The sequence below is a fragment of the Artibeus jamaicensis genome, unplaced genomic scaffold (genome assembly GCF_021234435.1).
Source record: "Artibeus jamaicensis isolate MK-2021 breed Jamaican fruit bat unplaced genomic scaffold, CSHL_Jam_final scaffold_474, whole genome shotgun sequence".
Taxonomy (NCBI): domain Eukaryota; kingdom Metazoa; phylum Chordata; class Mammalia; order Chiroptera; family Phyllostomidae; genus Artibeus; species Artibeus jamaicensis.
The window spans coordinates 41938032-42047383 of NW_026522046.1; the positions used below are offsets into that span (position 1 = coordinate 41938032).

A 109352-nucleotide genomic window follows, 5' to 3' on the forward strand; every position below is an offset into this window, starting at 1 on the left:
AAGAAGGAAATTTGAACACAGAGACACTCAGACGAGGAGGCCATGTGGCAGTGGAGGCAGATGTTGGGGTGGTGCAGCCACAGGCCAAGGAAACCCAAGGGTTGCTGGCAGCCACCAGAATTGGGAAGAGACAGGGAAGGGCTCTCCCCTGGAGCCTACAGGCCCCGCAGACTTGCTGACTTTGGCCTCTGGCCTCCGGAGGTGAGAGAGAGTAAACTCCTGTTGTTCGAAGCCACCAGGCTTGCGGTGCATTGTTGCGGCTGCCACTGGACGTCGATGCAGAAGGTCTGTAGCCCACACAATCAGGGAGCAGAGAAACCCGGAGGGGCTCAAAGCCAGTCCTGCCAGGCTCTTTCCAGAGCAGGTGGCCTCTGGGGGCCCCTCCTCCTGCTGGCGGGAGCTGGACAGACCAGGAGGGCAGGAGCAGCCAGGTCTGGAGGCCCACGGAGAGGACGCCGCCAGAGGAGGCTGGCTGGGACCTCTGGACGCCCCTCAGGTTCCCACTCGGGGTGAACGGGCCCATCCCAGGCGCTCAGGTCGTGTATAAACAGAAGGGACATTTCCGAGTGGCTCCTTCCTGACTCGTAAACTGTGGGCCGCACAACATTTATATCAGGCTGGCAGGCAGCCCTGGCCCGTGCAGCCAGCGGAGGTGTCCCCAGTGCCGGGCGCTGAGTGCCACGCTGCCAGCCGTGTCCTCCAGCTCGGCTAGCACGCATGGGACACACATCAGCCATCGACAGACGTCTCCAGCACCAACCAGCAGCAGTGAGAACGGGCAGGTTGGTCAGCCAGCCACCACCACTGAGGGATTCCTTCTGTTCCATCCCAACTGGGATTTTAAGTTTTTTGTACAATTAGTATTATAGTTTGTAAAGATTTTATTTACTTCTTAGACAGAGGGGGAGGTAGGTAGAGAAGGAGAGAAATATCAGTATGTGAGAAATACACTGATTGGTTGCCTCTTGCATGTACCCAACTGGGGAACCAGCCCTCAACCCAGGCATGTGCCACATACGACAGGGAGTCGAACCTGCAATCTTTTGGTTCACAGGCCAGCACCCAATCCACTGAGCTACACCAGCCAGGGCTAGAAAATTATTTTTAAGGAAAATAGCAGAAATTACCCCAGAGCTCTCATTGCCACAAGTAACCACCAGATGCTGAGGGGCCTGGATGCCACGCCTCGCCGCTCCAGGGGGACCCGCTGTCTGCCCCCACCGCCTCTCTCGCACCTGTCCCTTTGTTTCTTAGCCAAGTGCAAATGTTCCCTGATTTTACCCGCTTGCTGCCAGGTCCGAGAAACCGTGCCAAGGACAGACGCCAGACATCTCTGCATCGCGTTAACTTCCTTCCTGTCAGAGGGGGTGGCGGGTGGGGGGAGGCTCAGTGTGTAATAGGTGCAGGTGTTCGCGTAAATGTACACACACACACACTCACAGGACACACGAGTGTCACTGTGCCCCCGCCCCCACCGCACACACTCTGCGGGATGACTTTTCTCTCTTACATGAGTCTTTGGGGTAGCAACCGCAAATTCAAATTCATTCATTCATTCGGCAAACGTCTGAGCTCCTAACATGTATCAGTCACCAGGGCTGGTTCTGGGATGTGTGGGGACCTGGGAAATTATTTTCTGCAGGGCGCCTGTCTACAGAACAATGGGGGTCACCCCAAATCAGCTCGGGGCTGTTGGAACTTCAGCGGGAGCAGCAGGACCGTGGGTTGGGCCTGGAGGACAGCCTCCTGCTGTGGGTGTCCGCGCCGGGGAAGGCAGGAGCACCGTAGGGCCTGGTCAGCCTGCGAGTCCCCTCGGTGGTGACTGTAGGTGGACAACGCTCCCTCATTCTCACAGCTGATGGCTGAGACCAGTCCTCAGGGCCCACTGCTGCCTCTCCCTGACGGGGATGGACGTGTCCCCCCCGACCTCCAGTCTCCAGTGTGGCTGAGCCCCACTGTTCCGCACAGACACCCCAGGGCACCTGCAGCCCCATCCCACCCCGCCTCTCCGCTGCACCTGGACGCCTCTGTCACATCGTCCCTACCTCCTCTAGAGTGTGGGTCACGGAGGCTGGAGAGCTCCCCCCACTCCTCCTGGTGCCCACTGGTCTTTCAGAGGGGACTCTGGAGCTACCCTCAGGCTCTTCCTACAGGTTCCCAGGTGTCCTGTGCGACCACAAGCAATGCAGGAGGGTGGAGCTTCACGACAATCTTTTATTCGCTGTTTTTCCCACTGGCCTGGCTGTGAGCTCTGAGGGTGTGGCCCATAAGGCGCCTGATCCAGAGGGGGCACCAACCCCATTTAAGGACCAAAGGGAGGAGGGAAGGCAGGAGGGCAAGGGGCATGGTGGTCCTACCACATAGGCTAGGCCAGCAGAACAATGTTGCTGTCCAGCTGGAGTGGGAGGGCTCCACGTGTTTTTAAAACAAAAAGCAGCCCTGGCTACTGTGGCTCAGTGGACTGAGTACCGGCCTGCGAACCAAAGGGTCACCAGTTCGATTCCCAGTTAGCACAAGTCTGGGTTGCAAGCCAGGTCCCCAGTAGGGGGTGTGTGAGAGGCAACCATGCATTGATGTTTCTCTCCTTCTTTCTCCCTCCCTTCTCCTCTCTCTAAAAATAAATAAGTAAAATCTTTTAAAAAATAGAAGAAAAAGCAGGCACATGACCTGGGAGAGGATTTTCTCCTACTTGAGGGTGTGAGTAGCTCTCAGAAGAGATGGAAAACCTCTCAGCTCAAAAATGAATTCCAGGAGGACGGGGAGAAGCATTCTGGAACCCACCCAGAGGGCGCGAAAGCTCCGCGGAAACAGCCGACCAGGTCAGGTGTGCAGATCCCCTGGAAAGGTCATTTCCAGAGTGGACGCTCTCTGGCGCTTCCTTTGTCCCTAGAGCGGGCATGGGCGGAGCCCACAGCCCTGGGAGGCGCTGGGGAGTGTAAAGGCAGGGGGCGAGCATGGCCCCTCAAACAAGCCGGGGTTGGGTGTCCCTCTGCGGGCTCAGGGCCATCCAGAAAGCCCCCGTGCTCGTCCCAGAAACACAGGCAGGAAGGAAAGGAGAGCTTCTCCTTTGCACGAGACACCCTCCAGTGCGCTGAGTCACTGAGGCTCCTTTTCTCGTCTGAGTTACAGCCGAGACTCAACGCCCACCTCTCGTAAATGGGCGCAGGATGTGTGCGTCCTTGTGTGGTCTTTTGTCTTGCCTGCAGGGCGACCGGCTGCCCCAGGCCTTCACCTCCCTGCACAGGCGCCAGCACCCTGGTGCAGCTCACAGACACGGGACACGCAGCACATCGACCCGGCAGGCGGTCTGGCTGCACCTGCCAGCACGCGCAGCATCCCCGCCTCCACGGGGAGCGAGGGAGGGCTTCCATGGTCTCTCAGACATACCACTCCACCAAAGAAAAAGTACAGTACCCATTTCTGTATAAGAATATATTATTTAAAAGGCAGTTTAAAAATAAAAATTCTGTACAGCATCATGAATTTCGTTTTCTTGTTATCAGTGAACAAAGTGGTTCTTAGAAAACGTGGTCGTGGAGTGCCAGGGGTCAGGGTCAGCTCTTCTCTGGGTGAAGGTCTCTCCGGTCAGGCGGCCCGGCCCCGAACACCCACGGGTGCTCCCGCCTCCTTCACGCACGGTCTGCTGGGAGGGGAGAGTGATCATGGGTTTGTTTTTGCTAGGACTGCAATGTGCAGGCGATGTGGCAAATGTCACAGGATTAGACACAGACTGTGTTTGAAAAATGAGGCCATCGGACATATTGTTGAACATGTTTAGGCAAAATAAAACAACTGTGATCCCTTTTCCAAGCCATTCAAAACTATGATGGGACTTCAAAACGAAAAGCCAGCTTTGGCTGCGTGATCTGAGGCACCAGCACTCTGCTCGGTTGGTCAGTTGCTAAAACAACGGCAGTGAGGGTGTGAGTACCTTCGCTTTGGCTCAGAGAGTTTGGGCTTCCTGCACAGGTCACGGAGCTTGTACTTAGCAAAGCCTGGCCCCAGGGCTTGGTTTGTCGAATGCTAGTGCCTCTGCTCCCCTTACAAAACCAGACCCATTTCTCACGCCCGGCATCTTGAATGCTCTATAAACTGAGACTCTCTCAAACAGTCCTTTAGACACCTGCATGGTATAACCTTATTATTCGGCCAAATGAGCTGGGGTGCCGTCCGCATGGACTGAGCTGAATGGCTAATGTGCACAAGGGCATGGGGACACCAGCATAGCAATGCTAGCAAACACTTTCTCCGTGAAAAGCTTTAAAGAAGCTTTAAAGTAGCTTCCTCTAAAAGTGGTACCCACCCTAATTACTGACCTTTTTCTATTAACCAAAGCACACCCCCCTTCCTTCACAGCCTAATGCTAATCATTATAAACAAGAAAGAGTGTCACTTATTTAAAAAGATTTGGTATTCAGGGTTCCTCCCGCCTTCCTCCCCCCCTCCCCAGATTCCAAGCGTGTCTCAGTAATTCAGTGGGAATTACTGAGCCACCGACGCAGAAGGGCATTACCTTCACTTTTTTTCGCATCTCTGCTTTTCTCCCTCAGCTTGTCGGGGCCCCCATGTGCCCGGCTCTCGGTCTCCTGCAACCAGGACAGAGCACAAAGAAGGCAAAGGTCAGGCTCTGGGGACACTGAGTGACTGCCATCTGCTCAGTAGCTCTCCGTTGACATGAAGGGGCTGGAATGCGAGGCAGAGACAAACGCCCACGGGCTCGCTGTGCCGGGACGTCCACGAGAGCTGTTCAGATGTAGTTCTGTGCACGAGCTGCCTTCCTGCTGCGGGAGGCCTCACCCAGCGCGGTCACTGTTGGGCGCTTGCACAAGGTCACGGTGGACACAGCCCTGGGGACTGGTGGTGGGGACTGGGGAGTCCATGGCCCTTTTACCTCCTTTTCGGGTCTGTCCCTTCTGGGGAAAAGAAGGTGCCTTGGAGGATCCCAGTGGCCCCCACTGAGCGGCCAAGACTGGGACTTGGGAGACCCAAGGCCTCATCGAGATGGCTCGTGGATGGCCCGGGAGGGCCAGGGCCCTGTAGCTCTCCTGCAAGGGGCCTGGGCAGGGGTGGGGGGGCACCTCTTCTGACATCTGTTGCCTTTGTCATTTGCTCTTAAGCTTTTAGCATTTCAAGACCTGTGACATTTTGCTAGAATCTAATTAGAGAGCAAGGTGGCTGGTCTGCGGTCTGCTTGTACACATTTACAGAGCACCTACGACAGGCCCAGCATTGCACCAAGTAGGCTGAGAGGGACAAGAGGAATGCAGGATGAGCCTCAGTGGTGTGTGGTAGGAGGGCCCAGTGGCAAAGACATGGGGGGGACACTGTAACGGGGGGACCCTGGCTGAAGTGAGCAGTGAAGAAGACATGGTACAGGTGGGGTGATGCGGTGAGGGCAGCCAAGGCCAGATGGGGACAAAGCATGAGGCAGTAGGGAGACCAGGCTGCCCTGGGACCTCTGGAGAGAGGGGAGGCCACACCTGGGGTGGCTGGGGGTCAGGTGGAGAGGTCCTGGGGTGGTCCCAAGAGGCAGGGGGCCCTGGTGCAGCAGTTTGCGCAGACCGGCTCAAGAGGCTTTGTGGAAGGCCTGTACCCCAGCTGTGAGCCTGGGAACTGTATCAGTGCCCAGGGCACCCTAAAGCCAGGCCTGGTCTGTCCCTGGACCCTGGGAGGGGCCGAGCTGCCCTGTGTGAGAGTCCTTGGCCTGGAGCTGCGACATGGTGGTGGCTTTTCCCTCACCAGGGGGAGCGTCTCTAGCCACAGCCCTCTCCTGGAACCAGGTCTGTACTAGGGCAGGCAGAGGGGAGGGAGGACAGGGCAGGGTGCCGCCCGGCGGGGAGGGAGGCGCTGTGGCTGTGGACACTCGGTCACATCCCAGATGGGCAGCATTATTCCGATTTGACTGACGTGGCTTTTTTGGGGGTGGGTGTGAGCGCCCGACCAGAGGGGCCACCTCAGTGCCACCAGCAGGGAGGGGGAGGGGGTGGCCTCCTGGCCCGAGGGGGCCCACACGTACCTCTGTCTTGGCGTCGTCTATCTGCTTCAGCTCCTCATACCGGTCTCTGGATTCCCACAGGGGCTGCAGCATGCTTTCCTCAATCACGGGGAAGAGCTGGAGTGGGGCACAGACCCAGTCAACGGCCTGCCGCCGAAGCGACAGGAACGTTTGGGGGAAAACAGGTGGCAGGTCCCGTGTCTCGGTGGACTTCGAAGGACACGGGCCTCCAACCGGCACTTTTGGGGCCCCTAGGGGTGCTGCCTGCTATGGGATCCGGGGTGACAGAGGTTCTGATGCTGTCCAGGCAATGGCTCCTCGAGCCCCTCCCACCTGCTACCTGCCCACCTATTTCCAGAGTCCCTGATGTCTCCTGCTTGTCATAGGGGCCTGGTAGAAGCCACCCCCTCCCTCTACCTCCCATGTCCCCCCGACTGTGCTGTGGTGTTTACGACGCACTCTCCCATCTTCCAAATGCCACCCTCATCCACTAGGCCCCTGATAGTCCCAGAGCCCGAGGGGAACCCACTTGCATCCGCCCCCCGGCCTGACGAAGGGGCTCTGACCCCCTGTCTATTCGCCCGGCGGACTGTCCCCAGTCTCTGAGACTTAGCTCAGGGGTGCGCCTCCCCGTGGCGCCTTCCCCAGCCCCAGAGCCCTGGGTGCACAGCCTCTGCCAGGACACTTCTGGGCTTCTGCGGTCGCACCTCTGCCCCACCGTGGGGGAGGGCAGTGCCGCTGGCCTGCCATGAAGGTGGCGTTTCTGGAGAGAGTGCTCTGCACAAGAACGCAGCTCCCAGAGAAGTGACAGTGCTGCGGGGTTCAAGGGAGGACGTGCTGGGGGAGCTCTGGAAGGCTGGTGGGAACAGCAGGGGGCTGAGGCTGGGACGCCCCAGGGGGAGGAAGGGTGGCCTCGGAGATAGAGGCTGGAAGAAAGGTGGGGAGGAGGAGCTTCGGGAAGGCCATCCTGCAAGACAGAAGTGCTAGAGAGGCGGGGGGACCATGGCCCTGCGTGGGGCACTGGGGAGCCATGGACTCTTCAGGGCAGAGGTGGAGACAGTCTCCTTGCTGAAGGTTGGCCTGGCAGTGCCATGCAGGGTGGAGTGGAGTGACACAGAGATGGGGACCAGTTAGGAGGTTCTTTGGAAGGGATGGTGAGAGGAGTGGACGGGCTCATGGCTGGTGTGCAGGGCCCCTGAGTGCAGGGCCTGGGTGGCTCTGAGCGGTGCTGTGGCACTGTGCAGGGGGCTCCACGGGAGTGAGCAGGCCATCCACGCCGGCCCAGACGGGGAAGCCGGGAGGCTCAGAGGCTGTGCTGCTGGGTGACAGGTCACCCAGGGAGGAGCAGGGACGAGAGGTGGGAGGGGAGGAGTGAGGATGCATTTTGGGCACACTGGTGTTCAGGTGGGGGGGCACTTCAGGTAGGGTCTCTGACAGGCAGGCAGTGACAGCTCATGTGCATGTGTGTATAAGCATGCGCATGCATGTGGGTACAGGCACATGTGTGCACGTCTGTGCACTAGTGTGTTTCGTGCTGTTATGTCATCCAGGGCATGGTGACGGCCACTCACCTTGGCCACTGTCTCAAACATTGGGATGAGGACGAATTTGATGAATCCAATTTGTGCTGTGGCTTTGGTCACTTTGTCCCGGTCCATGAAAGGGGCCACAGGAAGGCCTTCCGACTTCTCACGGTCACTCTGGGGAGAGCAGCGTGGACGGCGACATTAAGGAAAGAAACACTTATGGAACCCGGGGGACTCTGAGGGTCACTGCTCTCCGAGGAAGAGGAAGATGAGCTGCGACACCACAACCAACCAAACCACTCTGCATTGCGTAAATTAGTAGTCACGATTACTAATCATTGGAAAAAGACAGTAATATCCTGAGTGCTAACAGGGTGTTCGCTGGATGCACGGGGCCGTGCCTTGAGGGGAGGGGGCAGGTAAAGGTTGATCAAGCGGGTAACAAGGTTGCTCAGTGGCAGAAGCAGCTTGTGGAACCCCCGCTCCGTAGTTTCTTGAGGTTCACCAAGCTGTTGTAGTCATAGCTTATTATCCCTTACAGCACTTTCCAGGTTGGCTGGCCTGGCTTTCTGTGTCCGAACCTGCCTGGGACCCCCCTGGAGGTCCCCCCGCCTCTGCAGTTCTTCTTGACCTTCTGCTGTCTCTCCACCAGGCCCACTCCCTGAGCGGCTCCATCGGTGCTACCAGGCGGCAGTTTGACAAACACTTCCGCGTTTCCAGGTCATCTCTGTCCTTCATGTCGCAGATTACAGCCTCTGCCACTTCTGATGGGCGCCTGCGGTGAAGGCTTTCTGGAGGCAGGAGAAATGCCCGCCGCTCCAACTGCTAGTCCACGGCGGCCCGTCTGTCACGTTCGCACAGGGACCCCGTGGAAGGGGCTGAGAAGAGTGACAGGGGCTGAGTGCTGTGCACCGAGCGCTCACACAAAGCACTCTTACCTGCATAAAGTATTCTTCTAACAAGCAGTCCACCCAAGGCTCGGAGACTTCCATCGGACGCACCTCGTTAGAGATGTCACAGCATTTTATCAAGATCATCTTCAGCTGCAAGAAGAGATGTGGCATCAGGCGGTGGCGCACAGACCAGGACGCGTCCCTGCTCGGGCTGGACTGCCACCCAGGAGAAGAGTGGGTGGGTGGGCAGTGCTGGCCGGGGGGGCTGAGCTTTGCCGCCCCCTCCAAGGTCTGGCCAGGTCACCTGTGGTGGGAGTCCTGGAGGTCTGCAGCTAGACCCTCAGCCTCAGTGGGGGAGAAGAGGGAGTCACTGCTCCCCCACAGGCTCAGGATGTTTTCCTGGAGAGATCCGAGGGATAAAACAGCCCATTTAACCCAAGGACATTCTGTCCCATGAATGTACATGGTAAAGGTCAAAGGTGAAGGCACATATCTTCTTGATTATCAGAGAGACAGACAAAGTGTGGAGAGGCATTGTTAGTGATGAATAATGGGCCCACTGCAGACAAGCTGCTAAATTAGTAAGATCACGTTGCCTACAGTGTTCTAACCAGCCCGGGAACTGCCACCTGAGCTTCCCGGTCCTGCGTCAATGCCTGGACACACATCAGACCTCCAGTCCCTCTCTGACTGATTACCTCTGAAGGACCAAGGGAAGAATTTTCACGTATCCAGACCACTGGTCACAACCAGACCTCCATGCGTCTGACTGACAACTGTGTTGGACCAATCCTGGGGCGAAGGATGCAGGACTGATTCTTCTCGAGAATGCACTTTTTGCCATAGGAACCCTTAGCTTTCCTTTCTTCTTCAGGACACCTCTGGGTTTCTGCCTAGCTGTGTTTCTGGGCTGCAAACCCTAAGACCTCTGAATACATCTTCACCATTTGTTTCTAGTCAGAGCTTCCAGACTCTACCTGAGTTCATTTGACATCAGGAAGCAGAGGTTAAAAGGGTAATAAAAGTGGATAGTGTTGGGGCCCCCAAACAACAAACGGGCACATTAGAAACATAGGCTGGAACTTCTGCCAAGATGGAGGCATAGGTGAAAACACTTTGCTTCCTCACACAACCAAATCTAAAAACAACAAAGTTTTAACAACAATAAATGCAATCAAACAACAGAAAATCGAACAACATGGAGTCTGAAAACAACGAAATGCTGAGCTAAACTGGGGGTGAAGCCAGCAGCGGAGCGCAGGTCAGGGGAAAAGGATCCCCCCAACCCGGGCGGCGCGCAAGCAGCTGAGGGCGTGGATCCCAGGTGCAGGGTAGCTACGGGAAGGCGCGGCGCGGCTGGCTGTCTGAGGTCGTGCATTTGTGCACAGATAAACCAGTGAAGAGACGTGCATTGAGACAGACCGTGCAGGCCCCAGTGCAAGGCGGCAGGCTCACACATTTGTGCTCAGATAAACAGGCGGGGGCCAGCACTGAGGTGGACCAGGCGAGCAGAGAGGACCGCCGCCATTCCTCCCTCTTTGACCCCGCCCCCACATAAACGTCACAAACAAGAGACCTCGGTGGCCCCGCCCTGATGAACATCTAAGGCGCCTCTCCTCATACATAACAGATCAAAATATGGCTCAAGAACAACTCAAAGCCCCAGAGCCCATAAATCTAAGCAATCAAGAAATTGCCAAACTTTCAGATGCACAGTTCAAAACACTGGTGATCAGGATGCTCACAGAACTGGTTGATTTTAGTCACAAATTAGAGGAACATATGAAGGCTAAACTAATTGAAATGAAGGGAAATGCAGAGGAAACCAATAGTAATGGAAAGGAAACTGGGACTCAAATCAAGGGAGTAGACCAGAAGGAAGAAAAAAATGACCAAACAGAAAAATATGAAGAATAAAGAATTCAAAAAAAGGAGGAGAGGCTTAGGAACCTCCAGGACATCTTTAAATGCTCCAACATCCAAATTATAGAGGTACCAGAAGGGGAAGAGGAACAGTCACGAGTAGAAGCCTTATTTGAACAAATAATAAAAGAGAACTTCCCCATTCTGGCAAAGGAAATAGACTTCCAGGAAATCCAGGAAGCTCAGAGAGTCCCAAAGAAGTTGGACCCAAGAAGGAACACACCAACGCACATCATAATTACATTAGCCAAGATTAAAATGAAGGAGAGAATCCTAGAAGCAGCAAGAGATAAGGGGACAGTCACCTACAAAGGAGTTCCCATCAGACTGTCAGCTGATTTCTCAAAAGAGACTTTACAAGCAAGAAGGGGCTGGAAAGAGGTATTCCAAGTCATGAAATCCAAAGACCTACAACCAAGATTGCTCTATCCAGCAAAGCTTTCATTTAGAATGGAAGGACAGATAAAGTGCGTCTCAGATAAGATCAAATTCAAGGAGTTCATCACCACCAAACCCTTATTATATGAAATGTTAAAGAGACTTATCTAAGAAAAAGAAGATAAAAAAGATGAACAGTGAAAGGACAGCAAACTCACAGTTATTAACAACCACACCTAAAACAAAAGCAAACTAAGAGGACAGCTAGACCAGGAGTGAACCATAGAAATGAAGATCACATGGAGGGTTAGCAACAGTGGAGTGAGAGGAGGAGAAGGAGGGAGAAGGCACAGGAAATAAGTAGCATAGACAGTAGATAGAAAATAGGGGGGAGGGTAAGAATAATAGGGGGAATATAGAATCTACAGAACTTGAGACATGTGTTCATGAACTAAAGGGGGGAATGGTGGGGGAGGGATGTGCAGGGTGGAGGGGAATGAAGGGGGGAATAGAACAAATGTAATGGCATAATCAATAACAAAAAATTTAAAAAAAAGAAACATAGGCTGAAGTAAAAGCAAGGAGGGCATGGCCTTGGCACCCCAATTCCCGACCCTGGCCCCAGCCGCCATCCTGGAGAAGCCCCTTCTGTACTGCATCCTTCCAGGTCCTGCTCTGGCCCCTCTCTCCAGCCTTCTGGCCACCCCAGTCCCCAGTGGTGGCCCCCTCGATACAGCCCCATGCCTGGTCACATCCTGTTTGTGCTCTTCTCTGGTTGGATGCATTTCTGGTCCTCTGAGCCTGGTGAGGTCTGGGAGTGCAAAGGTCTTTCAAAAGGAGACTTGTCAGGCCAAAGGATTCAGCCAGAGCGTTCAGGTGACCAGCCAGGTGGGTGCCTTTGGGACTAGCTGTGGCCCAAATGACTTGCCCTAGGCCCAAATGACTGTCACCTGGAATTGCCAGTGTTTGCGGTCCAAGAGGTGGCTACCAATCAGGGTCTGTGGCTGAGTTGGCAGGAGTGTCTACACAGGCTGGGGGCCCTGAATCTGCCTGGGCTGGTCTTCTAACCTGGGGTACGGGACCTGGCAAAGGACGGCTGCACACCAGCCAGGGCATGGCCGTCCCAGAGGGAACCAAATCACCAGGCCTCTGCTGCCGAGTGCCGAAGTCGCCCTCCCAGAGGCTGGTATCAGCGTGTTTCCTGGGGTGGGGTCTTCGTGGGAGAGCCAACTTTATCCTAGGAAACCAGAGCCAGATGAGTTGCCTTCACGTACTTATTATCCTCAAATCAGAACAAGGTGGAGGATAAGGCCCGCTGCCCTGAGCCATGAAGGGTGGCTTATGAGGAGAGGGCCCCTGCGAGGCAGCTTTCCCTGGAGAACTGGGGGGCTTTATCGGCACCTCACTCCAAGGCAAGGTCAGAATTTGGGTTTCTTGGTTTCCAGTCTGAGCTGGAGGGAGGGAATCATTCATCAGCAACCCTCCCCCAGAGGTAAAACAAGCCTACTTACAAGGGTCAAGTGCTCCTCATTGCTATAGTCGAAATTCTCCATTTTTTCTTTGAAGGAATCCATGATTTCTGCATGCCGTGCCATGTCAGTGGCCAAGATTAATGTGATCATGCCCTGAATTGTGAAAGAGCAAAGCGTGAACCCTGGGGCCTCGTCCCGATGATTCCCAGCGAGCGCCGGCTGTGCACGGGCTCTCTGCACACACTGCGTCACTCAGTGCTCATGCCGACTCTACGTGTGTGTCTGAGAATGACTGCCCTCACTTTCAGATACAGACACTGAGACGTGAGGAAACCGAGGAAGCTGCCCAGGCTGCAGTGGGAGAGGAAAAGCCTGGGTTCAAGTCCAGGAGGGAGCCTGACGCTCCCGAGGCTGTGTCCGCAAAGAAGCAGCAGCCGCACTCCCGCCTCCCAGGAGAGCGCACTTGGGGGCGGCCGGCTCAGCCGAGGATGATGCTTCCCCTCGCTTCAGTAACCTGGACACAGGGTGTGTCCCTTCCAGATCGTGGTGGAGGTTGAGGACCGATTTCCAAGGGTATTTTTTCCTATTGTCTGTTCCGTGTGTGATTATATGCACATCTATTGCTTCAGAACGATGGCATTCTTCTGTTTACAAATTTGTAAGCGAGGGTGCAATGAGTTCTTAACAAACATTTTATTACTTTGTTAATCAAATATTGGTTTAAAAGTGATGTAATTCAAAACCATGACCATATGACCATCCACCCATCCAATCCACTCATCCACCCATCAATTTATCCATCTAATATGTCCATCCATCTGTCTGTCTGTCTGCTCATCATCCACCCCCTCTGGCCCCTGCAAGCATTTGCAGCATCCACCCTGCAAGCATTTACAAATTACAGGACACACCTCCATCCTGAGTATGGCATGCTTTTTCAAGAAAATAGAGCCACGAGCGCCAAATGTGGAACTCAAATCAGCCAATATAGGTCATCTCAAATGCATTTGAGGGTAGGGGGTCATCACTGGTATTCTGAACGGTACAATTGCCCTGTAAAGACTTAACTGTGTAATAGGGAAGGATCTTTGCCTGTGAGGAGTTAGTCCTCAAAAATACTCCAAGACAAAATGTTATTAAAAACCAAAATGCCTGAAGTGGTCCCAGAGGCTCCTTACACTATCTTTTTCTTTTTGATTCTTTTTTTCTTCTTGTTTTTCTGATTGGTTGCTTTTCACTTCCTTATATTCCAAATCATTGATTTGATTCTCAGCTTCATCCACTCTACTGTTGATTCCCTGTAAATTGTCTTTTATTTCAACTAGTGTATCCTTCATTTCTGACCGGATTTTTTTATGCTGTGGAAGGTCCTCACTAAGGTCCTTGAGCATCCTTTTAATCAGTGTTTTGAACTCTGCATCTGATAGATGCTTATCTCCATGCTGTTTAGCACTTTTGCTGGAGGTTTGATCTGTTCTTTCCTTTGGACCATGTTTCTTTGTCTCCTCTTTTTGGCAGCCTCCTGGTGTTTGTTTCTATGTATTAGGTAGAGCTGCTGTGACTCCATGTCTTGGTAGCATGGCCCAACATCGCATCATACGGGGGCCAGAAGGAGAAGAGAAAGAGCAAGATATTAGAAATCCATTCGAAAAAATAATGAAAGAAAACTTCCCTAATTTGGTGAAGGAAATAGACATGCAAGTCCAGGAAGCACAGAGTCCCAGACAAGAGGCTTACTCCAAGACACATCATAATTAAAATGCTAAAGGTTAATGATAAAGAATCTCAAAAGCAGCAAGAAAAAAAGCAGTTACCTATAGGGAAATTCCCATAAGACTGTCAGCTGATTTCTCAAAAGAAACATTGCAGGTTAGAAGGGATTAGCAAGAAATATTTAAAGTCATGAAAAATAGGGACCTACGGCCAAGATTGCTCTACCAAGCAAAGCTATCATTTAGAATCAAAGGGCAGATAAAGAGCTTCCCAGACAAGTAAAAACTAAAGGAGTTCATTATCAAACCATTATTATATGGAATGCTAGAGGGACTTACTTAAGAAAAGAAGATCAAAACTATGAACAATAAAATGGCCATAAATACATATCTCTCAACAAGCGAATCTAAAAAACCAAGCAAACAAGAACAGAGACGGAATCATGGGTGTGGAGAGGGTTTTGATGGTTGCCAGATGGGAGGGGAGTGTGGAGGAGTAGACGAAGAGGTGAGGGGACTGAGAAGTACAAGTAGGTAGTTCCAGAATAGCCATGGGGATGTAAAGTACAGTAGAGGAAATGGAGTAGACAAAGAACTTATACTCATGACCATGGACATGAACAAAGGTATTGGGGTTGTCTGAGGAAGTGGTGGGTACTGAGTGGAGGGGAGCAAAGGGGGAAAGACTGGGACAACTGATTTTACCCTCAGAAAAAGTCTCATGTGAACATCAGTAAAGTGTTGGAGGCAGGACAACCCAGAGTGTCCCCAAGGGGGACAGCACAAGGAAGATCCTGGCTGTGGGGCAGGCCACTCCTCTAGTCAGGCACCTCCCTCCTGAGGGCGGGGGACTGATGCTGAGTCTCAGATGATTCTCTTCTCTGAGCTGTAGGTATTCCAGGTTGCTGGGTAGCCATCAGGGGCAGCTGCCACTGCAATGCAGTCTCTCAGTCTTTAGGATTTGCTCCCTTCCCTGCTTCAGAGAAAGGTTCCCTAAGGCTTATCAGAATACTGTAGGGCTCCATAAACATGGGACAGAGGCCAGAACGCCTAGAGATAAGGGGAGAACTGCACCAGGAACCAGCGATTCAATGACAACAGTGATTAAGCACTGTACTTAGCTCTGAACTTCCTGGAAGCGAGGACCAGTGGGGAAACAATGGTTTACGAAGCTGTTTTCTGATAGAGTGAAGCTTATCAGCTCCCCAGAAGGAAGGCGAGTGTTTCCCAATACTGGATTCTAGACTGTTTATCATGTGCCTCTTCATGCAAGGCTATGGGGACATCAGATGGGTGAGGTTTTTGTCCGTGGACTGTGACAGCGTGGCTCCTGCTGACACTGATGGTGGCCCCTGTACTAGTGTCCAAGGCTGCTATGCACACAGCCTGGTGAGTGAGAAGATCAGAAAAGGGTTCTCAGCGTTCTGGGGGCCGGAAGTCTGAAATCAAGGTGTTGGCCTGGCCCCATTCCTTCTGAGGTTCAAGGGGAGAAGCCCTCCTGCTGCTTCCAGCCTCTGGTGGCTCCCGCGTTCCTTGGCTTGTGGCCACATCAATCCAGTCTCTGCCTCTGTCATCTCAGGGCCTTGTTGTCCATGCCTGTGTCTTCTCCTCTTCCGTCTCTTATAGAGACACTTGTCACTGCATTTAGGGTCCACCTAGATAGCCCAAGCTAATCTTATCTAGAGATCTTAGCTCAATTATGATTGTGAAAACCCTTTTTCCAAATAAGGTAATATTCTCAAGGTCCGAGGTTCAGGAGGTGGACATTTATTTTTTGGCAGGGAGTTGGCTATCATTCAACCCACTATATTCCCCTAAGGGATCACCTTGATATCTTCCCTCCCCTGCAAACGCCAGGGGCTGGAGGGTGGAGTCATGTTCTGTGGGACCTCCGGTGTAAAGGGGGTGTTATTTGGGGTGAGTCAGAGGTGTCTGCCTCGGGAGAGGAGGCACGCTCACCCTCCTCCCCAAGCCCCCGCGAGGTGGGAAGGTCCCTTAATCTGACGTGGACAGTGGGGCTGACTGGGTCCTGGCGCGGCCAGGGAGAGCAGCTGGGGGCTAGGGGACAGTGGTCGGGCCTGCCGTGTACTCCTGCTCCCTGGGCAAGTCCCCCAAGGCTGTGAATCTCACTCCCTGAGGCTGAACTGGAGAAAGGACTTATCTCGAAGGTTAGCTTCAACCGAGGCTGCGAAGTGCTGTCGGTGGAACCCCGTGCACACATGCTGGGGCGCCATGTGGCCTTGGACACGGCAGGAAGGAGGGCCGGTGCCCCAGGATCCCTGGTGGGCACCGCCATGACCGGGGGCTCCAGGAGCCTCAGCCACTAGACAGGGGCTCTCTTGTGGCTGTATATGCAGTCTCTCCCCAGACCCCCCTTCGCTCTGCTGTCGAGTGCTTGCCCCCGCGCACCTGTCTGATCTGCTTGAACCCGTCTGGCTGCACGTTGGAGAAGATGTTGCATTCGGGCTGTGCGAGGATCTGGAAGGCCACGGCGCAGTGGTGGTTCTCCAGGGGCGAGATGTCATTGTAGCGGACGGCCAGCTCTGTGCGGGCATTGATCTGGTACCTGGGGTGGGGGTGAGGGGAAGAGGGCCTCAGGAGCCCGTACTCGCAGGCACCTGCGAGCCAGGGCCACACGCCCAGGTGTCCGAGCGGTGCCCATAGGGGCTGGAAGGCAGTCGTGCAGGGGCTGGTGAAGGTGACTGCCCTCTGCCCACACCAGGAACTTGCTTCTCCTGGCTCCCCTGGCTTCGCTACTGCCCCTTGAATGAGATGACCCCAAGGTTTTAGAGTCCCACCAGGTGGATACCCCCAGAAATCTCCACTTCTCCCAGCTGCACTGCCCTGTCTTTTGTCACGGCACCTGGTAAAACATTTCAATGTGTGCAGAAGGCAGACGGTTGGGGGACAAACAAAAGATGCTGGGGTGCAGGCCTGTGCTAGACCACTGCCAGGAGTGGGCCACAGGGGAAGGGAGGCCCACAGACTTCCATGCCTTGGAGTCCACTCAGTACGGGAAAAGGTTCTTGGGCACATTTGGGGTCATCATGCACACAATAAACTCGATACACAAATGCACGCATTTGACAGAAGGCAGCGGCGTGTCACTGCAAATGCAAACCAGTGCCACCTGGTCTGCACTTCAGCAGTTAGGTGGGGGGGCTCTGTGCCCTCCACCCCCAGGTGGGAGTGGACTGACACTTTAGCAAAGCCCCCACTGTCCGCCTGCCCGCTCAGTCCTAGCCCTCAGCCTTGTCCCTGTAGTGAACAGGCTGCAGAGGCTGCCCAGGGGAAGTGACATCCAGAGAATGAGGAAGGTGGGCTTCCTGCCATCCAGTCCTTAGGGGGGCATCATGCCCTGCTTTGGGGGGTTGGGAGGTCTGGTGCCGGATGGACTCTAGGCCTGTGTGGAGGCACAGCCTGGAGCCAGGACTGCAAAAGGTTGTGGCAGCGTCTTAGGGTTTGGTGACCTTGAAGGGCCCTGCACCAGGGACACCCAAGGCCAAGGGCAACATCCCGCAGTGGGGAGCTGTGTCCTATGGAGCCTGCACTGACCACTCTGACATGGGGCTGGTCTGAGTGTTGCGCTGAGGCCAGCGCCCTGGGGAAGTTGTTGCACACGTACGTGTTGTTGTATCCCGGGTGGTCCAGGTCGTGGCAGATGGCTGCGGTCATCAGGATCAGGATGTCCATCTGGGAAAACTTCTCCTGGATCAGGGAGGGGACATAGGGTGAGGAGGGGCAGAATGGGGTGGAAGATGAGCGATGTGGGTGGGATGAAGCCCCCTCTAGCCCTCGGCCTGGTGTGAGAGGACCTGCCCACTCTCTGGGGTGCGAGAAGAGGGCCCACTTGCTCCCTGAATCAGAGCACCCTCGTCTTGGAGGGTGCTGACACTCATGGATGGTGGTTTCCCAGGGAGGGTAGAGGGGCCGCTGGGGAGCCCCACGGCTGTCCTCTCCGGATGGGGGGCCGCATCCCTGAGCGGAGTCCCTGAGACCCACCTGGAGCCCGCAGAGCCAGACCATGCTGTACATCATCTGGGCCACGCAGAAGCAGTGCCGGAAGTTGTGGAAAGGGTTCTGCCGGTAGTTGTCGTGCACACAGAGCTGCGGGAAGTGAGAGGGTGCTGACGGCCCCGCTGCCCGCCTCCTCCCCAAGGGCGGGTATGGCCACAGGACCGCCCAGGCTTTCACCCTGGGTTCATGAACTCAGGTGTCTCAGGGAGCGAATGAGGAGCCACCTGGGACAGAAGGCTGAGGGACGAGCTGGAGGAATATGGGAGGGACCCTGGGTCCCTGTCAGCATGAGACCTTTAACGGGTATCTGATGTTTGGTTCTCAGTAATGTTTTATTTTCAAAAAGTTCTGTTGCTAAACACACACTCACACATGGCACACACTCACACAGTACATACACACGCACACTGATACCATACACGCACATTCACACACGCACACACACGAACACCCCACACGTTGACACAACCACTCACATGTCAACACACACATACCTACACATGCACACTTATACACAGTCACACACACACTCATAAACTTACACCTCTGCACAGGCTTACACTTATGCACACATACATGCATATACACACTCACACATGCTCCCACCTACAGGCATTCACAACATACAAATACATTATGCATGCTGACGCACACACTTACAAATGCACACTCATGTGCACACACTTACACATGCACTTTCCCCACAAACATGCACACACTCACACACTCATACACATTTGCACACACACGCTTACATGTGCCCTGCTTTGGAGCACACTGCTGCTTGTGTCTGCCCCAGGTCCTCACTGTTTTCTCGCTCATGGGAGCACCAGCTCAGGGGCAGAGTGTGCGGTGGGATGTAGAGACTGCCCGACTGTCCTGGCAGAACTCTCAAGGACACCCAGGGCCATTGGGAAGGTGCCCAATGGTCACTCCCATGTAACTCGATGAAACCGTGTTCAAGAGGGACCGGAGGGGCTGCCACTTACCAGCCACCTCTTGAGCGTGATGGGGTTGATGCTGAAGTCCCTGACCAGGCTGAGGTCATGGTACATGTGCTCCAGGCAGCTCAGCATCTGTGGGCACAGGAGGGGCATGGGTGGTCAGCACGCAGGCCGCCCGGCCCTCGCTGTCCTGGGAGATGTCGGCAGGGCATGCCGGGCAGCTTCTCCTTGCCCATCCCTAGGGGTGGGCCCTCCCCGCCCTGGGGCTCCTGAGAGTGAAGCCTGCTGATGGAGGGGGTTCAGGATCCCCCAGAAGGGATGCAAAGTTAGAAAAGCAGTCAATGGAACGGTATGCAAGAAGGAGCAGCCAGCGACTGGACGAGAGGGGGCACGCCGTGCCAAGAGGGCTGCACCAGAAATTACTTTCCTTATTTCTACCCGGGAGACACGGTCTTGGTGGGTCGGCATGACAGTCTGGGGTTTTGGGACTCGGCTCTATGGAACTCGGGCCTGGAGGTGGTGCCTCACAGACAGAAAGGCCCTCCCCCTGCCTGAGCCGGGCAGGGGGTGAGGGGCTCTGATGACTGACATCCCAGACACGCTTCACTGTGCCCCTCGGGGGCCTGCGGGGACTGAAGTCACTATTTAATGTGTTAAATGTGGAGTCCAGAAGGTGAACCCATTCTGGGTAAAGGTCCCCTCTCAAACCTTACTTCACTGACTGTCTTCTAAAGAAAGCCCTGCTCAAGTTGAAACAGATTTTGTGTTCCATCACAGAGATTTATTGCCACTGTTATCATTTGCTTAAACGACTCTCAGAGCTTTGGAGCTAATTAAGTGAGGAAAAAAGGACTGCATTCATTTAAATGAATGAAAGTTTGACAAAGTGGGCTTTGCCTCCTGGGATGCAGAGCCCGGGAGACAGACATCTGCGAAGCAGGGACAATTAAGATGTCACTGGGGGGGGGCAGTGCATGACACCCGTGAGTGCTCCTCTACCCAAGGCCGCCACCTGTGCCCTGCCTCCCTCATACCCGCCTGCTGACCCAGCACCTGCACAGCCACAGCAGGCCTCAGGGCGGAGGGTGTGCCCGATGCCCCCTGCCCCCGCCCCACCAGCCTGGGCAAAGCTCTCAGCCACCCCGTGAGCTGAATGAAGCGTTTGCTATGAAATCCGGGTCAAGGGTTGGAGAAGATCACGGAGAAAACCACCTGGTGCCACTTCTGTGGTGGGTCGGGGCAGGCGAGACGTGGTCATACATCTGTCCCCTAACTGGCAGCCAGGACAGTGTGGCAGGTTGTGGTGGGGCAGCTGGATGATGGGCAGTATGGAGGACTCAGGGGCTGACCAGGAGGCCCAGCCTGTATGCCTGGTACTTGGTAGAGAGGCAGGCTCGTCCCTGCAGACTGCCAGGGACCCCTGCCGTGTGAAGGCATGGCCTCCTGGTCCGTGAAGCGGGGATGCTGGGCATGTTGGCCCTGCTTGAAGGGAGAGAGGTGAACCACACCCACTGGGGGCTCTGACCTTCTCGGGGTGCCAGCTGCTTTGTGGGTGGCCAGATGCAGTTTGGGGGGGCCGAGTGAGCTGTTGAAGTTTTCTGGTATGACCCTTTGGTTGTTCATATTTGCTGCCCATTGTCCAAAACTCGTTGTGTCTCCAGGTTTGTGGAGGTCGGGGGTCCCATCTTCGAACATCTCTAGTTTGTCACTGCAGGCAGCTGGAGACTTTCTGGAAACCCTCACCAGTGCCATTGAGATGGCTGGTGGGAGCCCAGGCCAGCAGGCGGCCATGCAGCCTGCGTGTACGGCCAGCCGCCCCATGCGTCAGGGTCAGGGAGGCGGCCTGCCCATCACGGATGCGTGAATCCCTCATTCTTTCAATGTGCGGGCGCATCCCCTCTCTGGTCACGTAGACCTGCATCAGAGACAGGGATGGCAGCGAGTGCCCACACCGGTGCTGAGCCCTCAGTGGCCCCGGCTCCACTCTAGCCCCTGGTGGGCTGAGGTCAAAGCAGCATCAGGGATGGTGCTTTTTCTAGACGTCCCTGGTAGTGGTGCTTGTCCACCTGCTGGAAACAGGGGTCTGCACGTTCTAGGCCATCTGTCGTGGCCAGGTGCCCAGGGACAGGCCACCCTGGGTCATTCATTCAGGGGGAGCCACTGAGACCAGAGGTCTTCCTCATGCCTCTCGCGTTTCTCCGGGCCGCGTGGCCTCCCACACCTGGTCCCTTGGTGACAGTGTGTCCAGCTGGCAGGGACGGCCGCACATGTGCAACGCCTCCTGCTCCCGCAGAGCCATACTCCCGTCCTGTGTGCCACTTGGCTGGGTGTTTTGGAGCACATGTGTCATCTAGCTTGATGTCTGCTGGGGGACAGTCCCTTGGACACAGGCTGGCTCTCCTCGGGGTGGCTACGGTGGGCAGAGGCGGAATCCATGGGTCTTGGGCTGGTGCTGCCAGGCGTCTCCTTTGCTGGGAGAGCAGGAACCAATGTGTGAGCAGGGTTCCCTCGGGAGGGTCTAGCACCCTGGGTGCCAGGGCAGACTGGCGAGTGTTCCAGGAGCAAAGTCCCCTTTTCCTGAGATCTGCAGGGAGGCCGCCGCTGCCGCTCTCCTCCCGGTGGGCAGCTGGCTGGGGGCGGCCTTTTTGTGTGTCTCTGTTAGTGGACACCTGGAAAGAGTCCACAGAGTTTGGTGGCCTAATGTCTGTGATGAGAGACTTTTTGTGTTCTTGAGGTTCAGAAAGGAAGGGACACAGCCGATCTGATTAGAAAACTCGACTGAGCAAAGAAAGTCTCCGGTTTTGTGTTTTCTCAGCAAAGGGAAATTTTACAGAAACATCATCTACCTGCAGGAGACGCCTCGCCATCCCAGGTCTTGTCCTTGCACACGTCTGGGGGTCCCAGCACAACTCTCCCACAGAAGTCCACTCTTGGAGAGCTATTGGGGTCTGTGGGCAGCAGCTGGTTCACTGAGAGGGTGTTCGTGGGGTCAGCACATGGCCCCTGGGACTCACGACGGTGACACAATGATGCTCCTTGGTAGGGGGGGTATCTCCTGCTGTCTGGACCCCAGGGTTTGAGGCCCCTGCACTTGACCGCCTGCCCCTCTGTACCCCTAGTTTCTGAGTTCTGTCTCCAGGGACCCCTGTATCTACCAACAATCAGTTTAACTAAAGCCTGGAGAATCAAGTTTAAAAAACTGAAAAGAACAGAGAGGAGAAAGGCAAGGGGGAAGTGTGCTGCGGATGCCTCACCCACGTCCTGCGGACGCTGGCCCCAGGAGGCCCCTCACTCACCTCGTTGGGCTCCCAGAGCCAGACGTCGAAGGTCGGCTTGCGCAGGGCCTCTACGGTCTCCGGGGACAGCAGGTACTGGAAGGGACAGCAGGCGGCGTCAGCCTTGGTGCTGAGACAAAGGCTGGTCACCTCTGGTGGGCAGCGGATGTTTTTTCTGTCCCCGTCAGGGGCACCTGGGCACAGACTGGAAGGCCACATTCTACAAGAATTCTGGGAGGGGCCAACTCCAGGGACGGGCGCCCCATCGGTGGCTGCTCGAGGCAGGGCCAGAGCGCTGGGCACGGCCACACGGGCAGGAGAGGCCGATCCGGGCTGGCGGAAACGCTCCATCCCCTGACCGTGGTGGACGTTATGTGGACACACGAGTGTGTCCAGACCCGCGGTGCTCCGCATCTGCAGGAGATGAACTCCCTGCACGTAAGTCCCAGCTCGACCCTAACTCAGAAAACGTACAGGAAAGGGAAGCCGAGGGGGGAAATGTACTTGGTATAAATTCAGATACGCACTGAGAAGCTACTTCTGAGTTTCTTTTTTGGAGGGAAGCCTAGGAGCCAAGGAGGCTCTACAGGTCGGGGCCAATCGCCACAGGAAGCAGAAACTGATTTTAGACGTAAAACCGTCAGAGTGTTCCCCCAGGTTTTGGGGTTTTCTATTTTTTTTTAAGGAACTGCAGTAGAGCACTGAGACCCTTTGGTTTTGACCTAAGCTGGGCCTCGTGACCCCCTGAGGCTGCACATGAGATTTGGGTCACATTTTCCTACGGGAAATACACCCGTGTCCACCTGGAACCCTCAGATAACCGGCAGGGCCCCGGCCCCTGCGAGCAAGCATGAGCCCGCACACTAGCTCTCCAGGGTGTTGAACTTCAGTCTGGCCAGGCCGTTCGCTCATTGGCTGAAGGCACCATTCAGGTGCGTGACCTTCTGGGCTTGGTCGAAGACCCTCCTTCCAGTGCCCGGGACACTGCTGCTTCAACAGGGGCCCAAGGTCTCTCGTAACAGAGAAACTTTTTGTGATAGAAAAGCAAAACTTCTCACAACAACGATGTACTGTTCAGGAACAGGAAATCCAATAAAGCAAATTTTTAAAGATTTACTTAAAAACTTAGCTCTTACTTCCTGGTCTGGGACCATTTTTGCTAAACAAATGTTAAAGAGAAAAATTATTCGGCCTACGAATAACGGGCGCGTCAGTCCCACAGCCTGGGGTCAGGGCAGGAGCTGTTTTTACAAATAGCTGGACATCAGGGACCTGGTGGGGCCAGGCGGCCAGGGTGGCCGAGGGTGGGGGGCCCTGTGCCCTGGGGCTGTGGACACGGCTGCTGTTTCCTCTGAGGCAGAATGGCACCTTACCTTGGGATAAGTGGGGACATCCCGTCGAGGTGTCAACTTCTTGTTATTATCCAAAAAACTGTACTTACAGGGGCAGCTGGTCCTAGAGGGAAAACGCAAAGATCAGTCCATTGCTTTGGTCTCGGCGTCCGGTGGGCAGTGGACGGCGGGGACCTCCTCAGAGCAAAGACAAGCAACCCGAACCCCAAGCCAAACCACGAGCAGAACCCACAAACCCTTCTGGTCTCAGCTGTGGTGGGAGAGCAGTCACGAAGCCAGTGGCGTCTCATTGCCACCCCCCCCAGGGACCCGCTGGGCCTCCGCAGGTGACACTGGGGGCTGGGGGCACATTGCGGATAAGCTCCCGAAACCTAGCAAAGCACTCACCATAAAAACTTCAAATGACGTGGAAATAAAGTAAAATAAAAAAAGTCTAAGTCCCCACTTCTTTCCTCTTAAATCTCACACCCTGAAAATACCCGCTGCTGTTGGGGTGCCCTTCCAGACCCCCCAGGCACGGGCGTGCAGGGGGAGCCCGTGCAATTTTAAACGAAGATGGAATTGTACAAACTTACTCTCTGGCAAGTGGTTTTAGGATTTAATTTTTTTTAAGTAAAAAAAAATGATTCCAGAGAGAAGTGGGGGAAGGAAGAGACGGAGAAAGAGAGGAACACTGATTATTGCCCCTGAGAGGGGACTGAACCTGCAACCCAGGCACGTGCCCAGACCAGGAACTGAACCTGTGACCTTGCGGTGCACGGGTCGTTGCTCCAACCAACTGAGCCACACCAGCCGGACTGCTAACTGGTTTTATTCACTTAAAACCCCACCAAGTTGTTGGCTGTTGATTTCCTAGGGATCAACTCCATTAAAAGCAAGTCCTTTCCTGGCGCCCTGGGTGTGGCTGCCCTACATGTTATCACCCCAGCCCCCAAGACAGACCTCCAGGATGGGCCTGAGTTTTCCCACTGCACACACCTGGACAGATGGATCTGCTCTCTGGCTCTGTCGTCTTCATCACTCAATGTCAGGGTTACCAAATAAGAACAGAACAAAAGGAGCCAGGTGTGTTCTGGATGGAAAGCCACCGTCTGGTACTGGGAACAGTGTGCCAGCCTGTGGGGCTGTACCTGGGGGCTGGACTTGGGGGGCTACCCCAGGTCATCTGGCCGCTCCGTGGCCCCCTCCCCACCTGGGGACCTTAACTTTCTTGGACATGAACATGCTCGCCACCCTCCCGCCAATGGGGAGCACGACGGGGTGGGGGTGTCTGCTCCCCTCCGTTGAGATTCCCAGGCCAGTGGGCAGGGGACCAGCACATCGATGTGTCAGAGCAGTAGCCTGTGTGGTTTGTGAATAAAGCTCCACCTTCTGGGAGAGCCATTTAAGACCGTGAAGTAGGAGTCTCGAAGAAGTCCACATCCTTGAAGCCCGTATGTCTGCTCTGGGGAGTTCACCTTAAGAATTAGACCCAAGCAAACAGCTCCTCGCACAGAGGTATTCATCACCTAGTTGTCTGCTATTACAAAAACGCTGAATCAAACGAGAAGCCACCTAAATGGCCCCACTCGGGAACTAATTTAAACTGATTCATCAACAAGATGGATTGTCGCGTGTGATCTTTAAGGCGATTAAAAAAATGCTGTGCAGTGAGGGGACGTGGGGTGACAGGGAAAAAGAGACACTGCAGGAGAGGCACCGAAGGGGCTGGGAGAGCCAAGGTGCTCAGCCAGGGCGAGGACACAGGAGCCCACGGGTGGGAGGGCAGCGGGGCTGCAATGCGCCTCCTGGAAGAACACACCAGCTGGGCGTGGGTTGCCAGGTGACCCACTTAGTGACCACGACGCTGTAAGTGACAAAGGATGCCAACATAACATTCCTTAGTTCTCTTTCAAAACTAGATGCCTACACACCAAAAATCATCTGGGAAGTCGGGGCCCAGGCTGTAACTGGGGTCACGGTGGCTGCCATCCTTCCTTCTGGCGATTCTCGCCCCTCACGGGTCTAGCCTGGTGGGTTCACGTGGAGGCGGAGCCCCCTGCAGACGCAGGGTCATACTTCTGCCTCCCTTTTTGAGATAACAGCCTTTGGCATCACTGTGGTGGTGCCTGCCATTCCTCCCCTCATCCCGGCAGTCACAAAGACCACCAGCGTTGCTTGTGACAGCCTCCAGGTGGAGGGGAAGTAACAGGAGCCACAGAAGGAACAGATAAATGGTTATCAAACGAATGATTTCCGCTGTCACCCCGTGAAGGAGAAACCGCCTTCGCACATCACCGAGGGTGAGGGACTTGGTCTGTGCACCAACCAGACAGCGCCATTGTCACCTCCTTTCTGCTCTTGGCCCCTTCTTATGAGCCCCCACATGCGTGCTGTCCAGTCGATCCCATGCCTTTCCCAGCAGGGCTGCAGAAGCCTCACCGAGCAAGACTGTCAGACCGTTGGAATCCTGCTACCTCCTCGGAAACCCCAGCCTCGGGAGCGCCAGCTGGGTGCCTGGCAACTCATGCCAGGGCCTCCCCACCTCGCCCGTCGACCCTGCCTGCTCCCTCTGTGCCCTGTTGCCATGGGAACCAGCATCCTCCAGCTGACAGAGCAGCTGAGGTGGTGCCTTTTCTTTTCATTCTGTTTGGGGCCTATTTTTGCTGCATTTCCTGGGTTCTCAGCCTCCACCCCCTGGGGCTCAGTCCAGTGGTCAAGGCCACTTGTCTGGGATAAAGTGGAGATTACAGACCCCCAGAGCCCTCAGATGCCACCCACGTTTCTGCAGCCCTCCCCTGCCTGGGGTCAACCAGCAAGTTCCACTCTGTGCCCTAAATTCGAGCAGGCAGCTGGACCTCTTTCCTCGTGGGGGTAAAAACCGAAAAACCCCAGGTGTGTGTCTAGGGGGAGTGCAGCCTATTCTGGGGGTGTCTGTGAGTCTGCCCGCCACCTGACCACTATCCACTGTCTGCTGCTCCCCAAGAGGAAAGAGGTCTGGCTCCGGGGCCCTGTTAGGGGCGCTGTGTGTGGGGGGCTGTGGGTCCGCACTTCAGGCTCATTAGCCATTGGTGGCTGGGGACAGGTGCCTTTTTTCTCTCTGTCCTCCCCGAGAAGCGGGGCTGGGTCGACAGCCTGGGACAGAGGTGCGACTTCTCCCCCAGCAGGGCAGGGGGGGTCACATTTAACAAGCCTGGTCCCAGGACCCCGAAATGCTACACGGCACCCCTGCACCACTGAAATGGAACCCGCTCTCAGCAGAGCGCAAACCACACACTGTTCTGCTTCTCAGTTTGTTTCCCCCTAAAAAGGGAAGGGCTGTCCTCTCCGCCCCGAGTGGGCTCTTGGCCCCCGGGGCCAGGGCCGGACATGGGTGATGCTGCTCCAGACTCCGCCCGAGCCCGGGAGTCTGGTCCTTTCTGCTCTAAACGTGTCAGGGATGTTCGAGGCACCCCAACCCCCAGCCGCTCTGTTTCTGATTGAAGACTCACACTGACGCGTCTCCTGTCTGTCACCGAAGTGGAACGCTGTGGAACTGTCTGCTGAGAATGTCGCCTTTGGGAGCGGTTAGGATGCTGGGAGTCTTTTCTTTGGATTATGGAGCTGTGAGCTCTAGAATGTGCTCTCGGGGGAGGGGGTGCAGCAGAAGTGCCCCACCTTGTCGTGGTGAGCCGTAGCACCCACCATCCCTGGGCGCAGTCCACCTGCCCCGGAGCGCGCCCTGCAGATGACGGGCGTCCGATCTCCCCGGCCCCTGGTCCGCTTCCTCCCAGGTGCTCTGAAATCAGGAGCCCCCTCCCCAGGGTGTGCTGCGGGTGAATTGTATCCCACGTAACACGAGTGTTAAAGTCTCAGTCCCGGATGTGGGAGCGTTACTTCACCAGGAAATGGGGGTGTTACAGATGTGTAACTAGTTACATCTGGAGTAGGGTGGGCTCTCGTTCAATGACCGGTGTTCTTGTCGAAAGGGAATATGTGGACACAGACCCACACGCAGGGGAGGTGGCCACGTGCAGATGGCCGTAGAGACGGGGGTGATGTCACTACGACGATGCAGGGGACCCCAAGCACTGCTGGTGTCTGAGACTGGGAGAGGCCAGGACGGAGGCTTCTGGGGCAGTGTGGCCTCACTGATAACTCCCATTTGAGACTTGCAGCCTCCAGAACTGTGACAGAATACATGTCTATGGTTTTAAGCCCGAGTTTGTGGCCTCTTGTTACAGCAGCCACAGGCAAGTAACATGACTTGGACTAAATTTTGGTTTCCCCTTGCAATCTGACTGCAGGCCCAGCGCCCACAGAGAGCCCACCAGGAGCAGCACCCCGCCGCCCTGTTCCCACCTGGCTTCTGTAGAAAGGGAGGGAGAGAGAGGAGCGGCAGAGGGGGAGACACGCGGGGGCAAGACCGGAGAGGCCGGGGCTCCGGACGTGCCCTGGCTGCTCCGAGGGGGCGGCATTTAAACATTTGAGCAGGGACGAGAGGCTGAAAAATGCCTAGCGTTATGTGGGCTCTGAGGTGAAACCTGCGGGGGGAGGGGTGAGGCGACACCCCCAGAGGCAGGGAGGAACCCAACGGGACACCATCCCAGCCCGAGACATGCCCTTGGGGAAGGGGGTCCTTCAGCCACCGCACAGACAAGGGGCTGACGCCCACAGGACAGGCTCCGGGAGCCTTCAGTGTCAGGTTGGAGACCAGGACTCGAGTTTCAACCCTCTCCTCCCGGATGCCGAGGACGACTGGAAAGGCCACTTGTGCTGGACCCATGTCCCATTCTGAGGCCACCTGCCCTGCCTGGGCCTGGACAGAGGGCGGCCAAGCCAGATGGCCTCTCCCAGTGGGCACCACATCGGGTCACAGCCCTCTCACCACAGTGGACGTGGCACTCAGCCACGACAGCCAGTCTGAGGCCTGTTGGGAGGGGTTGGGGCCGACAGGCCTGGCTAACTGGGCAGTGGACTGGCCACAGGACGGAGTCTGGCATGGGGCAGGCGGGGCACAGGGGCAGCAGGGGCAAAGCCGAGCCATGTAAGTCATGAGCTGAGTGTGATACCATGGCAAGGGTCATTTAGGGTCCTTCCAGCTGCCAAACCAGGTTCCAGCCCTGGTGCTGCCCTGAGCAACTCCATCGCTGTTACGAGGACTGTCTCCTGTCCCCTAAAGAGCTCTTGCTACAGAACGATGAGGATGAATTATTCACGCAGTTTTCTGTGGTCACAAACTCCTCTACCCCAAATCAAATGGAGTGAGACACCCTGAAACCCAAGCTGCCAAGCAAGTGTGACATAAATGTGACCTGGTCCCTGTAGGACACATGCGGACAGGGCTCTGAGCCTGTCAGGTCACTCCCAAGCCCACCCAAGGCAGGCCAGCCCTGCTGGACTCTGATGGGACCGAGCTGTGACCATCCGGTGGCGACCATCCAGTGACGTGTCACTGCCTGCCCCTGGAAGGCCCTTCAGCACAGCCTCACGGCCTCACTCAGCAGGCTGCACTCCACTCTTTAAACCAGGGAGAGATCACCCAGCTGTGGGGGTGACTGTGAGACAGCTGGGTGCATCTGCAGGGCTGTACTGGGCCAGTCCCCATTCAACCCGAGGAGGCCCGGTGGGAGCCTCTGCAGCACTTGTTGGCGTGGAGCTCCAGGGGTGCAGGGCCACGTTATGACCACGTGGTCCCCTGGATGGGAAGTCCAGGCAGGACGAGAATTCAGCAGAGCAGGCTGGTCCCTGAGAGCAGAGCCCTCCGGCTGCCCCGCACACAGAAAGTGCCCAATGGGCTCGCTGCATCTGCCATCCCCTCTGCTGTCAGCATGCACCTCTGTCCCAAACCTGCCACCTGCTGTGACTTTGGGTTCAGGGAGAGGGTCCTACGGTGCAAAAATCCCACTTTCGAGGGGGGGGGTGATGAAGACTGGGGTCTTTTTTTCAGGAATTTTGGCTCCCTGGGGGCGTATGTGATGGACCCATTTCCTGTTTGGCAGCACAAGTGACTTCTGTGTACAGGACAGCTGGAGGCCTTTCTCCCCCCACCTGCCGCCCCGTACTATAGGGACGTTCCCTGCCAGGGAGGAGGACTTCTCAGGCACCAGGACACTTGTTCCCTGTAAGCCCAGAGCCTTTTCTTTTTACTGTTTTCTTTCTTTGAAAGTGGTGTCAATTTCTTTCAATCTATGGGGGAGTTAATCCTAACTCTTTGATCTGGAGGATTATTCCCCTTGATGCGCAGTCGGCCTCAGCCACCACGAACTCTCTTTTATGATAAGAAGCTCTGTCATTGGAAAGCAAATCCCCAGAGGAGCAGGGCCGCCTCCACACTTCACTCCCCTAGCCAGAGCTCCAGCTGTGCTTCTGGGAAAACAAAGACCAGAGCCCCACCCCCACCCCACCCCCACATCTCCACGGAGCCCCCACCCCCCACCTCCACTGGTTCACCCAGTGCAGACCTTACCTGTTGCTTCTGGCTGCCAGTTCCTCCCTCATCTTTTTAATGTCACTCTTGCATTTCTCAATCTCCACCACTTTCAGTCCTTCCACTGGGGACCAAGAGAAACAAGGGGTTACCATGGATACACAGGGAGGCTCTTGCAAGGCTGATAAGTGGGGGCCGCCTGCCTGTGTGTCTCTGGCAGGAAAGCTGACTCAGTGCACGGGCTCCCACTCCTGCCCAGGCCGCTGATGTTCAGGCCCTTCCCCCCATTCAGCTCAAACATCCTGGGCCTGTTCCGTGGCCAAGTGTGGGCTGTGGCCTTCATCTGTGGGTTTCTATGGGATGGAGGTCCCTCCTCCCTGCATCTTGACTCCCCTCCCCTGCCACCCACTTCTAGCTTTCTTTCTTCACACCCCTGAGCTGAGGACAAGGGACGGAGAAGTCTCTAATCAAAAAGAAAAGTAAAGTTGGGGTGGGGGGCCCGCATGTGGCCCCAGGGTACTAAAATGCAAGGAGCCTTCCCTGCAAGGACAAACATTTCATCGAGACTGGAGCAGATGGGGGTGGGGGAGGGTGCAGGTGGTTAACAGTGGGTGGGGAATTAACAGGTGATCCAGGATGCGCAGAACCTGGGCAGGAGGGCATCCCCGGAGCCCCAAGGCAGAGGTGTGCCGGAAAGGCCAGGTTGTCATCAAAGAATGAGCTGGGGCTTAGGTCTCCAAGTCCAAGTTCAACTTCCAGACCTTCGCTCTGCCCCAGAAATGCTGCCACGAGGCAGGCAGCTTTGGAAAGGCTTTTAGATTAGAGTCATTCACAAGAAATAGAAAAGATTGGCTTTGTTACTTTGTAATCACACCTCAATTTTTATGCAAAAAGACACGGCCCACGATGCCACTCTATTCCCCTTTTCATCAAGCCTGGATCTGAATACAGCTAAAAATAAAATGCTGAGATTTCCAAGGAAAACAAAGCGTCTCAGAGACTTCGGCAGCTCCTCCCGCCCCCCAGGAAGTGCTCTGGGCCTGGAGCGCATGTGGGGGAAACTCTCCGAGGGCAGCAGCGCCAGGGAAGCCAGCTGGAAACACCCCCACCCCCCGGCAGGTTTTCTAAACGTTCCCAGGGTCGGAGCCAAATGGGGGCAAGGCTATGTGAAAACACCACTTCTTTCTGCCCAAGGTGACCAGAATCCAGAGGCCCTGACGTTCAAATCTGGTCCTGGTGACTTCCTCCTGTGTCACGCCTGGGACACTGTCCCTCCTCTACCAGGACCCGGGACCAAAGCCTAAGGCCTTAAATACAAGTGGTTCAAACCAGCAGGGTGGCTGTGTTGGTGGCCGCTGCCAGGTGCGCTGCCACCGGTGAGAGGACGTTGGTGTGTTTCTGTTCGCTCGCTCCAAGCACACGCCCTTCCTCTTGCACGCTCTGTGCTGCGCTCTGTCTGGCATCACAGACCCTGTTAGGAAGTCCGTGAAAGCCAGGGGTCCACTTCCAAGAACAGACACATAGCACACAGTCGTCACAGCTGGCACTTGGGCAGGGGGACGCTGTGGGTGGCCTCCCTGGCGCTCCCAGACCTCGGTCTACACTGCAGGGTGATCACCCCACAGAGGAAGAACCACAGTGGAGCTGCGTCTGTGGGTCTGCCGGGGGCACACGGATGTCAGCAAATGACAGATTCAACGTGGGTGGCCAGACGGACCTCAGCCCTACCGACACAGCAAGGGCAGAAAATTCTGAAGAGTGAGCAGATCCGGAGGAGAGACCTGGCGCATGGCGTAGACTCGGGTCCGAGAAGCGGACAGACGTGGGGGAGGGATGGAGCTTGCAGTGTAAGGCTCACAAGGGAGCTGACCATCCCTCAGCAGGGAAGGTCCATGGTTACATTTATTATGTTCCCCACATCATTTTATACAAAATGATGTGTGATAATTGTAGGAAACAGGAAATACAGAGCATCCTGAAGAATATTTGAACATTTATCTGTGATTTTATGGGGGCAAAAACCAATCTGTTTAACATTATATATAATATATATAGTGAATATGTATATATATATACATATACATATATATTGGCATGCATCCTTCCAAACATTCCCCCCCCCCCATGCATTCTGTCTGTCTTAATGTGAAAAAGACGAAGTTGGGACCACACTATTCGTTCTGCTTTCTCACTCACTTTCCCCCATTATCTGTACATCAGAGGTGGTCCGTGTGTCAGCAGCTGCTGCCTAGCTCCCAGTGTTTGTGGGTGCGTGATGTTTGGACTCCCTGGCCAGTTATTGGGGGCAGTGTTAAAATGATGCCCCTTGGGCCACACAGTATCATCTCACTATCGTCAATCCCAGAGATTCAGCATTCATGGCAATTACCTTAATGAAGGGCCTGGTTGCTAGGGAAATAGATGGTGAGTAACGAGATGGCAAAAGTCCTGCATTAATCAATGGAAGAGAAAAACAACCAGTCGTGGAATTGAAGAGCGGCATGTGGGGCGGGTGGGCCCAGACAGTGACAGAGCGCACCCCGGGCCGGGCACCAGCAGACACGGCCCCTGCCTCTGAGCCCTTTTGCAGACATGGGTCTGCGTTTGGGAGGTTGCACAGCCTACCGCCTGGACCCACGGCAGCCCTGCCTGCCCCGTCCAGGGAGGGAGAAAGCCTGGAAGAAAAGCTGGGCCTCCCCTACAGAGTCCTGCGCAGACTCCAGCCAGACTCAGGCTGCAACTGGATGCCAGTGTCCCACATGCCGCCCCACCTGTCCATCTCGAACCTTAAACAGAGGTGGGCGTGGACCAGAAACCCAGATGACAGCAGAGGCTCCCCAGCCTCACGCAGCAGGGGAGGCTGCTGCAGTTTATTCCTCCCAGCTGGGCCCTGGCCCAGGCCAGCTGCCTTGCAGGAGCACCCCTGGACACCTGGCTGTCCTCCCTCAGACTTTAGAGGTGGTTCCATGGACAAGCCACAGGCCACAGAGAGAAGGGACCTCTAAGGATGATTTTCTAAGAGGGACTCTGGCTTTGGGGACTGGGCCTTGCTCATGGGCAGGAGCAGCAGAACAGGTCTGGTGGGAACTCTGTTCTCTGCCGGCCTCCCCGGTCTGTCTCGCTGGGCTTGGGGAAGAGGCCTGGGGGCAGCGAGGCCCTCCCGCAGCTGCAGAGCTATTGGAGCTGTTTAAGACCATGGGAACTGTGTCTCAACACTTCCTCCAGGGACGTTGGTGAGAATTCGCATGAAGCACATTTCCCGAGTGACGAGGAAAGTGAGGTTGGGTCTCAGCTTCAAGTCTCCTGAGCTGTTTGCATGACCCACGGGGCCAGCTCTCCCTGTGGTTAAGCTCTGGTCCAGGCCCTGGGCACACAGCGGCCCTGTGCCCACCGCAGGGATCCCGGAGCAGCAGTCAGTGTCCAGCAAACAAGGAAGGAAGGAAGTGGGGCCCCTGTGACACTTCATCTCCAACCAGGAAGCAGGTGCACACTGGGGTGTCCTTTGTTTACAAAGTACCTCTAAGCTAAGCAGGACCCCAGATTCCTGGGAGGTGACGAACATTTCACATGGAAAGGAAGAAGAGCTTTTAAAGTGAATTAAGGAACCGGAGACATTTACATTTGATTGGGAAGAAGTATATGTTTGAGAAGGTGGGAAAAAAAGCAGGAAATTCCATTTAAAACAAGCCAAACAATGTCAGGTTCCCTACAGGTGGCCGGCACCAGCTGGATGCCTTCCTGAACTGAGAAGCAGAAAAGAGCTCATACACACACCAGACAGAGCACGCAGGAGTGTGCACACGACCATGGTGTATGGACGTGTATGTGTCTGTGTGTGTTCACATGAGTGGGCAGCCAGGAGGAGGTGGGGAAGCGGGGTCTGCCCAGAGCAGAGGCTCCAGAGTGGGGTGGGGGGGTGGAGGAGGGGGCCCCCCCATTGTCAAGTCCACCATTCCTAGACCACTCCCGCCCCCTTCCTGCTCCCAGGAGAGGCCAGCTCCCTCCAAGGCATCCCTGCACCCTGGTGCTGGAAACACGCACAATTGGTAAAAACAGCAGCAGCTTCTACCTACACAGCCAGCCTGAACGTGGAGGAGAAGGGGCGATGCCTCTTCAGGTATTCATGCTGATTTGCTGGATTTCTGTGGTTTACCTGAAGGCCCTGTGGGCAGATGCCCTCCCGCTGACAGACGAAGCAGTTCTGGAGAATTCTGGGCCCCGACAGGCCAGGGGAGAAGATCCTATGGGCTGCGCTGCGCCCTTTAATGGTCCTTAGTTTGCATGGTGCTTCAAGGCAAAATAAAAAACTCTTCTTGACTGGATCGTCGTCCCCATGGCCAGATGCTGGAAGCCACCCAAGTCGAGGTCAACAGAGTTTTCTCTAGGGGTCCTGAAAATTCTTTCCTGGCCTCTTCAACTGGCCTGTTTGCAAGTAACAGTGGGCTTTGGGGTGGGCTTCCGTGTGGGGAGCAGGAGACGCGATAGGCAGAGGGCAGGAGAGGGAGGAGAGGAGGCGGAGCAGGAGACACCTGCCACTGCCCCCGGATATTTGCTTGCCTGATGGTGACCTTCCTTCTGTACATGGAGATGGGGGCTCGGCAGCAAACGTGTCTCATTTTCTGTGTTCTTTGGCTGAACCCTTTCCCAGGTCTGGAGGACCCCACGCTGTGGGGTTTGGTGGGAAGCTGAGCCCGCCTCCCACTGCAGAAGATGGAAAGGCCAAATGCTCACTGTGGGGGTCTGAACTGTGTGCTCTCCCCAAAGATGTGCTCATATCCCAATTCCAAGAACTGTGCACGGGACTTTATCTAGAAGACAGTTCTTGGCAGATTTCTCAAGATGAGATCATCACGAGACTAGGGTGGGTTTTAAATCCAAAGCCAGGTGTCCTTAAAAGAGATAGGCGGAGGGGACTTGAGAGACAGAAATGCAGGTGACAGAGGCCCTGTGAAGGCAGTTTGGAGTGATTTGGCCATGACCCGAGGGTGGCTGGCAGCCACCTGCAGCCAGAAGAGGCCTGGAACAGATGTTCCCTCAGACTCCAGAAGGAACTGACCCTGAAGATGCCTTGATCTTGGACTTCTGGCCTCCAGATCTGTGGGAGAATCCACTTCTGTTGTCTCAAGCCTCCCAGTTTGTGGCACTTTGTCACGACAGCCACAGGACACTAATACACTTTTCATGGCCTCTCCTGAAGCTAGGGTGTGGCCACACAGTTCCCCACTGTCCAGACTTGGAATCTGGAGCCAGGCCACAGAGAAGCAGCCCGATGTCTGCAGCAGTGGCCATGGGGCCGAGAGTGGATGAGAACAGAGCACAGGCTCCGCGGCAGGCTCCACATGGGCGGGGCACTCAGCGTCCTCACGGAGTCCGAGAAGCTGGGGTTCGGAGTGTCTTTCCTGTGGCAAAGCTGGGCCCTGTTCCTGAACCCTCCTGGTCACCATGGGAGCTCCCCAAAATCCTTTGGGAAAAGGCCCTTTTCTGTCAACGCAGCCACAACCATAGTGTCTGGCTGCAGCTGCAAGCCCAGCGGTGTGTGGCCTGTGTTCTCAGGCCTCCTTGCAGGGGACCCAGCCAGAAGCGGAGGATGCTGACCTGTCACGGAAGGGTAGGCAGCAGGCAGAGAGAACATCAGGTCCCACCTTCATTAACTTTTCTGAGTTGCTGGGTGGACTTGAGCAAAGCACTGATCTCTTTGTGGCTTCTCCATCTCAATGGGGAAAAGGAAACTGTTTTGAAGTCGGAATGGCGAAGAGGACTTAAAAAATGTCAATGCCCTTTGAAAAGTATGACTGCATGAATCACGTTTCAAGTTACTTAGGGGAGTTGCTTTTTGCATGACCCTAAAAACCCGAGCAATTCATACGAGGTAATGAGAGGTGACATTAGCCAAGTCCACAGGAGGTGAATCAGCTGGCTACTGTTTGGTGCCACCACAGCCCCGATGGCCTCGAGTCTGGATTCTGTTTAGTCATCCCTGGAGGTAACAGATATGGCGCTTTGAACCGCTACCCTTTGCCCTGACAGAGACAAAGAGCGCCCCACCCCCACCACACTGGGAGTGGGACGGGGAGCCGTGAGGCACACACGATTCAAGCACAGCTCCTTATTTGTGGACAAGGACATAAAGGACGTGTGACTGGAAGCTGTTTTCCTCCCGTAATTTTAGCTTTTGGTCACTGAATCAAGACCCAAATTGACTCTTTGCTTTCTAGCAGGTTGTCTGCTGTCCTTTGTGTTGACGGGGAAGCGAGAGGTGCTGATAGTAGACACGGACCCCAAAACTGCAGTGAGCCAGTCAGCGTGTCCTCCTTCATGGAAAAAGAGACACACAAGGCGTCCAGCAGGAGCGCCTGTCTGGAGGTCTAAGCGAGGGCTTCCTGTTTTCCTTCTGTTCTCTTCTGCCTGGAAGGAGCACTTTCTTTTTTTTTTTAATTATTTTTTTGTTGTTCAATTACAGTTGTCTGTATTTTCTCCTAACACCCTCGAAACCTCCCTCCCTCCCTTGCTTCCACCCTCCTCCTTGGTTTCGTTCATGGGTCCTTTATAATAGTTCCTGAAAACCCTTCTCCCCGCTGTCCCCTCCCCCCTCCCCTCTGGCTATTGTTAGATTGTCCTTAATTTTAATGTCTCTGGTTATATTTTGTTTGCTTTTTTCTTTTGTTGATTATGTTCCAGTTGAAGGTGAGATTATATGGCATTTGTCCCTGCTGCCTGGCTTATTTCACTCAGCATAACGCTCTCCAGTTCCTCCCATGCTGGAGAGAAGGGTGTGAACCAGGAGGGCGTTCTTCCCAAGCCCTTACTGTAACCTGTGACCGTGTACTCGCTACTTTTTGAAAGCTCGGATTAGTCTCGGGTCCAGCCACGGTTACCGTTCATTTTTAGGCACCTCACAAAGAAAAGACCTCACACTTCCCTCCGCCTCTCACCACCGGTTTATGAGGTTAATTTAAATAGAGGTTCAAAGACAGGGAAGCAAAAAGGAAACAAGCTCCACTCACGTTCCACACGCTTCTCTAGCACGGCCAAGTGGTTTGCGACTTCTGCTTTGAGTTCGTTGATTTTAAACGCTCTAGGAATGAAAAAGAACACAAGATGTACGCAATAATAAGATCCTCAAAGTTGAAAGGGGCACGGCAAACAGCTGTTGAATCAGCGCCAGGGAGGAGGCGTGCGGGTGGGCAGGCGAGGCACGGGCGTAAAGACGCTAGGGGTTGCTTTAAGGAACCTGCACTGTCTGGAGGTGGAAGGGAGGAGAGACAGATACCCTCAGACTGTCTGGAGGGTATCTGTCCCCCAGGGTACACAATAGCACCCTGCTAGTGGGGGGGGGGTTGGGGAGGATGTTTTCTTCCCCAGCTTGGGAGTGAGGGGGCACTCTGTTCTCAGCTGGGACAGCCCTGCCCCTGGGCACAGACCACCTCAGGGGACCTGGTGCACCCTCTCCAGGCTCCAATCCTTCTGTGAAACAATTTTTAGGCTTTAAGAAATCACCACCCATAGGCCCTCTCCCCATCTGAATTCCCCTGGGGCAGGCAGTGAGGCACCGTGGTGAAATATCTGGGAAACGGCAAGTACTGACCCCAGCACTGGGGGGTGACCCAGAGTGAAAGGGACCCGAGTCTACACAGGATCTCCGTGAGAAAGCCTGTTTCAAAAACGGTGGTGATTCCTGTGGACTGAACTCTGAGTCTCAGAAGAGCCTGGTGAGAAAATTCTCAGCAATATGAGCTCTCAATCCAAAAGCTCCACCCCCCCGTCACGTGGCCTGTGACAGGAGGCAAGTGTTTGCTCGACCCCACCAGTTCCTCCAGGTAAGTGTCTGCTGGTCGAGAGGGCCTCGGAGGAGGGGCCGCTGCTGCTACAGAAAAGAACGAGTGTCTACCTCCGGAGATGACGTGATTTGAAGAGTCTGTACCTTGAGAATTGCTCTGCGACCTGCGTCAGCACACTCTGGATTAACTCTTCTTTTTCTGCAGACCAAAAGAGAAAGACAGATGAAAAAAGGACAGGGTCTGTGGGGCAGTGCAGCCTGCGGCCGTGCTCCGTGGGCCCGTGGCGCTGACGGTGTGGGAAGGAGCGGCCGGCCTTACCTGCACCGAGGCCCAGGCCCCCTGGCAGCACCAGGCCCTCTCTGCCCCCCTCCAGATGCTCTTTCCATCCTGGACCATTCCAGGCTGCCCACCTGTCTTTCCATGGCCTCTCAGCAGAGTGGCCAGGGCCATCAGCACCAGCTATAAAACGCAGGCAGGTCAGGGCTCTAAATGGAGGACGTTTTCCTGTAGTGACCTGGTGCATTTTATGAGGGCAATTGCTATGACACAGAGAGTTCAAGGCATATTTCAAGTGCAAAACACGGTGTTCTCATGGTGGTCCAGAGAGCGGAAGCAGTCGAAAGTCTGCCCCTTTGTTGCCTGGCATGCAAAAACCGGGCTGGGTGACTGGTTTTATGAGGGTGAGGTCCCAGGCTGAGTATACCCTGCCTGGTTTCCTGTTTCCTGCCTGGCCCAAAGCCAGATACCTCACAGGAAGCTGTGGATGCTCCCAGACCTGTCTTCTCCAGCAGGTCTGCGCTCCTGGGAAGGCAGCAATCGCTTCCTGGCCCCAGCTGGCCATCAGTTCAGGCCCAAGCACACTGAGAGCCTGCACGAGGCTGGGTCCAGCTTTCGTGGGACCTGTGCTGACGCTCTGCCTAACCCTTCACCCAAACCAAAAGCAACCTGCCCCAACAAACACGAAATCCCGATATTCCAATCGGGCAACAGGGCTTGAAAGCTGCCAATGGTCCCTGACCTCGGGTCTCGTTTCTAGGAACCAACCCTGCCCGTGCGCAGAAATATCTGTCAGTGTCATTTCACGCAATGAAAACTAACACCCCCACGTCCTCCAAATGGCACTAAATACGTGACAGCGTATCTGTCCTGTGCAATCACGCTCTGGGCTCAGAAATATCTTGGGAAATGGTCATGACTATTGTCAAAGCGGAAATAGAAAAAGAGTGCAAAACAGTGCAATCCCATTTTTTGAAACATTCGGAGGATATACTCCAAAAAACTAACGGTAAGTATTTTTTGGCTGTAAGATTATATGCAAATTTTATTTTCTTCTTTTTGCTTCTCTGTATCCTACACATTTGGACAGTGTGGCTCACTAGGTTGAGCGCTGGCCTGTGAACTGAAAGATCACTGGTTTGATTCCTGGTCAGGGCACATGCTTGGGTTGTGGGCCAGGTCCCCGGTCAGGGGCATGGGAAAGGCAACTGATGGATGTTTCTCTCCCACATCGATGTTTCTCTCTCTCTCTCCAAAAAAAATAAATGAAATCTTTAAAAAATAAACATATGTTAATTTCATTTAAAAAAATTAGAAAATTAATCCATCTAAATTTAACTCCTGAGAACTCATCCCGAACGGAAGGGTAGACCAGGCGACCCAAGGTCCCCTCTGACTGAAGCAATTCCATGACTTGAGGGAGCGGAAGGAAAACGTCCTTTTGTTACATCCCTTGATGGGAGAAGAGTAAAACTGTCAGGGACACTTGCTCGGAGCTGTGTGTTGAGCTGCCGCTGACCCAGGGCCCTGGGCTTCTGAGCAGCCCACAGCCGCTGGGGACACAAAGAGGTGACCCACTGGCAAGAAACACCAGGGAGAGGCTTGACCTACTTCCTTGGTGAATCAGCTGGACTTCAGATCGCTTGTTCTGAAATCTTTGGCAAAAGTAACGTATCCATAACCTCCCAGAGTCAATAATCTCGAAGTTGTGAGATAAATTTAGAAGGCCATGAAACAATTGACATTTATAGACTACTCCACCTAACAACAGTGAAACAGGTGTTTTTTTCCAGGTGTCTAGGAAGCACGTACCAAGACAGACCACGTCCTAGACCACGAAGAATTGAAACCATGTAGAGTATGTTCTCTGACCATAAGAGAATCAAACTAGAAATCAGTAACAGAAATACAGCACGAAAACCGCCAAACACTGGGAAACTAAACAGCACATGTCTGAGTAATCCATGGGTTGAAGAGGAAGCCTTCCTCTGGGAAAATGTAAAAAGGCATCCAACCAAATGAAGATGAAAATACATCACGTCGAAATCCAGCCGTGAGACACAGCGCAATGCCGGGAGGGTCGTTTACAGCACCAAACGCTTCCATTCAGAGAGGAAAAGTCTCTACCCAATGATCTACGAATCCTGAAGAAGAAGAGCAAAATAAACCCCCAACAGCTGCAGAAGCAGGGAAGGAAGGAAACAAGAAAGAGCAGAAATCAATGAAATGGGAAATGGAAAAAACAATTCAGAAAAGCAATGAACGAAAGAGCTGATAATTTAAAACAGCAATAAATTGGCAAACTTCTAGGAAGGCTGACAGAGAAACACGGAGAGAAGACGCAGGCCAGCAACACCGGAACGAAAAAGGGAGCAAGCATCATGACAGACCCTGTGGACAGTGAGGGCAAAGTGAATACTCCGAACAACTTCACACACAGAAACTGGACATCGCTGATAAAAATGGGCCGACTCCTGGAAAAGTGCGAACCACCCCACTCTTTTGATATGAAACAGGCAATCTGAATAGACTGTAACTATTAAGGAAATTAAATTTCACATTTAAAAACTCCCCCAATGGTATTTCCAGGGGAAGGTGGTTTCACTTAGAGAATTCCACCAAACATTTGAGGAAGGATTAACACAAATCTAAACAATTTCTTCCAGAAAACAGAGCCTGAGGGAACACTTCCTGATTCATTTTATAAGATGAGGATTAATTTGATACCAAATCCAGACAAAGACAATCAAAAAAAGGTAACTACAGACCAACATCCTTCATGAAAACCGATGTAAAAGTCCTTAAAAATATTAGCCAATGGAGTTCAGCAATATGTAAAAATAATTATGTATTGAGATCAAGTGGGGTTTATTTCGGGGATGCAAGGTTGGTTCAATATTCCCAAATCAATCAGCATAATCTACCATATTTACAGGCTAAAGGAGAAAAAAACTCATATGATCATATGAATTAATTCATAAGAAGTACCTGATGAAATTCAATGCCTGTTCATGACAAAACGCTCAGAAAAAACAGGAAAAGAGGGGAATTTCTTCAAGTTGATCAAGAATCTACAAAAAGCCCACCGAGAACGTCGTCCTGGACGGTGAACAAGGGAGTGCTCTCACCTGAGACCGAGCCTGCGCAGGGAGGGGGGGTGTCGGATCTTGCTCAGCACAGCGCCGGCGGTGCCAGCAAGCACCGCAGGCAACAAGAGGAAATGGAAGGCGTGGGAGCTGATGGGAAGAAATAAAACTCCCTTTTTGCTAATGACCTAATTGTCTACATAGAAAATTCCCAGGGCTCTACAAAAAAAAAAAAAAAGAAAACAAACAAACCCTCTTAGGACTAATAAGTGAGTTCAGCAGGTCACAGGATATGAGATAAACATACATAATCGGATAAACATACATATTTACACATATGAGCAATGATCATACAGACACTGAAACTAAATCACAGTACCATTTACAAACACTTAAAAACTGAGGTGTGCCCTGGCTGGTGTGGCTCAGTGGATTGAGCACTGGCCTGGGAATTGAAAGGTCATGGGTTCGATTCCCAGTCAGGGCATGTGCCTGGGTTGCAGGCCAGGTCCCCCACTGGGGGCGTGTGAGAGGCAACTCATTGCTGAATCTTTCCCATATCCATGTTTCTGTCTCTCTTTTTCTCCCTCCTTTCCTCTCTCTCTAAAATAAATATATAAAATCTTTTAAAAAACCCTTAGGTGCAATTAGAACAAAGCATATGCAGAAGAGGTGTGCTGAAAACTGCAAGACCCCACGGAAGAAATGAGAGGAGACGCAAATCAGGGAGGCTTCCACATGGTGAAGGAGCCAATGCTTCCCAGATGATAGACAGGTTTAACGCAAGTCCTATCAAAACCGCAGCAGATTTTCTTTGTAGAAACAGACAAGATTTTCTAACATTTATGTGGAAATAGAAGGGAACTAGAATAGCTGAAACAATTTTGAAAAAGAAGATAAAACAGAGGCTTTGCAGATCTAATTCGAAAACCTATTATACAGCAACAGCAATCAAGGCTTTGTGTTGCCGGAAAGACTCTGAGGGCCAGACACAGAGGCCACAGACCCAGAATCACAACCATACGAACACACACAGCCGGTTTTTGGCCAGCATGCAAACGCAGTTTGATGGAGGAAGGGGTCTTTTCAACAAGTGGTGCCAAAGCTGAGGAACATCACAGGCAGGAAAATGAGCCCGACCTAAACCTCAGAGTTTACATAATAATTAATGCAAAGTGGACCACAGATGTAAAATATAAAACGATAACACAGGGGTGTCAAACGCATCTTCATCGGGGGCCACATCCGCCTCATGGCTGCCTTCAAAGGGCTGAATGTAACTGTAGGACTGTGTAAACATAACTATCCTTAACAGTTAAGCAAGAGCTCAGCGCTGCTGCCAGGTAGAAACAAGGTGCCGGGCCGGATAGAACAAGGTGGTGGGCCGGATTCAGCTCGAGGGCCTTGTGCTTGCCACCTGTGCTGTAACACTTTTAGGAAAAATAGGAGAAAATCTTCAGGACCTTGAACTAGGCAGGGAATGCTTGCTTGACACCAAAACCACAAACCATAAAAAGAAAAATCGATAAACTGGACTTCTTTACCACGAAAACTTTTGTTCTGACAAAGATCGTGTTCAGAGGATGAAGAAACAAGCTCCAATCATGGAGAAAATACTGGCAAACCACACGTCTGACAAAGAGTTGGATACAGAATTCAGAATCCTGTCCAAACTCAACAGTAAAAGCCAACCTGAACTTGGGCAGGAGAGGCGAGGAGACGTTTGACTGCAGAGAGCACACACACAGAGGAAGGACAGGAGAAGACGTGAGGGTCGGTAACCATCAGGAAACATGCACTAAAACCACAGAGAGATTCACTGCACCTGGACCAAAAAGGCTGGCACAAAAAAGAGCGACAACCCCAAGTGCTCACAGAGGCGTGGGGAAACAGTCACTCACAAGGCCGGTTGAAGTGTAAAATGGCGCAGCCCCTCTGGGAAACGGTCTGGCAGCTTCTTAAAGATTCTAAAGACGTCACTACCATATACCTTAGCAATTGCACCCTGGAGCGGAGAAATGAAAATTCACATTCACACAGAGACCTGTATGTGATGTTCCAAACAGCTTTATTGGTCACAGCCCCAAAGTGGGGACAACCCAGACGCCCTTCAGGGGGTGACCAGATCAACAAGCTGTAGTGCAACCTGGAACACAACTCGGCACCACACAGGACGGGCCTATCTGGCCCCAACGTCAACCTGGATGAATTTTCAGAGGATGATGCTGAATGACGAACGCCAATCACAAAGTCGCCTATTGAATGTCTATATTTAAAGAACACTCTTGAAATGACAGAATTATAGAAACTGAGAACAAACTGGGGGTTTCTAGGCGATAAGGAGCTGGTGGGGCAGGGTCGTGGGTGTGTCTGTGAGAGGGCAGAGTGAGGGGATGGGACGTTCTGTATCTGGCCTGTGTCAGCAGCCACAGCCTGACTGTGACACCTCGCTGCAGCCTGCAAAGGTGTTGCCATTGTGGGAAGATGGGTAAAGGCGACCTGGGCTCTGCCTGTATTTTTTCTTACAGCTGTGTGTGAATCTTTAACTATTTTCAAATAAAAAAGTTTAATAAAACATTTTATAGAGAAAATGGAGGGAAAAGGTCAAGGAAGTATTTTCTTTTGAGGTGGAGCCCTTTGAGCACTATAGCATTTTAATGCCCGAATGTGACTTCCAGCCCACGCAGTAATAATGCTTTTGTCACTTCATCTCACACTTTCTCTGTCTGGCGGCCTGGGCCGAGGGGCAGACGGTCATTCACATTCTGGTCCATGGAACACCCACACCTCAGCCCGAGTGCCCCGCAAGGCCTGCCTACCAGCTGTTCTCAGAGAGGGCCCAGGTGCAGGGCTGGGCTTCTAGCGAGAACGGTCCGGGCGTCATGGCCAAGGTCGTGTGCTCACGCTGACTCTGTGTGTGTGAGGCCTTTAGCGCACAATCTGCACACCCGGGAAAAGGAGCAGAAATGCTTCTGTGCACAAAGGCCAACCCCACACACTCACCCACACACCCACACGCAGAACCTCGACCCGGAAGGGGAGGCCTCTGCCCACGGCCGACTCACGGAGATTCCTGCGGCGGCCGCTGTTTCCTCCCAGTGGATTCCAGCACTTACACACAAAGTGACTTCACATGTGTCAAGCACTCCGGGCAAGGCCACCATGAGTGCTGTTTGTATCAGCTCTCGCTGTCATTGTTGCTCTCATCACATCACGAAGTGTCACTGGCAGCCACTGGAGGTGGTGTTACGTCACTACGGGCCACCAGCAGCCCTTTCTGGCCTCCAGTGCCTTCCCTGGAGAGTCCCTAGTTCCTGGGGGTGACAGGCTGAGTCTGGGGGCACCACCTCCAGGTTCGGAAGTGACAGCGCCCTGTCTGTGATGTCTGGAACGTGCCCTTCAGTTCCTCGGGGCCTTTGGAACCCCCCAAGAGCCCTAAACCCCTAGATTTAGGGGCAGGAGCAGTTTTCAATCGCAAAGGTCAGTCATTCCCAATCACTGCGGCCAAACCACACCCTAGCCGAAAAAACTGGCCCTGACTGGTGTGGCTCAGCTGGTTGGCCATCGTTCTGGAAAAGTGAAAGGTTGCTGGTTCGATTCCCTGTCAGGGCACCTGCCGGGGTGGCAGGTTCCGTTCCTGGTTAGGGCACATGCGAAAGGCAACCGATCCATGTTTCTCTCTCACATGGGCGTTTCTCCCCTTCTCTGTCTTCCTCTCTTCCCCTCTCTCTAAAAATAAACGAACAAAATCTTAAAATAAAAAAACTGACATTACGTATGCCCTCCCACCTGCTCTCTCCCATGCTGGCTGCATGGCATATATGAAAAATTTTAAATTAATGCACAGTCAAGTAATTTTGTTTTAAGGATTTCCTTTTTTGTCTTTAATTTATTGGGGTTTTTTTTAGAGAGAGTGGGGGAAGACAGAGAGAGAGCAAGAGATACACTGATTTGTTGTTCTGCTTATTTGCATATTCGCTGGTCGATTTTTGAGTGTGCCCTGACCTGGGATCAAACCCACAACCCTGGTGTACAGCGATGCTCTGACCAACTGAGCTGCCTGACTGGGGTGAGAATTTAATAGCTTTATGAATATCCAGCAACAGCCAGGGGTGCCGGCAATTCAGGGTTGGACATGACTGGGTATGTGGGGTCCCTGTGGACTTGGATTTTTTAAAGGAAATTGGGAGAATGGACATAAGATTCTGAGAGGCAGGTGGTCGGCGCAGATGGAGGCCGAGTGAGGGCCAGCTGGTGTTCACAGGCCACTCACACGTTCCCCAGAGGAAACTGCCCCTCCAGAACAGCTGGTAGATTGTCTAGAAAGGTCCCTGAGTTTGGGCATACGGGAACTTCAAGGGCACTGCTGCCAGCTCCCTGTGATGGACGCCTAGGCACCAATGACTCGGACCACCAAATGACAGAGGTTTTGGTGGGCTTGTCGTCAGCCTCTGCAAGTCTGGGCTGCTGGTCTCCTGGTCACAGCTGGACGGCCAAGTCTGGAGAGCTTAGATTAGATTGTCTGGCCTCTCCGGTGACAGGCACTGCTGGGCAAATGCTGGGGCTGGCAGGTGCCTCCCACATTAGAGAGGAGTACAGTTGATTCCAGGGCAGACTCAGAGGCTGGTGGAGGCTGGGCCAGGTTTTCTGGAGGCTTCCCAATCAGCCCAGCCTCAGGCCGTGAATCTGCACTTAGTGGCCTCAGGACCTGACCACTGGAACAGAACCAAGGGGACTGGAACCACCTAACCCCTGGAGATGACTGTGGAGTTGCCTCTGGGGGGCAGAGCTTGTGGGCTGGGAGGATGGGCCCCTCCCCGCTGTGTTTACCCAGCTGCTCTCACAGTGCCCAGGGCAGAGTCTACTGGAGTCCTGCACTTCCCCATGCCCGAAAGCTGGGGCCCTGACTCCACCTTGGGCTGCTGTGGACAGTTCGAGGAACCCGCCTCTGCCACTCCCACCCCTTCCAGGAATTGTTTACTTGTTTTGGAGACTCCAGGCTCCCCAGCACAGAATGACATGAAAATCTGCTCTAACTGATCCACAGGCCAGCACATCCTGTAACTCTTGCTCCAAAGATCAGGTTAACATGATGCACTAATCAGTTAGCCAGGCCGCTCCCTGGCTTATCGCTTCCTCCTGTGCCAAACAGAATAGCGACCACCACTCTCTTGTCCTCCGCACACCTGAGTTGGTTGGGGTGCCCACCTTTCTGCCCCTGAGCAAACGAACGCAGACCGGGCCCTAGCAATCCACAAGCCTCCGACCCGGGCACTGAGGGAAGATGCACAGGTGTCGGCACGGGTATCTGAACCCCACACTTTGACCCCCCCAATGGCATGATGAACACCAGCTGTGAGCATGTGCGAGGTGCATTGGAGTTCACCATTGGTCCCCATCTCTCATATGCGGGCACCTGTGGCCCACAGCACTGTTGTATTTCGATGCTGTTAATATTATGCAATGAGCCATGGTTCACCTTATCGGTCTCACCAGAGGCCATGCACTGAGCTGCCGAGCATCCTCCAGGAAGTACCTACGGAGCAGGTGCCCACCCAAAGCGCTGAAAACCACACACGGCTATCCCTTCCAGAAGGGGTATCTCACTTTGCACAATGGAAAACCTCATTGCATGGCCCCCAAAAGACAGATGCCCCTGAGGCCCTGACTGGGGGGTGCCTTTATTTCCATTCTTCCCAAGGCTCTGCTTAGGAAGGGCCAGGATGGGGACTCCCTATTTGCCCCTCTCGACTCCTTCTTGGGGTGTCACTGCCCTTTTCCAGGGAAGCCAGAGGGGCGTACTCACCTGTTCCATCCTTGCTCTCCCGGACCCTCCAGCCAGTGGAGGGTGTCCTGGCCCAGGGCATAGCCATGGGCAATTCACTGTTTATGAATGTCATAAACAGACATGCAGAGTGAGGACATTTCCTTTATAACCCAGGAGCACAATAAAGTTACTGGTTAACAGTGACCTCCTCTTGCTTCTTAAAGGCACAGGAGCCCTTTCCATGGTCTGTCCCTCCGAGCAATCACTTTTGTTTACAAGCAGCCAAAGGGACCAGATGACTTGTGGTGTGACTTTGACTAGATGCTGTCAGCCATTCCAACTCAAGGGATCGAACGACCCCACTGAGCACATCTGGAATTCTGGGGGGTGTTTTGCACCTGTCTGGGCTGCTCCTCAGGGGCAGGGATGGGGTTGGAGTTTGCCTCTTTCACTTTGGAGAGGGGACCCTCCCACTCTGCACAGTTTGAGTTTGACTCCAGATGGTTAGGTATGATTCTTCCTGCGCCCTCCTCCTGCCCCCCCATCCCCCGCTTCTCCTCAGGCTTAGTTTGCAAGCAGAAAAACGCCTGGAAGGGGAGTGGCCTCTGGGACATCTGGCTATGCGATTTTCCTTTATTGTTTTACAGACTGCGCGGACCATAACCATCTTGACTGGGCCCTTAGGATGTCCCAGGCACTGTCCTAAGTAGTTTGCATACACCGATCATTTAATTCCCCTAATAACGCAAAGCAGCTGCGAGATCTAGAGTCAAGGCCAAGTCACAATATTGCCAAGTCATGTTCCCATGTAGGGCTACAAGATGGGGCAGTGTCACACTTACGCTGGGGAGAGGCCTTCTGCCCTCACTCTTCCTCCCTCTGAGCCAGCCCCACCCCCGCCCGCCATGGCGTGATGAAGTCACCTCCCAGGGAGAGGGACGTGGGGACGGCAGTGTTTTGAGAATACTCAGACGGACCGCAGTGTGAGATGGGCAGCTGACCGCACATGCTGGTGGGACTTTGTCCCTCTTGTGATAACTGGTCCCTGTGACAAGACGTCCCATGGGGAAGTTTAATTGTGGTGAGGTCGAAGGGGTCAGCTCTGGTTCACCTCATTTGGGCTTTGACGGTGCACCTGCGGACCCCACAAGACTGGTTATACCAGTGATGCTGTCAGGGTGACTCAATCTAATAAACTAACCGATTGTGGTGCCAATGACAGGACTTTTGCTAAAAGCTATTAAAGATGGAGCCTTTCATGCGGACCAAATGTCTTATTCCATCTGTGGGCTTTTACATGTTCCGCATAGTCGTTGAAGCTGTCGCAAGATAAATTTAAAAAATTACACCCTAAGTGATACAGATATTGAAGTGAGCAGATGGAATCCTTAATGCCACAATTATAAGCACATCCAAGGACTACAGAAAAAGATGTTAGTAAATAGTAAACAGGTGGGGGACCTCAAAGGAGAAATCTATGAGTAGAATTAAATAAAAATTGTAGAACTTAAAACTACATCTGAAATAAATTCCTGGAGGGGCTTAGAGCAGTTTGGGGTCAGCAGAAGAATCAGGGAAATTGAGTACAAATCAATAAAAACCATCCAATCTGAAGAGCAGAAAGAAAAAAGATTTAAAAAAAGAGCCAGTTGAGGGACTGTAGCGAAATTCCTAACACATGTGTAATAAGGGGTCTCAGAAGGAGAGCGAGAGAGAATGGTGCACAAAATATGCTCAAAGACATAATAGCTGAAAATCTCACGAACCTGGTGAAAACACAAATTTACGGCCACGGAAGCTCAGTGAATACTAAGCAGAATGAGCAGGAAGAACACCAGGGACACAGTGACCGCGGGCAAACCGCTGACACCAGCCGTAAGGGAAAGGCACTCTGATGGCAGCCACAGGAAGGGGACGCGTTCGGTGCAGGGGGATCAACATAAAATAGAAGCTGACTTCTTATCAGAAACCATGTAGGCCAGGAAAAAAAAGATTCAACACCTGTAAACATCGTTTAAAAACCAAAACTGAGAACACAGAATTCTACACCTTGAAAAACCATCTTTCAAAAGAAAGGCAAAAACGAAAGGCATGCTCAGAGAAGGGAAAGCTGAGGCATTAGTCACCAGCAGTTCCCCAAGCCAGACACGTCCAGATCAAGACAGAATTCCTCGGCCGAAGGGCTAGAACACCAGTTAGAAGTTGGGATGTACAGGAGGAAATAACAGTACTAAAAACGGCAAACATGTATTTTTTTAAAATTATGTATAGATTTTGTTGATTATGCTATTACACTTGTGCCAATTTGTTCTCCTCAGGCCCACTCCATCCCGCACCCCCCACTCTCTCAGGCCATCTCCACACCGTTGTTCACATCCATGGGTCACACATGTAAGTTCTTTGGCTGCTCCATTTTCTACACTGTACTTTACCTCCCCATGGCTATTCTGTAACTACCTACTTGTACTTCTTAATCCCCTCACCTTTTTACCCATTCCCCCATATCCCCTCCCATCTGAACACCATCAAAACTCTTTCCGTATCCATGATTCTGCCTCTGTTCTTGTTTGCTTAGTTTGTTTTTTAGATTCAATTGTTGATAGATATGTATTTATAGCCATTTTATTGTTCCTAGTTTTCATTTTCTTTTTCTTAAATAAGTCCTTTTAACATGTCACATACTAATGGTTTGGTGATGGTGAACTCCTTTAGTTTTTTCTTGTCTGGGAAGCTCTTCACCTGCCCTCTGATTCTAAACAATAGCTTTGCTGGGTAGAGCAGTCTTGGCTGTAAGTCTCTGTTTTCATGACTTTGAATATTTCTTGCCAGTCCCCTTTAGCCTACAAAATTCCTTTTGAGAAATCAGCTGACGGTCTTATGAGAGCTCCCCTGTAGGTAACTAACATCTTTTCTTCTGCTGCTTTTAAGATTCTCTCTTTATCATTAACCTTTGGCATTTTCATTGTGATGAATCTTAGAGTGGGCCTCTTTGCATCCCCCTTGTTTGGGACTCTCTGTGCTTCCTGGACTTCCATGTCTATTCGTTCAGCACATTAGGTAAGTCTTCTTTCATTGTTTTTTCACATAGAGTTCCAGTTTCTTGCACTTTCTCTTCTCCTTTTGGCCCCCCTATGATGTGAATGTTGGAATGCTTGAAGTTGTCCCAGAGGCTGCTTATACCACCCTCATTTTAGGGGATTCTTTTTTCTTGTTTTTCTGATTGCTTGTTTTTTGTTTCCTTATGTCCCAAGTCATTGATTTGATTCTCAGCTTCATCCACTCTACTGTTGTTTCCCTGTAAATTATCTTTTATTTCAATTAGTTAATCCTTTGTTTCTGACTAGAACTTTTTTTTATGCTGCTGAAGTCCTCAGTGAGTTCTTTGAGCATCCTTATAACCAGTGTTTTGACCTCTGCATCTGATAGATTGCTTATCTCTATTTTGTTCTGTTTTTCACCTAAAGTTTTGATCTGTTATTTCATTTGGGCCATATTTCTTTGTCTCCTCATTTTTGCAGCCTCCTGGTCTTTGTTTCTATGTGTTAGGTAGAGCTGCTATAACTCCCTGTCTTAGTAGCACAGTCTAATGTAGTAGGTGTCCTATAGGGTCCAGTGGCACAGTCTCCCCTATCACCCAAGCTGGGTACTTGAGGTGTGCCCTTTGTGTGAGCTGAGTACACCCTCCTCTTGTATTTGAGCCTTGGTTGCTGTTGGCAGATCAGTGGGAGAAATTTTCCCAAGCCAGTCAGCTGCAAGGACCGGCTGTGACCACTGACCACCAATATCCGCCCTCTGTGGAGGGTCAGCTGTGCAGGGGCAAGGTGGTGGTACTCCAACATGGTGTGTTGCTATCCACTGGGTACACAGGCTCTGGTATTTCCTGGGTGGCGCCAGCCAAGCTCAGCCCTTACCTGTGTTTTGCCCAGGGCCACCCTGCCTGGTCTATAAAGCAATCTGAGATGGCTGCTGCTTATAGTGGGCCTGGAGAATCCCAAGCAATTCCAAGCTGTGAATCTAGGTTGGCTGCTGCTAGTGCTTGGCCTGGGGCCACTTAGCAAGAGGTACAGGGACTGGGAGCTCGCTGAGGCCAGCTGCTGCTTATTTGAGAGGATTTAGGAAGTTGGAAAGCATGAGCCAAGACTAGCCATTCATATGGTAAAGTTTCTGTTAACAGCTTGGGTGGCCCTTAAGTTGGGTGGGATGGAGTCTCGGGGGCTCTCCAGGATGGTGCAAACAGTGTTCACCACTGTTTGTTGATGGAGTCTCAGCTATGGCACCCGCCTGCTGGCTCTGTGGCTTTGCTGGGGGAGAGTTCAGAAAAGTGACGATGGCCTCTGCCCATCTTTCTGTCTGGGAGCAAGCTGTCCCCCAGCTCCTGCCTTGATGCTAGACTCTCCAGTTCCTCCCTGTAGGCTCCTCCCTGGATCCTTCAGTTCCTCCCTGGAGGCTCTGCTTCCACTGGTGCCTTTCAAGCTGCTGCCCCAGTGCTGGAGCCCAGAGGGAGTGGGTCTGAGTAAGTCTGTGTGTGGATTCTTCAGTAAGACCTGCTTGGGACTCCAGTAGTTTCTTCTACCAACTCAGTCCCCACTTGTTTTTGCAGTCAGAAGTTGTGGGGACTTATCTTCCTGGCACTGGAACCCTGGGCTGGGGGCCCGGTGTGGGACTGGGACCCCTCACTCCTGAGTTATGCCTCCTGAATTTTTATCCACCACACGTGGATGTGGGACCAGCCCGTTCCATGTGTGCCCCTCCTACCAGTCTGGATGGATGCGGTTTCTTCAATTCCATAGTTGTCAGATTTGCATTCAACTCGACTTCTGACAGTGCTGAGCGATGGCTGTTCTATAATTTAGTTGTAATTTCAATGTGGTCGTGCAAGGAGAGGAGCCGTGTTTACCCCTGCCACCATCTTGACTGGAAATTCCTTTAGATGGCAAACATGTATTAACTGTAAAAAAATTATCTTTAAGTTTCTTTTCATGATTTCTTCAAAAGACGACTGGCTGTTTAAAGCAAAAATCATAATATTGAACCACGGAGTTTATAATGTATGTAGATTGCCTTCGTCCATCTGGGCTGCTCTAACAGAACACCATAAACTGGCTTGTAAACAACAAAAATTTATTTCTCACAGTTTTGGAGGCTTGAAGTCCAAGATCAAGGTGCCTACAGATTTGGTGTCTGCTGAGGGCCATTTCCTGATTTGAAGACAGCTGTCTTTTCGCTGTGCCCTCACATGGTGGGAGGAAGGGAGAAGGTGTTTTCCGGGGTCTCTTTCATTAGGGCACCAAACCCGTTCATGTAGGCTCTGCTTTTGTGAGCTAATCACCTTCCAAAACCCACCACTCACACCATCACATTGGGGGTTAGCATCTCAACGTACGAATTTGAGCAGACAGCACACATTCAGTCTACAGCACAGATATAAAATATATGGAAATAGTAGCTGACAGGTTGTGGGGAAGGAAGTAAAATTATATTGCTGCAAAGTCCCTTGCCTTTAATGGGAAGTGGTACAAAATTAATTATGATTTAAAAATGGGCAAGAGATCTAAAAAGACACTTCAATAAAGGAAGAGATACCGATGGCAAGTAAGCGTATGAAAGGACGCTTCAAATCCTATGTCACCAGGGAACTGCAAGTTAAAACCACCACGAGATACCACAGCCCACCTATCAGGATGGCCACAGTCCAGCACACGGACACCACCACATGCTGATGGGGAGGTGGAGCCCTGGGGACTCCCAGCCACCGCTGGGGGGAGTGGTGCAGCCGCGGTGAAAGACAGGTTGGCGGTTTCTGACCAAACCATCTTCTAAAGAATGCTGAACATTCCACCATACGATCCAGAAGTCATGCTCCCTGGTACTCACCCAAAGGAACTGAAAACTTACTTCCACACAAAAACCTGAACACGGTGCTTATGGCGGTTTTATCCATCATTGCCAAGGGTTTGAAGCAACAAAGATGTCCTTCAGTAGGTGAATTGATAAACTGACAAAAAATAGAGCTATGAAGCCATGAAAAGGGATGGAGAAAACATAAATGTGTATTACTAAGTGAAAGAAGCCAATACCCACTGTCTGATTGTGGCTATGTGACATTTTGGAAAAGGCAACACTACAGAGACAGGAAAAAGATCAGTGGTTGCCAGGGATTTGGGGGCAGGGAGCGAGGGACGAACAGGCAGGGCACAGAGGACTTGTAGGGCAGTGAAACTGCTCTGTGTGATATTATGGTGGGTACATGTCATCACGCATCTATCAAAACCCACAGGATGTTTACCACAGAGTGGGGACCGTGAGGTCAGCCATGGGCTCGGGTTGATAATGATGTGTCAGTGTCTGTGCGTGGGTCACAGCAAGCATGTAATTGTAATGCGGGGCGGGGGTGGTGAGAGAGGTCCCAGGGGGCCTGTGCGGGGGGAATAAAAATGTGGGCACTCTCTGGACTTTTTACTCAATTTTGCTATGAACTGAAACTGCTCTAAAAATAAAGTCTATAATTTTTTTAAAAGGTTAAGGATGCATCATGTAATACCTAGAACAACCAACTGCAATGAAAATAATGCTAAAAAGTACAGCTAAACAGCCAGTAGAAGGAATAACATAGAAAACAAAAATTTATCCAATTAACCCAAGAGGAGGCAGAACAGAAGGAACAGGAAAGAAAACCGAGATCAATAAAAAACAAACGGCAACACGGAAGATCTAACCCCAACCAGATACACAAGCACATCACATAGAAATGGACTTCAGAAGAAATAATACCAACGGCACACAAAGCCTCTCAGAAAACAGAGAAGAAAGTCTGTTCCGTCATGTTGCAATATGGCGGTTCAGAAAACAGGCCTGGACGTTGACTTTGTTCTGTTTTCTGTATAATATGACGTCATGTTGGCAGTTTCTTAAAAAGTGTGACACATTTGTCACGGCCGCCAGCAACATCCCTCCCGGGTGCCACCCAACACACCCTGAGTGACACGTTCACAGTGAGGCTGCACAACAGCAGCTGAACCCCAGTCTGGGAACTGCCCACACGCCCATCCACAGGCGAGTCAGAGGACGAGCTGCGGACACTCACGAAATGGAACACTACTCAGCAACACGAAAGGAAACAACTGGACGTGTGACTCTGAAACACGTGACACTGAGCGGAAGAACCCACTCCCAAAGGAACACACGCCACACGTGTCACTGTGAAGCTCTCGGAGAGGAGAGGACACGGCCTTGTGATGGCGTGTTTGGGCTGACTTGAAAACAGGCACAGGGAACTTTTCTGGGGTGCTGGAAGCGTCTTTTGTCTGGGTCGGGGCGCACTTCTATTAAAGCCATCACCTTGGGCAATTTCATGTGTGTGTGGCTCACGGCTGTTCCAGGAGATGTGGACCCGTGTGGGTCCTGCCTGGTCCCGTAACTGCCCAGAGGCAGGGGGCATTCTGAACGCCTGCCTCCTGGAGGTGCTAGCAGTAACATCAGAGGTCATGGTCGTCTTTACAACACTAGGTTCTCGGGTAGTGACCTGTGGGTTCCGGTGTTCATGTTGGCCACCCATGCCGAGCACGGGGAGGGCCTGAGCAACACTGTGTCTGTTGGCTAGACTGCCCCGAAGGGCGCGAGAACCCACACTTCCATGAAGACACAGGAGCGAGAAAGGGAGGAGCCCCCCAGGCATCGCAGGAGAACGGTTAGCTCTCGTTTCATACACCGCACTTTTTGTTTAAAAAATAAGGCAAGTCAGGATGACTAAGGCTATGATTAGAAAGCTGTCTGCAGTGAAGTTTCACTAAAAATAGGGACTATTATTAAGAAGCTGTATTATCGCTCACATGCAATGTGCTTGTGCTCCAATTTCAAGCATTAACTTCACTTGCAAGTGAAAATGGAGCCAGTGGTGCCTGTGTGGTGTTAGCCTTCGGAAGCACCCGGGTTCCACTTAAGCCCGGCGGTTCCAGAGACTCGGAGCTTTGGCCCTTCACGAATGCCCTGCAGGTGATTCTAAATGTCAGCTACCATTTCCCGAGCATTGACAGGGGGCAGGCGCTGCGCTAAGCGTTTTGCATCAATCACTTCATTTATCCTCTTAATAACTACGTGAGGTGCGTGTCCGAATTCCCACTCTGTGGGGGCCACTGAAGTGCAGTGGGATCAGGAGTTTTCCTGGGCCCATTTCACCCGCAGGCAAATGCACGAGGGCAGAGGGGTGGCCCTTTGTCTGAACCTCCTAGTGCCCCAGTCTACAGCTCTTAGGTTGGGCCCTCAAAAGCAGGCTGGAGCTGAGGAGTTGGGAGCCAGTGGTGTATTTGGGGGTGATCCCAGGAAACCCTTGGAGGGTGTGAGAATTGAGTCAAAGAAGGAAGTAAGCCCGCAGGGGGGAATCAGGGAGAGGGTGACCTCTGGGGCAGCTGCTGCTCGTGGCTGGCTCTGTGGTCCTTCTGGTCAGTGGCACAGATGACGCTGGAGAAGATGCGGTCCCACCTTGGGGCAAGGAGGCCAGCATTTGTCCATCAGCTCCCTCTGTCGCCAGGAGGACTGTGCTGGGGCGGACACCCTCTGTGCTCCTGCCTTGCAGAGAGGAAGTCCACGGGCAGGTGGGGACTCGCCCTGGCACTTTAGCAGACACACTTTTCGTTGCCCCTTCACTCAAAACCTTAGGATGCTGAGATAGTGGTATGGCTCTTCGCGCTCTGCAGCGCAATTTGTTAGCAAACCTCTTTGTGGCTCCTAAGATCCTGGGTTTGGGAGTGACTGAAACAGCCCCACCACTGCCCATCCCTCCTGCTCAGCCCTCCCGCTCAGCCGCCTGTTTGGGCTCCAGGGGACATGAAACCCAACCCTTTACCCCAAGTCCTCCAGGGGCAGAGCTTGGTCCTCAAGACAGCCAGGTCTACTCACACTGGCTCTGGCTTTTGTTAAGTTCCTTCCCTTAAGGGGCCCCCAATCTGTCTCCCACTGGTCCTCACGGGGCTCCAAAGTTATACAGAATCCCCTTTATTCTTCCTCTGGGGACAATCTGGTAAGTATCTGCTCATAGATGTCGGGCTTTCCAAGACTCTGAGGGAGTCTTCCCTCCCATCTCTGTTTTGTCCACCCCCCACTCAGGGGCTTCCTTGCTCCTGGCCCCGTGTTCTGGATGGTGCCAGTGGCCAATGCCTTCTTCTTTCTTCTGAAATTCTGTCCTCAGGTCTCAGGGCTCAGTCCTTCGTCCCTCCTGCTCCCTCCCTCCCTCCTTAGTGAGCTCATCCAGCCCCATAGCTACAAACATGTCCTACCCTCCTGTCACATCCCCAGCTGAGGGCAAGTTCCAGGCTCCTCCCAACATGTGTCCTCAACATTGACCTTCGACAGCCGAACCACGTCCAATATGCCCCACACTGAGCTCCTCTCCCCCCTCTGTACCTGTGCCACCCTCAGCACCACCCTCAGCTCCCACCCTCATGGGGAGGGGGATGTCATTCCATTTTTCAGTGGCTCAGGCTGGTGCCAGAGGCTTCTTTGACTTTTCTTTCTTTCCTTTGTCTCTTCTCCTCAGGAAATAACCTCGACTCTTCCTTTAGAAGATGCCAGAATCCGACCACTCCTCACCACCTCCACTGCTTCCCCCTCCCCCTTCTGGCCTGGCCTCTACATGGAGCTGCAAGGTCGCCCGTGATCTGCCCCCAGCATCCCCCAACCTCACGCCCAAATGTCTGAGCTCCAAGTAGCCAGAGTGAAGGACGCCTGGGGGCAGCCTGGCGCCCAGTGAGGACCCGGGGGGTCAGGCCTCAGCAGCAGGACTGAGCTATGCTGGGAGTGAGGGTCCTCCACAACCTTAAAACCGAGTCTCAGAGGCATCAGACTGACTGGTGAGTAACCCAGCCGCCTGCCGGGGCACAGCCCGTGCTCTTTTAAAGAGGGAAACATAATCCAGATGATCAACAATACAACAAAAAACGCAGTCCATACAAAGAGACGAAGAAAAACATAACTGACTGGAGAAAGCAAAAATGCTAACATTGTGTGTTCTCTGTGAAAGTGGAAGCAGCACGAAGAATGAGGTGGGGACAGAAAGCGCACAGTGGTCAGGCCCTGACGCTGCTGAGAACGTAGTCTAAAGACCGTGATAACTGAGGATACAGAATGTAAAGCCAAGAGCAGCCACGGAGAAATACAATGACGGAGTGCAGGTCGCAGACTGAGAGCGGAAGAAAAAACAGATTAAAGAAATCCTCATTATCCAAAAGGCATAGGACAAGAGAGAAAACTATCAAAGAAGGATGAATGAGACAGGTGGAAAAATGAACAGCTAGGTGATAGATTTAAACTCAGCCATATTGGGAATCGCCTTTAAGGTAAATGGTTAAAAACTCCAATTAAAAACTGAAATTGCCAGAATTGCTCAAAGCTGCCTGTAAGGAATCCAGTTCAAAGGTAAAGACCAGATATACTACGAGTAAAAAGTTGGAAAGGGGTACAACATATGAGCCCTGTGCATAAGAAAGCCGGATGGCCATATTCTCACGAGATAAACAACACTTCAAGACAAGGAATAGTACCGAGGATAAACGGCAAATCCCATAAGGATAAAGGTGTAAGTCCATCAAGAAGACACCAGGATCCTAAATAAATATGTGCCCAATAACAGAAATTGAAAATGCATGAAGACAAAACAGAGAGAACTGGGAAAAGAAAGAAAGCCATTCACAGTATAGTGGATATTTCAACCTCATCTCTCACTCATCATTAGAACAAGTAGACAAAAATTAGTAAAGGTGTAGGAAGCTTAAACCACATTATCAACTAACCTGACCTAACAGCAGAACAGACAGTCACTATAGTATGCCATGTATCTCAATAAATTAAAAAAAAAGACTAAAGTTATACAGGGCTTACTTTTGATCACAATAGAATTAACAGAAACCAATAGCAGAAAGATAACTGGAAAACACCCAAATATTTGAAAATTTCATAGTACACTTCTAAATAACAAATGGAGCATAGAAGGAACTACAAGGTAAATTAGAAAATATTCTGAACTAGGTAAAACTGAAAACACAACATGCCAGAATGTATGAGATACAGCTAAAGTACGCATAGAGGGAGACCTGTAGTTTTAAATTACTATAAAAAAGGAGGGGGAGGGTGGAGGCGAGGGAGGGAGGTGGGACTGGCTGGGGCGGGGAGTGGTGGGAGGAATATACAGACAACTGTAATTGAACAACAATAAAACAATTTAAAAAAAGGAGAAAGATCTAAAATCAGTGATTTAAGTAAGCTCCTACTTTGATTTGATAGAAGGAGAAGAGCAGATTAGCTCTGGAGCAAATTAGAAGGAAGGAAATAAAAAAGGTAAGAGGGGAAATCCATGACACAGGAAAACAATAGAGAAAACCAATGAAACCCAAAGTTGGCTCTTTCAAAAAAGAAATCAATAACGTTTCTAAATCTCTACTTAGATTGATTAACTTAAAAGGGAGACGATACAAATTACTAATATCTTGGATGAAAGCAAGGATTTCATTATAACCCTGTGGACACAAGAAGGATCACGAAGACGTATTTCAAACTCTGTCCATCATGCCAAAACTCTTAGATGAGTTTTGATGAACAATCTCTTAAAATGAACCCCCAAATAAGCACAAAACCTGAGTATTCCTGTCTACTAAGGAAATTGCCCTGACCGGTGTGTCTCAGTTGGTGAGCGCCATCCAACAAAGCGGGACGTCACGGGTTCCGACACCCAGTCAGGGCACATGTCTGTGCTTCAGGCCCACAGCAACCGGCTGGTGTTTCTCTCACATATCACTATTTCTCTCCCTCTCTTTCTCCCTGTTTTCCCTTCTTTCTAAAATTAAAAAAAAAAAAAAAGAAATTGAACTCAAAATTTAAAACCTTCCCACAAAGAAACTCCAAGCACCGATGTATTCACTGGGGATTCTGTTAAGCTCTTAAGGTAGAACTAAGGCCAGCTCTATATAAACTCTCCCAGAAAAATTGCTTGTCTCCATTATGTTTAGTACTCTTTCTGGGGTTTTGTTCTGTTCTTTCAATTGCACCTTATTTCTTCGTCTCCTCATTTTGGCAGCCTCTCTGTGTTTGTTTCTCTGTATTAGATAGAGCTGCTTTGACTCCCTGTCTTGGTAGTGTGGTCTATGTAGAAAAGCATACCGTTTAAGTTGGATGAGGCGGAGACTCAGATAATCGCCAGGGCGGGACAACCTGTGTTACCACTTGGTGGCTCTGTGTGGAGGAGAGCTCAGAGAGGGGACAATGCTGCTGCCTGGCCTCCGGAGTTTTGTCTAGGAGGAAGCTGTCTCCCAGAAGTACAAAGAGTCCCAAACAAGATGGACCCAAAGAGGACCACACCAAGGCACATCATAATTACAGTGCCAAAGGTTAAAGATAAAGAGAGAATGTTAAAAGCAATAAGAGAAAAGGAAACAGTCACCTACAAAGGAGTGCCCATAAGACTGTCAGCTGATTTCTCAAAAGAATCCTTGCAGGCAAGAAGGGGCTGGCAAGAAGTATTTAAAGTCATGAAAGGCAAGGACCTACATCCAAGATGACTCTACGCAGTGAAACTAATATTCAGAATGGAAGGGCAGATAAAATGCATCCCAGACAAGGTAAAGCTAAAGGAGTTCATCATCACTGAACCATTACTATATGAAATGGTTAAAAGGACTCATTTAAGAAAAAGAAGATCAAAACTATGAACATTAAAATGGCAACAAATTCACAACTATGGACAATTAAAATGGCAACAAATTCACAACTATCAACAACTGGATCTAAAAAAACAAAGAAGCATACATTGGTAGGTACAGAGTACACAGGGGAGGTTAGAACAGCACAGGAAATGTAAAGCCAAAGAACTTATATGCACGACCATGGACATGAACTAAAGAGCAGGATGGCTGGAGGGAAGGGGGGTAATGGGTAGAAGGGGAAAAAGGGGAAAAAATTAGGACAATTGTGAAAGCATAATCAATAAAATGCATTTTTCTAAAAAACTGCCCCAGAAAACACATGAAGAGGCCTGGGAGCACTCCCCAATTCATTGTATGAGGCCAGGTGAACATCATAAGAAAAAAAAATATGGGCCAATATCCCTCATAAACTTCACACAATATTTGCGAATTGAATCCAGAACAAAAAGAAAACATTCCAAAAACAAACCCCATCTATGGAGTTTGTAAAATTAGTTTAATGATTTAAAATCCATCAGTTAAACTCGCTATTAACAAGACAGAGGGGAAAAAAACCCCACAGGATTCTCTCAATAAAGGCAGAAAAAGCATTGGACAAAATTCAACATCAATTTATAATTAAGAGCCTCAATAAATTAGGAATAGAAAGAAAAAAAAGCTCTGAACCTGATAAAGGACATCTAAAGAAAATTACAGCTAAAGTCATCATTGTCGTTGAAAGACTCCACACATTCCCTCTGCCATTGAGTACGAAGCAAGAATCTCTACTCTCACACCTTCCAGTCTCCTTTTGGGCTAATATTCTAGCTAGTACAATAAGGCAAGAAAAAGAAATAAAAAAAGCAAGAAGCAGTTCTCTATATGCAGAGGTAAAAAAACCAGGAAATCTCTAAAAAGGTATTAGACCTAATGAGTGATAGTTTAGCCGGGTCAATGCATGATAGCAATTATGTTTCTGTAAACTAAAAATTATCGGAAATTAAAATTTAAAAATCCATTGACAACGGCATTAAAATATGAAATACTTAGTAATAAATGTATCAACATACGTTAAGAACTTTACACTCACAACTATACCATATTATTGAGAGACATTAAAAGAAACCTAAACGAGAGATACGCCATAGGCACGAATCAGAAGACTGAACATTAAGACAGTAATTCTTCCCGAATTGTTCTATATATTTAATCCAATTTCCATCCAAATCCCAGTAGACTTTTCTTTTGGTAGCAACTGACAGACCAATTCTAAAATTCATTTGAAAATAAAAGGAACTCAGAATCAGCAAAACGTTTTTGGAAAAGGAGAGAAACGCTTGGACTTGCATTCCCTGAATTCAAGACTCACTGTATGAATCTACAGTAATCACAATGGCATGATACCACTTTAAGAACAGACATGTATGTTAATGCAACGGAACGGTGAGTCCTGAGAAAGACTTGTACATATACGGTCAACTAATTTTTGACAAAGGCGTCTCAATGATTTAATGTGGAAAAGGATCGTCTTTTCAACAAACGCTCTGGAGGGAATGGGTATTTGTACAGAGAAAATGAACCTCGGGTCTTCTCTCTCCCATTTGAAGGTGACCTCGACTTACAAGGCCAGAATGGGGGACATTCCATATAGGCTTCTCAAGAATGCCAAGTTCCTGACAATAAGGAGAGTCTGAGGACTCGTGAGAGCAGAGAAGCCTGGGGAGATGTAATGACTGATGGCAATGTGGGAACGTGGGGTGTCTGTCTGCTGGGACAGAAAAAGCATGTCAGGAGAAAAGCGGTGAAATCCCGAAAAAGCACAGGGTTTAGTTAATGATAATGTGAAAAAACTTATGATTAAGTCAAGAGATTAGTAAGCTTTTTATGTTCAACAGTATTTTTGCAGTAGAAAACATTAAAATTCACTTTCTATTCTAAATTTACTCTCAAGAGAACTGAATTGTTTTCTTTTTTTTATCCTCGTCCAAGGACATGTTTATTGATTTTAGGCAGAGGAGTAGGAAGGGAGAGAGAGAAGATAAACACTGATGTGAGAGGCCTGGATGGGTTGCCTCTCGCATGCACCTTGACTGGGCACCAAACCCAAAACCCAGGCACGTGCCCTGACTGGGAATCAAACCACAGACCTTCTGGTTTACGGGATGACGCTCCAGCCAACTGGGCCACACAAGCCAGCGCCTGAACTGTTTTTCTAAGGAGCTACTCAAGCAGAAAAGTGACTTAAAGCAACGAGTGCTCCTGGGTGAACATCATCACCTTAAAAATGAGAGAGAGGCAGGCACAGTCCTCAGTGTCCTACGAGTACCACCTGGCAGGGCACAGGTAGCTTCAAAATCCTGCTCTGTAACCATCAAGCTTACAAAAATTTAAATTGCATGAACATTACATTTTGAAGGGGAAAAATAAACCTCAACTCTTGTCTCATACCACACACAAAAATGACCTCAAAATGGGTCACAGACCTGCAAAAGCTAGAACCATAAAACTGCTAGAAGAAAACATAGGAGAAAACTTCCTAATTATGGAATAAACTAAGATTCCTTAGATAGGACACAGAAAGCACAAACCAAAAAGGAATACACTGATAAACTAGGTCTAATCCAAGGTTAAGATTTCTGGTCATTAATTAAGAGACACTAATAAGACAATGAAAAGGCAACCTGCAGACCGAGAGAACATAGTATAACACGTATGTGACAAAGGGTGTGTGTCCCAGATACATCCGGCACACTCACAGCTCAGTAATAAGAGGGAAGCAACTGCCACTGGCCAAATTAGAAGGGTTCGGACATACACTTCACTGAAGAATGATTATGAATGAGCAGTAAATACTCTAAAGATACTCACCGTCATTTACCACTAGGAAAACACGAATTAGAACCTAGTGCAATTCTACCACACACCCATTAGAATGAGTAACATAAAAACTGCTACTACCAAGTGCTGGGGACGAGTAGAACAACTGGGACCCCCCACACTGTGCAGGTGGGCATGCGAACTGGTGCAGTCACTTTGGAAAAACTGATAGGCAATTTTTAAAAATAAAGTGAAACATGTACTTCACCATATGACCCAGAAATCCCATAGAAAGGAAAATACACGTCCTCACATATTCTCACAGCAGTTCTATCTATAAAGCCCCAGACTGGGGTCAGCCCAGATGCCCTTCAGCAGGTGACTGCATTAACCAGCTGTGGTCCTTCCCCTCCATGGAACAGGCCTCTCCAGTAAAATGGACTGACCTACTCAGCACCCAGGCAAGGGGAGAAGAGCACGCAGCGTGCAATTTCTTTTATCCCATTCTCTTCAAAAGACAAATCTCATCCATGGTGTTGGAAAGCAGGTGGGTTGCTGATGGAGGGGGTTAGTGGGAGGGGGCACAAGAGACCTTTTCCAGGTGATGTCAATGCCATGTGTCTTGGTTTTGGTGCTAGTTATAGGGGTGTCTAAATTTTCCAAAGCTCATCAAAATATATGCTCCAATAGGAGCTTTGGCTTATGCATGAGGCACACATAAGTGAGAGGGAGAAAGGGTCCAAGAGGAAATGGAATTTTAAAGCAGCAGCCCCACTGACTGACTGAGACATCCTGGAGGTGGCCGGCTGCAAATGGCCCACCTTTGCGGCTCACAGTCTGAATGGGCAGGCCAAGCACGGACTGCGGGAGAACAAGAGTGGACCATCGCCCAGTGTCTGCTCAGTCGTTGGAGAGAGGGTGGGAGGTCCCTCGGCAGTTGTCATGAGCAGAGCATAAGGTTGTGTCTGCAGCTGCGTGTGGCTTTAGGTCCTGCAGGAGTGGAGGCTTTAAATGGGGGCTTTAAATGCTAATGTGCAACCAATAGAGATTCACCCCATGGGTAGCCTGGAGCCTTCTGTTCTTCTTTTAATTGTTAAAATGATAGCAGGGCCTTACCAGAGAGTTGTTTGATGGCCACAGGTCTCACTTTGTAGGGAGTGCTGTAAGAGAGAAGACAGTTCACCGTGAGATGCTGTTGAAGTCGGTTGTGGCTCATCTGGTCCCCGAGATAAGCTCTCGGGTGAATTAGAATTCAGGGGATTAGGTGTGTGTACGTTTTCTTTAATTAGTTCCTTTGGCTGTTCTGATGTTCCTCGTTCAAAAGAATTCTAAATAGTTTTAGCATATGAGTTAAATGATGAACTTCCCTATAATGTTCCTATCTGGCCAATAAAACCAATCTTGTCCTCAGTGCCACCATGGCTGCTCAGGGGTGGAGTCCGGCTGGGGTGGCGGGGACTCCGCCAGAACCGCCCACGTCCGCCCCAGCCTCTGACCCAGGCGGGCGCGCTCTCCATCCTCTCCTGGTGGCTGCATCTCCCAAGGGCACCACAGAGGGTGGGACCAATGACTCCGCTGAAAATAAACTGGCATCTTGGCGACACCACCCCAGACATCATGCGACCTCCCCAGACAGAGTGGGGACAGACTACTGGTGACATTCAAGACCGACGAAAGGTCAGTCACTGATGTGCAAGGACCTCTGGCAAAGGGACAGGGAAAGACAATTAAGCCAATGGAAAGTAGGCAAAGAATGGAAAGAAGCAATAGCTATTAAGAGCAAAAAAAAGGGAAAGAAGGAAGGAAGGAAGACTAACCTTAAGAATAAGGCCGCCAGGCACAGGGAAGCAGGCTCTTACAAGTGTTGCTGGTGAAAGTGTGACCTGCCACGCCCCTGGGGAAAGCAAGATAGCGACACCAACCAGAATTTAAGATACAGAACCCTTTGGGGATCTGGGAGCAGATCCACGGCTGGAGACAAAATGTCAAAGCCAAAGCCGTCCCAAGTCGAGCACATCGCAAAGAGGCAGGGTCCTCTGGAAGAGACAGTGCTGCTGAGAAAATCGAAGGCAGCAGGAAAAGAGAGAGACCACAGTTGAGATGGATGGAGTCCACGGGAGCGAGGCAGGTCTGCAGAGCACAGGGCCAGGTGGCTGCCACTCACTCACAGGGTAATGGGGAGCCAGAGCTGACTCCACGGCTTGTAACAGCAATTTGTGGTCTCACACGTGAAGTTGGGAACAGACAAAAGGTCAGTGCACTCGGACATCTGCAGATGTCATTTGTCCCTGGCATTCACTGGGTCACTCCTCCCTTCAGTGACTTGTTCACCGAGGGCTCACGGTGAGTAGGTCCCAGTGATGGAAAGGTGAGCAAGACAAAAAGATACTGCTGTCCTCCTGGGCCTGCCCTCCACGTTTACAGGCAGGTTGAAAGGACGTGTCTGACCACGGTTTGAAAGGCTGGCGTGGAAATACTGTGGGCCGTTTCCACAGGGAACAGGTGACGCATTAGCTGTCCTGGGGAGGGTTGCTCAGTGGTTAAAGATGACCCGGAGGGATGCCATGGGGAACAAGGCTGGCTCCACACAGGGCTGGGGGTGGGAAGGACAGAGTCGAGTGTCCTGGCTGAGGACAAACGCCCCGTGGATGGGACTTGGGGGCAGACTTAGGCAGAGGCTACCACGCAGTCCCCAATGGAGCCTGACACTCCCTGCAAAGCCATCGCAGCTGCGAAAGTGCACAGAAGCAAACCTCTCCTGGGTGAACTGGGGGACGGGAGCCCGCATTGGAACTGAAGCAAAAGTGTGTGTGGGACCGGGCAGTGAGACAGAATGTGCCAAGCAGTTGTAAGGGACCTTCCAGACTGGTGACCCACAGATGTCGGCATTGAGTTTCGGGCTCCTCAAGATTCATCTTGGCTCCTTGATCCCCATCCTGACTTGGAACAGTGGGGCCACCACGACCGAATCAACTCCTGGCTCTTCTACAACCAGCAGCCTCTCGTCTTTTCTTCCTCAACAACAAAACCAATGCAAACTACTCTCAGGATCCACTGGCCTTGAACTGCTACAGTATTCCTCTTTTTTGAAAACACTACCGCCCTCTTTTCAAACATGCCGAGTGGGGAAGGCGCCCCGCTGGGACCCAGGGGCCTGTCTCCCAGGCTGGGGGATGGCCACCCATGCCGCCCTCCTGCGTGGGCCCTCCATCCACCAGAATGCTACACACGTGACACCTTGGCTGGACCAGGGAATGGAAGGAGGGCTGGTGTGCGGGCGCACAGGCTGTGACACTCTGGACCCCTCCTCTCTCCATGGCCCAGGTTTTCTCACACCGCGTGAGCATCTGTTTCTCTCCTCTGAGGAGGCTCTGGAAGCCACCGTGGCAGAAATGGAGGGGGCATTGCTCAGAAGCAACACCTTTGTCAGCTGGTCACCAGGGGGTCCAGAATGGTCCCCTGTCCAGAAATGAGTGTTGGGCCCAAGCATTATCTGAACAAAATTGGGAAGTGTCTCTTTGTACTTGTTGGTCTTTAGGGATCAGGGTTGCTGGGTAATCAATCGCCTTTCTAACCAGCTCCTCCAGAGAACAGAAGCCACGTAGCCACTGTTAGAACCAGAGCCCCTGACTCGCGCCTGCAGGTTGCAGGTTATTCACAACGCTGGTCTGGACCTTCTCTGACCGGATGGAACAGCCAGGGGCGTGGGGAGGGGAGGGAGCCCTCAGCGGGCTCTTACCCGTTGGCACAGAGCCGCGGGCGCTCAGGTGTCTGTGGAGGGAAGGCAAGTGGCCTGGTGGCGGTGGTGGGCCCTGATACGATCATGTATGTGGACACCGGTGTTTTGAGGAGGAATCAGGCCACTCTGACGGAGGAGTCTGGATGACGTCCTGCAGCTAACGCGCCCTTGAGAACCCCTAGCGGGGCATGGCGCAGGAAAGCTGTGCTGGGGGCCGATTTTTCCAGAAGGCGGGTAGGACTGGACCACAGGGTAACTGCAAGCGCAACCCTGGAGTCTGTGCACAGGGAGCCGGGGCGAGACGGGAGGGTCTGAGGAAGGCATTGAGGCAGGACTCATTTCAAAGGAAGACCCAGAAGGTCATGGTGTTCGGTTTGAAATGAGCCACAGCTTTCAGACAGAAGAGACGGGACCCCTGGGGCCCCCGGGTCTGATCGGTCAGGAGCCCTCGGAATTTGGGGGTGACACTATGAAACGCCCACCGTGAGGTGGGAGATGGGGGGCGATGGTGGCACTGGCATCCGGCCCTTCCCACCAGGTGGGTCCTGAGCCTGAGGCGGGGGGACAGGGACGTGACGAGGACAAGTCGAGGGGCTGAAAGTGTCTTCAGGAGCGGAGGGAGCTCGAGGGTTACAGCCCGACTCACTGCACCCCCGACCTGGCCGTTGTTGCTAAGAAGAAACAAAATGAACCCCACTCGTCTCCTGGAAGGGAAGGCCCAGGCTGCTGGCGGGCTGAGCACCAGCCTGAGGTTGACAGTCACCCCCCAGGGCTTCCACACTTTTTATCAGCGGTCTCACCTGAGCTGCATGGGGAGCTTTAAAAATCCCGCACAAATTCCCGGTTAACGGGTCCTCGCTCCCATTTAGCTGGACTAGTTCATGCTGTGTGTTTAGAATGGAGAGGACCCCTCACGGTGATGGGAAGGAGAGGAATGAGGGGGACAGGGAGGCTGTGCTGGGGGCTGCTTAGACGTGACTCGGGGAGATGAGCCGGCTGGGGACACCTCTGAGGGCACTGCCTGTCATGGGCGAGAGTCTGAAGCAGACAGAGACGGCGGAGAGTCCAGTGGAGGCGGCAGGTCCCCAAGTGGGAAAGGTCACACGTCCAATGTGGGGAGAAGGCAAGGGGCTGAGGGTGGGGGAAAGCACAGTGGTCAGAAGAGGGGTTCTGCTGGAGTCCCGACCGACACCCTCACTGTCACCCAGGAACCTGCAGAGATGCCTATTCTGGGCCCAGACTTAGAGGGTCAGAACCTGGTGGGGGTGAGAGGGCAGGGAGGGGCGCTCTGCTGCCACAAGCCGCCTCCCACCCCCAGCCTGGGGGTGCTGACCACCACTGGGCAGAGGCTGGTGGCCTCTGGGTGACGACCAACAGCTCTGTGAAGAGAAGGTGGTAGAGACCTCACAGACCCGGGTTTCCCACCTCCGACCACTGACACTGGGCAGCCCGTTTTCATGGGGGGCCGTCCTGGGCACGGGGCACATGCCGCTGTACCCTGACCTCCGCCCATGGGACGCCCCCTTGTGACAGCCATAATGTCTCCAGACGTGGCCAGGTGTCCCCTTGCCCCAATGAGAAGTGCTGGCACAGAACGGAGTACCAATCAGGGTCAATGAGTGACCAAGTCTGAATAGACAGAACGCAGACAAACTGCTTCAACTGAATTCAGGAAAAACTTGGTTTCGCTCAGAGGCCAGCCTGCGCGAACAAGGCTCTGGTTTGAGTGACAAGATCACTCTTGTGGACAAGTCACAGTGATGTGTCAACTGTCCTTTGGAAGTGAACTGGGGCTTATGCTGAGATTGACAAGAACTTCCTGTTCCTTAAAGAAGGAGCCAATTAGCACCACTCCTTCCAGGGAGCCTGGAGCCCGTCACCAGGGCGCAGAAGCTCCTGATGGGTGAGATCAGGGAGGCTGATGGGCACTGCGGCAGCAGCAGGGCTGGCCAAGGTGTCCAGGTGCAGGGGGGAGGCCAGCGTTGGCCACAGTGTCCTAGGGCTTTGTACCCCCCTCACCCCAGGGTGCTAACTGGCCTGCTCCCTGCCCCAAACCCTTGGCTGTTCTCTGTCCTCAGGGGAATGGCACCCTTGCCTCGGGTTGGGGGGTCTGCACCCAGCCTAGTGGGGTGGTGGGAAGGCTGGCTTCTGTGGGCAAGGAGGCAGCAGAGCAGGTGTCTGTCCCTGGGTGCCCAGGCGTGCACGTACCCAGGGTGCGGTGAGCCTGCAGGGGAGGTCCTGGGGCCCCGACCATGGGGAGCCCAAACATTTCCAAGCTGCCACAAAGTAGCTGCGAGCCCTCCAGCCGCTGAGTGTGGGAGGGGCTGCCTGGTGCCGGCTCTGTCCTGCAGGCTCAGAAAAGCTGGTGTGGCTCTGTTGATGGGACACCCCAAGGACCGGATTGACACAGGTCTCTTAGAACCAGGAGACATGGACTGGGGACCCAAGGGCGCCCCCAACCCCAGGCACACTCCTGTTCCCTGCAGAGAATGCAGTTTAAGCCCTGCCTCGCCCAGCTGCTGGGGTGGAGTGGGGACCGCTGGGGACCCTGCAGGCTGCTGGGTGGAGGGGCCGGCCAGGGGCGGAGTGGCCCTGGCTCTGAGTCCTTGTCCTTTCTTCCTCTGGCCACACGCAGTTGGGCTTTACCAAGTGGACTTACATTCACAAATGTGTTCACTGCTGACCCCCTCCCAGGCCCTCCTCTTCATCTCCTAGCCAGGGCTCCCTCCCCTCCCCAGTGCAGAGAGTTCTGGGGGCGGGACTTCACCAACGCCAGGATTGTTCCACTGGGAAAACTCTGCCCCAGGGCGCTGGTCAGCCGATGTCCTGCTCCCCTTCTTGAGGTGGATAGGGGGTGGTGGTTAACATAGGGTCCCCCATGCCTCAGTTTCCCCATCTGTGAAGTGGTAACAACACTTATCCGAGCTCTGGGGGCTCTTGCTGGGAACTGGACTTGGAGCTCTGGCACACTCCTGGCACGTTCGCAGTGGTTGCCATCTCGGTAAGGAAGCCACCGCCGAACGAAGCCTCCTTCTCCGTCCCTCCAACCCTCGCCCTCCCACCTTCGGTTTGAATTTGGACGTCTCCAGCAGTAAATTACAAAAACCACCACAGAGATCCTTGTGTGGGTGGGGAGGGATGTCAGAGACACCATGGAGGAGGCAGGATGGGGCAAGGCCGCCGGCCGCTTACCGTTCAGAATTTGCAGGCATAGTGGGGTCGATGGAGACCATGGCGTCATCCGTGGTCAGCAGCGAGATGGTCGTGTTCCTGGAAGACACGCGTGTCAGTGCCTCCACCCAGGACGGTCTCCCTGGGGCGCACCCTTGAAGGGGCCTCATGCGAGACAGGAGCCCGGAAACCCAAGGCCGGGGACGCACCCTTCAGACCCGAGGCTCTGTTTGTAAATAAAGTGGAAGGCTGAGCAGTCCTAACTCTTCACAGACTTTCAAGTAACTTCAAATGGGAATTGGGGAAAGTCTAATTTACTGAGTTGGAAGATTAAATAAGACTGGGGTGGAATGGAAAGGACACTGGATCGGCTCATGATGGACTTGGTCTGCCTTCCCACTTCACCCCGTTGGGAGCCCAGCTGAACGGGCACGAGTTCTCCTATGGAACAGCTGCAGGTGGGCAAGGTGGGCCTCCCTGCAGCCCCTCACCCCAGGGCTGGCGTTGCCTAGACCACATTATGGGTGCTATCTGCTCTTCGGCTGTGTGTGTAAAACCTGTGCAACGGTGCGGGCGTGGCACTCAAATTCAGGGTTGTCCTGAAGAACAGTCTGTGTGCATTTCTTAGCGCAGTGCCTGTGAGGGACGCCCAGTCTCTGGGCTATTCCTGCTGCTACAAAATGCCTGCCGTTTGCTGTCATTTCAGTTCCTTTTCTCACGGGTCTGCAAAAGCCTCCCGTGGTGCTTCTCGGCCACCTCCTTGACCCAGATTCTGACTTTAAAGGCAACTGTCACGCCCAAGCTACTCCGGATGGCTTCACAGTCAAAAAGTCACCACAGGAAAACGCACTTGCTCCAACGCACTGTTGATGTGGGAAGATAATTCTCATGGAATTCTGATGGTTCCGTAAGGCAGAGAACTGGCCTTTTCGACTCATTTCAGAAGTCAGTCTTTCCCCAAATATGGATCTGCTATGACCCCCAAGATAGGAGACACCTGCTGGACCGTTTGGGGCTGGGGGACCAAAGCCAAACACAGCCACCCTCCTTCATCCTTTCTGCAAAATCAAATGCATACACGAAAGAAAAGGAAAACTCTCAAGGTACCTGCTGCCTAACTCCACCCAGTGGTGTCCTCCCTGCGGGCACAGCGGTGCCTGCAGAGCCTGTGGGCAGGCAGTGGCCAAAACCACCAGGGTTCTGTGGCGAGGTGGGCCTGCAGGCCCTCCCACTCCCCTCACCTCTCCCCTCCCTCCTCCTTGGGTGCCCCGCCCTCCCCAGGTGCCTTCCTGTCCAGGTGAATGGAAAGACGTGGAGGGAGAAGGCGCCTTCCGGCAGGCCGAGGCCGCCCACTCACCGCGGCAGGCCGGTGGCGATGCAGAAGAGGTCCATGATGTCACTGGAGTTGCAGTACTTGCTGAAGACCACCTGCAAGGCAGAGGGACAGGCCATGAGGAGCGGCAGACTGGGCGACTGGCTTCCACGCTGATGTCGGAGTCCGCAGGGTGCTTTTAAAAAGAAAGAAAATGGAACCTCGGGCACTTGACTGTTACACAAAATACTCCTCATTCGGTGCCTGTAGAGAGGTTGGGACAAACCTCATTCCTTTGTCACTGGAAAGGGTTGTAAAAGCCAAGCTACCACCATGAACACCACATACCTGTCACCCGGGGTGTCTGACTCACTGGAGACAACCTTGGCTTAGAGACATCTCACCACAGGGAGTCAGTCCCCAGGGGCCTCAGGAAGGCCATTATGTGTAACACAAAAATTTTAAAGGTCTTTACTTAGAAAAAATTGTCTTTTAGGACTGGGGCTGAGGTGCCGTGACTAAATCAGAGGAAATCCCAGAGGAGGGACGCGGAGTGAGTCACGCGTGACTGCCTGGGTGGCCGTTCGGCCCACGGGGGAGATCCACTGGCCCTGGCCCCTCCTGTCCAAGGGGTCTCGAGTCCCACCCTGGGGTCCCCAAGTACAGTGAGGGAGGTGGCCTTCAAGGCTGGACGGCACAGGGGACCGTCCATGCTGCGGCCCTCTTTGCCGTGAGCCTGGGCTGGGCAGAGAAGCAAGCCTGAGTGGGCGGTGATTTTTCAGCTAATATCAGTTCACATCTTCCTTTATTGGAAACAGTTAAATATAATGAGCAGATATTTCCTCCCATAAAGGCAGCTGTTCTGTGACTAACACCACTTCCTGTGTGCCGACTGCCTGGCCACGCTGAGACAAAGTCGCTGTCAGTGACAGTGCCCTTGGTCTGCACTGTCCACCCTGCAGCTGCAGTCCTGGCGCAGCCCTGGACCCTCGCAGCAACTGATCCCTGCACCGGTCTCCGCTTCCGGTCTCGCCCCTGCGCCCAGCCTGGGTTTCTGGAACTCAGATCTGGTCGTGCCACTGAAGGTCCACCTCCTCGCCTGCGCATGTGAGGTTCTAGGGTTTTTCCTTTCTAGCCTGAGTTGCTGCCACACTCCTATCTCCAGCCTTCACCCCAGTCCACCAGCGTCCCCACACCTGGTCCTCTCTCTGCTCCGGCCACTGGTCCAGTCCCTTTTCCTCCCCTCCCCTTATTCCTTCTCTGTTCCTGGCCATTAGGACTCAGTGGCAACTTCTCCATAAAGCCTCCTGACCCCACTGCCAGAAAGCCTTGCCCTTGACCGGGTGCCAGGCCCACGTTCTCATGACAGTGCACCACCAGCGGCCCCAGCACAGGCCTTGGCGTTTCTGGCCTTGCTGTAAAGGGTGTGGTGTGGGAGGGCTGTGTCTGGGGTCTTGGCTGCTCACCCACTGGCATGGGCACATCTCCGACTTTGCTATCTTGAACTTTGTGAAGTTCATTTCCATGGCTGGGCTGAAGTCTTACAACCTGGGTAGGTCAGGTGGCACTGCCCCCGCCCAGGAGAAGGAGCACCTTTTGTAGTTCTTCAAGGGAGATGAGACACCTTTATAAAGGTCCTGCCCCTGGAGGGGCTCAGGTACACAGACACCACATGCCCAGTAGGGGTCCTGTCCCAGCCCTTCAGAGTTCGCGGGGTCGGGGGTGGAAATGACCTTGGGGGTTATTTCTCTGTAGCCTCACCTGGCAAGACAGCTTCAAGCTGGGCTTTCAGAGGCAGTTAATGGGATCGCAGCCTCTTACACCTGGGGGGCTCCCTAACTTTGCAGAAGGAACTGGACTTTGCCAAGGGCGGCCATCCCACAGACGGTGGTGGCTGGGATGAAGGCATGGGAGCCAGGCTGGAAAGCTCCCTCTGCCTCGTACCTCTGTGCCTTGCACAAGCTACTCAGCTTCTGTGCACTTCAACTTTATCTTGTACAAAACAGGCAAAAGCATGGCGTTGTCACCCACAGATGTGTGGCTTGACTCAGACACTTGCCTGAAAGGCTCTGCGAGCCGTTAGAGGCCAGAGCGTGACTTCATTGAAAAAGGGCCCTTCGGAGCCCCAGAGAAAAGGACCATGGGGACAGGCGTCTCACGGCCTCATCTGGACGACGTCCAAACCATGCCAGTATGCTGACGGGATTTCCAGAACTCTATGTAGTTAAAAAACAGACAGCTTGATGGCTAACCTGACACCCAGCGGAAGGAGAATGCAGGACCTTCCGCTGGGCTGGTCTGCTCTGTTGCCGATGTTTTAATGGTTCATTTTCTGGGTCGATATGAAGCTCTGTCTTTCTTCCTCAGCTATCCTCAACTCTTAACAACCGAAGAGATCCTTTTGCAAAACAAGAAGAAACAGTTTCCAATGGTATCTGATTTTTATCGTCTGCCCTCCCCTAATACAGAAACTTTTAGTTAAGTCTTTACTTTTTACGGCCACGTTGTTATCTGCAAAACATCCCTAAGAATATGTCCTCCTTTTAACCAGGGTACAACTGGGGAAATTGGTTTTGAAGCCAATTGGCTCATTTACTCGGGTGTGGCCAGCCTCCTGTCAGGAGCTGAGTGTGACTACAAGGATTTGGTGCCTGCAAAGCCCTCCCCGGGGCACTGACCTGACCCCTGGCCCTCGACCCCCGCCTTCCAGGTGGGAAGAAAGGCCTTACCTACTGGCAGCACAGGGGCCTTGGGATGTTCTGGGGACCCTGACAAGAGGCAAGTTCACTCAAATTTGTAAGAGCTTTGTGCCCAGACTTTCCCAGCCCCGGGACAGTGAACAATCCGAGCTTTAACAAGCCCAGTTGTGAGGTCTTCGGCGAAGCGAACAGGAGGAGGCCCGCACGGCAGCTGACCGTCTTGCGGCCCCGTACAAACTGTGCTGCCAGACCTACTGGGGCCGGCCCCGTTCTGCGGTCCAGAATAACTGTTCTTTCAGATTACTTTTCACAACGGGCTGGGGGGCTGTACGGAAGTTTGGGCTAAGAAGAAAAGATTCCACAGGGGTGTCTCCAAAGGTAACCCAAAATGCATCCACTGCATAGAAACACAAAGCTCTTTGATTTTTCTCTCTCAACCAGTTGTAACAGCTTAGCAGTTCCCTCGCTCGACTAACGCGCTGGGTAAAAATCTTTGAAGCTCAGTCCTTTTATGCCTTTGTCTCGCTTAGTTAGTCAGTGAGCCTCGGGCAGGGCCGAGGCAGGTGAGAGGCAGGGGTGAAGCGGCAGGGGCGTGCTCCCCAATGTCGGATGTGCTGGGCAGCAGCCGCCGCCCGGCAGGGTGTCGGAGGGGCTCTGGCCTAGACCAGGTGCTGCTGGCCGTGGGAAAGCGGCCCCCTCAGCCCCCACACTGGATGGCCTGGGAAGACCCGCCCCCACCCCTGTCAGGAGGGCACTGGGCTTTTTGTTCCCATGATGACTCATTTTGAAACTCCTTTCTCCTTTACCCTGAAACAAAGAGCACCAAAAGGGGGGATTTATAAAATAAATGAGGTGTGGAGGCAGTAAGATGAACAAAGAAATAGAGATTTTTGTCCAGCTGTCCAACTCGAGGCAGATCAAGGCTGGAGTTCATAAGTGAGCTTGGCAGGTCACCCCCAACTCTTTTATGTGGTTTGATTAGCAGCCGTGATATTAAAACAAGACCCGAGAAATAAATGAGAGGGCAGAGGCCTCTCATCCCCCAGATACTGACCTTCCCTCAGAAGCACCTGGGCCTGCGAGTGCCGGGAATCAGGAACTGCCATCCCCTGCATCACAGAATAACTCATACCGAGCGTGAACCACAGGCTGAGCTCCAGGCCAAGGGGTCTCCCCAAGGGACTCCCGCGGGCCCAGCCAATGAGCGGCAGCCTGGACTGCATCCCAGGCCCCTGTTGTCCAGTGCCCACACCTGGACACAACACGCGCGATGCCAGATCTCTGCTTGTCTTTTGACGCCGCCCTCAAACCAGCGGCCTAGCAGCGGCGCTGTGGCAGGTGCCGAGGCCCAGTGAGGCCCCACAGTTACTCCTGCTGCCTGCTGTCTGCTCTTTCACCCCCCACCCCGTGAGCAAGACCATCCTGTAAACGTGGTTCATCCCATCAGCTCTGCCCGCCTCTCAGGGCAGTCGTGAGAGATACGTGAGGGAACGTGTGTGAAAGGAATCACTCAGAGCACCCGCTGCTCGAACACGAAATTCAATGTCACACCATCTCAGGTGCCCTTGAACCCCACGGTCCCTGCTTGTTCCGACACATTGGCTCTGGATGCAGGTCTTCAGGGGTCTCCGAACTGCCGAGTGCATCATCTGGCCACATTTTGTTTGGGACCCAATTTTATGTTAGCAGGAATTCAATCTGCAGAATTCCCACAGCTTGGAGAAAGAATGTCTAAGGCAGCTCCTCTGTCCCCTATGCTTCTTGGCAGGGAGAGCTGCCTTAGACTCTGGAAAATCAAGGACGGAGGCCTGGAGGACGCTTACCCCAAGCTGCACGCTCACAGCTGGGTGGTGCTCTGCTTTGCTGGGACTGACAAACAGCGTCTCCACCAGGAATAGAGGCAAGTGCTCCTGGAACATGGCACCCACAGGCTGACTCCCTGGCTCAGGTCGGGCTTGGGACCGGCCTTGCCCAACCCGTGTCGGAGAGCCCACAAGCCGGGGCCTGGTGTTTGGTCAGGGTGGTACCAGGTTGGCTGGGATGGGCACCTTCCTGGCGGATGCCCTCTAGTCCCATCCTTATGAGTGGGGACTCAGGGCTGAGACCCAGGGGCCTGTGGTAGCCAGCCAATACCCGTCACAGCACGGGAAGCTTCTACCAGCTGCCACTCCAGCTGGACTCCCTGCAGCCCTGGACACGCAGTCCTGGCTCCTGCAGACCCTCCCTGTCCCCAGGGCCTGACCTATGACTGGCCATTACCCAATCACCTTTCCTCACCATAACTTTTCCCAAGTGACTTGGAAAGTGACTTTCCCAGTTGCTGCTGGCAACTGTGGTGAGCGCAGGGTCATGGGGAGTCTGACCTCAGCTGACCATAGCAGCCACCCAGATGAATAAGGAGGCAGAGCCCCTGGGAGGGGTGGGGGGGAGGTGCCGACCACAGAGGGCAGAGAGAGGGAAGCAGAGGGCCCAGGACCCCCCAAGACTTCCTGGCACCCTGGATGCTAGGGCTTTTTCTGGGCACTCACAGTTCCTTACCAGAGCTCTGGGCGGACCCTCCTTCCGGCATCCATAGCCCCCCATGCACCTTCCTGAACCAGCGTAAGAACGTTTCTGTTTCTTGGCATCAAAAGCCCTTCGACCAACACACTCAGCAAGACAGGACTAGGGACTGTGGAGCCGGTGGCCCAGGGGCTGCCACACCTGCGTCCAGGTGGCCTTGGGGTTAAAGAGACAGGACAGGGACGTTTCTAAAAGCCTGGGAGTGACCTTTTCAGTTCTGAGTCCAGAGGCCTCTTCCCGAGACGCGACTCTAGTGATAAAAAGCAGAGGCTCTGTGCTTCCCTTTCTCCCCCCAGACGCCCACGCACAGACTCACTGAGTGGGGGCTGCAGGAAGGGGGCCCCCAGGGCCCATCTTCCAGGTACACGCTGTGCTGTTTGTGCCAGCAGCCAGGAGGACGCTGTCTCCAGACCGCCGGGCAGGCCCAGACAATCACATTTGCCATTACAAGGTTAGGGGGCGCAGATCCAATTGACGCTGCGCGGAGCTTCCTGGAAACTTCCCGGAGGGGCGGCGGTGCCCTTCGGTGAGATGCCCAGTGAGGGTGTGGAAGGGCCCCTCGGAGGGAGAAGGGACGGGTGATCAACGAGCTGGTGGAAGGCTCTGGAGCGGAAACAGGACCTGGGGGATGCGAGCCCTGAATGGGAAAAGGGGCACCGGCGATGCCAGTAGCAACGTGGGGGCGGGGCTGCGGGGTCCGGGCTGCAGCAAGACCAATGCAGGCAATGAGGCATTCGCCCACAGATGGCGGCAGGCCCGCCTGTGCTGGACCTTTTCCGGAAGGTTCTTCCACTTACTGAGAGGGGCCTGGCATTGGGGCTTCCTCACCCTTGGTCTGTGGGAAGAAGCCGGGGGGCTCGCCTGTGTCACCTCCTGACCCTGGCTGTGACCTCCTGTCTGGACCGCTCCTGGTGTTTTCGTGGACATGAAAGGTGCTGTAATAAAGCTCTATTCTCCAGTTTGGAGGGACTAGGCCAGTGAGGTCCCTCTGGTGACCAGCCCTTTAATTCAGCACCAGCCCCACGGTGGGGAAGCCGCCCAGGCTGTGCCGCACGCAGGTTTAGGAAGCTCAGGCTTCTGGCACTCGGGAGGGGGCGGAGGTGTGCACCACCAGAGGAGGGCCTCCCAGACTCCACGTGCGACCTTGACCGTGGAGTGCCGCAGGCCCAGCACCTGCTTCCATGCCCACCCGGCCCTGGCCACAGGTGGTCATGGCTGCCACATCGCCCGTTTTCAGACGCGGAGGCCGTGTCTGTTTGTGTGCCCACGGCCCCAGTGGGTACTGCCCGCAGGTGCCGTGTCCCTCTGGTTTTCAGAACGAGCCCCCACGGATGGACAGAGGCTCCCTTACATGTGTGACTTAAATTCACGTCCGAACTCGCCCTTGTGAAAACGTTTTAAAACAAAGCTTTAAGAAAAGCTCGTCCTAATGCCCATCATCTGCTCTCCTTTTTCTTCTCGCCTTTGTCTTTTTGGGACGTCTGACCGGTTGCTGTGGAGGGGGCATGGCCCAGAGCCCGGCCTGTGTGGCCCCAGGCCTTCTGGGCGGCCGGAGACAGGGCGGCCGGAGGGAGGCTCCAGCAGCGGAGCAGGGGCAGGACCGCATGAGAAAGCCCGGGTGTGGCACCTTCCATTTGGGTTCCGCATGTGAAAATGACTTGTCATTGTCCCTGTCCCATTTACCCTCATCACTTCGGCATCTGTTCAGTGCAAAGGCTGTTGTTGGCCATGGCCACTGAGGAAGTTATTCCTTCTGAGCAGTGAGGTGCCCGTCCCACCGGGCAGGAGGGTCGTGGTGACAAAACAGGGGCCTGGACAGCTGAGGGGCGGCCGGGCCCCTCTCCCAGCGCCCTGGGCTTGCATCTCCTTCTGGATCTTCCCCGGGGGGTATGGGGGGAAGGCCCCCCAGTTTCGCTTCCTGTTTCTCTTTGAATAGAAATCCCTCGCAGCTGCTGAGAACATTTCCTGCTGGTTGTCGGATTCTAGTTTGGATTGGCATGGAGTCAGTGACCACTAGGAATTGTGGGTTTCTCACACGGATGTTTGTGGGGCTACGTTATGAAGTGCTCCCAACCCAGGACAAATATAATAACTGTACTGCGATTAGGTTTGGGCTGCGCTCTGGAGCCTGGGAAAGACAGACCCCACCACGGCTGTGGGAGAAAAGCTCAGTGGGGGGGGGGCAAGCGGGGCCGGGGGTGGTCAGATGACCAGGGATCCCAGCTTTTCCACCAAGGAGGCCCCACCAAGCTGCGGGGGCGTTTGTTCCCTTTCACGATCCCAGAGAACATCTGTGTTACCTTCCTAAGTCAGGAAAAAGCACCGAGTTAGGTAAGTAATACTTGGGGGTCGGCTGCTGTGAAACATGCAATTACGTTCATTGTCGCACTAGTGCAGCTCACTCGCCTGCGAAGTTTCCTCTTCCGACGCCTCAACAGCAATTTCACAGCGCTCCTTTGAAGGGGGAGTAATGACTCTGAGGGCAAAATTTTCCACCTTCTAATTCTCCTATAGTCTCTCGCCCAGGCAACTGTGAATGGCTAGAGAGGAAGGTGAGACTGGTAGACACCATGAGGCTGGGTCCCAAAGGGAACAGGGGAGAAAGGGACTTTTTCTTCCCGCGAGTGGCCTTCCCGGGGGCGATGATGTATGACCTCTGCATGTCCTTCCTCCATTAAGTGGAACCGGGAGCCTCTTCCAGGCACATTCCCTTTAGGCCCCTCCTCAGTCTTCCCACATTGGCTCTTGCTCTTAAATCTCAGCTATACCATGTGGTCATAGCTTTATTCACTCTTACAACTTGACAATAATGCTCATTCATGATCAGTGTCGCCCTGACATCAGAAGTCTCTGCCCGACCCACAGAAAGGCACTGACTTCTAAAAACAGCCACTCTGGCCTCTGAAAGAAATGGAATGATTTCACCAAACTGGCCCTCATGGAAAGGGTGGATCGCCAAAATCGGGAAGCAGCCTCGATGCCCTTTGACGCACGGATGTCAAACTGCGGCCGGTGCACGAGCCCCGAAACACTGCCCAGCAATGGAAGCAAACCAGCGGCCCACCCAGCTACTCCCACGGGGATCGCGGGGTTTGGGCTGAGCAAGTAAAACTCAGTCCCTAAAGTTCACATGCTGTAGGATTCCATTTACATGACATTCTTGACATGACAAAATTATAGACATGGAGAACAGAGCAGCGCCAGCTGGGAGTCAGGGATGAGGGGGCTCGGGTGGGTGGCACGGGGGTGGGGAAGGAGCTGGGTGTGGCAATGAGAGGGACGGAGCTGCTCTGCCTGGTGGCCGTGGCGGAGGACACGGGTACCTGCACGTGTGATGGAAGTGTCCTAACTGAACACAGGTGCTCAGGTAGTCACCGCGCACAGAGGACGCGGGGGACTGCCCCGAGGTGACATCCTGGTGGGGACACTACACTGAGTTTTTCGAGACATCACCACAGGATACGCAGATCTCTCCATCGTCTCTCTTACACAGGAATCTGCAATCGTCCCAAAGAGCCTATTTGAAATACGGAGATGGCGCCAACTCAGGGCTGCTGTGGGGGACCCCCTCTGAGGAACCCGAGTCCACAACCCAGAAAGGGGGTGGGGAGCAGGTTGGGAACATTTTGGCCCTTTGACCTAGAATCCTTTTTCTAGGAGTCGCTCTTAAGGAAATAATAACAGCAAAGCATCAGCCCCTGTTCTGGGCACTTTCCCTGAATCGGCAAACCTTTGCGGCGAGCCAGTCACCTCCCGGGTTTATGCCCAGACCGCTGTCGTCCTGTGATGTCACCCTGCCGTGGTGCCACGATGCGCAGCTGGGGGCGATCCCCTCGTCTTACTTATTACACGGAGTTCAGCTAAACGCCTCATAAATGACGAAATGGTCACCTTTAGTAAGCCTCCACAATGGAGCATTATACAGGCATTAAAACCCTGTTTTTCAAGGCAACTAAACACTGCACCGGAAATGCTGCTGACGTGGTATTGAGTGGAAACGATCAGGATAAAAAATTATGTAAAAGACAGACGTGCATGTGTGTGCACGCGCGCACTCACAAGAGAAAACACCAGTGGGAGAGGTCTCCCCTGCCCGGCATGGTCATGGGTTGTTTCATTTTCTTCTCACGCTGCTCTGCATTTTCCAAAGGCTCCACCCTGAACAGGCAGGGCCTGTACAGCCAGGACGAGGTGTCCTCTCACTCCAGCACTGGGGCTGGGGACGAGGAACAGGACCGGCTTCTGCGCGTTCCCGTCCAACAGCGAGCTGCCCTGCACTCCCATCGCATTCTCGTGAGAGATCTTTGCCATTTTTATTTGGAAAGACTATTCCTTGGCATTAAGCCAAGCAGATGAGAAAATTAAATGACAGTGAACCAGAGGACAAAACCCAAAATTTAAATGGCATTCAGCTAGGAGTGGGGGGGGTTGGTGAGTGAGAGAGAGGCCACTCCGAGAGATGCAGAGAAGTGGGAGGGGGAGGTGAAGGCGCGGGGGTGGGCACACTGGATGGAGAGCAAGGACGGAACAGGGAGGGTTCCACGGCTCTGTGCCAGCTGCGGGCGGGCAGGCGGAGCGACCGAATGAAGCTCAGGGGAACCTGAGGCCATGCAGAGGGAGAAGGGCGCCGGAAGACAAGGTCCCCTCCCCTCAGAGTCCCTCTGGGTCCTGGTAACTGTGGATTCCGTTTTCTCTTCTTAAGTAGATCTACTTAACTTCTTTAGACACTAATGACAAAGCAAGCACTCAGTTTAATGTGAATTAATTCAATCAGACTTAATTGGTGGGGAGTGGAGAGCGACCGAAGATCTCAACTGTAACATGCAGCTGGCAGACGGGGAGGCAGCGATGTCAAAATCACACCCGAAAACGAAAGTGCATGTGATGGGCGCTGTGAGAGAGGGCTGACCTTGAGGGCCCGGAGGGCACAAGGGGCAGGGCGGCATAAGGCAGGAGGGGAAGGGAAGGTGTGGTCTCCTCACTATGCCCCTCCACACTCCAGCCCAGGACTCCTGCTGGGGCAGGGCACAGTGGCAAAGCGATCCCGAATCATCGGGCTTCCGGAGCCAAGTAAATGTGAGCCGAGGCTGGAAATGCATTTATCATCCACCGGTTAAGAGCCCCAGAGACCCCAAATCATGCCCCACCTCCCAAAGACACACAGCCTCAGCCCAGGAGCCTGGGACTGTCACCTGGTGGTCTCCAGAGTGTCTGCAGATTCGAGGAGATTAAGCCTTTTGCGATGAGATAGATTACCCCAGATGATCCAAGCAGGCCCTAAGTGAGGTCACAGAACCCATCACCCAGGAGGCAGAGGGGTTGCCAACGCACACAGAGAAGGCTGGGGCCGTCCCTGCAGACAGTGAGTCCTCTACCCTGTGTGAGGTGCAGACGGGATGTATAAGCGGGACCAAATTTCAGGGGGGACCCACGAGGGGTGGGCTAGAGAGAGGAGACACTGAGGGCTGAGGAGCAGGCCCCCGGCTGCCCCTGAAAGAGCTGGTGTGGGCCTGGGCAGGAGTTGGGACATTTGCAAGCTGGAGGGGACTGTCAGAATGTGTGGGGACCTCCTGTCCTGGGGGAGGATGCTCTGTAGCAGGACACAGCTACCCAGGCTGTCTGCTCCCAGCGCCAGCTCTGACTCCGGCCGGGCGGGCTTCGGGGCGCATCCCCTGCGGGATCTGTGGCGGTCTCGGGCCTCCCTCGCACTGAGCTCATTTGTCACTGCCGATCCGATCACCGCTCCTGTCATCCTCCTGGGTTGCCTTGTTTTGTGTTTTTCACTTCTGGTGTCTGAGGCCCATCTCCACCATAAATAATGGATCACAGGGGACTGAAGAGGCAGAAATCAAGGAGCCGAGAGCACGAGAAGCATGCTGAGCCGGAGCTCACAGGGCTGTGTCAGGAGGGGAGCGTCCGAAGGTATCTCTCTGGCTTTACTTTGCTTTGCTCCTTGAGCTCAGATTCAAAGAAGAGGCACCTGCGGGCCTACAGTCCTTGGGTTTCCCCTCCCGGGCCCCTCCCTGCTCTTCTGCCCACTTCTCCCCTGCGCGTGACCCAGCTCGGCGGTGTCGGTGCGCTCCATGCAGCCGGTCCCTGGGGTCAGGGCTCCTGGACAGGGTAGTGGTGGGGAGGAGGGCCTTCCGTGGGGAGGCCTGTCCCAGTGCGTAGCCCCTGCAGCCCTGTCTCCAGGCGGGATGTGGGAGCGGTGGTGGCTGGGTGAGGAGATGTAGGAGGAACCGAGGGAAAGCGAGACCTAAGACTGGGAGGCGGAAGGACCCCCGGCCCCATCCTAGACCCAGAGAGCTCTGCTGGCCTGGTAATCAAGCATCACTGAGCTGGAACCGAGGCCCTTGTACCGGCGCTCCGGGACAGTGGCCGAGTGTGCCCAGTCCGAGGCACCGCAGGGAGAACTCGTGGACAGGCGGGGTCCCAGGAGCTTCCTCCTGCCACGGGGAGAAGGCCTTCTTTCCTCCTTCCCTTGCCTCCTCTTCTCCTTTCCTTGTTATTGCTTGAAATTCCATTAGAAAAACTGAGCATGGTTCTCCTGCCAGAAAAGAAATGACTTGGAACGTGGGCAAGAGGGACCTCGAGTTGGCCCAGGTCAGCTCCTCTCCTGATGCCAAGGCGGCTGGAACACCTTCCCGCCCGTCCTGCTGCGTGTCCGTGCAGAGGCCAGTCTGCTCCCGCCAGGCTGCAGACCTCACGTGCCTGCTCTGCTTCAGGCCCCACCGGCCCCCGAAGACATCCATGATGCAACATCAGTGTCTTCCAGACCACGCTGAGACCAGCTTCGTACCGCTGCCATGGCCGGCGTCACGCAGCCGTTGGCCTGTCGCTCACTGTTACGCTGAACCAAAGACTTGCTCTCGGGCTCACTGTTTAGTGCGATGCCTGGGCTGCCTCACAGTGGTCGGTTGGAAGCTGTTGACTTCCTGGCCCCCTCTCCCAGAAACCAAGCCTGGCACTTCAGAGGGGCAGGTGGGAGCTGGAGCCACCTCGAGGAGCTCGTCTGGCGACTGGGCCTGGCATGGCACCAGGGCTGCCTGATATGTCATCTGGAGGATGCACCGTGCAGTCACTGCAGAGGCTGAGACTGAATCAGAAAACCCCAGGCCCAGCAGGGCCCGGAGGCTTCCAGGAGGCCCGGCACCCAGCGGCAGCCCTGGCTGCTCTAGCATCAACATCAGGAGACTTGGGGTCCCCAGTCCCTGGAGATGCCTGGGCTTTAGGGAAAGCCCTGGGAGGGGAGATGCAGAGTGAAGGCCGGTGTTAAAACTGGGGTGCGGGGCTGGGTACTCTATGTCCGGTTCCAGTGATATGGTGGGGAGCAGGGAGTGAGGGTGGCCGGGCGTCTGTAGCTCAGAATGCCGGCCCGAGTCTGCTGGCCCACTCAGCCCACACCTCCCGGGCTCGTACACGGGAGCCCCTTGGAACAGGTGGTGACTGTGGGTACACACTTTCGTACCCAAGGTGACAGCTTGGACTCTGAGAGGAGCCCACCAGGTGTCTGTCCGAGTCTCCGTCACCCAGGCACCGTCTGCACATGTGCGTCCTCTCGGCTCCATGAGGCTGTGACCCATCGCGGTCACCTCCTCAGCACGGTGCCACCCAGAACTGCTTCAGGAAGCATCTGCAGGGAAAGCATCGTGGCCAGGTCGCCGCCCCCTTTACACCTTGGCCACGGGGACACCTCTGCTGGTCCTGGCTTCTTGGAAGATTCCAGGCTGTCCCTGCCAGCAGGGCACAGACGCTACCTCCCATCTCTGCTGCTTGGGGCTCAGCCTTCAAAACACCACACGCAAAATGGGACTCAACCCCGTGTGGGGACCATGGCTGCACAGCCTGGCGGCGCAGGGGGGTGTCAAGTGCTGAGGACTCCAGAGGTCACACGGTCACTCCCCGGCCACCTGTGGAGTCACATTTCCCAGCACTTCCTGTCTATGAACTAGGCTTTGGATGGTCTTCTCTTCACTGTGGCAGCAAGACATTCTAGCCGAGAGATTTCGGCGTGTGTCTGACCGTGGATTGTGAACCTTTAACCGCCACTCACGCCGTAACCTTTCCCTGTGTGAAATGCAGCCCTGAGTGAAAACATTTTTGGCGGCTATTCCCCAAAGCACTCGGGAAACAGCGGGACCGATGGACTCCGGACAGACGCGGCCTCCAGCCGCACCCAGCTGCTTCTGCGGCTAGTGGCTGCTCTGGGCCAGCTGCTCTGTCAAATGCAAACTCCAGGCGGAGAGGTTATTGACCATTGCTAGGTGATAATGTCAAATGCGCTGCCTCCTTTCTGGCTATTTGTAAGGCAATAAAAGCTTTAAAAAAATCCCAACGGCAGAAGCCGTGAGGATCAAGACAGCTTGAACCCCTGGGCTCTGTCAACTGCTCTGCTTCCAAAATAACTCAGTGCAAGGTGCAATGGGCCCCGAGGACGACTGAACCCCGTCTGGACAGATGGTGCTCTGGTTACCCTACGGCTGCCATTTAGCGGTGGTGACTGGAAGGGCGGCAGTTCTTCCTGACAGCAGTGTCCTGGGTTTGCCAAGGAGAGCCGGCCTGTGCCGAATCCTGCCAACTCCAGCCATTCTGCAGTGGGCTCTGACTTGGCGTCCCTGAGGCCCCCGTTCACCTCTGAGCAGCTCTCCCCGGGCTGCACAGTGGGGGCCGGTGGGGGGTCCCCCCTCCCCCACACTGGGCCGTGGGGGAGGTGTGGCCAGCAACCAGGTGACAAGCCAGCAGAGTGCTCCAGGGCTGTGACGGACGGGGCTAGCCACGCCCTCTCCGAGCACCGCAGGTTTTAGCGGTGAGGCCCATTTCAGGGCTCACCTCACTGTTAAGTGCTGCGGGCAGCACTGCCACCTCCTCCAGAAAGACAAATGGACCCGAAGCCTGGGAAGGAAGCCTGGGAACCGTGCCTGAGCTGAGCGCTCACCCTCCCTCCCTCCCCTGCCCTCCCTCCCCTCCTCCTCCTCTGAGAGGGCCAGAGGAGAGATGAAAGGCATTCACCCATTCACAGGCTTTCCCTTGGTGGGAAGAATGGGGGAACCCTGACTGGTGTGGCTCAGTCGGTTGAGCATCGTCCTGCAAGCCAAAGGCTTGCAGGTTCCATTCCTGGTCAGGGCACACGCCTGGGTTTCAGCCCCTGGTCCAGGCACCTACCGGAGGCAACCAATCGATGTTGCTCTCTCACATCAACATTTCTCTCTCTCTCTCTCCCTCCCTTCCTTCCCCTCTCTGTAAAATCAAAATTAAAAATTAAATTAAAAAGAAGAAGAATGGGGGAAGGAAGCGTGGACTGGGGGCTAATGTGGGACCCACGGTCACACGGTATCACTGAGCTGGAAGCACCCACAGAGCAGGCCTGGACACGCGGCCCTGGGCCGAGACGATGGTGGATGCCCACGGGCCGCACACCAACCCGGGAGCATGGGATGAGGGCTCTGGGTGAGGCTCCCCCAACCAGACACGGGGCCTGCGCCTCAAATCCACAATGTAAACAAATAGATAGTAGGCAGATAAAAATAACCGCGACTCTGCGTGGCACTCCTGGCGTGCTGGCCCCATTTTAGACTTGACACAACCCACTTCACAGAGGGGACACTGAGGTGCGTACGTAACTCGCACACATGCTCCCGGGTTCACAGGCTGCCGGGTTCCAGCGCAGACCAGCTTGCCCCAGATTCCGTGCTCTTGACCATGACATCATGCTGCTGCTAGATGGGCTGAGTGTAATCGAATCTGAAAAGCATCCGTCCGCCCTGGAGAGTGCACTCCTCTGCCCGCCTGCCATGTGTCGGGGGCCGTGCCGCACAGGAACCTCCTACGTGCACGACTGTGACCAGGAGACGGCAGGGTTTCGGGGAGCAGTTTCTTGTAAGACACAACAACACGCCACTGCAGCGGGCCTGCACTTTGCAGGCCGAGGGCGTGAGCACAGAGACCGAGGGCTCAACAGCATCAGGCAGATTCGTGGCGGATGGATGCGTGCACAGAGTATTCCCACTCACCCAGCGAGACGCTACTCCAACCACGCGGGAGGGCATTCTGACACATGCTCCAACTAGGGGGACCTTGAGGACAGGGCGCCGCATGACACGAGCCAGTCACCCAAGGACAGGGTCCGAGTGATGCCACTCCCGGGAGGTCCCTAGAGCCGGCGGGGTCACGGGGACAGAACGCACAAGGGTGGGTGCCAGAGCTGGGGGTGGGGGTGAGTGTTTGGGGGGATGGAAAGTTCTGGAGACAGATGGTGGTGACGGCTGTGTGACAGTGTGAGCGTGCTCAGTGCTCCTGAGCCGTGCACTCAGACGTGGCTGACAGTAAAACTTCATGTGTACTTCCCTACAATTCTTAAAAATGGAAAAAAATGTTAGCGGGGAACCTAAGCCAACTGAATACAAGGTTCTGGCTCCTCTTTAATTGTGTCGGGACCTCGTTTTCAGGGGTGCGCGGGGCTCCATTCCCAGCATGTGCTCGCAGTGTGGTCAAGGGCACGGGCTGCCTGCACCTTCACACGCGGAGGTGTTTTCTGAGTTCGGAAATGTCTGTGGCTGTCGGCACAGCCCCTGAGTGCGTTTGCACGTGACCCCCCGCAGGACTGCCAGTCACGGCCCCGGGAGAGACGGGTGTACCTCTCCTGCAGGCGGGTTTTTAGGTCTGCATTATATTCAGTTTTTTTTCTCAAAAACACTCAAACCTTGGGAATGCAGATCCTCACCCACAGATGCAGGAGGACTCAGCCTGGTGAGCTAAGCAAGCGGGGCCACCCATTCCGAGTGGGGCCACTGACCTGCACCCACCCTGGATGCATGCCGCCGCGCCGCCCTGCCGGCTGGAGCTCCTGCTCTGTGGAGCAGGAGCAGGGCCATGACCGCACATGTCTGTCCCCATGAACTCCTCTAGGTGGACACTCTCATCTCCCTACCTGTCTGGCCCAGGGGGCAGAATGGGAGGCTAGGGCAACTCCTTCCCCAGGGCAAGACTAGCTGGTGGGCTGCTGCTATCTTGTCAAGGTGGACACCTGAGGTTCCTCTGTGTCCTCTTGAGATGCTCTGAGCTCTTACTGACAAAGACCACCCCCCCAGCCCCCAGGAATGCCCCCTGCTGGGCCACCCATAGCCAGGGAATGGAGGCTGAATGGAGACGGTTCAGCTTGTGCCACTCGTGGTGGGAGAGACTGTGGTGGGGTCGGCTGGCAACACCCCCGATAGGGGCACAGGAAGCCAGCCTGCAGGGACCCAAGGCTGCCTGTGGGCCAGTTTGAGCAGCTCCCCTGCCCTCCCCCCGACCCCAGCCAGCGACCCCAGCCAGCTGCCGGCACTGAGACCAACCTCCTGGCTGCACCCATTTCATCTCTCATTTGCATGTTGCTCACACTCGCAGTCTGATGTGAGTGTGACCCTCCCTCTGCCCTTGTCCCTCTTCCCCAACGCCCAGCGTGCATTCTGTACGCTTCCCAGGCCAGGCAGCCCCGTGGCCTCTAATGACTCTGGTGAGGAGCCCTCAGCTTAGGGTGCGAAGCGCCCCACTTCCAAGATGAGTAGCTTCTGCCAGGCTGGAGACGAAGGTGCCCAGGGTAGTGGGAGCCGGGGTCCTGGGGTCTTTGGCACTGCCTCCCTCTTCGTGGTTCAGATTCATAGCAGGTTCACAGAGGTACAAAGCAAATGCCAAGAAAGCGCCTGCCATGGCTTCTTCCCGAGTCTCCTAGTTGACAGGCCCAGGGGAGAGGGAGGGGCCACGCCGTGCCTGCCTGGGCCAGAGGACGGGTCAGGTTCACTGAGCCTCCCCAAGTGACTCTCACTTAGTGCCGTTTGCAGTCACCCCACGGGAGGCGCCACCACTGCACCCACTTCACTGAGGACCAAGTGACTATCCAGCCGGGAAGTGGCGGAGCCAGCTGTCTGTCCCAGCACCACGCCCACCCCCTCCGTGGGGCCAACAGGAGCGGCCCCAGCCCCTCCGAGAAGGGGCGTGTGGTGCTGCTACACTCAGTCTGTGAGGGGCCCATGCCATCATCTGTCAGCCCTGATGCTGTCAATGGGGTTTGCGCCTCCAGCCACCCCTTTCCCAGGGCCTCTAGCTGTCGAAATGTCTGGTTTTAGCAGCCTTCAGACCTTGGCAAGTGGGAAGGGGAGAGGGGGGAGAGGGGGGAGAAAAGAGAGGCCAGCAGCTCCAAGACCTCTCTGCATCCTGGGGCTGGGATTTGGAGACATGTTTCCAGAAGTTCTTTATGGGCAGCAGTGGCCAGGCTGGTTTGCGTCAACGCTGATGTGCTTGTTGAAAAAGAGACTGAAAATCCCAACCCTTGGTTTTCACAGCCCGGCTCTGACGCAGCTGGAGACGGACGGCGCCCTCGCGAGCCCGGGTCGGGCTGGGATCAGAGTGGCCCTGCTCCTTTGCCCGCTCACCTCCAGCTGCACCCGTTTCACACTGGAACCCAAAAGGGAGTGGGAGCACCCCTTCCTCCAACCTGCTTGGGTTTCAATAAGCTTCTGTTACCATTTTAACATCTCCTTAAAGATCTTAAGTTATAAACACAGGAAGATAGATGGACTTTGCTGGAACTACTGATGATGGCCAAGGGGTCTGCCTGGCAGGAACAAGGGCAGCAGGTGGGCACTCGGGAGCCCACTGAACTGACGGGTCCGCCTGCCCTGCACAAGGGTCCTGCGGGTCCAAGGGAGAAAGATGCTCTGAGCGGTGGGCCGAGCAGCGTTAATGTGAAAGGAAGTTTCCGCTGGGCTTCGCCAGGCAGCAGGACAGACACGTTCCGGCAGGGAAAAGGTGCCTGTGGAAGGGACTCAAGGTCCCACTGCGCTGACCACAGTGGACAAGACTCAGGGCAGGTGACCCTCTGACGAACAGAAGATAGGACCACCCTGAAGACGGGCAGCCAGAGGGAAATGCCAGGTGTGTTTGTTGCAAAGGCAAGAAACAAAGGCAGAGGAGGCCGGGGTCCCTTGGGCGCGGCAGGGCGGGGCAGAGCGGGGACACAGGGAGAGATGGGCAGGAAGGAGTGGGGTTCCCTCCAGCTAGACAGCCAGCAGGGCGAGTAGACCCCTGGGCTCCAAGTGCGGGGGCTGGTGGGAGGGCCTCAGCCACAGAAGAGAGACCAAACCTCCAAGGCGGGGACATTGGGCCAGGGCCCCGCAGTGATATCGCAGGGCAGGGGGCTGTGTGCTGGCCTCAGAGGCATCCAGGGGGCATGATCTGGGGTCCCAAGTCACAACAGGGCCAGGCCAGGTGAGAGACAAGCATCGCGAGAAAGACCCACAGGCTGAGCACACCTGTGCCTGGTTCTCACCAGGAAGGGAGAGCAGTCCTGGGTGTAGGGGCGGTTTGTTAGGAACTGGGAACTGTCCTCTGTCGACTTTAACAGCTTTCAAACACTGCTCCTCCCTTTCAGTTTTTCTCACTTGTTTCCTTGGTTTAGAGTAGAAACAACTTAGCGAGTGGCTGTTTACTCATTAAGACCTGGGTGCCAGCAGATCGAGGCAGGGACAAGGACACAGCAGCGGGAAGGAAGGTGGTCCCAGTGGAGAGCTGGCACGAGGGGACAGTCCCCAAGGGGACTAACTGCTGGACCAGGGCAGTGCACCGACAGAGGCCATGCCTTTCAGCAGGCCTTGGGAGCACCAGGCTTCTCAACACGCCCCAGCCTGAGGCCAGGCCTGGGGATGCCACTGAGGCCTCCCTCTGCCTCATTTGGCAGGTAGCAAACTCAGGCCTGGACAGGCCACCAAGCAGGAGCCCTCGGGCTTCCTGGGTCAAGGGCATTGTCCTGTCATGCCAGAGGGGGCCGTCACTCAGTGGGACTGACTGAGAGTCGTGAATGGCGTGTTCACACTGGAGCCTAGCACTCGGCACATAGTAGCTGCTCAGTAAATGTGTCTGGAGACTTGACACTGTGGTCGGCCTGGTGCCATTCGATTCTTCCAACCAGCAGCGCTGCAGCGGCACACGCACAGGACAGCCCAGAAGAAGTGGCAGGGAGGGCAGGGGACTAACCCAGGGTCACGACGTGCAAGTAGGGACACAGCACTGGCCTCTGTTCAGACACGGTAGCTGTCCACCCGGAGCTTTGCTGGAGCAGATAGCACCCATGGGAGCCACCCTTTGGAGAAAGTGTGGAATGACAGCAGTGGGGTGACTTGGGGGACAGAGCAGAAAGAACGCAGGAGCCACAGGACAAATGATCAGACAGGACGACAAAACCCACGTGCCACCATGCCACACACCCGCCTTCTCTCCTCCCTCCACACCCTCTCCTCGGAGGCAACGTGGGGTCTGTGTCCGTGACCTTTCCCAGAGAGGACGGGATGGAGACAAGGGCGACAGAACCCGGCGGCGTGCGGGGGAACGTCAGAATTAATCTGGCGTTTGGGGCTTTGAGAAAACTCAGCCCTCAGTGGAAAGAGCCCTCAGCGGAGAAAGAAACATCTGGAGTAGGGACAGAGCTGCTGGTGTGGAGTCCCGGGGGAGTGGGAGGTGACCAGGGTCCAGCACACGCTTGGAAACCCTTGGCCACGCTACAAGTCCAGGTCTGAGCTTCCAATAGTGACAACAAGGGGAGAGGCCACGGAGCAAGGTCAAGGATGAGTAACGGACACCGCAGGGAGGGCAGAGGTTTAGAGACCATGGCCCACTTCCTCCTCACCTGTGTCAGCTAAAGGACATTTACGGGTCAGAGAGCCACACGGTGCCGCCACGCTCTGGTGGCATCCCCAGCTCTGTTTGCTGAAGATGTTACACCGCTTCACATACTGGCAGCCCCACCCAGGGCAGCCCAAGGACTCACTCAAGATCATAGAAGTGGCGGCATCAGCACGACCCCAGACCTGGCCCCTCCCAAGGCCACGGCCTGCCTCGCAAACGCAGGTGCCCCGGGTCTCCCAGAGCCACCCACAGGCTGCTTTCCTGGAGGTCACTGCAACCTCAGGTGTGTTGCCCGGGGAAAACCACCCTGCCCACAGTGACGGCAGAGCAGCTGGCAAAACTCCGAGCTCACTGTCCGCCCTCTGACCCTGTCCCCCTACACCCACTTCAGCCGAGCCTCTTGGGAGTCCTCTGGTAAGGAGCTGTCACTCTCGACCTGGCAACATATCATGGCGCCTCTTTGAAAAGCTGAAAATGGCTGATCTTTGACACTTTCTCTGGCAGGGCAGACAAGAATGCACCAGTGTGTGTGTGTGTGTGTGTGTGTGTGTGTGTGTTTGCCTGTGTTTTCCCATGTGTTTGTGTGTTTTACATGCTTGTTGTATGTGAATCCAGGTGCACACTGGAGGGGGGGATATTCAGCAAAGGGCTGAATACCTTCCTGTGGGGAGGGTGTTACAAATTCCTGCGCAGTCCCAGGTGCCCAGTCCTGGAAGGCAGGGACTTGGGTGGAGTCCTGTGCCTGTCTCTGCTCACCTGCCCATACAGATGCCTTCTGTCTCCCGCTGTCTGGTTCTGTTAAAGCGGATGACAGTGGGGGGAGGGGAGGCTGTGCTTTTCACTTCTCCAGGATCAAAACTGGGGAGGAGGTGAGAGCGAAGTGGCTTGTGGGCAAGTCCATCGCTGGTGGAGGCACGTCTGAGAACCAGAGAGCCCTGCACCGGCTCTGGGCCTGACTGGGCATCCCGCCCCGGCTTCCCAACCGGGGTGCTCCTGGGGAAGAGCAAGGTGACAGACACAATGTGCAGCTGACGTCTGGAAGGGTGGTCTCACTATGGCTTTTCCATGAGGGGAGTGGATGGGGGGCTAAGAAAGCCCCCCTCCAAGCCAGCTCACTTATTGTCCCTCTCAGCCAATCAGAAGCAGGGATCAGGACTCTCTGGACCCATGCCAGGGGCTTAGAAGAGGTAGGGCCACCAACAAAAGGTCCGCTCTGGATGCCTCTCCTGTGGGACTCAAGTTGGTTAAGGACACGACATTAGGAGAGCTTCATGTCTCCAGAGGAGGGCAGATGGACAGCAGAGCCCATCCAGCAGGCCACCCAGCCTTTCTGCGGGCCCAGGAGGTAGCGCCGCCCCAGTCGGCCCCTATACTGTCAGAGCTGACCACCTGAGGGAAATGGGGACAGGGACACAGACAAGCAGCTGGGAGCAGCCCCCGCTGTGCCACCGCACCTGCTCCCCACGGCCGGGAAGCTGCACTACCGCGCAGGGGGCGGCTTGCTCCGGCGCCCTCCATGTGAGGGGACCCGTCCGCAGGTCTGACCACCACCTCCACGGCATCTGCCCTGGGATCGTTCCGCCGGAAATGGAGTGGGTTAACCTACCAGCCTCGGAACGTACAAACTCAACCTACTCAGATTTGTTACAAAGAAAGCTCTGCCCATGAAATCTTAAAAGTATCGCCCTGCGAATCGCCCCCTCCCACCGCGGTCCAGTTCTTGGGGAGACCCGCCCCGCAGAGCCCTGCCGCCCCCTGCCGAAGTTGTCGGAGACCACAGTCCGGACCACGGACCAGGGTCCCCCCGCCTGCCGCCAGCGCCGCGACCCCCGGCGCTGGCACCGGGGGAGGGGCCGACGCTGCGGGCTGGCAGGGCTGAGAGGGGGAGTCGGGAGGTGCCCCGCGGCCGTGCGGGGGGCGGTGGGAAGGGCTACCTTCTGAATGCGTCCGTCGATGTCCAGGTAGATGGCCTTGGGCCGGTAGCTGGAGGGGCCGGATCCCATCTTGCGCCGGCGGCTGCACTTGGACTTTTTACTGTACTTTCTCGACGCCAGCGGCGCGGGGAGGGCGGGGAGGAGGAGGGGGCGGGGGCGGGCGGCGGAGGACCGGGGCCCAGCCAACCAGAGCGCGGCCGCGCACCGGGCCGCCCGGCCGCCGCCTCCGCTGCGCGCGTCTGCGGCTCGCGCTCCTCCTCCCGCCGCTGCCTCCCTCCTCCCTCCTCCTCCTCCTCCCTCCCCTCTCTCCCTTCTCCTCCTCCCTCCTCCCTCTACTTCCTCCCTCCTCCCCCATCTCCTTTCCCTCTTCCCCCTTTCCTCCCCTCCCCCTCCCTCTTCTCCTTCCCCAAACCCTCTCTTCATCCCCCTCTCCCCTTCCCCCTCCTTCTCCCCTTCCTCTCCCTCCTCCCCTTTCTCCCCCTTATTCTCCCCCTCCCTCCCTCCCTCCCTGCTCTCCACTCCCTTCTCCTCCTTCCCACTTTAAGAGACAATCTCCTCTTCCTTTGGACTCGGGCCGCCTTGCTGAGAGGACCAAATGGGCATCGTGTCTACATGTGCCCTCTGGACAAGCGCCCACAGCTAGGGACACTTGTGAGCAGATTCCCATAGCGACCCCTTCTGGCGGCAGGGCTGGTCACCTCCTCCTACAGAGAGTTGCCCGTAGAGACCTCCCCCGGTGGACAGTCGGTCCTCAGCCAGCACCTGGCTGGCATAGGACCCTGAGCTGTTTGTGGTCATGAAGCAAACCCAAGCAGCACTGAGCACTGGGAAAATTCTCCTAGGTTCCCTTCTGCCTGGTCAATTAATTTGCACGGGAAATGGGACAAGTTTCTTCTCATTCGGGCGCATCCTTCCCCTAAGTTTTCCAAAGGTTCTTGGGAGTGAGAGCCTCTTCTATCTGCCCCAGGGCTGACATGGGGATTTTTTTTCTGTCCTTAATGTAGCCAGAGCAAGGACTTCCCAGCCCTGGGCTGTTTTCTGGTTTCAGCACTCGTCTACCCCTCCCCCTTATTGACTGTCACACGGAGCGTGGGGCAAGCAGGAGGGGAAAGGAGGGATATCAGGCAGCTGTGACCTGAAAACCACATTGGGGACGCCTGAGGCTTCCCAGTCCTCCGGAGGCTCGCCCAGGGGGAACGTGGTGCAGGGAGGGGGGAGGGGGTGTCCGGGCAGCTTACTGTTTCCTTCTAAGCGAGTCCCACGCCACCACCTTGCTTCCATTGCCTGTCTGGATTTTGCACTGTCCCTGGCTTTCCAGATTCCTGGTCCAGGGCCACCTGGAGCATGGGCCAAGGCTGCGGCCCTGGGGAAGGTGGGGCTCATCATCCTCAGGTGAAACATCTTCTTCAGGCCTTGGGCAGCCCAGCATGTGTCCTTTGTGTCCCTTGCTGGCTCGTGGGGGCTCTCAAAGAATGATGCTGGCTTTGCCTCCAGAGCAGTGGCGGGACCCCAGGCACCCCGGGCACCCTTGCTTTGCAAGTAACTGGGGGTGAGAAGGGGGCAGCCAGGAGGCCTTCGAAGTGTGTGTGTGTGTGTGTGTGTGTGTGTGTGTGAACCCAGTCCTCTGGTCCAGTGAGTCCCCTGATGATGTGTCCCCCGCACAGTGGAGCGAGCACGACGATCATGTTGGACTTTGCTGTTGAATGTTCTGGAGCCGTCTGGGCCAATCCAGCCGCCGATTTGTGGGGCTGGAGCACCGCTGGCACAGAAATCTCCCTGCCCGGCAGATGGCTCATTCATGAGGTTGGAGAATTCGTTTATTCTCCACATGTTATTGTCATCTGGCCCAGCCCCCTTGAATCTTCTCCTCCTAGCACCCTGGGAAGATGAGCCCCCGGACTCGGTGGCTGGACGGGGTGGGGCCGTGCCCATGCCCGTGGCAGCCCGGGGGCCAGGCCTCTTACACCGCCTGGCTGGTTCTGTATTCAGAATGCAGAGTGTAACTGCTCCCCTAAGTCTCGGACTGACTAGACTGCTGTGCGGGTGTTCAACCAGTCACATAGCAGTCCTGGCCTTGACCTGTTCCCGGTGGAGCTGCAGTGACCCTGGCGGCCAGGGGCTCTGTCCTTACCACGTGCTGGTGCTGCTCTAGGCATCGTACACTGGCCAGAGAACACAAACACCTGTCCTGGCCTGGGGGGGGGGCGTTTTAGTGGGAGACAGGCTGATGGACTAAATAAATAGGACATGTCGCTGGGTGGATAACGATTAGCACAGAGGAGAAGAGGCACGCAGAGAAAGAGCCACAGAATGTGGAGTGTGGGAAGCAAGCAGAGGTGTCGATGAGAGGAAAGAACCTTCTAGCAAAGGGAGCAGGCTCAGGCCCCAGGTTCCTAATGTGGGAGGCCAGTGTGGCTGGAGCGGAGGGAGGGTTGAAAGGGGAATGTCGCAGGGTGTGAGGTCAGGGGGGTGGGCGGTGGTGGGGGATGCAGGCACTAGCTCCACCCAGTCAGAGTCCAGGCAGGAGGCTGAGCAGGGGCAGAAGTGGTCTCTTCCAGTTCTAAGAGGGTCCTCCTGCCCTGGGCCTGGGCGGGCAACGCCCTGGTGGGGAGGGGCTGCAGAGGGAGGCCAGTGACAGGATAAGAAGTGGTGGAATCTGCATCCGATTTGGAGACTGTCCGAGTCTTTCATTTCTGCTCATTTGTTGGGCTGAGGCTGTTCTGCTTTTGGCTCTCCTTCCTTCTCAACAAAATGTGGTTTTGCCTAAATTTATGCTCCTTCATCCCTCAGGGCCTTGGGGTCAGGTTCCAGGAACCAGCCCTCGGGTGCCCATGACGTTAGCTTGAGGATCCCCCGCTGCATCTGGGCCCACATTCCTGATCCTGGCCTGGCCACCAGGAATGCGGCCGATGTAAGTTCCCAGAATCATATGGTCTGGGGGCTGGGGGCTCGGGGCTGGGAGCCTCAGGGGAGATTTGCAGGTCTGGGTGGCCTCTTAGCCCAGTTTTGCACAGTTTCTGAGAAGCTGAGTCCTGGGGAAGCTCCAGGGAGGGAAGTTTCCCACTGTCTGGGACGAAGGTGTGAGATCCCACCCACCTGCATGTCACAGGGAAGGGGGTGGAGGTGCAGGAACTCCTGGGGATGTGGAGCCAGCAGGCTGCTGAGAGCTGGAGCCGGTGGCCTCTGCATCCCACCCCTCTGCAGGCTGCAGTTTCTTCCGGGACCATCTTGCTTGCCCCCTACACAGAGCTCACCCTTTAATGGCCACAGAGCCCGGGCTGAGGCTGAGCTCAGAGCCACCTTCGGCAGCTGTCACCCCAGCAGGGTCACTGTCATGTTGCAGAAAAGAGGGACCTTTCTGAGGGCAGGCAGCCCACAGCTGGGTTTGCGGAGACCCTGCTTCCTGAAGCTGCTGTTGGGGACGTCCAAGTGATGGCAATGGCACTGGAGTCTTGCCCATGACACATGGTTCTAGGGCCAAATTATTTAAATACATGAGTATTGGTAATAGTTCACAGTCAAGAAAAAAGAAAAAAAGGGGCAGGGTTGCCCTACTGTTAAGATCTCATTTTTCTAGCATCTGCAGTTTGTAAAATAGACCACGTCACACGTAGTTGCTTGTTTTCTGGGAAGCAACAGAAGAAATGCCCTGCCTTCTGCCCCTACAAGGATTCAAAGGCTCCTCCTCTTGACCTTCATAAAACCTTGGTTTTTGGGTGACATGCGAGGGTGAGAGAACTCTTAGAATCCAAGATAGGGAACTTCTGGTACATTGGACAGGTGGGTGCTCAAGTAATTAAGCACAAATTTAAAAGAGGCATAGCCACAAACTTTAAGTTTACAGAAACATTTCTTTCACTGAAATATATACCAGCTCTGGCCCCTAAAACCAGCATTCAGTACATTTTTATAGCACCCCAAGCACCGTGGAGGCCACCAAAATAAATAGCACACAGCTGCCTCTTTAAGAAGCGCGCAAAGAAGCTGGACTTCCAGGGCCTGAGGACACGTGCCATTAGCGAATCGTGGAGCACGGACCGGCACACAAATCAGGCTTCATGTCCTGTTTCTAGAGATGAGGCCATCCGCGTGCAGCTGATTCCAGGGACAATGGTGGGCTCACTGCTCAGCCAAGCCCGAGGCAGGCAGGGACCTGGGTTCCTGGCACAGCCCCAACGCCAATGTAGAATCTGGAGCTGCTCCCTGTGGCCACCTTGGGAGCCCCTGCAGCAGACAGGATGAGGACAGACTGACGCCCCCCATGCTCTCCCCGTACTGTTCCAGAGCCCAAAGGAAAAGAAACCAGCCTGTTGGGTTGGTGTCTGGCAGGCGGCCATCTCCCCCACGCCGAAGAACTGAGGAAGTGAGGTGACTCAGAAACGAGGGCTGGCAGGCAGGCCGCTGCTTCTGCGACAGGTGTCAGGACCTCTCCCTGATCACTGGGCCCGAAGGAGGCAGACCCGCGCTTCACCTCGCCCCACTCGTCATATTCGGGGCCTTCGTCCGTCCTCAGGGACCACGTTGCACTTCGTTCCCTTCACCATGAACACAGCCCTGCAAAACCAGAACGAGCCCTTCCGCTCTGCCTGACTTCTGATCACCAGGAACCACAGTCTAGAGAGTTGGCATCTTTTTGCAGTTAAAGAGTCATAAGCCCCCCACCCAAGTGTCCCTTTGTGACACTCACATACAGCTGTGGAGCTCCTAACAGGTGAACTGGCCTGAGGTCCCGCCAAGGTCACTTGGGAGCCCATTCGTGGCCAGGCAGTATGACAGCAGCTGGTCAGCACGGTCTTTGCAACGGATGGGGAAAGATGAATTGAGCGTGGCCACAGTCCACGTTCAGACACTGGAGATGTTGACGTGCCACTGGGTGCGGGGACAGGTGAGCCCAGCCTTAGAGAGGCCCCCCCTTCCCGGCACACAGGGGCAAGCTGGCCTGGGCTGTCTCCAGCTGAGCCCCGCAACTTGCTGCATGGAAGCCCAGCTACAGAGCATGGCCATGCAGCCTCGCTGTGCTCTTCTCGGCCTCACGGTGTCTGGGGCTGCGGCTCCGAGGGGCAGATGGGAAGCACATTCCTCCTGGGGCTGGATGGGGAAAGAGGCCTCCTGAGGTCAGCGTGAGACAGCTCTTTCCCTTCAGAAAGTCAGAAAAGCCATTTTAGCTGACGGGGGCAGGGAGGGCATAGCTGGCTCTTAGTACCGGCTTGAATGCTAAGTAAGCCAAGGTCAAAAATTCAACAGAGGCCAAGTGCCTGGTACAAAGGACCGCTGGCTGGTGGCTGCATCACACAGAGACACTCGCTGATGGAATGTGGATGGCCACGCAGCTCAGGGGGAGGCCCGACCCCTGCTGGGAAGACCCCACGGCTCTTTCTCCCCTCACCAGGTCACAGTTCGCAGGAGGACAGGGGCAGTGATCACACAGTGCTGCGGTTTCTGACAGAAACACAATGAGTCAGCCTCTCCCCAACTGTGCACCAGGGCTTATGGATTGTCACACACTATCCCAGGCCCCCGACTAACCTTCTGCACACTCTAGGCCAGCTGATGTCACCCCCACTCCATCAATGAGGAGTCTGAGGCTCGGGGAGGACTGGTAAATCGTTCGGGGGCACACCGCGGGGATCACAGAAGTACACCATGTCTTGGGGACCTTGTGGAGGATCTCCCCACCTCACTCCAGAGAGCCGGGGGCCCAGGGGAGATGGCACTCTGAAGGGGACACCTTCATGGACCTTAAAGGAGAAGCAATTGAGGTGAGGAGACAAGGAGAGACATTCTCTGGGACCAAACAAGGTGCAGAAGCACCGATGTGACAGTGAGTTTCTGGTGTCTGCTGCAGAAAGGGGTGGGGTGGGGACAGAGAAGGACAAGGCAGATCACTGCCACTCTGGGGTGCCACTCCGGGAGGAGATGGGAAGTCCCCAGCAAGACCTTCCAGGGAAATGACAAGGGCAGATCAGCCCATGCACATGTGAGAGGATGAGAGGGTTAGGGGGAGCAGGGGACCAGGCAGGACACCACGAAAATGGACCAAGGCAGGTCCACAGAGGTGGTCACTGTCCAGAAGGGGTTGGAGAGGCCAGTCGAGGGCCCTCTGAGGCAGGGCGACTCCACACCACAGCAATAAAGTGACCCGAGTATGCTCAGCCCCGAGGGGTCACCACCATACTTACTGAGAGATGCATTCTTCCCTAACCAGCTACTTCTAACACGGTGGAAACTGCTCCATCCAACACTAATTTTATCCCTTTAACTGTCCCCCTTTTCCCCCATTTTATGGCCAAAGCATCACAGCATTAGAAAAATATTTTGAAAAACATGCCTAGAGCCCCGCCACCCCAACACAGCCACTCCACGGTGTTGTCCCAGATTCCTTCAACCCCCCACCGGTTTCCAGGGGCCTTCGCAGTGGCTGACAAACCAGGCTCAGCTCTGTCTTGGTCTTCTGTCGGAGCAGCCAGAGACTAAACACCTCTGCGGATTCTGCTTGTCACTGAAGTTACCGGAATTTTCTTGGCTTCTATACACTCTTCATAATTACTGACCTTGATTTTCCCGTCAGCAAATGTGCCACGATTTAATTAGTCCCAATCTTTGTAAATTTAGGTCAGTTTTTTTTCTTTCTTTTTAGACTTTTTTTTTGTATTAAATGACATCTCTTCTCTAAGCTGATAAGAAATCCAGGGTGCCTACAGAAAAGTGGCAGAGTTTAGATTACTTAAGCACACAAAACCACATTTTGGAGACACCATGAATACAATTAAGAGATGTAAGTGCATGATAGTTACCCTTTGTATAGAAGCAGACAGTAGAAATCCACAATGAAGAGATTTTTTAAAATGGAACAAAGGGCAAAGAATATGAATTCACTGGAGAAACACAAATGGCCACATGTGGGAGAGTCTCCTCTCACTTACAAATAGAGAAATGCAAGTTAAAACAAGACGCTTTCCCTTGTATTAGATTGGAAAATATCAACAGGGTTAGTCGTGTTCTACCGATGGGGAGGGCGCTCTCGTCTTCCGATGGTGGGTGCATAGCATAAACCCGCATAACCCCTTGTGATGTTGTGATTTATCATAGGAAATACGTGTTCACTCTTTCCCTGTTTTCTGGCACAGAGCGTCCAAAACCTTCGGAACTTCCCAGGGTTGACAGCAGTCAGGGTGCCTCGATATTCATAATGAAGTCCTTGCAATCTCACCTGAGATTCTGTCGATGAGGTGGCTTTTGGAAAGCACCCAGGCCACCTAAGGATAGAGGCAAGTTGCCAGGGAACCCACCTGCTGATTAGAGGTTGGAACTTCCAACCCCACCCCGCCAACCCCATCTGTGGAATGAGGCCTCTGTACTGACTCAAAGGCTGGGGTGCAGGCAGCTGCCAAGCTGGTACCGCATGGACACTCGGGGAGGGCAGGACCCTCGAAGAGGCCGTGGGAGCTCCGTGCCATTCCCCACACCACGCCTCGGCATCGCGTCTCCTCTGTCTGCCTGTTCCTGAGTCCCGTCTTTGTAGGACAGACCAGTGCTCTGGTAAATAACAAGTTCCTCTGAGTTCTGTGAGCCACTCCAGCACCCTCATCAAGCACCTCCGATCTACAGCTCTCAATCAGGAACACAGGTGACAACCTGGACTTTCAGGGGGCACCCAAAGTGGGGGCAGGCAGCCCTGCGGGACTGACTCCCTACCCCGTGGGATCTGACCCTGTGTCCACATAGAGGCACAGAGACTCACTTGCTGGTGTGGGAAACCCACACATCAATACACACGTCAGAACTGGGATCTCAAGCCATTTTCCATCACGCAGGGCAACACGGTGAAGTCAAAAACAGAAACACGCACACACCACTATCCAGAAATCTAATGTCTAAGAATCAGTTCCACAGAACAGCAGCACAAAAAGATATACAGGGGGGTGTTATTTTCCACATGGTTTACAACCACAAAGTACTGGGGAACTGTGAACGCCCATTGCCTGGTGCTGCGTCTCACTTAAGCACGGGAGACAGGGTGCAGGTCAGGGACGGGGACGCCCACGAAGGGGGCGGAGCTCTGTCTTGTGACCCAGGCGGGACTCCGACTTTCTACAACATTGCATGAAATATTTACAATTAGTAGTATTTTGTAGCTCCAAACCTGCAGGGAGAAAGAAGTGTGTGTGACTCAAATGCTCCGAAAGCGGACACTGCCGCGGTCGTTTCTGGCAAGGGCTTCCTCCCCGTGGTGCGCCCAGGGCACCCTGCCGATGGCTTCCCCAGAGCATCGGGCATTCTGCGGGTGCTGTTCCGTTCCTAACATACGTACCAGACAGTCTGATTCCCCCAAGAGGCCGACGGTCAGAGCTTCAGAGAGTAAAACTCCTTACCTCCAACTGCTTTATAGCTTCGATCTTCTCCCACCGAGTTTCCGGAGCCCAGGGTGCCGATCCCCTTGGACCAGGCCTGCTCCGGGCCTTGGAGGAAGTGAGCGCCAGTGCATTTTGCTCGGTTGACAAATTCATTTTGTCCTCCCACCCCATCCCTGGTTCAGAAGAGTTGGGGTAGGAAGCAACTGGAGTCTTTTCAGAACAGCCATTTAAAAATGCCAGTCAGAGCCAAGAGAGAATGCTTCCTGGGCCGGCCCCGTCCAGGGACGCTGCTGGAAGATGCTCCGCCTGACCCCGTATAGCTGCTCTGGACAGAGGTCACCTTCCCTTGTTAGAGTCACCCTCCAGCCTTTTCCCAAGTGCTCCCAACTTCCCTCCCATGTCTGTGCTCTTGTTGGCAGCTGCTCACTCTGCGGGGACATAGGAGGCCCTCCTCTTCCTCCTCATCACAGCTTTGCTCCTACTTGCTCTCTGACTCTTGCTCTTGACTTGCTCTCTGAACTCCAGCGAACCCCTGCACTTGGCCGTGGTGTTCCTCCCCACGCTCTGGTCCCTGGGGAGAGGCTCCGAGTTCAGTCCTGACACCCCAGCCCTGGCCTCTGGGCTGCACCCACTCTCACCACCTGACACCCTTTGCTGGGGAAAAGCACCTTTCAGACCAGTTTAGACCAGAAGAGACTGGACTTTTCCAAAGAAGCTTCTACTAAGAAATGAGGAGAGGTGGAGTATGGAGGGAATCAAAGAACCTGCCGGAGTCGGGGATCACGAGCTCGTGGTGGCCTGTCCCCGACCGGATGTCATGAGCACCAGTGGTGGAGCAGGTGGAGCAGGTGGATCGGCAGGACCACCGGGCCTTGCAGCCTTTGGGCCGGCCCAAATCCAGACAAGAGCAAAGAAGCGCTCTTGGAGCTGGGGTCAGGCGAAGCACGGGCCGGGAGCCGGGAGCCGGGAGCTGGGGTTGGGGGAGGCCATGTGCAGCCGGGCCCTGCTCTCTGATGAGCTCACAGGCCGACAGAGGACGGAGATGTGTAACGCCCCACCCTGCATCCACCCCACACAGGCACACTGTAGGCGCTATCTGTAGTACAGGTTTGCGAAGAGCTCCACCAACAAACAAGACGGGCAGAATTCTATTAACCTTGGATGTGTGTATTCTGGTGGGGAGACAGACAGTAAGCATCCACCTGGGACTTATGTTCTGGTGGGGAGAAGGCAGTAAACAAACCAAAGGTATATAATCCCAGGATAGAAATAAAACCTGGAAAAGAAAAAAAAATATGCCAAGAAAAAGCATAGGAGATTCTTTGGGCTACTCTTTTGGGTATCGTGGTCAGGGAAGGCACCGTGGAGGAAGTGGCATTTGGGCAGAGACGTGAATCCACTGGAGGAGGAGACTTGCTCAGAGGAAGAGCTGTCCAGGTGCGGGGAGCTGCAGCAGGGAGGCGGAGGGAGCCGGCACCGGCCAGGGAGGGGGTGGGGAAGAGGCAGCAGAGCGCCGGGGTCAGAGTGGGCTGGCTTTGCAGAATCTGGGGTTTCATTCTAGGGGTGGTGAGAGCCACGGGAGGTTTAAAGCTGTGGGGTGACCCGAGTTGGCTTGGGTGCAGGGGACGTGTGTGAGGAGGCCAGCCTGCCTATCGTAGTGGTTGGGCCAGCGGGCCCTGGGGTCTGGTCAGTGGGGGTCTGAGTCCAGTTCTCACTGGCTGGCAACACTGGTAAGTTGCTTACCTTTCCTAAGCCTTGGTCTTCTGCTCTGTAAAATGGGCCGTTAGGGCCTTTCCAGGCCCGAACGGTACCAGGTGTGTAAAGCACGTAGTCGCCCACAGCATGTCCCATCCAGGACTTTCCTCTTCGCCGCACGGGCCCCTCCTTTCTGCTCTGTACTGCGTGTGCGGACCTGGAGGAGCCCTGTGCTTTGCTTTCTGTACGGCGAGCTCTAAATCACCGTTGCCATGGCAGTTGTAATTTTTTCCCCTTGGGAGCACAGGTTTAAGAATTGCTGAAGAGGCCCCTTTAAAGCCAGCTGAATACTCTAAACAAAATTTCCGCTCCCACATCAGGGCGGGCAGCAGTTTCTCTCTCTCAGATGACTCCAAGTAACGGCGGCCAGCTGTCGGAAGGGGCTGCTGGGCCAGCGATGACCTTTCGTGAGAGTCACTGGGGGTGCAATGTGGCCTTCCAGGGGTGGAGCTGGTCCTGCTGACGGCCTGCCAGAGCGTGGGCTGGGTTCCCCATGTGTGCGCCCAACTGTCTCTCTTCAAAGGCTGCCTCCTTGGTGACCAGCTGTCCACATTAATATGATGTTAGTGCAGGAGTCGCTCTGTCACTGTGGTTATTATAGGTTGTCACTGTTGCTGTTTAAGTATAAATTTGTCACCCCTTCTTCTTCTAAGCACAATGGCAGGAGCAGGTCTAACAGCCTGCCAGCGAAACTCTGCATTGTCATGGTAGGGCGAGCTGGCATCAGCCACGTAACCGGCAAGGTGAAGAGACAAGGGCGTCTAGCCACTGTGCGTGGGGAAGTCTGCAGCTTCAGGAGAAACAGGTTTGAACTTGGCATCTGTGAGGTGCCCAACACATTTTTGATGGTGTAAGACATGGTCCCCCAAATTTCTCTTCTCTCTGAAACCAGAGCAGCCAACATCACTTACATTCAGGGTGTGTGAGAATCTTTTATACGCAAGTGACAGAATCTCGACTCAGACATAAGCAAAGGCGATGCTGTGACGCGCAGCCAGAAAGTCCAGGGGCGGGTCTGGCATTACATACAAAAAGATGCAGGGCCTTAATCAGTCTGACTTAGTCTGTCTGTCCCCCTCTCTCCAGTGGACTTTCCCCACGGGGCCAGCGCTGTTGCTGGCTGGCTCCCCGCAACTCACATCCCGCCAGCCCTGTAACCCAAGTAGAAAGAGAGTAACTTCCTGAGAACTTGGTGACAATGGCTCCGAAGGGGACCCTGAGAGGCCAGCCTGGACTCAGCACACGTCACTGCAGCGGGGACCTGGGTCACTGCCTGAGCAATCGTGGTCATGAGTCACCAGCTGAATATGTTCATTATCTTTTTAAATATAAAAATTTCATTTCAGAACAGTTTTAGGCTTGCAGAAAAACTGCAAAGAGAGGGTACACAGTTCTCACATGTCCCACACCTGTCTCCCCTGTTACGACTCTCCTGCCTTTGTGTGGGACACCTGTCACAATTAATGAACTCATGCCGACACATTGTTCTTCACCAAAGTCCATAGTGCATTCAGATTTTCTTGGTTTCCCCCTAATGTCCTTTTTCTGTGCCAGGATCCCATTCAGAAAACCGGACAACACACAGTCCTCCTGTCTCCTTAGGCTCCTCTGGGCTGTGGCAGTTCTCAGATGTGTCTGGTTTTCGATGACCTTGACAGGTTGGAGGGGCGTGGGTTTGCTGTGTTGTAGGAAGCCCCTCGGCCGGATCCGTCTGAGGGTTTCCTGTGGGGTGCGGGCTTGGAGCAGGAGCAGGGCAGAGGTGGGGTGCCATTCTCCTCACATCACGCTGGGGTGCACGCCGTCAACATGACCACTCGTCACTGTCGCTGTTGACCTTGACCGCCTGGCAGAGGCCGTGTTTGCCAGCTTTCTCCCCTGTACAGTTACTCTTCCCCCCTTTCCAGACCGTCCTCTCTGGGAGGAAGTCCTCATACACACTCGCTGTGTCTGCCTCGATTCCGAGTTCTCCCGCCTGGGAAATTTGTCTCTGCTTCCCTGCGTGTTTATCTATTCAACCATTTATTTATGTTCGCAGGGACTCATGGGCACTCACTTTATTCTCGGGCTATAATCCAAAATTACTTTATTTATTTTCTGCTCAAATTGTTCCAGCTTTGGCCACAGGCAGCCCTTTCTGTTGGCCCCCGAGCCCCTTTGATGTGCCTCCACGGGCTTCTCTTTCATTTTCTCCCCGCCCCCCTCCCCGAACATCCTCACTTTCCGGCCCTACTTCCGACGATGTTCCGCGCTCGTCTTGCCTACTTCCTGTCCCGGGCCCAGAATCAGCCCTTTCCCCGGGATCCCCGGGGCCTTTCACTTGGGAGTAAGATTAGAAGCCAACACCTGGTGCTGGGTGTGCTCGCGGCCACTCGTGCCATTGCTTCTGGACCCTCCCAGCTGACAATGGAGGGAAACGTGTGCGCATACTGACCTGTGTATACGTGCATGTCTGTAATATGTCCACATGGAATCTCTGTATCCATGCTAATTCGAATGTGATCACATTTGCGTCTCCAGCTCTAACCCATTACCAGCCCCCCCTTTCTACTCTCACCTCCCACTGCCCCGGCAGTGGAGCTGGCTCCCACCACCCGCTGTCCTTTACTTAATTGTCCAGGGCCATCCGTGCGCACTGACATTTGGAGAGCAGGTCAGGGGTGTTGTGGGTCACCCAGGTGCAGAAGTGAGGGAGGCCCCTGTGGTTTCCAGCTGGGGGTCTGGCTGGGAAGCCAGGGCGTCGTGTGGCCTGTCCCCGTCCCAGCCCCAGGACCATGTCTGCAGAATAGTCCAGGCTCTCGTGTGGGGCCCAGCAGCATGTGAGGAGTTAACCTTCTGCTGTGAAATTCACGGACAATTAAGCGTCTTGTCTGCAGAATGTTCGATAAGGGGCCTGGATAGACGGACGCTCATCTCCTCCACCTGGCGAGGGCAGAGCGCTGGGACTGCAGAGAGACAGAGAGGCCGGGTGTCTTCACCAGCCCTTCATGTGTGGGAGGCAAGTAGCCCGCACAGCTCCACAAGCCACCAAAAGCTGTGCGAGAATAAATAACGACACGGGGAGGGGACCTATCAGCCCAGCCAGAGAAGCTCTTAAACCCAGGGAGGATGGGGAAGGAACAAAGATGCTCTGCAGGCCGACAGAAGAAGTTAATTTGCATTAAGCAGTGGGCCTCTGGACAGAGGTCCAAGGTTGAAATGGTGACTTCGAAGCAGAATGTTGAAAGGTAGCCCTGGTCTTGCCCTTTGTCCAAAGTGACCTGCCCCTTTGGGAAGTCCCCCAGGGGACCCAGGTAACTTAGGCAGAAATCCGGCTGAGAGGGATTGATGGCTTTATGAAAGTATTTGGGGGTGCTCCTGGGATGGGTAGGGCCTTGCAGGATGGCCCTGAAGCCTTCCCTGGCACTTCGCCCTCCCTGGGTGGGGGGTGTGTGGGCTGGGGGCTGGCTGTCCTGCTGGCTATCATCAATCCCGCTGCCAATGGCCACTGTGGCCAGGAGTCCCTCTCTCTGGGTCAGAGAGCTGGCCTGAGTATTTTGCTCAAAAGCAGCCTGACACTCACCATCGGGGAGTGTGGGAAACCCTCGTATATTCTGTTGACATGTAAGCTATCCTTTGTAGATCGCCGAGAAAGTAAACAACATCCTCTCTGTCCCCCTTCACCTCTTCGTAGACAGTGGTCCAGTTCGTGGCCCCCTCTCACCATGGGTTCCCCTCCCTATTATGAGCTGTCACTTCTTATCAGAGAAGCACTGTGAATCTCAGTGCTCAGCTCATGATCAGTCCGGAATTGAGGCGTGGGCCTTCCTCAGGCACGGATGTGCACATGTGTGCACACACACACACACCGTCCAGTTCCATGACTCGAGCCTGTCTTGTGCACGTTGCTTAGTCTCGTCCCACCTCTGGAGTGCACTCGGCCACCAGGGCCCACTCTGTGGACATCTCATGGTGGCTTAAGAAAATACACAGCCCTGCAACACCGAGGAACATTCATTTTTTTTACCGTTCTGGAACCCAGATTAATTCTTTTAAGAGACGCCGTTACCAGGCGCATGGGGTTGATGCAATTATGTGCATGGTAACCATAAGCTGCCCCCCGGCTAATGCCATTGGACTTCCCATGTGATTGGTTGGTTTCATGCACTGGCTTCCACTCCCCTCCAGCTCTAAAAAAGAGAGGAAATTGGTGCATGAAATGGCATCGAACTGCAAAAGGCAAAGCTGTTTGCAACATGAAGGCTTCTTTCGAAACCCTCCCTTGGCCGAGTGTGGTGTTTACAGAGTGTCATTAATAAGTCGAACAGTGGCGCGGCACTATGGCATCAGTGTCACAGGACGAGGAAAGAGCCGCTGGCCTCTGTGGAAGCGTGAACCAGATCGGGGATTTATCACTCTGGAATAAATATCTGCTTATTTGACTGAATGCAAACCTTTCCGGTGGCTGATTCCACGCCCTGCAGACAGAGCTTTAACGAATCATTGTTAGGTCTCTTTGGCTGCCTCTGGGAACAAGGACAAAAGCTGTCTCTAAGTAAACAGAGGATGTGCCCCAGAGTTCTCAGCGTTCTATTCTTTGCTTTAACTGAGGGCCAAGTGAGAAAAGCTGCCCCACCAGTGAGGGTTTCCCTGGGTGCCAGCCCGAGGTGGGTGGAAACGGCTGCCAGAGCTGCTTTGCGATGGCGACCCTGTAGGAGGCACAGCTTTCTTGGTCGGTGGCACTTGCATTTCCGTGTCCCTGTGTGTTTCTACATGCAACCTCCAGAAAGAGAGCCCAGGGAGGAGTTAAAGATGAGGTGAAAGTCATAAGCCAGGGGCACCTGGTGGAGTGAAGCTAGTGTTGAAAGGGTTTGGAGAATATGCCTTAAATGAATGAATGAGCGAGGGGTGGATGGATGACGGATGCTTGGATCCACGTATGGATTTTTGCATGGGTGATGGATAGAGGCACAGATGTAGGGATGACAACGAATAAAGATGTTTGGTTTGGGTTAGGAAAAACGGCATGTCCCGTCACGGAAGTCCCACAGACAGGCGGGCACATGACCTCAGGTGTTTACTTTCCAACAGGCATCATTGCAGCTGCTGAGAACATCACCGAGGCCCCGTATGACTTGGTTACTGTTATGACTGGTACGGGTGTGTGTCTTATACAAAACTCTACCTTATTACAAATTGTTAGATATGAAAAACAGGCATTTTACCATATCGTCCTGGAGAAGAAATACTAACTTCTCATGTGAAATAAGTTAAATTACTTCTGGAGTTTCAGAAGAGGTCGGTCTTTTAATTCAAGCAAAGATGTTCTGAGGGATTGTTTCAGACCTGATGTCAGCTGAGTCCAGTGGAGACGGGGTTCTGCCTCCGAGTCTGAGGGCAGGAAAGTTCCTGCAGCAGAGCCGGGTTCCCCGTGGCCCGTGGGTATGTGCTGGGGAGTGTTCAAGAACGCTGCTGTGTGGGCCCCACCCTCAACCAAAGGAATCAGTAACCCTGAGGGTGGGCCTGGGAATCTGTGTTTTTAACAACCCTCCCTCAGCCCCCGGTGGGTGCTGAGAACCATTGCAGAGAGCTTCATGATTGCTGCAAAACCAGAGGCCAGGTGGGTACCCACTTTTGTGGCTGGGGCTGGGCCAGGGCAGGGGACAGAGTGGCCTTTACTGATGAGGAGTTGGGGGGGGGCCTTGAATTGTGGGTCTCAGTCTCCACAGCAAGGCTCAGTGGGAACCCCCCACCCCTCGATCAACATTATCGACGCTGCTCACGGCCACAGGGAAGGCCGGGGATCACTGTACAGGGAGGTTACAGAGTTGACGCATCCTCACAGGGCCGATCCCACCTCCATAGCATCCCAAGGAAGACAAGCGCTCATTAGTTTCTTTTCAATATGCATCATTATCCAGCTGCCCCGAAATTAGTCTGCGCATATCCACATGCATTTCAGGGAAGCAGTGACTGACAGCTTGTCCCAGAATGGAAATGCAGATGACAGAAGCTTCATCAAAATAGAATGGGCTGTATTTTTAAGGCCCCACGCTTTGAGGCAGGGCTTGCGCTGGGAACGAAGTCAACGTGGCCTGGAGTCAGAGCAAGTCGACTGTAAAAATGTGACTCAGGGAACCCAGGGAGAGGCTCATGGCCACTGAAATTCTCTCCTCGGGGGTTGCCCACTCAGATTATACATCATCTCCAGTGAACTTTAACCCCCTCCCCAGGGCTCCGTCTTAGTCATCTCAGTAATCTTCATAGCATCTGGCGTGATGTCAGGCACATAATAGGGATTCAATTTTTTTTTTAAGGAATGAATGAATAAAACCAGCAACATCCGGGAGGGAAGAGATAAAGCAGCCTCCATGAGGCTAATGGGCGGCGCTTCCCACTGGACACTGCAGGTTCCTTTTGCCTCCCACCAACCGGGAAGAGAGGAACTCACTTGGTGGCATTTTTGGTGTGGTGCTGGTCCACCCGTGCGGAGCTCAGTCGTGGGAAAATAGGCACAAGGGAGCAGAGGGAAGTCGCGTCTTCCTGTTCAGTCGGAGTGGACGCTGTACAGCTGCCACACCCTGCATCTGAGATCTGTGTGCGACAGCTGTGAAGGAGGCCAGCCAACTAGCAAAGGTGCCCTGGGTTCCCGAGTTCGTTTGCTTAGCAGCATCGTTTTGAGTGTCAGTAGGTTGGGGGGCGCTGAGCTGGGCCCCCCCGAGGCCCAGGTTGAGGGAGGGCAGCTAGTCCTCATAGAGGCCACAGTCTAGTGCGGAGACTGGCTCAGAGACCAGTAGTTTCAGGTCCACGGGAAGGACTGAGATGCTGCGTGAGGGGCAGGGAGACTCTGAGGACCATCGCCAGTCCTACGGGAAGGGCAGCGGCCCACACTCAGTGGGCAACAGTGGGGGAGCTCCTTCTGCTC

At 54.0% G+C, this 109352-nt stretch overlaps 1 protein-coding gene across 3 annotated transcripts; it reads right to left on the reverse strand.

Moving 5' to 3' along the window:
• Positions 1-3450: 3450 nt before the first annotated feature.
• Positions 3451-92509, reverse strand: PDE9A (phosphodiesterase 9A). Of its 3 annotated transcripts, none has more exons than XM_037144584.2 (19): positions 92343-92509; positions 70535-70605; positions 69199-69276; positions 63384-63427; positions 37797-37851; positions 36880-36950; positions 29915-29999; positions 23509-23590; positions 22157-22231; positions 18906-18992; positions 17902-18006; positions 17525-17607; positions 16309-16465; positions 12227-12340; positions 8460-8564; positions 7567-7695; positions 6017-6112; positions 4514-4586; positions 3451-3640 (listed from the first exon to the last, which is right to left on the reverse strand). In XM_037144584.2, exons 1-19 carry the CDS (start codon positions 92409-92411, stop codon positions 3630-3632), a joined length of 1590 nt encoding a protein of 529 aa, XP_037000479.2. In that variant the 5' UTR covers positions 92412-92509; the 3' UTR covers positions 3451-3629. The 3 variants fall into 3 exon arrangements, with proteins under 3 accessions (XP_037000479.2, XP_053513847.1, XP_037000477.2); XM_053657872.1 differs by having other exon boundaries at positions 3451-3643; positions 92343-92508; XM_037144582.2 differs by lacking the exons at positions 63384-63427; positions 69199-69276; positions 70535-70605; positions 92343-92509 and adding an exon at positions 46822-46949 and having other exon boundaries at positions 3451-3643.
• Between the last annotated feature and the right edge of the window lie 16843 nt (positions 92510-109352).

Bases quoted from the DNA above. Each gene is read 5' to 3' on its own strand.
- PDE9A (XM_053657872.1), bottom strand. From the start codon at position 92,411: ATGGGATCCGGCCCCTCCAGCTACCGGCCCAAGGCCATCTACCTGGAC. The intron at 22,232-23,508 runs GTAAGGTGCCAT...TGTCCCTTCCAG, and splicing joins ATGTCCCCACTTATCCCAAG to TACCTGCTGTCCCCGGAGAC. The intron at 8,565-12,226 runs GTAAGTAGGCTT...CTCTTCTTGCAG, and splicing joins ATGAGGAGCACTTGACCCTT to CTGAAGATGATCTTGATAAA.